The sequence below is a fragment of the Amblyomma americanum genome, chromosome 6 (genome assembly GCF_052857255.1).
Source record: "Amblyomma americanum isolate KBUSLIRL-KWMA chromosome 6, ASM5285725v1, whole genome shotgun sequence".
Taxonomy (NCBI): Eukaryota; Metazoa; Arthropoda; class Arachnida; order Ixodida; family Ixodidae; genus Amblyomma; species Amblyomma americanum.
The window spans coordinates 103,341,107-103,485,285 of NC_135502.1; the positions used below are offsets into that span (position 1 = coordinate 103,341,107).

At 46.7% G+C, this 144,179-nt stretch overlaps 1 protein-coding gene across 1 annotated transcript; it reads right to left on the minus strand.

The window, feature by feature from the left end:
• Nucleotides 1–54,193: 54,193 nt before the first annotated feature.
• LOC144095427 (uncharacterized) lies at nucleotides 54,194–97,647 on the minus strand. Its single transcript, XM_077629170.1, has 4 exons — nucleotides 97,634–97,647; nucleotides 92,318–92,468; nucleotides 54,900–55,565; nucleotides 54,194–54,571 (listed from the first exon to the last, which is right to left on the minus strand). The coding sequence occupies exons 1-4, from the start codon at nucleotides 97,645–97,647 to the stop codon at nucleotides 54,194–54,196; spliced, it is 1,209 nt and encodes a 402-aa protein (XP_077485296.1).
• Between the last annotated feature and the right edge of the window lie 46,532 nt (nucleotides 97,648–144,179).

Here is a 144,179-nt window from a genome sequence, read left to right on the forward strand (position 1 = left end):
CGGAATAATTTCTACCACCTGGGGATCTTTAACATGCACTGACATCGCACAGCACACGGGCGCCTTAGCGTTTTGCGTCCATAAAAGCGCAGTCGCCGCGGTCGGGTTCGAACCCGGGAACTCCGGATCTGTAGTCGAGCGCCCTAACCACTGAGCCACCGCGGCGGGGCTTGTGCGCATGCGCCGTTGCCATTTCAACCAGAGGAGCAGCAGGGGCGGCGTGCGCTTCGCCGGCGCCGCGGCCGCGCGCCCGCTCCACCGTTGGAAAGGAACGCGCCGCACGCCGCTCTATCACCCCTAGCATATTGAGTATAAAAGGCGGAGATGCAATGGTCGTCTGTATCACAACGTTTGACATGGATGCAGAGAAGGAGAGTCCAGCCGCTGCTAAACGGTGGTATAGACAAGAAAAGATTAGCTCTTCCGATCGTGAGGTTGTTGCGTCCCACTTGGCTACTCAACGAAGAGAGAATGAGCGTCAGAAGGCGAAGAGAGCAGCGGAGACGCCCGAACAGAAGGAGGAACGAATTGCCAAACGAAGATGCCAGACTGCTGAGCGTAATAGACGGCGCATAGCAGCCGGGATGGAACCGAATGTCTCTCATAGCGGAAACTTGCAGTGACCAAAACAAGCTCAGCCAGGGAAACATACCTCTCGCTTCGTATATCCTCGCTTAGCCGAGGTAAGCCACTGCCAATTATTACATTTTTGTTCCTATATTTAAAAATAATTTCTCACTTTTTCAATATGTCACTAATTTTAGATGAAGGTAACTACTACATTATGCAAGCATTATATTACATTCTGTGCGGAGGAAAATGTGTGTGCGTGTTCGCGCGCGTGCGTGCGTGCGTGTGCGCGTGTGCGCGTGTGCGCGTGTGCGCGTGTGCGCGCGTGTGCGTGTGCGCGCGTGTGCGCGCGTGTGCGTGTGCGTGCGTGTGCGTGCGTGTGCGCGTGCGTGTCCAACATTCACTGAAACCAAGAAGCATAGGAGAATGTTTTTGTTTTATTGTTTAAAATTTTTTTAGTACTCATAAATCGGAGAAAAATACTTCGATCAATCTGTCATTCAAAGAAAATTAATTATAAAGCAGCAGAAAAAGCAACCATGCGGCTAATAGGATCCGAACCCAAGACCTCCAAGTTTCCCTCACTGTGCTCGACGAACTTAGCTACGGTGACGGCGGTCCAATCTGCCACATTACGTGAGCCACGGCACAACGTCATGGTAAATGTTTTATTGCGAAGCAATACTACTTTAGGTCGCACTTCAGCCTGTTCCGTGGCGAGGCGGTGGTAGGCACCATTGACCGTTAGCGTGACCTCGCTGCGTGACGTCACACCACGTGACCTAGAGTGACGTCACACCAGCTGTGTAAAAACGGGGCCTCATTCACGCCGTCGCGAGGCGAGGCGGTAGCCACCAAAGGCGGCCTAAATCCCGCTCCTCTCACCAGGGGCGGTACGGTCGGTGTGACGTCACACCAGCTGTGTAAAAACGGGGCCCCAGCTCACGCCGTCGCGAGGCGAGGCGGTAGCCACCAACGGCGGCCTAACTCCCGCTCCTCTCACCAGGGGCGCTACGGTCAGAGTGACGTCACACCAGCTGTATAAAACAGCTCCGCTCCTCTCGCCAAGGCAGTCATACAGCCAGATGTTACGACGGTGCCTACGAACAAGGCAGCTCGGCAGAACGCAAAGAGGAAGCATCAGCGAGCTACGGGGACGGAAGAAGAACGACTTTCTAAGCGGCGTGCCCAGTATGCAGCTCGGCGACAACGTGCAACCTCCTCTGTGGAAACAGCAGAAGCAAAGGAAGAAATTATGAGTTTGCCCGACAGTGAGTCTCCTTCTACTAGTTCAGAACGCGACTAAACGGCAGAGGCGTGTCCAAGAAACCCCGGAACAGCGGCTCGAGAAGGAACGTGCGTTTCGAGAGGAGGAAAACGAAAAGCGAAGAAAACAGCGTGCAGAAGAAACACCCCAGCAGAGACAAGAGCGTTCGAAGAAAAGACAGGAGAAATCTCTCACCAAGGCTGGCCCTGCTTCGCAATCACCAGGCTTAACCAAGCTAAGCCACGGCCGTTTTTTTCAATCATTAACGTTTCAAACAGGCATGTAAGGGGCAATCTAAAGCGAAAACATCGTCTCCGAGCCTCTACGCTGATGGGAAACTTTATGTACATAGAACTCTAAGCCTCGTAGGCTTTCACTTTAACAAACTTACCCGATGTGTAGCCTGAATGGTCTTGGCTTAGAACTTAGACCTGAAGGTAATCCGCTCTGTCGGTTAAGAAGCCTGTTTCTGCTAAGAAAGACATAAATGTTTTACGCTCGCTCGTCGGCATGTAAGCCGAGAGTAATAGCGTGTCGACGCCGTTGGTTCTCGACGAGCATCGTTATGCGGCCATCTGCTGTACTGCATTGCAAACACAGTTGGATATTGCCGCGAATCATTGCAGTATTTGTTCATTCGTCAAATCTGCCGCGACGCCGCCTTATCGCATTGTTTTCGACGCAAGACGGGACTAGATTTATCTCGATTGATCGCAGCCATGTGGAGCTGATTCTACGTTGTTCCAGAATGTTCTAGTAACTTTGAACACTTTATCTAGACAGTTCGCTGTCAGCGTTAAATTCAGCACGACCGACAGCGGCGGACATTCTGTTGGACGACCGCCGGGCACGCTTGTCGCTTCGCTGCCGATTGATTCAGTCCATTCTGGGCGCAAGTCAGCCCAAATAAAGAGTTTTGTTTGGACACCATTTCGCAGCCTTTCTGCTCTCCGAACAGCACTTCGTGACAAAATGTAATTTCTCGACACCTTTTGGTAACAACGAGAGGAACGTAGGGACCTGATTTGGTGTTCAAAATGCGTATTTAGCACGAATAGCTGTTAACTTTTTTTAGCCAGCTAAACATTTCAAACAAAAATCTGTCAGGTAGCTTCCAATGCATCACATGTGGCCTCCAACACAATGGATCGAATTTAGGGGGCAAGGAACCTTTCGCTACTGCCGTTACTAAGACAATATTGCAACTGCGTTACAGTGCGCTATTTTCATTTGCACACCTTGCGAACTTTTATCCTAGGCGCAGTCCGAGGCTATACAAAACGTAAGGGTAACTTGAGTTTCCCTTGTTCAGTAGCGGTGCCGCGCAGTTTTTAAAGCAATTAAGAGTTTAAACTTGTTTTGCTCTTGCTATTTACAGACTCCAATGGTACTCGCCAATGAATAGTTTCTCGTACGAGTTTCTCGTACAATGAATAGTTTCGGCCGTGTAACGGCCTTCATCAGAATATTCTGATTATTCTGATGAATAATTCAGAATATTCTAAATTACTCTGATGAAGGCCATTCCATGGCCGAAACGTCAAATTACATTGTTTCAAACGTTGGTCTCTCTGTTTATTCACTACTACTGATCGATCCAAGAAGTCTTTTACCCTGAATATATATATATATATATATATATATATATATATATATATATATATATATATATATATATATGGTAGCGAGCCATCTATTTTCAAGGTGACAACGAATGAAGTAGATGTCATGTTTTCGGTTGTGTAATAACCAGACTGGCTCACCTGAGTCATGCTGGGAGAAGGGTAGGACAAATTCATGGTGGGAATGAATATAGCAACTTTTTTTTCGGCAATGAGTACGCCCTTCAATATTCTTTGTACATATTGGTACTTTGCTCATGCACGATCCCGAGAAGTCGCGATTCCTTAAGACCCTTGGATTCAAGCGTATTGGTCAGGCGTACGGGCAACCCATCATAAATAAGACACAAAGCTAGGTTTCATTGAGAACCCGGATTGCTGCCTTCAAGGAGCACCTCAAGTCAAACCTCGCCTGCACAGCCCGAGGTTTTATTTTCCTCTCTTTAATTCTGCATCGGCCGCTTTGCACGGTGTTTGGAATAATCACAATCTCGAAGGCGGAACGATAGCTTCTGCAGAACAGATTTATTGATTCCTAATATAGAATAAAGAAGCTGGAAAACGATGCGTTTTTCCCAGGACGATGGTTAGAGTTCAATTGCACTTATAATTTCATCCGCATGCGACTGCACGCCAATTTGCAAACGCGAAAACCTTAGCTTGCTCACGAGGACAAAATAGAGAGGCTAATTATATAGCGTAAAGACAGCTCCTCGGGACCCCTGGAAATATTTTTACAAAACTTGTCGTCCTACATGCAAGACAAGGCGTAGATATGTATCCTATACCTCGGCATGAATTTAAAAACTGCTGCTGGCTCCACCACAAGGAAAGTTGTGTGCGCGGCAGGAAATGCTCTCATTCCCGTACACTTGTCGCGCCAAGGAGAATCCCGTACACGCGTTGTAAGCATCCTTTCTAGGCTACTTTCGCATTGCTCCGCTGACACGCCACATGTCTTCGCAGAGTATACGCGCCACGTGTATACTCTTAGCCGACAAGGGAAATCCCACTGTGGTTTTAGATAAGAGAGATTATGAAAAGATGCTGGGCCTCTTGGAAGACAGTGGCATGTACACGCGACTCGTTAGAGATCCGACGGTAAAGGTCCAGAGAAAACTGCAAAAACTGCTGGTGATGTGTTTCGAATGGCTCCCCACAGCACAAGCCGTTGTTTTACTTCCTGCTATGCCACAAAGGTTCAGCCCCTGCAATCTACGAACTGCCAAATATTCATAAGCCTGATGTCCCATTGCGCCCTATTGTGGGATTCACGCGTTCGCCACTCCATTTGTACACTGAGTAATTTGTCCACTCATAGGCAGGAGCCCCTACACACAAACGAAACACCTACGACTTCACCGAAAAGGTTATGCACCTGCAAATCACCGCCGGCGAAGTTATGATTTCGTTCGACTTAAAATCCCTCTTCACAAGTACACCAATAGACCTTGCGATATGAATCTGCACCCCATCCCATGAGGTCAACCCGACGCTGCCAGAGAGAACTCTAGTCTATATCGACGACCTAGCCCGTCGTCTCCGCTTCTGTCTGTCGAACACGTATTTTACTTTCGAGGATGTCCCATACATGCAGATTCGCGGAGCAGCTATGAGTGCATTTATTTCCGCAACGGTCGCTTACTTACATGAAATAAATCGGAGGCCGAACACTTGTATCGTTCACGCCCGCCCCTAAAGTGTTTCTGAGATAGGTGGACGACTGCTTTTGTATCGTGAAAAGAAAAAAGCACTGCACGTTTTTACTGTTTACCGGAACAACCTGGAACCTGCCATAAAGTTCACTGGTGAAGAGGAACTCAATGGCCGTCTTGCTCTTTTTGATCTGCTCGTCTCCCGACAGTCCTCACGTCTAAAAGAAGCATTGCATGTTTTTACTGTTTACCGGAACAACCTGGAACCTGCCATACAGTTCACTGGTGAAGAGGAACTCAATGGCCGTCTTGCTATTTTTGATCTGCTCGTCTACCGACAGTCTTCACGTCTAAAAGAAGCATTGCACGTTTTTACTGTTTACCGGAACAACCTGGAACCTGCTATACAGTTCACTGGTGAAGAGGAACTGAATGGCCGTCTTGCTGTTTTTGATCTGCCCGTCTCCTGACAGTCCTCACGTCTAAAAGAAGCATTGCACGTTTTTACTGTCCACCTGAACTACTAGGAACCTGCCATACATTTCACTGCTGAAGACGAACTCAATGGCCGCCTTGCTATTTTTGATGTGCTCGTCTCCCGACAGTCCTCATGTCTAAATTTTGACGTTTAAAGAAAGCCCACGTACGCCGGCACTTGCCTTCATTTCAAGTCTATACACTCTGATTTCCAAACACGTTCTGCCGCTCCTCTGCCGCAAAAAGAAACGTCTGTTTGAGACTGGAGGACCTGGTCGCTGAAGCGGAGCACGTACGCCATGATTTCTCCCCTTGTCGCTATCCTGCACGTCAGTGACTCAGCACAACACGAATTTGAACGTCAGATGCTGCAACCAGCCCAAGTACTCACAGTCGAGCCGGAATTGCGTACGTTTCAGGAATCAATGAAACCCTGGCGCGTATCTTAAGTTTCTTATGACGTACAGACCGCACATGTGCCAGGATAAACTAAAGAAAGAAAAATCTTGGGATTGGTGAATGCAGTTCCATGTGCCGACTTTCCGTCTATCTATATCGAAGAGTCAAGTGACTACGAACAAGCAATGCGTGATAACCAGACTTACGCCATGAACTTGCGCACATGTCAAAATGCACTTTCCGAGCGCTCAATATATGCCACACACAACGTAAGCTGGGCAGAGCCTCCTATACCCGCAAAATAAAGGGAAAGCCAGTCGCGGCTCTATCCTGAATCATTGCTCATCCAGACGACAGCAAATACGCTTGATCGTAATGCCGGAAATTTGACCTGAATCTAAGCAAGACGTGTGGGTTCCCTCATGTGCCGTGTTTAAAAGCTACGCTACTAGGCTTTGCCTCGTTGTGAACAAGGCTCCCGTGCGAAAAAGTAGCGTCACTTTAGTCACGCTACTTTGATAGCAGTGCTTCAGGAGTTGGCCTTTTCTTTTCAGATGTGCAAATTAAAAATTGCTGCAGATAACACAAATGCGAACGCAACGTGATTCTCAATCGAAGCTGGTCCTCAGGTCTAGAAGCAGGAGCAAAAACAACGATATCCGAACACCATCGCAGGTTCTTCTCGAATGAGTTGCCACTGTCGACAGAATCGACAGCCAGAATTGCGCAGCAGGCAGAGCAGAATAGGCACTGCTTCCAGCGCTGCACTCCTGTGAAAAAAAACCCCCTCAGTTCCAAGCAAACGGTGCGGACGACAATTTGCTGCTGATCTCTCGTCGGCAAGCAGCACTGCAGGCTGTGAAAAGAGGAACACAATAGAATATCAAGAAACGGAAGACCTTCCAAGAAAGAGCAAGTGCAGCAGCGGCTGCGGCCCCCCTTTTTGTTTCCCAAACCCTGCTCTTCTTCACTGTCTGTGTTTCACGAGCGTTTCCATTTTACCACGTTCCCAGAAATCAATTGAGTGTGAAGTTATCTAATACTACCTGACTCGGAAAAATTAGAAAACGTAGGGTCGCAATGTCATCTGAGAACTGAAAACCTGAGCAAAAGTTAGTCCTTGCGGTGCTTTTTCTTTGGTTCGTAACATTGATTTTTTAAGGTAAAAGCGCCTAACGATGTTGGCCATTTCTGAGCTTTCTTGGAACGCGGGCTTTCGCCTCTCCCCGAGTTGTTCTCAAGAAGCCGATTTCGTGTGTCTTCGCGGTTTTGATGCAGTAAATTTTTGTTTATATATTTATATATTTATTCAAAACTGCAAGCCTTGTACTGGTTAAAGCAAGGGGGTTATTCAGCGGAGTTAATTATTTACGGCATATACGTGGGCGCCCTTCTTGTCAGCGCTATTAAATACAATCACCATCAGTGCTTGCTTAATGAAAAGAAAATTACTTCATCTCGCAGAAATATCAAAGTCAGGCAGTACAGAGGGTCTTTCTTTTTATTCCAAGAAATCCTACATCACCCACAACAGACTGGCTATCACACTCATACACTCCATAGGCAATAACATGCTGAGTGGTAGCGCATAATGTACCTCAAGAACGCCCATCACTTAGAGCTATGATGCCGTTTGTGGTGTGTAACAATGTGTTATATCTTTCAGTTAATTGTACTACGTACAATCTGCCGCATGGTTTCTGAGACAAGGGTGAATTCCGGAGTGAAATATTTAGCAGCGACCAATCGTAACCTACAATTCTGGTCCACCGCATTTTTGAGCGTTTTTAAACGCAATTTTTTCATTTAATGTAGGATTTCACACTTTTATTTAAAATATCCCCAGGTCACCCAACACAGGTTTTGAATATTTTTTTTTTTCGATTAGCGGTTTTGATAGTGCCAAACGCGCTCCCCCTTTGGTTTTTTTTTATGTCAGGGGTAACCGCTCGATGCGATCGATGAAATCAGTTTAAAAAAAGATTTTCTTTCATATCAGAAGAACAGACCATTACGCTGAGAATTTCTTGAAAGGTTGCTTACAAATTTTTGGGTTTCAATATTTTTGTCCCAGAAAGTTGGACATGTACAAACACATTGCCGATGCAGAAGAAAACGAGGTCGAATTAACTTTGAACAAATTAGATTAAACACTTATCCGACGTACTACGTTATGAAACCTGAACTGTACTGCTTTGCGAATTAAAACTAATTTTCCGCCTTTCCTTTCATTTATAGGTAACGGCACAGATGGCCTTTGTCACTGAAAACAAACTTAAACATTCCAATGGCATTATGCTTTAAGTAAAATATTGTTATCTAAATCTTGACCAGGTCACATTCATTCTGCTTCTCATGTTATTGTCAACACATCTGTGAAACGATAAAAATGAAAAAGATGTCATGTTTTGGGATCTCATACAATTGTTCAAATGCTGGTGTTCGATCATCGCGGAATGTCTGAAATGAAATTCGTCGGCAGAAAAAGAAACCAACTACTTTCGATAAAGCAGTCCTCCTTATTTAAATATTTGAAGATTATTGTACGAGCTTTATCGTGGAAGGTATTTGCGCCTAACAAGTTAGTCAGTTACAGCTGTTGCGCTACAAGGCGGTACTTTAGGCAATAAGCAAAGTATTTTGCTGTAGCTGAAAAGATAGAATCCGAATTTCGATGGAAGAGAAATTCTAGAGACCCGTGTAGAGTGCGATACCAGTGCACATTAAAGAACCCCAGGTGGTCGAAATCTCCGCAGCCCTTCACTACAGCGTCCCCTTTAACCCGAGTCGCTTTGGGACGTTACCCCCCCCCCCCCAAACCATAAACCACAAACCATCTTTGAAACAACTGTAACTAAAAATTAGAGGTGGCCACTTTTTTGGCTGCGCATGTTTTTTCTGTGAAAGAACTTTTCCGTAGACTCCCTTTGTGCACGCGAAGCACGTTTTAGATAGATTTCGAGGATTCACTGATGCTGCCGCCGGCTGAGGGCAGAAAAGCGAACAGACAGGATTCCACATGGTGTTATTAGTAATGTGAAATCCAACTTTTCGATATTTAGACTTGTGTGACCTAATATCTGAATGTTACCTTTTACCTCCTAAAATTCTGGTAGCATTTGGTAGTCGGTTCAATGAAGAGCTTAGAAGTTGCGTTCTGACCGCTTCAACCTCAAAACGAAGGTGGTGCTGTGCCCAGGCCGAGACCCAAGTTCTGATGAGAAGGCTCACTCGTGTAGTTAGGAAGGTATTATAGTAGCTGGTCATGCGAGACGCATTTAGTTTTGAAAGATTTTGTTTTGCTTTCTTTAAGCTACGCACGCTCTTTGAGTCAAGGTAGTTCTCTTTTCCTTTGTCCTGGAAAGCAGCGAACTATAAAAAGAAAAATACTTGGTGTAAGGTTAAGGGATCAGAAGCGGGCATAGTGGGTGAGGGAACAAACACGGGTTAACGACATCCTAGGCGAAACCATGAGGAAGAAATGGGCTTAGGCAGGGCATGTAATGCGAAGCCAAGATAGCCGCTGGTACTTACGGGTAACGGAGTAGATTTCATGAGAGGACAAGCGTAGCAGGGGGCGGCAGAAGGTTATGTGGGCGGATTAGTTTCAGAAGTTTGCAGCTCACAAAGAAAATGGTTAATTGTAGAGACATGGGAGAGGCATTTGCCCTCCAGTGGTCCTAGTCAGGCTGGTGATAATGTGGTGATGGTGAGTTCTCTTTAAAACCACATACAGGACGATCGCTAAGAGATCTGCAGATCCCGGGGCTTGTTTATTCGACCTTTCAGAGTTTAGGACTGTAAAGTTTGAGCATCTGTGGCACTACCGTTCCGACGATTAGCTGCTCTAGGTTAATGCTGTAAATTATACTTGAGAGTGTGGGTAGTAGCTGCTCGTCGAAAGACAAACGGGGAAACGCAGTCAAGATAAAACTAACGAAAATTGTCTTTCGTCACATATGCACTGCGGCTCATCCATCAAAGCCCATAAATACTTATCGAATCCTTAATTGGCTTCGCTTACGAAGTTTTCTGCGGTCTGCTTCGGTAGCCCTCAGGAAATGGAATGAAGGGAGGCAGCAGCACAGCACTCGCTGAAATCTGTCGCGCTTGACGAGAGAGTATGCGACGTTAAATGCTATTCACATTTAATGCGCAGCAAGCAGGAAAGAAACATCTAGTAAGCGTAAAAAAGAAATGACAATGAAGTGAACGCAAAAATACGCAGAGAGTATACGAGTAGGTAGCAAAATAGAGGGTCTATGTGATTTACCAGCTCAGGAAAGACAGTTTTTGCCATAAGGATTGGTTTAATACTTCGACATTTCTTCTGCGTGTCGCCACTATACATAATTGTCCCTTCGTTCCTGTCGCTTAAGTATCTGGTGGGAGCGGTATACGAATGGAAGACTGCAAACAGATTAGGCAATGGGGAACCTGCGCTGCCAAGGTGGCACTGCAATTGTTCCATTCGGTGACTCAAAAGTGCTTTTGTCAGCCGCTTAGGACGCTGCCATTGCGAGAACACATTTTGCGCGATAAGATACCCGCGTTTGGCTGACAGCATTCATTGCCTAACTTCTCTCGGCGTAGCCCAGATAGCTGACGCACGGCACGTGCGCCTTCGACAGAGCGCGGAGGCTCATGCCAATAAGCGCCTGAAGGTGGCGCGGAAAAGTACCAAGAGTACCAAGAGGTGCAGGAGTTTTAGCGGGCTCTTACGTTGACTAGTGCCGAAGGTTTCTTCTCTAGGAATTTTGGCGGGCTTTTACGTTGCGTAGTGCCGAAGTTTTGTGTAATATTCTTGGCGGGTTTTTACGCATAGGAATTTTGGCGGGCTTTCACAAGGCGTAGTCGGCCGGACGATGGGTCGGCAAGCTAGGAAAGTTAAGGAGGACAAGGACGGGGAGTTAGTACAGTGCCAGGAGTGCGACCGTTGGTGTTACTTAGATGAGACAGGGTTCGGGAGCTTAGCCGAGGCGGGTGAGGCTAGCTTCGTGTGTAAGATGTGCAAGCGGTTTGGGGACGCCGTTCATGCGTTAAAAGGGGAATGGGAAGCTGGGTTTAATGCACTTAATGCGGACCGGCAGGTTGAACGAGAGGATCGGATTAAGCTGGAAGCTCAGGTCGCCGATTTGATTAAAAAGGAGGAGAATAATGCCGCCCTGTTGAAGCGAATGGTGGGCGAGATTAAAGAAGAGCGGGAAAAGCGGACCCAGCTAGAAAAACAGGTTGAAGCGCTCAGGTCGCGGCCGGCTGGGCACCCCAGTTCGGAGAAGTGTCAGGTTGAGGACGAGGCTCGTCGATCGTACAGTGCTGTAGTGCAGCGAGCATTGAGTGAGAAAAATGCGAACGAAATGAAAAAGGTTAAAGCGGGCATGGAAACTCGCGACAATAGCGTACAGCGGCAGGAGAGTCAGCTAGAGCGATCCGGAGGCCAACAGATGGAATTAGGAAGCGAACGTTTGGGGCACAGGAGAGTTCTGGTGGTCGGGGACTCGAATGTAGCGAGGGTTGAGGGAGGCGTTCTGACGGCAGTGAAGGCAGACAGGCGGGTGCAGGTGGAGGCTCAGTCGGGAAAGTGCATGGTGGATGCAATGGCCAGAGCCCGGGAGGTGGTGGTGGGTAGCATGGATGGCGAACACCTTGTGGTCATCCATGCTGGTCTCAATGATGTACTGCAGGGGAGGAGCCAGAATCTTGAGACGCAGTTGGAGGTGGGGATGCGTAGGCTTAGAGAGGCCTCTGAGAGTGTGCATGTGACCATATGCACAATCCCAGAGGTCCAGAGGCAGGCTCGCGAAACGGAAAGGAGGGTCGTGGAGACTAATCGGGTAATTAGGCTATTGAGTCGACGGCTAAGATACGAGGTGATGGAGGTCAACAGGGAAGTGTACGAGGTTAGGCCCCACCCTTTTGCACAGGATGGCATCCACTACGGTGGTGCCACTGGCAAGAAGGTGGGTAGTAGGATAGGTCGCCAGGCAACAGCTTTTTTGGGGGGACCCAGAGCTCTGAAGGAACCAGTGTAGAGAAGGAAGAATTAAGATCAAACGGACAATGGAACCATAGGGGAAGAAAGAGACGCAAGCGCCAGGGCCAAGTTAATTCAGATATAGGTTTCATTAACATGCAAGGTGGCAGGAATAGACTGAAATGGGAGGAAATAGAAGAACAGTTAAGACAGGAGGAATTAATGGTATATGGTTTAGCGGAAACACATCTTAGAGACATGGAGCAGCCACCCTGTAACCCAGACTACGCATGGGAATATTGCAATAGAACAGAGGGCAGCAGAAAGGGAGGTGGAATTGGGGCATTCATTCATAAAAGTATGAATTTTCAAAGAGTTAGACTGGGATGCAGGGAACATTTATGGCTAAAAGGAACAGTGGCAGGCAAGCAAACACTCCTTGGCTTTGTATACCTGTGGACAGGGGTTAATGCCAAAGAGGAAAACAGGAAAATGTTAGAATGTATTGCAAGCGACATTGATGAGCTAGGAGGACAGGGCGAGATAATTATATTAGGCGACATGAATGCACACATAGAAGACCTGGATGGGTACACGGATTCGACAGGAAGCATGCTGCAGGACATGTGTGACAGGCATGATTTAGTTGTATGCAACAGCACCGAGAAGTGTGAAGGGCTCATAACATGGGAGGCGGGGAGTCTGCACTCGACGATAGATTATGCACTAATGTCACAGAGGATGTATAACAGATTAGGGGTAATGAGCATAGATGAAGATGGTTCCAGAAGTCTAGGTAGTGACCACAAGCGAATCAAGTTGAGCTTCAGAAGAAAAAGCAATGTAGGACTGAATCAAGATAAACAATCAGGGGGAAATTTTTACTCAGAAAAGCAATTGGAAGTAGCAGCCAAACAAATCGAGAAAGTAATTTTTGAGGATAGTGAAACAGAATGGACTTATACCAAATTAACTCGATTACTGGAGCTAGAGCTAGCTAAGGTGGGAGTAAAGCTAAAAGGGAAAAGATGCAAACCCAAGAGTTGGTGGGATGAGGAGGTCAAGAGGGCAAAATAAAAGCGCAAGGAAGCATCCAGGGAACACAGATATTCCAAGAAGAGGGGGGAACCAAAACCCGAAGTAGACAGAAAATGGGATACCTTCATAAAGTGTAGAAGGGACGCATCCTATTTGATTAATGAGAAAATTAGAAGAAAGGGTGCCCAATGGATGTCAAAAGTAAATAAAAAGGATAGAAAAGCAGCCCAAAAATTCTGGAAACATCTAAATGCAATGAGTAATAAAACTAGGCTAGAACAAAGGTTTATTGTTACAGATGAGGGTATTCGACTGGAAGGGGATGAAGCAATAAAACACATAGGAACAAGGATGACGGAAAAATTTTCAGCAAAGCACGTGGTACATAATTTATCGAAGGAGGATAGACCGGTTACAGCAATAGCTTCACTTGAGCAAGGAGAGTGGGAAAGGGCAGAGAAGAAGGTTCCTAGTGGCACATCAACAGGACCAGATGGTATCCCGATTATGTTGATAAAGAAGTTAGGACCAAAATCCAAGCAAACATTAATACAGGTAGTGAACAAAATGATAGTGGATGAGAAAGTCCCCGATGAATGGCGATTAAGTAGAATGAACATGATATATAAGGGAAAGGGGGACAAAGCAGACGTAAGTAACTATCGCCCCATAACAGTGACGTCTGTGGTTTACAGGGTGGTGATGCAAATTATAAAGGATAGACTGCAGGCTTGGGTGGAGAACGAGGGGGTGCTAGGGGAACTACAGAATGGGTTCCGGAAACAAAGGAGGTTGGAGGACAATCTATTTTCATTGACACAGTGTATAGAAATTGCGGAAAAGGAACATAGGCCCTTATTGCTAGCATTTCTGGATATTAGGGGAGCCTATGACAACGTTACTCAGGAGCATTTGTGGGACATATTGGGCACATTGGATGTGGAAAATGGAGTAATTAATCTTTTAAAAGATATATATAGAGGTAACAGAGTGCTCATAAAATGGGAAAAAAATGTATCAGGGCCTGTAGAGATACAGCGGGGGCTTAGACAAGGATGTCCTCTGTCCCCTTTGTTGTTCATGTTGTACCTGCAAGGTTTGGAGGCCAAGCTAGAGGGGAGCGGACTAGGTTTCAACCTATCTTTTTTCAAGCAAGGGGAATTGATTAAACAGACATTACCGGGACTAATATATGCGGACGATATAGTGATAATGGCTGACAACAAGGAAGACCTGCAGAAGTTGTTAGACATATGCAGTACAGAGGGAGATAGATTAGGCTTCAAGTATAGTAAGGAAAAATCTGCAGTCATGACATTTAATGAAGAGGGCGGCGAGCATAGAATACAGGAGTTCGTGCTAAAGGTAGTGAATGAGTACAAGTATCTTGGGGTGTGGATAAATAACAGTGTTGAGTATCTCACAGAGCATGAAAAATATGTAATGAATAAAGCTAGTAGGAATGCAGCTGTCATGAAAAATAGGGCACTGTGGAATTACAATAGGTATGAGGTGGTAAGAGGGATCTGGAAAGGGGTGATGGTCCCTAGCCTGACCTTCGGGAATGCGGTCCTGTGTATGAGGCCAGATGTTCAAGCAAGGCTGGAAATTAGGCAACGGGGAGTAGGGAGGTTAGCTTTGGGAGCACATGGCAATACACCAAATCAGGGGGTACAGGGTGATATTGGATGGGCGTCTTTCGAGAGCAGAGAGGCTAGCAGTAAGATAGCATTTGAGGAACGATTGAGAAGGATGGAGGAAAAGCGGTGGGCTAGGAAAGTTTTCAGATACCTGTATATAAAGAATGCTGACACGAAATGGAGAAAGCGAACTAGAAAATTGACAAGCAAATATCTGGACAGCAGTAAGGGGGCAAATCAGCAATTATCGGTTAAGAAAAAGGTTAAAGGAACAGAGAGAGCTTTGTGGAAAACAGGGATGCTGACGAAATCGGCACTAGAAACATACCGGACCTTTAAACAGGAAATTGTCAAAGAAAATATCTATGATAATTGTAGGGGAAGTTCTTTGTTGTTTGAGGCCAGGACTGGAGTTTTGCGGACTAAGAAGTATAGAGTCAGGTACCAGGAGATAGACACTTTGTGCATTGCGTGCGGAGAGGAGGAGGAAACGGCTGAACACTTGATACTTTTCTGTAAAGGGCTTCACCCTACAGTGGAAGGCAGCGGGGCTGACTTACCCAAGGCATTGGGGTTTAGGGATAGTGAAGGGAAAGTGGGTTTTAAGAGGTTAGAAGTAACCAAGCGAAGGTTATCTGATTGGTGGCTAAAAGCAAGACAGGAGTAAAATTTCACAAGACATGGCTAGGTGGCTTGAGCCACCGCCCGATGTAAAGGGTTCAGCCGTATCCATCCATCCATCCATCCATCCATCCATCCATCCATCCATCCATCCATCCATCCATCCATCCATCCAGTACTACCCAAAACTGCCTGCTCTTCTCGCCAGGCAGTGTGTTATGGCGCTGCAATCGGCACCGCAAACTTCATCGTAAGTTCCCCATAGGCGGACGCCATTGTCCTGTGCTTCCTTTGTTGAACGTGGCGCGCCACCTGCCCTCATGGCCACGAACTCGTCCCCAAGTGGCGACAAGGGTCGGGCCGCTCGTCGCGTGCGGAAATGAGGCGGCCGCCCAAATATATCGATCATTCGCTTCCCCCTCAGGGTTTTCCGCCTATTCGGAGGCGCCTCGTCCTTTTCAACTCGTAGTGCTGTGCCTTTCATGCTGTTATTGACATCATTCGCCTTTGTGTTTCTGAACTTTCCTGCTCCATTTTTTGGCTGTAAGCTTTCCGCCGCTTTCGACAACATTCCCTTCAGACTTAGTTTGAAACGAGCGCGAATGTACTTTTGTCATTCACTTTCGGCTGAAATAGTGTTTATCAGGCAGCAATTCTTGTCACGTATTTTCATGCTTATCAGAGTTAATAAATCGGTAAGGTGTGCTGCTTCCAACAACTACACAGCTTGCACATCGAGTGTCAGTCAAGGTCACTAGCCCAGTAGTGAACAAATTTCGTCAATACTGTGCATTTGAGTGGAATTAACATGCAGGTCGAGAATGTTATGGCACAAACTCTTTTTTTCCCGTCCGCATTTCACGTATTGTGTGCTTCAAATCACCCGGTTGTTTCTTCAAGGCAGTGTAACCAACATTTACATGCAGTCGTTGGCTGGAACTGTGCTAAGAATCTATATTACTAGAGGCCGAAATTATTTTCTTCATCAAAGCTGGGTCTCTGCAATTATTTGTTTATTTTTTGTAAGTGCTAGTAAAAGATGTTAGCGAATGGTAACGTCAGCGATAGCTAAAATAAGGACATCTGAGTTCCATCCTGCTGCCTACCTGTAAGTTTGTGTATGAACATTTCGCTTGCACTAATATTGGCTTGCTACCGCAAATGAGTGTGTTACTTGCAGGAAAGAAAATGAAAATCCGCAACAAAATATTGTCTATTATAACAACAAGTTCTACTGGTTGGCTTTCATTGCATAGCTAGGATATGGTATATAGTGCAAAAAACTGAAAAAACAAGGAAAAATAACTTTCTGCAGGACACAGCCTAAGGGGACAACTGAAGTTTGCCACACAGACTAAAGCGATACGTAACAATCACTACAGCTGCATATATTTGCGGCTAGCTGAGTATCTTCGTTGATATGATCATGACATACCTTGCTGTTAGTGTTGCGTCAGAGTTTGAACGTTTGCGAGGGTCCACGCGGAGTTAAGGGGAAATGCGAAGTAAGGCTCAGTAACAACGGAGACAGTATGAATTTTTCCTCAAACTGTTACCTGTGCGGTTGCAGCTAATCAAACGGGATGGGGTGCGGCGAATCAGCCGGCAAGACTTCTTCCCGCAGCTGTCACATATGCGCCACGTAATACTCTGCGCTGGTTTCAGAAGATGGTTGGCGCGGCGACGGCTGCCGGTGTAGCTTCGGGTGGAGGTAGCAGTTTCTCGCTGAGGAGACCGACAGGATGGCAGGAACTAGCCCGGTCTCGTCGGTGTTGCCTCTACCACAACAGAAGTGAAACCCGTATCAAGATCTCTCCTACAGTGTGTGATGCCTGGAATTGGAGCGGGCGGTGATATGTCAGGACAGGTGCTGGCGCTCTCTTTAAATCCTCTTGCAAGTTCGTCGCTTTTCTGTCTTCCCTCGTCGTGGTCTTGTGACGTGCAGCTCACCACGTTGCTTCCCGAGTTGTGGCAGTGGCGTCGATTGTTGAGGAGCGGTCAGTCGCGTCTTCAGGAACGGCGAATCCTGTTGCTGCATTTAAAACTTGTAGCTTAATGTCTCTCATTCAGCGGAAAAGGCGGTGTTGGCGTTCTGGCCAGAAACCCACGTCACGCTTGCTGAAGAAAACCCACGTGACCCGACTCAGAAAACCTACGTCATGCTTGGATGCCTTGAAAGATAATGTTTGAAAAAAGAACTTGTAATGTGAATTAAAGTTCGGCGCATGTCTGAAATCTTTGAACTTCGTAAAACAATGAAATCTATGCTAAAAATTTTTTTACCAAACTGAGTTGTGATCCGACCCTACAAATACTTGGGTCGCAATGAAAGCACGCTACGCACTAAGCCACGCGCGTACGCTTGTACGGAATAGGTACAAGCTCGGTGGTCAACGCCATTCGCCCTCTGCTACAAGCTCTGCAATCCCCAACAGCTCGAAGCGTTTTGTGGCGCTGGATTCCCTGGGTGCAGCGCTTCAACTTCTTTAAAACACAATAACTGGCCAGCTTCCCGCGTCTCGCGAGGAAAACAAAAGCACTGCGCTCTTACAGTGGAACGCAAGAAGCCGGTCACATATGTCAATTGTTTCGGCCAACACGTTTTTCAGAAAAAACAACCACTTCCGGATGTCAGCCATCTGGGAGCCTAACTTAATCCAAGCAATAAACCTTTCCGGATACGAGCCTTTTTTCACCCGAACAAGCGGGGAGCGTAGCAAAGTTTAGGTCTACAACCGCGCAGACATGACATTCATTTGCTACCCAGTTCAACACAACATTCAAAATCAGTACGCCGGTTCTATTATGAAAAAAAGGAACCATGGAGTTCGCACCGAATGCACCGTATGCCTCTCCTCCTCCCAAATGTACTGCGAAATGCTGATCGCCATCGCAGGGGCACCCCAGGCTCCTTCGAGTATTAGAGGAGATATCAGCGCCCACCACCTAATATGAGGACGACCTAGAATTAACGGCAGATGAAGGCAGCATTATTTGCTTCAGACAATGATCTTCACATAGCGAATGAAGGCAGCCCGATCTAGTTGCGAGACAGCTCCGCAACTTTGTTTAATTTCACACATAGCGCATTCTCAGAGAACACGCCTAAAACCGTCCACATCTTTATGTACGCCGACGATATCTGCACTTAGGCATTCTTTGTGACGCGCTCTATTTGCGAGCAGGACTTCAGAGGGAAGAAACCGTAAGGTTCTTTACTTTCTGAGAGGAAGGTTTAGAATTTCAGCCGAGAAGTGAGCGTTAGTGGCATTTACAAGCAAGATGTATGAATACATATCCGGTATATATCGACGGCCATACCATTTTCTATTGTGTCTTCTCATCGTTTTTCTTAGGAAATATGAAAGACTGAAATCCATTATGACGCCCGCATTGCACCTTTTTGAAGAAAAAACTAATCTCTGCTGTTCACCCCTTAATAACTTCATGCACAAAATCATGAGGCTCGTCGGTTCAGCCAATGCTGCGGCTATAGAGAGCACTCTTCTTAGAATATCTGCGGTAAAACACTCCCGTGCTTTGAAAGGCATGCCAGATGATTTTCCGTGCCCTGCATAATGTACAAGGTTAGGCTCTTCGCACATGGCTGGGTCTCCCTCGCGGCGCCTCAACACTTGCAGCCATTGCTGTCGCGAAGGGCTATCCATTTCAACATATATAGCCTTTAACACCCTGCAGATTCACGTACGTCATCTAAGAAGGATTTCCCAGCATAACGTTTTGTTATTTCCGGTGGAACGACAGCACGCTGCGTTTTAAAAAGTAATAGAAGCCTACCAGTCGTCCATGCCATCACAGTTCATCCTATCCACACGGCCTTCCACTGCTCTCTGGTGTCTGCGGGGGTCATGTGTGCGCATTACTATTGCGAAGATATAGAATAAACCGGACGTATCTGCGTCGGCCCTTACAGAGCTGTCACTCTCCCTACTCCACGCTGAGTATAGTGACCACTTTTATGCATATACAGATGGCTTGGTGTTAGTTCGGACAACCTCCACCGGGTCAGAATTCGTCGCTCTTTGAGCGGCTGTGCAGTACATTGGTGTACGAACACCTCTCCCCCCCTCCCCCCAATAGGTTGTGCTTTGCTATTCAAAAGCTGCCTTGCATTGTCACAATTATGCTTCACGCCATGGCGACCAGGAGCAAATCGCAGCGTTTATGAGATATCTGCAACGCGAGACACTCGAAGAGGGCCATGACATCATTTTCCAGCGGCTACAAACACACAGAGGCATTGTCGGAAGTGACACAGCTGACGCTGGAGCTCGATCCGCGACAGGAAGTGCGAACACTGTCCGGATGCCACTGAGAAGAACCGACGCAGCAAGCCATCTGCAAGTCCTTGGCTCAAGCCGCACTTAAGCGTCATGGTCCACCTCTGGAAAGTCGGCATGCCGTTTTCACTGCCTCGACCCTTTAATTCAACTCAGTCCACTGTTCAGAATCCCCCGCTGCAATGCTACGCTGTTGCGTCGCCTGTGGCTGGGAATGGCATTGAAAAATTCCTACTGCCACTTATTCGCAATGGCAGACTCTCCTGCGTGAAGGACTCTGGATTGAGATCAGGGTTGTAAACTTTCAGTATATGCTCTGTGTACACTGTTAGTAAACGAATGAGGACACGTGAGAAAGTTTTTTTTATTTTTCTCTGTCCCCTTTCTATCCCCCCCTCCATCCCGTTTCCAAGTGTTGGATAGCATACTTGGCGTCGCCTAGTTCACCTCCCTGCCTTTCCGCTCATTTTTCTCTCTCTCGAGAAGTTCTAATTGCAGAAATAGTCATTAACACGTTTACTGCAACAGCGATTTTCGGAGCCCTAGTCCCTATTTATGCAGCGTGTGCCACCGATAGACCACCTTCATTTTCTTGGGTACATCGTGACAGTGCACAGCTACAATCCACATGGAGCCACGGCGAAGCCAGCTTCTTGCAAGTGGCAATCAATGGCAACAACGGCGTGGAATGTGTGCTTTTCGCAGGCAGTGATAACTCAGAGCTGACCCACGGATTCAATGCGCCACTCAGTATCAGCTGCCGCCAAGCATGAATACACGATGTGACCCACCGGTGACCCACGGCGCGGTGAACTGTTAAAAGTGTTGCAAAGTGCATGCTGCCGTTTCATATCATCTTTGATTGAAGTGGCACAGTAGCGCCGGCATGCGCCGGCCAACGGAGAATCTCGGCTATCTGATGCACGGTGCTGCCTCAAGAGATGGCGTGAGCAGTGTAAAGTTTTCGCACTGCTGACCTTGCGTCTTGGTGGAACGTTTTTGTGGCCATGTGATTGTGTTTGGAGTGCAGTGAGTACTAATTAATGCGTGTACTTACATACGAGCAACATTACGCGCGTAATCTCGAGTTCAAAAACAAGAATGTCAGAACAGTGCTGTGATAATTGCGGTAATGTGAACAAAGAACAGTGGCCGTCTATGAAGAAGAACTACTAGAGGGAGCAATTAACGCTAGCGCTTCATATGCTTAAAGGCAGAGCTAAGCGGCGGCCAAATGTTTTTATGTTGCGCGTTCCCGATGCCTGTTCCGGCATGTTCCGTCCGACACGGCCGGCACTCCTTAGTGAAAACTTTTCTGCCTGCAGAAGTCTTTGGTACATGATAAAACACTCCGCTATTTACGCATTCGACATCCCAATCTTTTTCTGCCTTAGATTGAAGGCGGTTTCCGGCTAACACTCGCCAGATGGCGGGACGCAATGACACGAGTCAGTAAAAGCGCATTATTCGCTTTTAAGGTACGCAGAACCCAAGCGATCGTTCTTTAAACCACCCAAACCTGGAATTCTGTGGCCTTGATTCGGCGCTACCTCTCTTTCGGTTTTGCGATGGATGAATAATAATAATAATGATAATAATAATAATAATAATAATAATAATAATAATAATAATAATAATAATAATAATAATAATAATAATAATTTCTTTTTTTAGGGAAAGGAAATGGCGCAGTATCTGTCTCATATATCGTTGGACACCTGAACCGCGCCGTAAGGGAAGGGATAAAGGAGGGAGTAAAAGAAGAAAGGAAGAGTGAGGTGCCGTAGTGGAGGGCTCCGGAATAATTTCGACCTCCTGGGGATCTTTAACGTGCACTGACATCGCACAGCACACTGGCGCCTTAGCGTTTTTCCTCCATAGAAACGCAGTCGCCGCGGTTGGTTCGAACCCGGGAACTCCGGATCAGTAGCCGAGCGCCCTAACCACTGAGCCACCGCGGCCGGTCGACGGATGGACGCACAATCTGAATTGATGGGTCGCCGGGTTGCCTCTGCTTCTGAGGGCGCAGCCGTGCGTCGGCTGCTTGCTGCTGTTGGACATGGCTCAGATTGCGACGCAAGCTCCTCGTTTCTCTTATCCACAGAATGAGTCGAGTTTTGGTTTACCTTCTCAAGGATGGCACTGTGCAGTGCGTGGGCGAGAGGTCCTGTCACTGGACGAGATTTCTGTGGAGATGAAGGGTGATTCTTCGCGTCCGCTTGATGTTTGCCACGACCCTCGTAAATTCATGCTTTTGCCACACGTTTCCATTGCTCTCATTTTCTCAACTTTAGACTTCTTTCCCCTTAACCACCAAACTCCACTGCAGATTTCTTGAACTGAGAAAAACGCCTTTCCAATCAAAGCAGCCGCCGATACCAAAATGGTCTATAGACTGTCATAGACGTCTTGTAGAGTTTATTGCCTTTCTATAGACTGTTTCTTGCGTTAGGTCATATTCTATAGATAAGATATGATCAAGGTTTAAGGCCAAAAATCTATAGACTGTGTGCAGACTGTGTGCAGAACTTGTATTCCTAATAGACTTGTGCTTAGAATTGGAGTATAGAACGTCTATACGCTTTAAAAACAAATGTGAATGGACAAAAAGTATGGTGGGGCAGCCAGAAAAAGAATGTAAACCAATATGCCCCTGCCTGTGCCACTAAGTATAACAGGCTTAATGTGAATGGACAGTCTATACACTGATTAAAGTATTATAAGGGTGGTCTCCATGCCCAATCTGGCGTTTCGCATTCCACTTTATCCTACATCCTGTCCGCCAATTTGAAATGTAGCGTCAAAGATGTTTTAGTTGAAACGAATTTTTTTGCTTCACCGCGAGCCTGTTTATTTTCTTTGATATCATTTGATGGGAGAGTGGAATTGACTGCTCTAGCTCAACCCTCACTTGGGTACCGTACAAATCTTTGCACTATGCAAGTGCGACAGCCGAAGATGCTGCAGCGAGGTCACAGAAATGAGAATCAAGGACGGCGGCGCGCTCACAAGCAGCGAAAAGATGACTTGAAAAAGCGGATGTTGAACAGCGCCCGGGTTAGGAAGCACAAGTTTCATGTAACGCTCTTTGTCTTGCCCCCCATTGCCTTTGCTGTAGAAAACGCCAGTATGCTAGCAAATGAAAACATACATGAACCCTTTGATGCACGCACTAGGAATGAGCAAGTGCTTTTGAGATTACGAAATGTTAGCATTTCGATACCCCGGTGCTGCCTACATTCTGAAAACTATTTCTCAGCTGTAGACCACCGAACCTGGAGCTGCCGCCTATGCTCCTTACCGAAGGAAATGTAGAGGAAAGAAGGTTTAACCGGAAGGGAGAATGCGTGTAGAAACTCTAAAGCTGAAAAGTTGGCGGTTCCTTTGCTTCAGTAGTAGCTTTCTTGAGGATTGTTTTTACACCGCCGATAACAATCAGAAGTTTTTATTTGTTTTTTGCCTATTAAGGGTTGTTTAAATTATACTAAGCAAAAACTAACTGATACAAAGATTAGTTAGGGGTATCAAAGCTTGGTGGCTAATCACCGACGAAAATCTGCTGAATGGTTCGTGCAACCTCGTATCCCCATGGCAGCACTACGGTAGTGGCCGTGCGGCATTTGGGCAGTGTACAAAAATAGCATGGTGAGGAAATCCAACAAAATGAAATGTAAGATCGCGATGCTAGTGCTCTAAAGAAATAGCAGGCTATGCAAGAGTTGCGCAAGCAGTAAGGGTGCAAGGAACGGAGCTCGCAGGAGCATCTAGCATAGTCGGAAAGGCTGCGCCACACAGAACAAAAATTCCCATTCAGTTTCTATGCCGCATGCATGTTCGCATTGTATGACTCCTTCCCATTATAGTTTCGAGTTGTTCACTTTGGGTGTCAGACACGAAGGAAATCAATAAGGCTGGGTTTTTAATGAACAGTTTCATGGTTATCACCGCCCCACCCACATCCGCTGCTGGAGAAAGTCTTCTCGGACTCATCGCTAATTATATTGGTCCAGAGCAAGCTGCACCTGCCCTTTGGAAACCACATTATTAATCCAATCGGCTGTACGCTGCGCACGCATATGTTTACAACGCTGCATTCACCGCATATCTCTGGTATAACGAACCCGAACAAGCACCGTTTCCATACCCAGCAATTCTACACAAAAGTATTTTTGAACGGAAAGCCATTTATGAACGGAATTTTCTTATATAATATAGGATGGCACTATAACGACCAACATATCTGCAGAAAACCCGACGGTTTTTTTTATTAACGTTATTCCTATCGTCAAGAGCTTTCCAGATTGGTTTTCTATAGCAGTCTTAAATGTTGGATGCGACTGACGAAAACACACTGAAAGAAAGATTTTGATGCATATCAGAAGAATGATTCATGATTAAACTGCGCGAAAGAAACAGGGACAAAGGCAAGGAAACACGTACACACACAGCGCAGACTTCCAGCTTTTATTCGGAAAACGCTTTCGAGCATTCCTTTCAAATGTACCAACCCACCACGTGACACAGCCCGATCCAACACAGCAAATAAGTTTAACAGTTTAGTAGAGCCAATCTGGAGAACCAGTGTAAGTGAAATGAAACCTAGATGAAAGGAGAGCGGAAGACAAAAATATGACGGTGAAACAAAAACTTCAAAGAGAACGAAAACGAAGACGGCCTAACCATCTATTACCAGCGAAAAACTTACTAAGCAAAGGAATGAGACGTGAAACCAACAGTAACAACGGTAAAAGATGAAGGTACAAGCACTAAAAAGTAAGCAGAAAAGCATAAAAACGAAACCATATGAATGATACAAAAGATTGACAACCAGGCTAAAACCATGAAACCGAGGGTGAATATTGGTAACAACAATAAACAGAGGTAAAGGCAACGCGAAAATGACAAAGGCTAAAACCAGGCTAAAATCTATGAAGGATGGAAACAACAAGTAACAAAATTAAAGGTGCAGGGTATTTGCGAAAGCTTGCTACAGGGCATGAAGAATACAAACCGCCAAAAGAACAAAGAACGAAATCCTGTGTGTGTCATGATCTTGCGTGCACCTTGTGTCACACAATTTAAAGAAAGTTGCAGGAAGATACGGCGTCTTGTGTTTGCGGCGCCGTGTAAGCTTGCTAAAGTGTATGCTATCTTGAACTAAGAAGATAGAAAAGATGCACTTTAAATCACAGCCTTGAATACACAGAATGTACCAAGCAAGTTATCTATCAGGTTTCGTTGTCCTGTGGGAAGATTTACAACGGCCAAACTCGCCGATGCTTTAATGAGAGGGCAGCTGAACACGCTCGCAATCTGTCTACAAACTCAGGGAGCAATTTAGATGTACATTGTAAAAACAGCAAAAAAAGAAATTGACACCCGTTTCTCGAAACCACAAAGTTCCTCGCTGCGGCTAGAACAAAAACAGAAAGGGAAATAACTGAGGTCTTCATAATCGCAAAGAATGCGAACAATTGTGTGAGCACACCGTCCATTCTGCTTTCGAATTAAGATATGTCGTTTTTAGAAAGTAACACTTGCAACTGTCTTTTTTAACCCTGCACCTTTACTCTTGTTACTTGTTTCCATCCTTCATAGATTTTAGCCTGGTTTTAGCCTTTGTCATTTTCGCGTCGCCTTTACCTTTGTTTATTGTTGTTTCCAATATTCACCCTCGGTTTCATGGTTTTAGCCTCGTTGTTAATCTTTGTATCATTCATATGGTTTCGTTTTTATGTTTTTCTGTCTACTTTTCAGTGCTTGCACCTTCATCTTTTACCGTTGTTACTGTTGGTTTCACGTCTCATTCCTTTGCTTAGCAAGTTTTTCGCTCGTAATACATGGTTAGGCCGTCTTCGTTTTCGTTATCTTTGAAGTTTTGGTTTCACCGTCAGGTTTTTATCTTCCACTCTCCTTTCATCTAGGCATCAAGGGTCTTTAGGCACACATACATTTGGGGTTTTTTAGACTGGTTCTCCAGATTGGCTCTACTAGACTGTTAAACCTATCTGCTGTGTTGGATCGGGGCTGTGTCACGTGGTGGGTTGGTGCATTTAAAAGGAATGCTCGAAAGCGTTTTTCGAATAAAATTTGGAAGTCTGCGCTATGTGTGTGTGTACGTATTTTCTTGCCTTTGTCCCTGTTTCTTTCGCGCAGTTTAATCATGAACGAGAAGCACCAACTAGCCCGCCAGAAAACCCTTCTTCTGAAAATGGGCCATTCCATTCAATATAACCGTAAAGGTAACTTGCAATTTTTCAGTTTTCGAAATTTTTGTCTGAAATCGCTGGACATTATAGATTTCGGCAGTTATTTCGTTTTCTTCTAGTTTCTTGTATGCTTTAATTCGGCGCTATAATATAAGGTGCAACCAATTAAATAAAACTTCTCCTCCAGTCATGCGAAAAGATCCCGTGACATTCCGAAATTATGGAGGGCTCGCTAGGCAGTGAAATACCGGCTACACCAATCAACGGCTCACGTAGAAGGTAAGGCCTGTAGATCAAGAACAAAAGGGGGAATTCTGAGATAAATGCTTTCCTGTCTCATGTGCTAACAAGATGTATACTGCCGAAGACTGAAGCGTGCGCTGTCAATGACATAATGGTGGTAACTGTTCATTACGACCTAAGACGTTGTTTCACCCTCCTTCTGTGCTCCTTGCTCTCATCACAGATCATCCACCCTTCGTCACATCCGCCCTGACCCGCAACTGAACGTGTGAGGCCGAAATGGTGATTGGGGTGAGGACGCTGGCACGAAGCCTCGCTCTCAAGAGGGTGCTCATGTTTGTCTTTCAGTTGCCGACAAAGGCGCGCCTCCAAAATTTGAAGCAAGTATCGAAGCAACCTTATTAGCGCGCTGAGCCTCGAAAATTAACGAGGGACATCACCTAGGCGTCGAGAAGTTGGAAAATTTCTGCCGATGCTCCAAGTCTGAATCACACATCTTCTCGTTAATTAGGCTTTACAGATCAGCGCCTCGCCAATTAGGCCGCGTGTTGTTTTGGTTTCTTAAAACGAAAAAGCTGCCCCGTCGGGAGCAAACTATTTTGAATCGAAGTAAGCGCTGAGTACAAGGACACCGACACGTCCTATGCTGCTCGCAACAGAGGCAGTGCTGGAGCTGATGTTCAGCCCACTTACGTGGCTTCCCATTAGCCACGCTTGTTTAGGGCGTGATTAAAACATCGTCGGCGAAGGGCGAAAATACCCGTCTTAGAAATCGATAGCACACGCGTTTTTTCTTGCACATGTGCCGTTGCCTCGGTGATTTAAAGTCCCTTTCCCTACTGACGCAATTCATTGCTGCTTTCGTGTTCCCGGCTCGCACTTCAGGGGGGGAGTGTGGGTTGAAGTGAAGCGGGAAAGCTTTTCTGCTACTGCACGAGGAGGATCGACTCAACCGTAGAGCCCTTATTTTCCATCAAAAGAAATTAAACTCCCACATGTCATGGTGGTAATTTGCTCATAATCATGTCGGGAGGTTAGATGACTCCTCAAGATCACGTGACCCAGATGGCCGAATATGTTGCTTTTCCTAGTATCTTTCACTCAAAGCGCCGACGACGCCGGATTTTCTGCACAAGGGAAGTTTTGAAGCTATCGCGTTAAAACTAGTATATTTCCTGGACAGTAGTCTGTGGAATTATGAAAGGCATTGCAAAAAATCTCCAGCACATTCCAGTGCATCACATACATGGTAGCCGCAATCTGGTAGCGTCCAGGTCTTTTAGGTTAGGCGAAAAATCCAGTGAAAAAACCAGTGAAGAGGAGGAATTCACAACACAACGGCTGGACTACCAACTGTGATCTATTGGACGAGACACTTTCCAAGTACGGCTCACAGAACATGCGCATCAATATCAAAACGATCACTGGACAGTGAAATTAAATAGATAAGCAACATAACTATCGCCCGCGCGACAAAAAAAAAAACATGTCTTTTTCTAACAAGCATACCGAAGTTGTGCTAAAGCAATCTTCAACATGCGACCTGATACAGTAGGCTTCAAAAACTTCGCGTTCTCCTTTCCCCCTGCCTCTGCCAAGAATGCTTACATTGCCAAACAGCGGGTAGCAGCCATACTCGCGACAGTGGTGAGGCAGGTTTTGTCCATCAGTAGAACCCAATGAGTTGTAGTGTTCGCGCAGCCGTTCATTGATACACCGGCTTGTTTGGCCGATGTAAACCTTCTCGCTGGCGAGGGGAAACATATACAGTACACCTGCGCAACATTTAAGTGCTGGGTAGGCCACCACCTTGGTCCACTTCTATGCTTCTACTTGAGCAGCATGCATGGCCTCCCTGGTTTCTTTCGAAGTTCTAATATCTGACACTATCAGTGCTTCTCTTCCACCTGAACAGCCCGCCTTTAGCCCTGAAATTTAGAAGCGCAAGGCGAACGAATAGAAAGCGACGAGGACGAAGGAATGGTCAAATGTTTAGGGGAATCCCCCAAGGTAAAGTAGATGTGCAATAAGGGAGTAATTACTCATTAACATCCATCCAAGCGCAGCCATGCGGAAACAAAGGAAATGTACATAGCTTTCTCAGAAACTTCGTAGTTAAAGAAAAATTCGCCCTGGTCCGGGGATTGAACCCGGTACCAGAACGGTGGCCCCGGGTTCGAGCCCCGAACAAGGGTTTCCTTGTTTGTACCTGCACTTTGAAATAAAGCAGTGCAATTGCTCAGCAGAAAATAGCAAATTTTAAACTGCTTTCCTGCTGCACGTTCTAATATTTCACTACAAATGAAAAGTAGCATGGCATCAATGCTTGTTATCAGTGCAACAATAAAAACTTGGGCTTTTCTATCTGTTTGGAATGAACCATAAGTCACTAATACAAGCTCTAAATAAAAGTGGCACGCGAAATTTTTTCCCACCTTTGTAAATGTTCTCTTGTTCGAAGACGTTGTTGCAAGAAAGTGCACATACCTGCGCTCTGAACTTCTTGCAGGAAAGGGGACAATCGCACTCCGTGTTAACAAAATTTTTGAGGATGGCTATATTTTATGGCAAGGGGCCCCCTTTAGCGTTAATGGACCACATTTATAACTAGGCGTCGCGCTGGCACAGCGCTGAATAATTTATATATACTTTGTCGTTTGTACAGAGAAGAATCTTTACCGCCAATTCCGCGTGTTCAAGCGTAGAACGCTAACGCTGCTATGTACTCAGCGGCCCTTTGACGGAGGTAAAATTGCTAGCTCTACAGCCACGGTGGCCGAAACCTCTCACGGTTTGTCATCCACTCAGCGCTTACTGAGCTGTGTTTTGTGCGACAAATTGGAACCGGGCCGCATGTTTATTGCTATGCTAATTTCGCTGATAATCCTCTCCTGATTTTACTGTTTCCCACTTCTTTTCCTGCTTCCTCTTTCTTGGTGGCAACATGCTGTAGGTGCTTGGTGGCGACATGCTGCACCTACACTGACGGTGTTTACATCTGTGGACAGTTGATGGCGGCGATGAAGAGGACTCCAGGAACGCTCCCCTCCGCGTGCTTTAGTGGACTGTGCTAACAAAGGGAGAACGAAGGCAGCAACCCGCTGCTGCTGCTGGCGCATTTTAGTCACCCCTGAAGAAGGGACCGAGTTGGTCCCGAAAAGTTGGGCAAAGACAAAAGATTGGTTGACGTCACTTTTCTTTCAGCTATCTCAAGAAACCAAGCAGACAGACTTACGTCGAAGATGTTTTCGTTCAAACGTTTACATCTTTAGAACTCTCTGCTGCGGCTGCTTCCATAAAGTCCTAAGAGGAGGATATCTCTCCCGTACTCGCGCCGCTGTCTTCCAGTGTACATGCACTCCCATACTGACTGGGACATCGAAACCACATTCTCGACAGCATGCAAAATGAGTACCAGAAATGGTGCTCTCAAGCAAAATGGAACAAACATAGTGCAGTTAAAGTGGAGGGGCCGATAAATGCAGGTCACGTCGCCTTGTTCCCCAGAAATGGGGCCGCATTGATTAGCTGTCAGCGAGATCGATCGAATAAGGGACCCGTGGGCGTCACTCGACCGCAAACAGAGGGGCGTGCACAGCCGGCTTCGCAACGCCCCTTAGGTTCAGGGCTCCGACGCTGAAAAAAGATCAATGTTTGCAGAGAATGAGTTCGGAGGGAAAGGACACGGTTCATCAAGAACTCTGGCGCCTGACCAGCATGACTGCATTGTCGGAAGAAACTATGGAGACAGGTTCAGTGACACCAGCGACAACGTGAGTGGTTTAGAAAAAAATAGCAGTGGAGACAAAGCAAAGTCGAACGCAGGAACTGAGGCGCTCAGAGGCACTTTAGAGTGTCACATGACTGTTTTCGGAGAATGTAGAAAAAGGACTTGCCAAAACTTTGCCGAATCTTAGAAAATGATAACCCAAAAGCAAGGACAAGTGCAGAAAATTTATACTAAGAACTGAACTGCCTAAACACGAGCTAACGTGGCGCGAAATGCTTTTGTCATTCATGCGCTTCAAATATTTCACTATACTTCTGCCTATTTTAGTTAAGGTTAACATTTAGTATTTGAATGAAATATAATTTCGAAGTACGGTTCTTGTTTGACACATAAAAACAAGAATCACAAAACTCATCACGATTTTCAGAACGTTTCTGGAGATATCTGTGGGAAAACATTGTACATTTTTTCACATTTGGTGCTATTATTATTATTATTATTATCCATTACAAAAAACATTTGCTGAAGGTTGCTAAGTTTGCAAAAATATGAATATGCGTTTTAAAAGTAAGCATTCATTAGGCGTAACTTAATAATTTCCTCCTGGCATGTGAAGCCTTTACGTACCACAATTTCTTATACCCGTTGTAGAAGAAGGAGGCTACAAGGGAGACTAAATAACGTGTTATTCAGATGGGCCCGAAATAACATGAAAAGCAGGCGGGTAGCCCAAGTGTGTGAAACTGGCTTTAGTGAATAAACTGTTAGCGCCACGCTGCCACTATCTTTACCCTCCGGTGGTGATGGGATCGGGCCAGGCACCAGCCTCTGCAGTGGCCGAAATTAAGTCTTTTCACTGAACCTCATTACAAACCTTGGATTAAGATTCAGAAGCTTATAGAACGTTCTGCTATACGTAGACTTTATGCAATAATGAATTTTATGTCACTTACTGCACAGCCGGGATACCTTAAAACATGCTTAGTCGCGCAGAGTCAAAGGAGAGGTTACTCGACCCTGAGGTATTAGTTATGCGAGTGAATTTTGTCGCTTTCGGCTATGCGTCATGCTGTACTGCCATTAAGATATCCTCATCTCTGTTGTTCCGCCACTTGCCATTGGAAGACGTTCAGGAAGTGCAGAGACGTAGTGCGGAAGGAAAGAAATCCCGTGATAGTTGTTCTGATAACGTTACCGTGAGCCTGGATAGAATTCATTGAGTTTAGAGTAGCTGAAGATCTACAAATAAAAAACAGGTTCATATGCAGGCTCAGACCACTTCCATTTCGAGTAACACTCACACACTGCTTTTCTCAAGAACGTACATATCGGTATAAACAATAATTATGCAGAACACTTTTGGGACAATGAAGGCTCAGCCAGTTGTGTCCGAGATAAATTCCTACATAAAATACTGTAAAAAAGTTAAGCACCACTGGGGCTTTGATGCTTTTACAAGGTGAGGCCTTAGTAAAAGTGTTTAGTGACACAAAATGTTTCAAATTTTTTTTGGTTATTTCCAAACGTTTCCTACCAATATTTTCGGTGTTTACCGAGAGATTTCACTCTTTCAACTTTCTTCAGGCTAAAATCCCACTTATTTAGGTATATGGTGCAGCGTCTTTTTGAGAAGAAGCATCGTAAAATTTCGTTGTTCATATCGGCCATAAATTCTGTAAATGCTTGTTAAAAAGTTCCGAAGGATTGGTCCTCTATTCTCAGTAAGCTCGGTGTAGCTAAATGAAGTGAATATGCCTCTCATTGCATATCTACATTTTTTTCACCATAATTTAAAACTGCCTCTTATCAACGCTGTATTTCCTTACAACATGATCATGTTTAAGTTTTGAAGATTTTTGAAGCAATCAAGCGAGGAAGAGTACTTCAAGAAGATACTTGCTCCGGAGTTCTGCAGCCAGACAGGCTGAAATTCTAGACGAAAGTTCACTGCCCGTAATATCTTTTTCATGAATTTTGAGAGTATACTTTGGGACGGCCTCTATGTAGAGTGCTTAAGTGCTTTCCTTCTAGTTATGGGACTAATTAACATCCACAGATAATTTCTGTTTTGTTGGTGGCACTTTGGTTTGGTATTCGCTGGCCGTGTAGGGATCTGCTCAAGTTACTTCTGAGTGTGAAATACCAGCGCGCTCGCGCCGCCTGGCAGCGATAGTACTGCCAAATATATATATATATATATAGTCGACTCCCGTAAATACGAAGTTCGAGTGGACCGCAAAAAACTTCGAATTAAACGAACTTCCAATTAAGCAAAAAACACAAACACAGCACTTTATTAGCTGCGATATCGAGTATTTTCTGTAATAAAAATAGTCGGTCATCTTCTGCTTCTTCTTGCCGAATCGCGCTGCTGAAAGCAAGTTCTGCAGGCTGTAGATTTGGCGGAACGCTTCTTCCGCGTCGCCTTCAGCGGCAAAGAAACGCTCCACGAGAGCAAGGCCCGCAGCTGCATCGGCAGCCTTAGGTTGCGGTTCGTCTTCAACGTCATCGTCGCTTTCCTGGGTCGCTTCCTGGGGCCGAATTCTCTCCACAATCTCGTTATCTGTTAGTGCACCGCACGTTTCGACCGCCTTGTCTACGGCGACGTATTCTTCAAAACTGACGTCCCCGAGAGCATCACTAAAATCAGTGCTGTCAAGCTCGGTTGTTGACGCTTCCTCCGATGAAATTGCAGAGGCATCCTCCGCAAAAGCTGCCACAAAACCGCAAGCCCTGACGCAGTTTGCGATCGTTTCTTGCTTCACACAATCCCATGCTCGCGTTAACATGTGAATGGCACTGAGCAGGCTCACCTCGTATTTTGTGGAGTTGTCCATACAAAAAATTATGCGCTCGAGGAGATGCCGCCTGTACAGGACCTTAACATTTTTGATAATGCCTTGGTCCATTGGCTGCAAAACAGATGTGTTTGCAGGCAAAAATGCGAGGCGTATTGCACTCAAGGCTGACATATCCGCGTGAGCACTGCAGTGATCCACAAGGAACAACACCTTGCGGTTCGAGGAAGCAAACTTGCGGTCCAATTTGGTTATCCAGCTCTTGAAGATTTCGGTCGTCATCCACGCTTTCTAGTTCGACTCATAGTCCACAGGCAGCGTCTTTACACCTTTAAAGCCTCTCGGCTTGGCTGCTTTCCCGATGACAATTAAGCGACATCGTTCCGTGCCAGTCATGTTAGCCGCGATCAGCACCGACACCCTCTCCTTGCTGCGTTTGCCCCCAGCACAGTCGTCATCCTTGAATGTCAGGGTCTTCTCTGGTAGAAGCCGATAGAAGAGTGCTGTCTCATCTGCATTGAAGATGTCTTCTGGCTTGTTTTCACTGAGATATTCACGCAGCTTTTCGTTCTTCCACGTGGCGCATGTTTCTTGGTTAACGGACGCTTTTTCACCACACACGCTCTTAAAAACGAGGTCATGGCGATGTTTGAAGCGCGTCAGCCATCCATCTGACGAAACGAAGTCATCGATCCCCAATATTGCTGCAAGCGTTCGGGCTTTCATCGGAACGATGTCTCCGCTGAGAGGAAGTTTGTTGCTCCGGGCCCCCCTAATCCAAACCAGCAGAGCCTTCTCCAACTCTGGGTAAGTGCCGGTGCGCTTTCGCTTCCGCGACGTCTTGAACTTGTCGTTCTCAAATGCATCCATTATTGTGCGCTTGTTCTTGATGAAGTTTGAGAGAGTGTTTGGCTTGATTCCGTACTTCCGCGCAATGTCTTGTTTGGCGGCACCTCCCTTCTCAACTTCCTTCAAAACCACGACTTTTGTTGCCAGGTCGAGCGTGCGATAAGAGCCACGGTTTGCCATGGCTATCAACGGTGTGACTACGTACAATCAATTCGGAAGCGTAGGATCACCCGCGGAACAACCTAGCCAACAAGCTGCCCGCACAATGCAACAAAGGTGCTCGAACAACGCACGCCTAGACATACGCTGCGCACGCTGCAAGCCTAATTTCGCACAATCTCGCCACTGCCAGTATTCAGCGCTGCGTGCACCTATGACACCCGCGCGCCCTCCAAGATCAGCTCCGGCCACGCGCGGCAGCCGCTTCGCCTCCTGCCGGAGCTAATCACGGAGACCACGGCAGCCGTAGCATGAATTATTGCGCCGCTCCGAGAATGGCGGCGCTGCGGACGGCTGCGATGCCGATGACAGCAACGCGGAGCACGATGCTATTGTAGCACTTGAAGAGTTGCACATTCTACCAAAGAATGACGGTTATCTCGAGGATCCCGGCTGAAAATTAACTTCCAATTAAACAATATTACTGGATGAGGAATTCGAATTATCGAGCGATTTCTTCCATAGGATTACATGCAAAGATGATGGGACCAGCTATTCACTTCTAATTAACCGAAAATTCCAATTAAGCGGCTTCGAATTATCGGGAGGCGACTATATATACATATATATATATATATATATATATATATATATATATATATATATATATATATATATATATATATATATATATATATATATATATATATATATATATATATATATATATATATATATATATATATATATATATATATATATATATATGCTGCACACACTCCATGTGTGGATAGTTGCAGGTACTTTCTGAAAGAAAAAGGAGCATTCGGCCAAACACACCCCAAACTCTACAGCTAAAATAGCGTTGCATCGCTTATGTTTTCCAGCCAATTTATTCCATTGCCTGCTTTATCCTGCATTTGTAGTTCCTCGCAAGCCCTTCCCGTTTATCTACAGCGGCTAGACGGAGTCGTCAGAACAGAGGTCCCGAACTCACTCGGATCACATAATGATTTAATGGCTGAGGCACGGGGCGTTCACCCCGCTCCCGACGCGAAGGTCCTCCTGTTATTAAAGGCCGCAAAGAGGTGTTCTAACCTTCTCCAGAGCCACACCAGACGGAATATTACGTATTCTTCCGCACTGACATGGTTTACAGTCGACTGTTCACTCTTGCAGACCTCTTCGATGGCATGATGTTTATAAAATTAATATATTAAGTGATGCAACGAGGAAATGTACAGGATGTAGCGGAAGTGGCTGTTAATAGCAATAGTAGTGCTAAATCCATGAGGTAAATGGCGCTGCTTGTGTCTTAGAAGGGATATTTCCGGAAAGGTAATATCTGTGGAGGTTTGGATTTGATCTTCTCCACGTTTGCTGATATTCCACATAAGATCATTTTCACACTATCAATCAGCAGTTAGAGAAATGCGCAGAATATAACCAGCACCTATAATAGCCTTTATTGATTACGAGAAAGCATTTGACTTAATGGAAACCTCGGGACTCATGCAGGCATTGGGGAATCAGGGTGTAGAAGAGCCTTATGTGAAAATACAGGAAGATATATATAGCAACTGCACAGCTACCTCGGTCCTCCTTAATGTCAGCAATAAAATTCCAGCAAGGAAGGGTGTCAGGCAGGGAGACATGATCTCGTCAATGCTATTCCCCGCCTGTTTACAGGAGGTACTCCGAGGCCTGAACTGGGAATCATTATTGATAACAGTTTTAATAAGAGAGTAAATACTCATTGGCATCCACCAAGGCGCAGCTATACGGCAAAAATTGCCAATGCCCGTGAGCAATTACTCCCTCATTACAAATCTACTCCATTTTTGGGGATTTCTCTGAACATTTGACCGGGGTAAGAGCTAATGGAGAATGCCTGAATAATCTGCAATCTGCTGTTGACTTTGCCTTACATAGTCACCCAGGAGATGAATTGCAGAGCATGATCATTCAGTTAGACAGAGAGAGTAGAATGGCGGGCCTAAAATTAACATGCACAAAAACAAAGTAATTTTCAACCATCTAGCAACGACACAGCAGTTGACAACTAGTCGCTAGTTGCTAGAAGTGGTATAGAAATATGTCTACTTAGGGGAGGTAGTGATCGCTGATCCGGATCATGCGAGAGAAATAAATAGAAGAATAAGAATAGGGTGGAGCGCATATGGCAGGTTCTCTGAGATCATGAATGCCAATTTAGCAATATCCGTCAAGAGAAAAGTGTGCAACAGCTGCATCTTACAGGCCCTCACTTACGGGGCAGAAACTTGGAGGCTAACGAAAAGCTTTCAACTCAAGGGAACAAACACGAGTTTATGACATCATAGCCGAAATCAAGAGGAAGAAATCGGCTAGAGCAGAGCATGTATAGCGAAGGGTAGATAACCGCTGGTTTTAAAGGGTAACGGTGTGTATTTCAAGAAAAGGCAAGCGTAGCAGTGGGCGGCAGGAGGTTTGGTAGGCAGATGAGATAAAAAGTTTGCGGGAACAAGATGGGCGCAGCTGGCAAAGGACAGGGTTAATTAGAGAAATGGGTGAGGCCTCTGCCCTGCAGTGTGCGTAGTCAGGCTCTTGATCATGATGATTATGACGTTTGCTGAGCGCACCGATGTAAACACTTGAAGCTCCCGTAGCTAACTCCTTTAAGTCAAACACTGAAGCAGTGTTGGCAGACACTTTTTTCGTTCTTTTTAACAGTTTATCTTTTGTGTTTTCGAAAAAAATAAATTGCAATTGTGCTTCATCAACTCAATTGCCAACCTACAGTTATTTTTTTGTAATTTTAAGTAAGTGTTAATGTACAAAACAACTTTGTGACTGCGTACACTGTATGGCATATTTTCTGCAAAAAAACTGCCCGTAATTTACTTATATTAATGAATTGCTGACGCTATATAGCAATTAAGATTTACAACTGTCTTTCAGGTTTCGACTGCCACGTAGTGCCTGGTTTCTGCCGATATCCAATCTGAGTGTCTATTATTAATAGAGCAGAGCCAGTTTTTACATGAACGTGTTTCCATGTCGAAAAAATTGTTAGGCCTATTTCATCACGAAGTGCAAAATCTAGGTGAGCAAGATAGTGCCTCCTGATGGTCAGTGTGTTCTTTTGCGGAACGAGGGCGCTGTCACTGACATTGAAAGGAGTGTTCCGTATTTACGAGGCTTACTCAATTTAGTATTTACTGATGCATGTACGAAAAGTACCACTGGCCAGCTAACAGGTAAGGCTTTAAAATTTCATGACTACTTTGGTCTCGAATGCACGCCCACAACGGAGGTGGAGGACAGATTAAACTAGCTTTGCAGCGGTAGCTTGTGCTTTTTCTATGAAGCAGAGCTTCCTTTGAAACCATCTGCTGGTACATATCATATTTTTCCAGAAACAGTTCATGCGCTAGCCTCTGTTTGCACACCAACGACAACCTATGTCGTCATTTTGTAAGGTCATATATGTCACAGTCGAATAACCAAATTATGGACCAAGCCAAGCAGAAATTGTAACTCTCGCATACATCAAGCTAAAGTAACAATATTGCAAAACAACAGAGTTCAAAAATTTCTAAGCGCTGCTGAAATAATAATAATAATAATTGGTTTTTTGGGGAAAGGAAATGCCGCAGTATCTGTCTCATATATCTTTGGACACCTGAAATCAATATGTCGGGAGTTGACGCAAGTGGGTATTTCGTGCATTTCATGGAATAGTTCGAGTTTTTTGGCAGACCGTCCCGAAGACCTTTTATGCGAAGCATAATAGGGACACTACTTAGCTCAACCATAGCCCAGCCTGGCGCGGCCGCGACCACCAAGGCTAACTCCCGCTCCTCCCACTAGGGGGCGATTGTCGTCGCGTCATTGTATAAAAGAGCCCCGCTCCTCACGCCGAGGCAGTCATACAGCGAGATGCCGCCTACAGACAGGGAAGCTCGGCGGAATGAAAAGCGTGTTACCAAGTATATCCAAGCATTACCAAGCATAAACCAAGTGTATCCAAGCATTACCAAGTATAACCAAGTGTCACCAGGCTATACCCTTTCACAAATCTATTATGCTTCGCATCCAAGGCTTAACCTTAGCTAAGCCAGGCCATTTTTTATTCGTAATGAACACTGTAAAAATAGTTATTCTTCGTTAGAGGGAGGGCAGCTTACGTTGCTACTAACATAAATGCATCTGGCCGTTACAGTGGAAACGTTTCCTACTTGTCGCCTGTCAACGTCAAGGTTCTCGGGCACTATATTCTTGTCTCCTTTATCGTTTGCGTTTTGAGTATGAACGGAAAAGCCTCGGACTGAAACTGTAAAATTTTGTAGCGATAGCTACACTACGCCACCTCTTCGAGCCTTCTGCGTGGCCACCTCTGGTCACGTGGTTGCTCACGTGGTGCGGAGCAGCTGCTGCTGCCGGCGGCGCACATGCGCCGTGTCAAACGGGACGAAGATGAAAAAGGAACGCGCAGCGAAACAGAGCGGCGAAAAACTGACTTTGAAATTCGACTGAGCAAGTTCCACTCGGCCAGCTGTAGCTATCGCGTCACTCAGGTTCAACCAGTGCTAAATAATAATAAATAATAATAATAATTGGTTTTGGGGGAAAGGAAATGGCGCAGTATCTGTCTCATATATCGTTGGACACCTGAACAGCGCCGTAAGGGAAGGGATAAAGGAGGGAGTGAAAGAAGAACGGAAGAAGAGGTGCCGTAGTGGAGGGCTCCGGAATAATTTCGACCACCTGGGGATCTTTAACGTGCCCTGTCATCGCACAGCACACGGGCGCCTTAGCGTTTTTCCTCCATAAAAACGCAGCCGCCGCGGGCGGGTTCGAACCCGGGAACTGCTAAATCACAGCCATTTTCGGTTTAGCATCCCGAAGCGATGACACATGGCTAAATCACAGCCATTTTCGGTTTAGCATCCCGAAGCGACGACACATGGGCTATAGACGGAAGCCGTTTTGAAGGTCTCGGGAATAGTTTAGACCCTCGAGCCTTATTTAACGTGCTCCTAGAATACCCTCCACAGGCCTAAAAAAGTTTTAAAATATCGCCTTTATTGAAATGCAGCCTCAGCGGCCGGGATGGGACCCATTGTGTGACCGGCATGCGCTTTGCACCTCCATTATTTCGTTTACGCCAATTTATTCCGCATGACAACACTGTCTATAACTTATACAGTTTGTTTCTTCTTTTTCCTCCTTTCTGTTAACTGCAGTTTTTGTATGAGTGTTTGTGCGTATTTGAATTTTTTCCACCTCAGCAGTGTATTTTTCTTTGTTTTTCCCCTTTTTCACCTACGTGTAGTATCTCAATTCTGTTTCCAGTGGCGTCAACATGAGTCTTTTGTTTACGGTCTGACTCTTTTGCTCCTTTTTGTCGGTCCACTTTTCAGCTCTTTGTCTCAACCTCACTGCCATCTCAGATGTACAGCTGCACTCTATGTAGTTCCCTGTTTTTTCTGCAAAAACCTTGTTTTTTTACCGCGAGTTCTTTTCTCCTGCTTGTTCTGCTTGTGTTATACGACCGTCGTTTATTATTGCTCATGCCTCTGTTTTCTTTTCCTCTTTTTTTACTATCTAGCTGCTGTGTCCCGGCCGCTCTTAGATGACAAACCTTGGGTACTTCAACTGAGGTTCTCTGCATTTCCTCCCAGCTTCTTCTTCTTCTTCACCCTAGGTATATGGCACATACCCACGCGGAAGGATTGGGCAAGGTGTAGTTGAATAAACAAAGAAGTTTCCATGGAAGCTGACGACAAAATTGTAGCACCAATCGTGAATTTTGAAAAATCAATGAATAAAAACAACAGAACAATATTGACAGTTAAATAACAGACAGCATTTTGGTGAAAAAAGAAGAGCTCGTAGAACTTTAAAAGAACTAGCACATCAACCTACCAGTTGCAATTATGTAATCGCGGAGAAACCCACAAATAGAACCCAATGAAAATCCCTTGGCGTTCGCACCAAACGATAATAATACTGGCAAAAATAAAGGGAGCCCTAACCTGGAGAGAGGGACCTCCAGGTAAATCTTTCTCTGACGTGCGAACTTTGGGCAGTAGAGGAGAAAATGGTCTAAAGATTCAACTTTCCCACATGCGTCACGTAGGTTCGTCGGTGTCAACCCACACCTGCATAGATATAAATTCAAACTTGGAATCCTGAACCGCAACCACGTCATTGTTACCTGGCACAGCCTGTTTTCGCTTTCTTTTCTTTTTCTTTTCCAAAAGGAACATCTTCGGGACTTGGACTTCGGGCTCACCAGTTTTTCTTTTTATTTTTTTACAAAACTCAACCTTAATATGACTATTAGCGTAACAGCGCTTAGTGTCCCGTTCAGCGGCAAACCTGCCTTATGTAATCTATCGGCGCTGTGTTGGGAAAATTCAAATTGGTCCATACGGTGGCGTCGTCACATGTGGAGCGGAAGAATTGAAAAGTGAAAAAAATAGTGTGGATTAGCTCAGCTAACCTAAGATATACAAAGCGAAAGTTGGCGTAAAAATGTTCTAGACGGCGTTAGCTTTGAGCGAAGGAAGGACGCAAAACTGGCTCCCTGGATATGTGGACGGCTCATTCGTGCTTTGGTTCGTGGTGAGAGAGAGATGTGGAATGAATGAATTAGCACTGACAGCGTTGTGACTGACATGCGGCACTGCAGCAATACCTAGGCCGCAGCGTTTATTTGGTGATCAATCTCTCGCGATCAACCATTACCTGCATGCCACTTCCCAGTGTGGCAGGGAGGGCGCGCTGACTATCCAGTGTGTAGAACGCAATCAAAGCAGGCTTTTGCAGTTGGACACCAACGCCACGTACATGGAAGCGAGATTGAGGTCTCCACTGACCCACGGAGCTGGTTGCGCGCCTTTTCTTTCGGGAAAATGAACGGCCTTTGCCAAAATGTCAACGCCAATGAACTCTGTGAACGCCGGCGGCTCGTTTGTTTTGTTTGCTTTTTGAGGAAAGAAAATGGCGCAGTAACCGTCTCACATATCTCGGTGGACACCCGAACCGCGTCGCAAATGAAGGGATAAAGGAAGGAGGAAAATAAGAAAGAGAAAACTGCAAAATTGAAAGCTGCATTTTGAGGAAAGGCGCGGCTCTGCGCAGCGGCGGAACACCTGTAGCTCGGTGCTACTAGTGGCTCATGCACAGTAGTGACTAGGCAGCGAGAGAGAGAGAGAAATATCCGCGGTGAGGCGCGCGTTGTGACGTCATGTGCCTCCTCGAAGCACCGCCAAGGCGAAATCGCAACTTTGCGGCCTGTAAAGATTTGGCTTTAAAAAAACATCACATAGCTGGTGATTTCAGCGTCAGCATACGACTCTGACGTCATTAGGACATGTAAATGGATAAAGAAAATGCATCGCGACGAGAAGAAAATCAGGATTCTTAGTCGAGAATAGAACCCCCCCCCCCCCCTTGACACTCTACCCCCAAGCCACGCAGGCATGGTCGTACGCCTTGGCTGCAGCGGGCCTTTGTTGGGCATGTCTTGTGTTATTTCCACATAATGATTGTTATTGTGAAAGAGGAGACACAGTCCGTATCTGCGTGAGCAAGAGGAGCCGCGAGCAGGACGCACTAACGCTACGCGTCTTACCTATCATGGCGAAGCTTAAGTGCCTCATATTTTTTCTTTTTTCATTATACCACGTTGTTGGTTTTCGTTTAACTTGTATCCCCTTTAACCTCTTCAAATATATGTTGGACCGGGCTCCCTCACTCATTCATTTTTTTCTTTTTTTTTAATTTTGTCTTTCAGTTGACTAACAACAGCGAGTCAAAGTGTTGTATCCCTTTGCCTAAGGTTCAGCAGCCAAAAGAAAAAGCCACAGATCCACAACGGCGAGTGGATTGGCATTGAATTTTGCCGTTGTGCTGCCCGTCATCATTATTATACAAGTATTAAAAGGCTTCTACCTCTCAGAAAGGCACGGAGCGACCCAGTGTTGAACATGCAACTGTGTAGTTGCGCTTTTTCGGAGCGGCAATTCGTCCGTAGCAGACGATGGGAAATCCTATGTACAGATAGTTGGCCCCATTCCAAACCCCTCAGACGAGCAGTGCGAGGCTATTCTGCTCAGCGATGATAATGACTGTCAGCACAGCTAGTGGGGAGGGCCAGTGCAGCAGCAATAAGCAGTGGACTACCGGACTAGGTGGCCCACCCACATCTTCTACAATTATTCAGTAAATAAAGATGTTTTCAATCAATCAATCTTCTGCATCTGCGCCACATTGCGTCGATGCGCGGCAGAGTCGTAAGCGGAGGCGCTCCAAAGAGCGCTGTCTCGCAGTTCAAGCTTTCCTTTCGTTCAAAAGCTGTGACGATGTATTCTGAGAACCCAGGCGTACTTCACCTTATTAGATTTGTAACATTTATTGGGAAATTTATACCGGAATAAACGCGCCGGCAATCCGCTGAAGAGAATTTCAACACATTTTCTTGTGCACATCCTGAGAAATCCAATGCCCATGTTGCAAATTCGCTACAAAGTGTACTTCCCTAAATTATACCTTAAAAAGAAGTGGTTCAAGCACCTTGTTACGGCAGGGACACAAAGACGCTCTAGAAGACTAACAAATGTTTAGTCAAGCAATTTCTTTTTTCCAACATTAGTTCTCGCAGTATGAGCGAAAAGAAATCGCTAAGTGTTGCCTGGAAGTGGCAGATTCATGCCATATTTTCCATGACACTGTTGTTTCTCAGTGGTTCTTAAAATTTGGATCTTGAACCACTAATTACTCCAAATGTATTGACGAAAAAACTTGTTTCCAACCTTCATGTACGAATGAGTTTTTTTATTTGGATACACTTGATTTTAAAAGGTTAATTGGTTGCGGTAAGTACTCCGCGATTATCAGAGCCAATGTTTAATTGATAAAGGTGGCATATTACTGGAGTGAAATCTGCCAATGACTTCGTGGTTTTCGGTATTCTTTTTGCAGGGCTCACATGGGAAACAAACTGCCAATTATCTTTTGATTGCTTTCTACGTTCGCACTCTAAAGCAGCAAAGTTCACGCAGTATTACCTTTCCAGGCTCATGATCCAAGTGCTGTTGCCAAACCGTAAATTGGGTTCCAGCAGGGTTGTATATCTAAAGAGCTGGCGTCGTGGACATTTCTGTTTGTCAATTCTGTATAAGGTGATTGAAATATTCATCAACTATTCATTATGTGCTGCCTGCGGATTGCTCCTCAATTCTTTCGAAGTTTGAGTAGTTGTGCGTTCAAAATCTAAATACTCAGAGTGCTGAAGAGGTTCTAATCAAAGAAGTCCACCTTCATTAAAAACCGGATTCAGGTTCTGGCACCCTTTATGCTCAGCTGAAAGGACGCCAGATATCTAACTAGTTTCAATATCTAGGCGCATACACAATAAATGGTCACGTATTGTGGGTGAGATGTATTTGTTGGGCCTTTAATCTTCCTGTTACTCATTCTAGATTTCTCGCATAAGATTTGTGGCCTGTGAAACAAGAATGAGTCTTGCGCTCTGGCTGAAACAAAAGCGCAGATTTTCGTGCACTGATATACACCATATTATTTATATGCCGATGGTTTTGCCATTTATCCATTTTAGTTCACTCTAAGGAAAAGTATGCAAATGATTTCAAATCGTGGAGTTGAAGAGCAACGCAGAGCAATTAATAGCGTAACTCTATACTGCACGGTAGGGGAGAAAAATTTCTAGACCTCGTGTTCCCGAAACGAAGCCGATAGCTTTGCTGTTAGCCAGCGGATGCATGCCACACTTTTAGAGACGGGAGAAATTATTTTTTTTAATTTCACCGCCATATGTGTGGTCTCCAGCCACTGGCTAATAGCAGAGCTGCCGGCCTCGTTTCAAGAGCATGTTGCCCAGAGACTTTTGGCACCCACTGTAAGGCTCCCAGTTGACCACAAACGAAATCTGCTTGCTCTTAAACGTCGCCGAGGAAGAGGGATGGGGATATGCTGCCTCAAATGCAACTGTGTGGCGCGCGGCATCTGTAAAAAATATGTGCTCAAGTGGGTGCCGTACAGTGGAGGCCCAAGGTATCTGGACCACATGTTCGTGAAGCGACGCCGACAGCTTTGCTATTAGCCGGTGTTGTCAACCACACATGTGCAGGTTGAGTTTGCAAAAATGTCTACCGTCCCTAAAAGTGTTGAGCGCAAGCGAAATTTGCTTGCTGTTAAGCGTCGACGAGGAAGGGGGATGATGTTATGATGCCTCAACTGAAACTATGTGACGTGTTGTCTTGGTCAAAAGTAACCAGTCTGCATTGTTTGATGCTGGGTTCTATAGCGAAGTAGTTATGGCACCTCCAGATTATATATCTGCGTAAGGTAAGTAGAACCCCTTTCCTCATCTTTCCAGACCTTTGGTCTGAAGTAGTGAGAAGTTGGTCTAAAGGAGTGGGAAGAAAACCATGCAGTCCAGTTATTTTTGGCTAAGACGGTGCATTCTGAACTCAATGCGGGCCGCGTTAAAAAGCCAATCGAATATAGTGCTGGACCCAGGAATATTTAGGTATGGTTGCTTTTTATAATGCGGTGCTGGTGGATCCTGCTGGTGTTGTAGTGGTTGGCGTAGCAAAGGCGTGCCCGCAGCACGCGGCCCAATGACATTCCCTATCTGTCTACTGGTAAGCTGAAAGGGTAACCTGTGCGGGTACGTGAGTTCAACTCTCTGCATTTTAAGCTCCTTCTAAAGGAATCTTTGGGTACTTTCAAAAGTTACAGGCATCTTTGATCCTGAATGAGACCACTCAAGCAGAGGATACGCCCTGAAGCGCCGCCTGGGGAATTGTCGCAAACGACATCATCACTTATTCATTGTGGGTGCTAAATATAGCCCGAAAACAGTCGTTTGCAGTCGCTAAGGGACTGAACATCAGGCACGTGAGTCTAGATATGACACAGACGTGACGAAAAGACGCTATCGCTGGTCTAGTGCTAAGCATTCAAAAATGCGTACAGCTGAGCGCTAATCGTACGTGCCAGGGCCAGATCATTGTATCACGGTCGTTCCTTCAGCTAGCGAGAGTTTCGCTACGGAAAAATTGGCGGTGGCTTACCTCAGCTATGCAAGGTTATACGTAGCGAGAGGTACGGTATTTCCTGGTAACGTCTAGTTGTTTTCCTTGTAGTCATGGCTGCGTCAGACGTCCTCTTCTTCGGACGTCTCCATCGCTTCGCTCCGGTATTCCAGTAGGGCTAGGGCACGCCGCTGTTCCGCTCCGCGTCCTGGCGTCTGCGCTTGGCGATGAGCTCTTCTCTCTGCTACGGCGTCTCCGCATCTCTCTTTGCCTTGCGCCGCTCGCTCTTCCTTGCCTCGATGGCTAACTGCCAGGCCACAACCTCGGGGTCCGACGACTCGAGTTTCTCCCGTCCTTTACGCCGCGCAGCGTCGGCACCGCTCTCCTTGTGCTCCATGACAGTAGATATCAGATTACTTTTCACAAATATTCGAAGCCTCATGAATAAACGCGACTCACTGAAACGTGGTTGGTTATCACTGAAGCATGGTTGTCTGTCAAAGTTGATAATTCTGAAATTTTTTATTGTGAACGACATTACACTGTTTTTAGAGAAGATCGCTCTGGGCGTTCGGGTTGCGGGACATTGATCGCTGTTGCGGGTGACTTTTCTTATGACGTTTTTATACCCACGGAGCTCGAATTCCTTTGCACATGTATTAAGGTGAACGACAATGAAACCGTATTTTGCGCATGTTACCAACCCCCCTAATCAGCGAGCATTTTTTGTGATAACCTCCATGACTTTCTTAAGAAAATTGTATTCAGGTTTCCGAAAGCACCAATTTTTCTCTTATACGATTTTAATTTCCCTGCTTTATGACGCACGGAACACCACCCTGCTGTTCCTTCTTCTCAGAGTCGCTATCCTTCCTTGACTCATGTGCAACGTTTAATCTCTGACAACTTGTGAAAGAGACAACTCGCATTACACCATCTACTGCCAACATTCTGGACCCTGTTTTAACTACCTGCCCTGATTCCGTTTCATCACTTACACTTCTGCCTGGACTAAGCGACCATTCAATTATTTACTTGACTCTGCCTTCACGTGCACCCCGCCCAGTCAAACATTATAAGCTGATTCGGGATTACAAAAAAGAAAATTATTCTGCAATTAAGACCGAACTAGAAAAACTTGCTGACATTTTATTTCTCAGATTTTGGGAACGTTCACTGCGTAACAAGTGGTCTTTTTTCAAAGACAAACTGGAAGCCCTCACTGATAAGTACTGTACATCCCACTTCGTAGAATAACGTGCACTAAACGTTCACCATGGTTCAGTGTTTCTTTGAAGTGACTGCTAAAAAGCCGCCGTGGTGACTCTGTGGTTATTGCGCTCAGCTATAATATAATTGGTTTTTGGGGAAAGGAAATGACGCAGTATCTGTCTCTTATATCATTGGACACCTGAACCGCGCCGTAAGGGAAGAGATAAAGGAGGGAGTGAAAGAAGAAAGGAAGAAAGAGGTGGCGTAGTGGAGGGCTCTGGAATAATTTCGACCACCTGGGGATCTTTAACGTGCACTGACATCGCACAGCACATGGGCGCCTTAGCGGTTTTCCTCCATAAAAACGCAGCCGCCGCAGCGCTGTGCGAAAGATGCGGGTTCGATCCCAGACGCGGCGGTCGAATTTCGGTGAGGCGAAATTCTAGAGGCCCGTGTACTGTGCGTTGTCTGTGCACGTTAAAAACCAAAGGTGGTCGAAATTTCTGGAGCCCTCAATTACTGCATCCCTCATAGCCTCAGTCGCTTTGGGACGTTAAAACCTCACAAATCAAATTACATCAAATCGACTGCTAAAAAAAACGCATCTTTCGTCGCTGCACAGCATCTAACTCTTCTGTGAGATGTAATGCTTACCGTAATTTGGCATCGAATTACAAAAATGCCTTTTTCAGCACTTATTTCAAGATAACCTATTTCAAGATACCTTGCCTAAACTGCTGAATACTAAGCCAAGCAAGTTCTGGACTATCCTTTACGTGGAACCGAAAAAAATATATGATACTGAAAGATAACCACGGTGCCCTGGTTTCATTGAATGAATGTGGCACTTTATTAAATCGTACATTTTCTTTGTGTTTCGTAAAAACTACGCCCGTTACTCTTCCCGACATGCCTACCTTTGACTCCCAATTGATGCATGCCAGCACCATTGACTCGGAGAGAATATACAAAGTTGTTGGTGGGTTGATGGGGTTTAACGTCCCAAAGCGGCTCAGGCTATGAGAGGCGCCGTAGTGCAGGGCTCCGGAAATTTAGACCACCTGAGGTTCTTTTACGTGCACTGACATCGCACAGCACACAGGCCTCTAGAATTTAGCCTCCATCAAAATTCGACCGCCGCGGCCGGGATCAAACCCGCGTCTTTCGGGCCGGCAGCCGAGCGCCATAACCACTCAGCTACCGCGGCGGCAATTTACAAAGTGATTGATAATGTTAAACTCTCATCTTCTGCACGTGCTGATGGTATCAGCAACAAGATGTTGAGAAGCAGTATTACTTATCTATCACTTATGTTATCCGAAATTTTTACTCAGTCATAGCAGGCCGGCATGGTCCTTGACGACCGGAAGGTGGGCAAGGTGTTAAAGTACACAAGACTGGTGATTTTCAGACCCTATAAACTACAGACCAATATCATTAACTTCTATTCCATGCAAATGACTTGAACATGTAATCTGTTCTACCCTCATGATTCACCTTCTGTCCAATTCTTTTTTTACAGCCCCTCAACATGGTTTTCGAAGAATTCGTTCATGTGAAACACAGTTAATCGCATTTACTAAGGATATTTGCAGCTTTGGATCGTTCTTAGAATGTTGATTGTATATTCATTGACTTTGCTAAACCCTTCGATACCGTGACTCACCTCTTCTACTTCTCAAACTTAATAAACTATACATAGATAGTGGTGTATCAAAGTGGGTTGAGTTTTTGGCCGGTCGTACTCAGTATGCAACAGTTAATGATCATAATTGTGATATTTCTTCAGTAACAGCGGGCTTTCCTCACGGATCTGTTCTAGAACCTCTCGTTTTCCTAATCTATATTAATTATCCTTCCTGATCTCATAACATCATCTATCAGGCTGTTCACTCACGAAAGTAGCATATACAGAGAAATTTCCTACTGTTCTGATAGCTTAGTTCTTCAATCTGACATTAATAACATTTCTCCTTGGTGCGACAATGGCTAATGAAGCTTAATGTATCTAAATTTAAAGCACTTAAAGTACCACGAATACCTTACAAAGGTAAAGCGCATCCATATATTCTAAATGGCTCTTCCTTAGCTTTTGTTTCTGCGTATAAGTAACTTGGCGTATGCATCACCAATGACCTCTTATGGAAAACGCATATAGAACACATAACTGATAACGCTAATCGCATGCTTGGTTTCCTTCGCCGTAACTTTTCACTTTCTCCGGTTAGTTTAAAACTACTGCTGTACCGAACGGTCGTCCGATCTAAATTAGAATATGCGTCTTCTGTATAGGACCCTGACATGAAATCACTGATTAATACTTTAGAATCTGTTCAGAATCGTTCAGCCTGTTTTATCTAGCGTTACACTCATTAAACGAACTCAAGACCTTCCAGATCTTTCTGTGCGGCGTCAGCTTTCTAGACTTTCCCTTTCCACAAAATATACTGCAGAAATTAATCGCTAAAGCAAAGTATTTTCACTGCTCCAAGTTACGCATCATCTCGTATTGATCACCGATTGAAAGTGAATGTTCCCAGTTGCAAAACTAACCAGTAGTTTCCTTCTTTCCTGCCCAAGGCAAGCTCAGATTGAACCACCTGCCCGCCTGCATCTTCTCCATCCCAGTGCCAGAAGCATTAAAATCTGCGCTTCTTCATCATCTATGTTAATCATTCTTCTTTGTATTTGATTTTGCATAATTACCACTCTTACCTGTAACGCCTCAGTGGCCCTGATAGTAATGAAATAAACTTGCAAATAACAGCCTATTGCAACTGAAAGCCTAAACCAGTCGTCGGATGCGCGGCCTCTGCACTGCATGGTACTCCTTCTCCTTCCGGAGTAACTACACTCAGGGTGGTTCCCACGGTAACCACTCTCCGAGTGTGGCGCCCACGTCCGTCTAGACCTCGTCCTGTCACGGCAACCGTCTTCTTTTTGCAGATTCTCCAGCTCTGGGCGCATCCTCCTCTTTCCACGATAACTGCCAGAGGCTCTATTCACGCGCTAACCACATTCCGGTTATGCCTTCCTAAGCTGTACTCTCCTACTTCCGCGTTAAACATCCTTCTCCTTCCGAGCACCTACCCTCAGTGTAGTTTGCGTGGTAAACACCCAAAGGTATCACCTTATTACGCTTTAGCCATAGCCTATTCCTTGCACGGTAAGAACGTTCCGGTGGTTATTCCTCCCTTCTTGTCACTCTCTCCGCATTCCACGGTAGCCAACTTTCGTGCTGTTCTCGTGGTCACCACGTTCCAAATTCAACTACCTATAATTAAAAACTTTCGAATAATTACAAACCACAAGCTGTAGAACACGGATCGCCGTCTGCTATGAATAGATACCCATCTCTAGCTAATGTTCACCAAATGAGCTTAAAATATTCTTTGTCATTATACAGCTGGTTTTGTGTGCCGCTGCAAATCGCTGTTATCACACATGTGTACTGAGTTTTCATGTTTTTTCCCCTATTTTTCTTTCCACTGGCAACCTTGCAATACATTCTGTCCGTTTCCGCTGGCTTTGCACGTATACAAATCCCTTAAACTTGTTCATATGTGTTCACAATTTCACGTTGCTTTAAATATTGTTGTGAAAATGAGGTTGATCTAGCTATGTGCGTTTCATCCTGTACACTCATTTTTGAGGTTCTTGGACTCAGTCAGGCTGTTTCATGGCAGCTTTTAGCCTTAGAATCTCTCCGTCATGCGTCACATTTATTGGGAAAGTAAGGCGCAGTGAATTCAATTAAACTGCGAAACATGACATGACACTACATGTCAAATGCACAAAACACCATGATTACTCTAGCTATTTCACATTCGTGGTCCGGACCTGCAGTTATTGCCTCTACTTAATATAGATTGATTCCTTAAGCTATCTAGCGCCTCGCTAGCCATCGTATACTGCTGTTCTCTTCCGAGGCGGAACATTACATTAGTTTTTTGCATATTAACTTTGCACCCACTGTTTGGCACTGCCTCTCTAGGTCGTTGGTCCCGCTTTGCAAGTTCTCCTATGAGTTACTTATGAAGGCAATGCCATCACAGAATCGCAGGTTGCGTACATTATATGGTTTTCCTGCACCCTAGATTCACAGTGCACGCAGAACTCCTGAGCTTTTGAGGCAGTCAAATGCTTTATCATAATCTATGAAGGCTATATATAGGGGCTGGTTATATTTTGTGCATATCTCTACCACCTCATTAATAGTACCCGTTACGAAAGTAAGTCCGGTCCTCTGGTTTATTGAAGTCTAAGGTTGTCCTGATTATATGTGCGGCTACTTTTGTCACACGTTGTAGGAAATGGACAGCGAGATGATTCGTCTAGAATTTTTTTAGCACTTGGCGCCGCTTTCTCATGGATTAAGGTGATTTTAGCGTTCTTCCAAGATTCCGATAGGCTCGCGGTCTTCAGACATTGAATATACACCGTAAAAGATTTTTCTAGAATAATATCTCCTCCGTCCATCATTAGATCTGCTGTTACCGGATCCTCGCCAGCTGCTTCCCCCATTTTGCATTGACTCTAATGCTTTTTTTATTCTTCTTTTCTTTACCGGTGAAATTTCAAATTATTTTGCACTACCTTTTTTCTCATCACCATCCTTATTAAAATGACCAGTGGTTAGATTAATATAGAACTCTTCGGCTACTTTAGCTTCCTTACCCATATTTCTAATGACACTGACCTCTTTGTCTCTCAATGTATGCGCGTGATTTTTTCGCATGACTTTCTACCTCTTCATCGAATTTATGCTACCTCGGTTCTTGAAAGCATGCTATCTTCTCTTCATTTATCCCTCTTATGTCCGTTAACTTACGATTATTGATAAGCTTTGATAGCTTTACCATTTCCATTCTATTTGGCGCTTCCTAATCAGATATTTCGTCTCCTGACACAGCTGCCGATATCCTGTCTAACATTCTTATTTTATACCGGATTATGGATTATTGCTTCAATGTCAAGGTCTTTGTCCTAGGTTAAACGCGCCAATATACTTTTTCTCTGTATCTTTTATTTGTTTTACCGCCAGCAGTGTCTCGCCGTCAGTAGAGCAACTGTTGTCTGTTTTATTGTCAGCAGTGTTCTGTACTATCGCGCTGTAAACATATGCGTCGAAGCAACTGCCTCTTGTTAAGCTTAATTGTGACAGCTGCCACGCGGTTGCTGATGCTATATATATATATATATATATATATATATATATATATATATATATATATATATATATATATATATATATATATATATATATATATATATATATATATATATATATATATATATTGTTATTTAAATATACTGTCAATCCCCAGAGGGATTGTAACAGGGGTGGGTATAGAAAAACAATTTTACAGTATTATTAAAAAAGAATTATACCAGAGAGCGGCACAATCGACTGGTTACATTAATACAGGACGTGTCAAGGGATATGTACAAGGAAGTCAAGAGGCAACACAGAAAACTTACTGTGTTTCAAAATACATAAATAACAATGGTAAGTACACAATTTGTAAAATTAGGATCATAAAATACATGCAAGTAATGCAGCACAAAACAATGAAAGCAAAATGATCAATGTGATAATAACACAGACACCATACAATAGTTTTACTCTGCGTTTGGCCACAATAGTGCTTCTTCTACAAGCTGGGTAAAATTTTCAGGCGAGCTTTGTTGTGCAATTACTGGATCAAATTTGTTCCCACTCGCGCACTGCGAGAGGAAAAAAGGAGTAGAGAAAGGCGTTGTTTTTACATGACAATTCCTTAATTGTGAGAGCGTGTTTGTGGCGTGTGTTTCTAGAACGGTTGATACTAACAAAGGCTAAGGGATCAACCTTAAAGTAATTGTTAAACAGTTCAAATAGGAACTTCAAGCCGTGTACTTTGGCTCGGTTAGTGAGCGTCGGAAGGCCTGCGAGATGCAGTAGTTCAGTTGGGGAATCGGTGCGGCGGTATCTGTTGAATATGAAACGAACAGCCTTGCGCTGCACGCTTTCTAACATGGTCACATCGTTTTTCACGTACGGAAACCAAGCTATGTTGGCATATTCAAGAACTGGACGAATGAGGGGGACATATGCGAGTTGCTTAGTGCAAGGAGCAGAATGACGCAGCATACGTTTGAGAAAAAATAGTTTTTTCGTAGCTTTTCTTGTGACGTTTCGAACGTGCGTTGACCAGTTAAGATTTGATGTTATCGATACGCCCAAGTACCGATACTCCTGCACTTTACGTAGTGGGACGTTGTCTTTTTGGTGTCTTTTTCTTGCTAATTGTCATGGAAACTGTTTTGTCTGGATTCATAATCATCTGCCATTTATTGCACCATTGCGCGACACCATTCAGGGCGTTGTTAAGGTATACGTGGTCATTGGAATTTTTTATCTCTTGATAGATTACGCAATCATCTGCGAATAGGCGAACTTTGACATATATATCCCTGGTTACGTCGTTAATGTAGAGTAGGAACAAAAGCGGAGCAAGTACTGAGCCCTGTGGGACGCCGGATAGAACAGGAACCGTGTCTGAAACGCATTCACCAAGCTGCACAAACTGGTAGCGATCTGCAAGATAGTCACTAATCCAGGGAAGAACCGGGCCGTCTCCAAATAAGTTCTCTAGTTTAAATAACAATTTCATGTGGGACACCCGATCAAAGGCTTTTGATAAATCTAAAAAAGTGGCATCAATTTGTGACTGGTCGTTTATGCCTAATGCGAAGTCATGGAGGGTTTCAATTAGCTGGGTAACGGTAGATAGGCCGGATCTAAACCCATGTTGGTTTTAATTAAGTAGATTGTGTTCTTCTACAAACTGGGTCATGTATTTAAGTATTATATGCTCCAGTAATTTACAGCACGTGCAGGTCAGTGAAATGGGGCGATAATTAGTCGGTGAAAATGAGTTGCCTGACTTGTGCACGGGGACTGCTTTAGCTATTTTTCATTCTGATGGTAAACGGCCTTCCCGGAGTGATTTTTAGTAAACAAGAGAAAAACTTACTGACTGGTTCCGCATACCATCTTAGAAAAGCATTTGGGATTCGGTCCGGTCTGTTGCTTATCTTCTCGTCTAGACTCAGCAGAAGCGATAACAGTCCGCTCTCAGATATAATTGGAACGCCTGGCAGTTTGACGTGAGCGGTAGTGCTGGGCCTGCATTCAGGAAGCTGGTTGTTGTCTGGCGTAAAAATTGACTGAAAGTACCGGTTGAATGAATTTGCCTTTTCTCTGCCTTCCTGGGGGGATACCGGCGGATGAGGGTTTGGACGTTGATTTATATGCCAAAACTTATACGGGGCTGTTTTGATAAAATTGTTTAAAGTACTACTGCAGAAACGTTCTTTCGAGCATTTAATTTTACTCTTAAGTGACTTTGTTAATTCCTGGATCCGCAATTGGTAGGCTGAGACAGCTCGTAACTTGTTATATTTGCGTAGCCTTTTTATTTTGCGCTTCGTATGTATTATTTCACGCGTGATCCAAGGATTTTGCTTACGGATGACCTTTTTTGTTGAGGGTACAAAACGGTCAATGCAATGCCCAATATGAGCTTTGAATTGAAGCCAGGCCTCGTCTATGCTGGTTTGTTCGTTGGTGCAGAGATCATAGAAGTCTGGAAATTCGTGAGCAAGGTATGTAAGTATGGCTGCGCCATCAGCTCTATTAAATACGTGTACACTTTTAAATGGACGATGAGAGCGGATGACATTCGTTAAGGGCAAGGTGCACACCTCCAGTTCATGGTCAGAAAGGCCTTCATGTGTATGAATGTTAATTGTACCGCGGAGGAAGTGGTCTGTAACAAATATTAGGTCGAGAATTGTTCTGGACGCTCCCTGGATGCGAGTGGGCGTGGAAACAAGCTGGCTTAGATTAAATGTGAATAAAAAATCAAGCATTATGGAGCTTGCCACAGTTCCTGAACCCAGAGAACTCCAGTCAATTTCTGGAAAGTTAAAATCTCTTGCCATTAGTATCCTGCTGCCAGACATATGCTTTAACATGTAATCAAACAAGGAATCTAGGTACGAGTTTTCTGCGTTTGGTGGCCGATAAACAGCGCCAACGTGCGCGATACCATTTGTCAGATAAATCTTACACCAAACTGCTTCAACTGTTGGAACATCCGGCATGACTGAATATTTTATGTCACCTTTAATAAGCAGAGCGACGCCGCCTCCTTTTGATTCCCCGTCTTTTCTTACAATTGTGTAGCCCGGCGGCAGAGTTTCACGGTCTGAAATGTTTTTGTGTAACCATGTCTCTGTAACTGCGACAATATCGGGTTTAAAGGCCAGCACGATAGCTTCAAGTTCATGTGTTTTGTTTGTAATACTGCGTGCATTTAAGTTGAGTACAGTTATTGACGTTTGCTCCTGGTGATTCGCTTTCCAGTGTTGTTTTGATCTTTGTTTTTTGGCTTAACTGGAACAATGACACTACTCTCACTATCCCACGTGAAGAGCTGACCATTTATTTTCACTTTGTCATATACCAGAGATGCCTTTTCTTTTCTATCACAGTGTTCTTTAGTGCGGTCCCATAATTTTTTCCTAACATTCCTGACAGCAAGCGAAAAATCTTCTCCAATGAAGTAACCGGAATCTTTTAGTTTAGAACATTGTTTAAGAATGCTAAGTTTGTCTCGGTAGTCAAGAAACTTCAAGATTATAGGCCTAGGTCTAGTTTCGTTGTCTTTACTTGGTCTGCCCAGACGATGAATTCTTTCAATGTCTGTCTTTGTAATTCCAAGTATAATAATAATAATAATAATTGGTTTTTAGGGAAAGGAAATGGCGCAGTATCTGTCTCATATATCGTTGGACACCTGAACCGCGCCGTAAGGGAAGGGATAAGAGAGGGAGTGAAAGAAGAAAGGAAGAATTAGGTGCCGTAGTGGAGGGCTCCGGAATAATTTCGACCACCTGGGGATCTTTAACGTGCACTGACATCGCACAGCACACGGTCGCCTTAGCGTTTTTCCTCCATAAAAACGCAGCCGCCGCAGTCGGGTTCGAACCCGGGAACTCCGGATCAGTAGTCGAGCGCCCTAACCACTGAGCCACCGCGGGGGGTCCAAGTATATCCTCAAAAACCGTTTTCGTGACAGTTTCATGCAAAGTGTCTGTAGTTTCATCCCCCTGCTCCTTAACACCATAAATGATTAGATTAGACCGACGGCTTCTGTTCTCAAGCTCATCGATTTTGCTGGTCATGGTAGCAAGGTTACGTTCTAATTCCCTAACTTTCCTGGCGCACTCCGTGACTTGCGTTTCAAGCCCACTAATTTTTTCAAGCTTCATTTCTATTGCAATAAGCTTCTGGTTGGTTACAGCTTTACCTTTCTTAATTTCCTGAATGTCTTCAGCAATTATCTTCAGCTGTTCAGCAATCGTATGGTCAATAGGGCCGGGATTTTCTTCGATATCACCGCCAAGCAAAAGCTGATATCGGAGCGACACAATCACATTCAAGAGCAATTCACAAAGCGGCTGTGGGCACGGCAGCAACAGTAAGCAGACGTTACTTCTAAATGATTTCCCGTAACGTTTGCTCACCTGTGCGAAAAATACGAACGGGTTGGTGACGCTCATCTTGGCGTTGCCGCCGCGCCCACTGCCGAAGGATCCGGCGAAGCCGCATTTTATACTGGATGGTCCTGATGTCCGTGTCGATGCGTTTGTGGTTTCCGTTGATAGCCGCGTGGTGCCATACGAGATATGATAGTCGCGCTGGTGAAAAGTGGCGGGTCGAAACGCTGGGATAATTTCATCGCCTCCAGTAGTCCGAATTATGTTCACTGACGCTTGATATGCCGATGGCGGCGCCTCTGGTAGCAGCAGCAATCCGAGAAAAACCTGTGCGAAAAATGCGAACGGGTTGGTGACGCTCATCTTGGCGTTGCCGCCGCGCCCACTGCCGAAGGATCCGGCGAAGCCGCATTTTATACTGGATGGTCCTGATGTCCGTGTCGATGCGTTTGTGGTTTCCGTTGATAGCCGCGTGGTGCCATACGAGATATGATAGTCGCGCTGGTGAAAAGTGGCGGGTCGAAACGCTGGGATAATTTCATCGCCTCCAGTAGTCCGAAGAATGTTCACTGACGCTTGATATGCCGATGGCGGCGCCTCTGGTAGCAGCAGCAATCCGAGAAAAACCTGTGCGAAAAATGCGAACGGGTTGGTGACGCTCATCTTGGCGTTGCCGCCGCGCCCACTGCCGAAGGATCCGGCGAAGCCGCATTTTATACTGGATGGTCCTGATGTCCGTGTCGATGCATTTGTGGTTTCCGTTGAAAGCCGCGTGGTGCCATACGAGATATGATAGTCGCGCTGGTGAAAAGTGGCGGGTCGAAACGCTGGGATAATTTCATCGCCTCCAGTAGTCCGAAGAATGTTCACTGACGCTTGATATGCCGATGGCGGCGCCTCTGGTAGCAGCAGCAATCCGAGAAAAACCTGTGCGAAAAATACGAACGGGTTGGTGACGCTCATCTTGGCGTTGCCGCCGCGCCCACTGCCGAAGGATCCGGCGAAGCCGCATTTTATACTGGATGGTCCTGATGTCCGTGTCGATGCATTTGTGGTTTCCGTTGATAGCCGCGTGGTGCCATACGAGATATGATAGTCGCGCTGGTGAAAAGTGGCGGGTCGAAACGCTGGGATAATTTCATCGCCTCCAGTAGTCCGAAGAATGTTCACTGACGCTTGATATGCCGATGGCGGCGCCTCTGGTAGCAGCAGCAATCCGAGAAAAACCTGTGCGAAAAATGCGAACGGGTTGGTGACGCTCATCTTGGCGTTGCCGCCGCGCCCACTGCCGAAGGATCCGGCGAAGCCGCATTTTATACTGGATGGTCCTGATGTCCGTGTCGATGCGTTTGTGGTTTCCGTTGATAGCCGCGTGGTGCCATACGAGATATGATAGTCGCGCTGGTGAAAAGTGGCGGGTCGAAACGCTGGGATAATTTCATCGCCTCCAGTAGTCCGAAGAATGTTCACTGACGCTTGATATGCCGATGGCGGCGCCTCTGGTAGCAGCAGCAATCCGAGAAAAACCTGTGCGAAAAATGCGAACGGGTTGGTGACGCTCATCTTGGCGTTGCCGCCGCGCCCACTGCCGAAGGATCCGGCGAAGCCGCATTTTATACTGGATGGTCCTGATGTCCGTGTCGATGCGTTTGTGGTTTCCGTTGATAGCCGCGTGGTGCCATACGAGATATGATAGTCGCGCTGGTGAAAAGTGGCGGGTCGAAACGCTGGGATAATTTCATCGCCTCCAGTAGTCCGAAGAATGTTCACTGACGCTTGATATGCCGATGGCGGCGCCTCTGGTAGCAGCAGCAATCCGAGAAAAACCTGTGCGAAAAATGCGAACGGGTTGGTGACGCTCATCTTGGCGTTGCCGCCGCGCCCACTGCCGAAGGATCCGGCGAAGCCGCATTTTATACTGGATGGTCCTGATGTCCGTGTCGATGCGTTTGTGGTTTCCGTTGATAGCCGCGTGGTGCCATACGAGATATGATAGTCGCGCTGGTGAAAAGTGGCGGGTCGAAACGCTGGGATAATTTCATCGCCTCCAGTAGTCCGAAGAATGTTCACTGACGCTTGATATGCCGATGGCGGCGCCTCTGGTAGCAGCAGCAATCCGAGAAAAACCTGTGCGAAAAATACGAACGGGTTGGTGACGCTCATCTTGGCGTTGCCGCCGCGCCCACTGCCGAAGGATCCGGCGAAGCCGCATTTTATACTGGATGGTCCTGATGTCCGTGTCGATGCGTTTGTGGTTTCCGTTGATAGCCGCGTGGTGCCATACGAGATATGATAGTCGCGCTGGTGAAAAGTGGCGGGTCGAAACGCTGGGATAATTTCATCGCCTCCAGTAGTCCGAAGAATGTTCACTGACGCTTGATATGCCGATGGCGGCGCCTCTGGTAGCAGCAGCAATCCGAGAAAAACCTGTGCGAAAAATACGAACGGGTTGGTGACGCTCATCTTGGCGTTGCCGCCGCGCCCACTGCCGAAGGATCCGGCGAAGCCGCATTTTATACTGGATGGTCCTGATGTCCGTGTCGATGCGTTTGTGGTTTCCGTTGATAGCCGCGTGGTGCCATACGAGATATGATAGTCGCGCTGGTGAAAAGTGGCGGGTCGAAACGCTGGGATAATTTCATCGCCTCCAGTAGTCCGAAGAATGTTCACTGACGCTTGATATGCCGATGGCGGCGCCTCTGGTAGCAGCAGCAATCCGAGAAAAACCTGTGCGAAAAATGCGAACGGGTTGGTGACGCTCATCTTGGCGTTGCCGCCGCGCCCACTGCCGAAGGATCCGGCGAAGCCGCATTTTATACTGGATGGTCCTGATGTCCGTGTCGATGCGTTTGTGGTTTCCGTTGATAGCCGCGTGGTGCCATACGAGATATGATAGTCGCGCTGGTGAAAAGTGGCGGGTCGAAACGCTGGGATAATTTCATCGCCTCCAGTAGTCCGAAGAATGTTCACTGACGCTTGATATGCCGATGGCGGCGCCTCTGGTAGCAGCAGCAATCCGAGAAAAACCTGTGCGAAAAATACGAACGGGTTGGTGACGCTCATCTTGGCGCTGCCGCCGCGCCCACTGCCGAAGGATCCGGCGAAGCCGCATTTTATACTGGATGGTCCTGATGTCCGTGTCGATGCGTTTGTGGTTTCCGTTGATAGCCGCGTGGTGCCATACGAGATATGATAGTCGCGCTGGTGAAAAGTGGCGGGTCGAAACGCTGGGATAATTTCATCGCCTCCAGTAGTCCGAATTATGTTCACTGACGCTTGATATGCCGATGGCGGCGCCTCTGGTAGCAGCAGCAATCCGAGAAAAACCTGTGCGAAAAATACGAACGGGTTGGTGACGCTCATCTTGGCGTTGCCGCCGCGCCCACTGCCGAAGGATCCGGCGAAGCCGCATTTTATACTGGATGGTCCTGATGTCCGTGTCGATGCATTTGTGGTTTCCGTTGATAGCCGCGTGGTGCCATACGAGATATGATAGTCGCGCTGGTGAAAAGTGGCGGGTCGAAACGCTGGGATAATTTCATCGCCTCCAGTAGTCCGAAGAATGTTCACTGACGCTTGATATGCCGATGGCGGCGCCTCTGGTAGCAGCAGCAATCCGAGAAAAACCTGTGCGAAAAATACGAACGGGTTGGTGACGCTCATCTTGGCGCTGCCGCCGCGCCCACTGCCGAAGGATCCGGCGAAGCCGCATTTTATACTGGATGGTCCTGATGTCCGTGTCGATGCATTTGTTGTTTCCGTTGATAGCCGCGTGGTGCCATACGAGATATGATAGTCGCGCTGGTGAAAAGTGGCGGGTCGAAACGCTGGGATAATTTCATCGCCTCCAGTAGTCCGAAGAATGTTCACTGACGCTTGATATGCCGATGGCGGCGCCTCTGGTAGCAGCAGCAATCCGAGAAAAACCTGTGCGAAAAATACGAACGGGTTGGTGACGCTCATCTTGGCGCTGCCGCCGCGCCCACTGCCGAAGGATCCGGCGAAGCCGCATTTTATACTGGATGGTCCTGATGTCCGTGTCGATGCGTTTGTGGTTTCCGTTGATAGCCGCGTGGTGCCATACGAGATATGATAGTCGCGCTGGTGAAAAGTGGCGGGTCGAAACGCTGGGATAATTTCATCGCCTCCAGTAGTCCGAAGAATGTTCACTGACGCTTGATATGCCGATGGCGGCGCCTCTGGTAGCAGCAGCAATCCGAGAAAAACCTGTGCGAAAAATACGAACGGGTTGGTGACGCTCATCTTGGCGCTGCCGCCGCGCCCACTGCCGAAGGATCCGGCGAAGCCGCATTTTATACTGGATGGTCCTGATGTCCGTGTCGATGCGTTTGTGGTTTCCGTTGATAGCCGCGTGGTGCCATACGAGATATGATAGTCGCGCTGGTGAAAAGTGGCGGGTCGAAACGCTGGGATCCCTTCATCGCCTCCAGTAGTCCGAATTATGTTCACTGACGCTTGATATGCCGATGGCGGCGCCTCTGGTAGCAGCAGCAATCCGAGAAAAACCTGTGCGAAAAATACGAACGGGTTGGTGACGCTCATCTTGGCGCTGCCGCCGCGCCCACTGCCGAAGGATCCGGCGAAGCCGCATTTTATACTGGATGGTCCTGATGTCCGTGTCGATGCATTTGTGGTTTCCGTTGATAGCCGCGTGGTGCCATACGAGATATGATAGTCGCGCTGGTGAAAAGTGGCGGGTCGAAACGCTGGGATAATTTCATCGCCTCCAGTAGTCCGAATTATGTTCACTGACGCTTGATATGCCGATGGCGGCGCCTCTGGTAGCAGCAGCAATCCGAGAAAAACCTGTGCGAAAAATGCGAACGGGTTGGTGACGCTCATCTTGGCGTTGCCGCCGCGCCCACTGCCGAAGGATCCGGCGAAGCCGCATTTTATACTGGATGGTCCTGATGTCCGTGTCGATGCATTTGTGGTTTCCGTTGATAGCCGCGTGGTGCCATACGAGATATGATAGTCGCGCTGGTGAAAAGTGGCGGGTCGAAACGCTGGGATCCCTTCATCGCCTCCAGTAGTCCGAATTATGTTCACTGACGCTTGATATGCCGATGGCGGCGCCTCTGGTAGCAGCAGCAATCCGAGAAAAACCTGTGCGAAAAATACGAACGGGTTGGTGACGCTCATCTTGGCGCTGCCGCCGCGCCCACTGCCGAAGGATCCGGCGAAGCCGCATTTTATACTGGATGGTCCTGATGTCCGTGTCGATGCATTTGTGGTTTCCGTTGATAGCCGCGTGGTGCCATACGAGATATGATAGTCGCGCTGGTGAAAAGTGGCGGGTCGAAACGCTGGGATAATTTCATCGCCTCCAGTAGTCCGAATTATGTTCACTGACGCTTGATATGCCGATGGCGGCGCCTCTGGTAGCAGCAGCAATCCGAGAAAAACCTGTGCGAAAAATGCGAACGGGTTGGTGACGCTCATCTTGGCGTTGCCGCCGCGCCCACTGCCGAAGGATCCGGCGAAGCCGCATTTTATACTGGATGGTCCTGATGTCCGTGTCGATGCATTTGTGGTTTCCGTTGATAGCCGCGTGGTGCCATACGAGATATGATAGTCGCGCTGGTGAAAAGTGGCGGGTCGAAACGCTGGGATAATTTCATCGCCTCCAGTAGTCCGAATTATGTTCACTGACGCTTGATATGCCGATGGCGGCGCCTCTGGTAGCAGCAGCAATCCGAGAAAAACCTGTGCGAAAAATGCGAACGGGTTGGTGACGCTCATCTTGGCGTTGCCGCCGCCTCTCTCTCTCTCTCTCTCTCTCTCTATATATATATATATATATCTTGTGAGGCAGAAGAACGCACCAGCAAATTCACCTTTTTACTTCAGGTAGGCCGAAGCAGCAGCTACCGACTAGTCACAGCTTAGCAACACTTCGTCTTCTTCGCACGACCCGATGACCGATGATGATTACGCTGAGATGAAGATGAAGGTCACTCACAGTGCTTACAACATTCCCCCTCCCGAACGAAAGCGACCATCCTGGTCGCAAATTAAATCTTAAGGTCGGCGGTTAAAGGGTTTCAAGCGCGACACGTGCACAATCTCGGTGCCGCGACACCGACGATCGCGAACAGGCGATGCAGGTGTGATGAGATAGTTTACAGGGGAAGTTTGTTCCAGAACCGTGTACGGGCCAATAAAACGGCTCAGAAACTTTTCACACAGGCCGGGGATGCGAGTAGGTGTCCAGAGTAGCACTTCGTCTCCAGGGCGGAAAGACACTGAGCGATGAGTCGCATCATACGTGCTTTTCCTGGAAGCTTGAGTGGCTTCAGTTTGAAGGCGGGCACGATCACGGCAGTGGGCGATACGAGACACGAACTGTTCGTGGGAAGGCGCGGCAGACGGAGTAGAAGCTGTGAAGAAAGATGCTTCGAGGGAGAAGGTAGGATGGCGGGCATAAACAAGAAAAAACGGAGAGTAGGTGGTGGTTCGTTGAACGGCAGTGTTGTAGGCGAAGGTTACAAAGGGGAGTAAAGAGTCCCAGTTGTTGTGCTGAGGGTGAATGTAGGTGGATAGCATATCAGAAAGGGTGCGATGAAAGCGTTCTGTGAGGCCATTGGTCTGAGGGTGGTAAGGAGATGTAGTTTTATGCACCGTGCCTGAAGCATGAAGCACTGCGGCGAGGACGGTGGAGAGGAACGACTTGCCACGATCGCTAAGGAGGAGGCGAGGGGCGCCGTGGCGAAGAAGTATGGTGTGGAGGAAGAAGTTGGCGATTTCGGAAGCGGAGCCGGAAGGAAGTGCTGCGGTTTCAGCGTATCGGGTGAGGTGGTCAACGGCAGTAACGACCCAGCGGTTGCCAGCTGGAGTCAAGGGCAGGGGTCCATACAAGTCGATTCCGACGACTTCGAAAGGTGTGGAAGGACATGGGAGAGGTTGCAAGAGACCGGCAGGAGGCGACGTAGACCGCTTGCGTCGTTGACAAGGGATGCAAGACGCTACGTATTTTAATACTGAGGTTGAAAGGCCAGGCCAGAAGAAACGACGTTTGATGCGGTCATAGGTTTTGTGGTACCCAAGGTGACCTGCGGTGGGGTCGTCGTGGAAGGCTTGTAGAACTTGAGGACGCAGGGAAGAAGGAATTACGGGAACCCATGTGTGGCCCAGTGGGCTGTAGTTGTGCCAAAATAATGTGCCATCCTGTAACTTGAAATTTTTGAGCCGACGACGGAGACGGGCATTTGGAGGTCTAAGAACACCGCTGAGACTATCAATCAGCTTTTGACAGTAAGGGTCAGCACTCTGGTGGTGAGCAAGATTGCAGTGTATATCTGGCATGGGAGCAATATAGGCGGCGCTCAAAGACTGCATAACTGTAGGGTTTAAATGGCTTGACTCCGTTGGGACAGGAGAGGAATGCGAGGACATGGGTTGCGACGGCAAAGCAATAGGGCAACGAGAGAGAGCGTCGGCGTCCTTGTGCTTCTTGCCCGATTTGTAAGTGACAGTAAAGTCGTACTCTTGAAGGCGGAGGATCCACCGCCCGAGACGACCGGACAGATTTTTCAAAGTGGATAACCAGCATAGGGCGTGGTGGTCAGTGACGACTGTGAAGTGACGGCCGTACAGGTAAGGACGAAACTTCTGAACAGCCCAGACGACGGCGAGACATTCTTGTTCGGTAATAGTGTAGTTTTGTTCCGCAGAAGTCAGAGTTCGGCTCGCATAGGCAACAACATTTTCTGTAGAGGTGTTTTGGCGTTGCAGAAGGACAGCGCCAATGCCATGGCTACTGGCGTCGGTGTGCAAAATTGTCGGTGCTTTATCATCAAAATGGCAGAGGACGGGACCCGAAGTCAGAGCACGCTTCAGAGTTTCAAATGCTTCTTCGCAAGCAGGAGACCAGATGAAAGGCGTGTCGTTGTGAAGAAGCGCATGTAAAGGTGAGGCAATAGAGGCGAAATTGCGGATGAATCTGCGGAAGTATGATGCCAAGCCGAGGAAACTGCGGAGATCTTTGACCCGAGTTGGACGGGGAAAGTGCAGCGCAGCAGCGATTTTTTCAGGGTCAGGCTTAATTCCTTCGCTGCTTACGAGATGGCCAAGAACTTTAATGGATTTTGATGCAAAACGGCATTTCTTCGTGTTTAGCTGTAGGCCAGCGCTGGAAAGTGCTGTCAAAACTTCATCGAGACGAGTAAGGTGATCAGGAAATGACGAAGAAAAAATGACGATGTCATCTAAGTAACAGAGACATGTTTTCCATTTGAGGCCGCGGAGAACTGTGTCAATCATACGCTCGAATGTAGCAGGAGCGTTGCAGAGTCCAAAAGGCATTACATTGAATTCGTATAAACCGTCCGGTGTTGCAAAGGCGGTCTTCTCTTTATCATCTTCATTCATGGGGATCTGCCAGTAGCCTGATCTTAAGTCAAGGCTGGAGAAAAATTGGGCACCTTGTAAACAATCGAGGGCGTCGTCAATTCGAGGGAGGGGATACACATCCTTACGAGTTATTCTGTTTAGAGCACGGTAATCTACACAAAAACGAACCGAACCGTCTTTTTTTTGCACTAGCACAACAGGCGATGACCAGGAACTAGACGATGGGCGTATGATGTTGCGTGCAAGCATGTCAGCAACATTTTCCTGAATAACTTTGCGCTCGGTTGGAGAAACACGATAAGGCCGGCGTCTAACTATGCTTGATCCGTCGGTGAGTATGCGATGCGTTGCTGCAGCGGTTTGACCCAGTGTGCCGGAATTGACGTCGAACGAGTCTGCGTGCTTGTTCAATACAGCGAGCAATGCGTCTGTCTGGTCTGTTGTCAGGTCGGTGCTGATCGTGTGGCGAAGTGCTGCACTGAGCGAGGCAGGGGATGAATCAGAGCGATCGGAGGTGGAAATGGGAAGAAGTGTGACAGGCTGGGCGGAAGCAATTGATGCAACAGTAGAGTCGCGTCGCAGAAGAATGGGCTCTGATGTGGTGTTGAATGCGGCGAGAAGAGAAGAACCGCTGGAGAAGCGAAGAAGGGACACGATGATGATAATACCTCTTGACAGGAGACGTGGGCTGGGTGTAATCAGGACGTCGCCATCGGTGACGGCGTCAGAAGTCACAGATAGAATATCTTCGTTGCCCGGATAGAGGACGTGATCGGCAAGCATAACTACACGGGAAGAAAGTGGTTCTCTATCGGCAAGAATGTTGCATTCAGTGACTTCAATAGTGGGAGGGGAACACGTAATGACTGCTGAGGCGTTTTGGAGGAAATCCCAGCCGAAGATGAGTTGATGGACACAGGAGGATAGGACAGCAAACTCAATGAAGTGCAAGATGCCATCAATGGTGACTCGGGCTGTACACGCTCCACAAGGGTTAATATTCTGTCCATTTGCAGCACGTAAAGGAGGACCGGTATAAGGTGTGCGCACTTTTCGCAGTTTTAAACACAAGTCAAGTTTCATAATAGAAATAGCGGCGCCGGTATCAATTAAAGCTTCCAGTTCATGTCCCTCAAGGAATACAGTCAACATGTTTGATGGGAGCAGAGGAGGAATTGGAGCGACGACAGGCGGTGCAGAAGCTGAAGATGGAGGGCGAAGGGGCGACGAAGTCCGGCGAAAGGGTGACGGGGAGCGACGACGCGATGGCCGTGCTGTCCTAGACCGGTCAGGAGAAGTCGACGGGGAGGAAGAGGGACGGAGGTCATTATCGGTGTAGTACTGGCGAGGAGGAAGCTGGTAGGCGTCGTCACGTCGAACGTACCCATAGCTCGCACGCTCATCTCGCAGTCGTCGGCGACAAACGCGTGTTACATGGCCGCGGATTCCGCAGTAGAAACATACTGGACGAGGTGGGAGAGGCCGCCAATTACCATACACCGGTGGTCGCGGGGACAGGGCGGCGAGGCTGGGTGGGACGGGCGCGTGATGGACAGGAGGACAAGGAGGAGGAGCCGCAGTGACTTCAGCATACGTCGGAACGTAGGGAGGGGCTGGTGGTTCTGTAGCCATGGGACGATTGAGTGAAGTAAGCTCCTCCTTGATAATGCCACGCAACCCAGTAGATTGAGCAGGTGGGCGTGAGAAGGCAGGAACCGACGAAATATCATTGTGGAGCTCTTCCCGTATTATAGATCGTATGATGGTGCGCAGATCAGTTTCGGGAATTTGGCTCGGATCCCAGGTGTTGTTGAGGCGGCGCGACTGTAGATAGTCAAGTCGCTGGCAAGTGGCACGAATGTCTGCCACCGTGACGGGATTTTGGGCAGCTAGAGCTGCGTAGGCAAAAGAGCCAATTCCTTTTAAAATATGTCCGACACGTTCAGCCTCGACCATGCCATTGTTAACTCGCCGGCAAAGGGCGAGTACGTCCTCAATGTATGATGTGTATGTCTCTCCTGGAAGCTGCACACGGGTCTCTAGCTTCTTTTGAAAAGAGGTCGGACCAGCACCAACAGTTCCAAATATCTGGCGGATCTGTGTCGTGAATTGAGGCCAGTCAGGAATGGCGTCCTCATGGTTGAGGAACCACGTCTTAGCCACGTCACTCAGGTAGAATGAGACGTTGAGTAGCTTCATAGAAGCGTCCCAACCGTTAAAAGCGCTCACCCGATCGTACTGCTGTAGCCAGTCTTCGACGTCGTCACCGCGGAGACCGGCGAAAACCGGAGGGTCGCGCTGACGTGAGGTAACTGACCAAGTTGGGTGGGTCAAATGGTGCTGAGCAAGTGCACCTTGGGATGTCAGTGGTGCAGAGGTGGCATGGGCAGCCGTGGGATGCCCATCGGTAGCTACAGGCGCCGGAACGGTGAGAGCAGGGGGATGTGACTGCGCCATGGCGGTTGATGTGCCGCCAAGAACACGACCGGAACGGAGCTCCAGGGGGTGCCGCGTTGAGGACGCTGGGATCAGGAGTCACCTCCACCACTTGTGAGGCAGAAGAACGCACCAGCAAATTCACCTTTTTACTTCAGGTAGGCCGAAGCAGCAGCTACCGACTAGTCACAGCTTAGCAACACTTCGTCTTCTTCGCACGACCCGATGACCGATGATGATTACGCTGAGATGAAGATGAAGGTCACTCACAGTGCTTACAACATATATATATATATATATGTATGTGTATATATATATATATATATATATATATATATATATATATATATATATATATATATATATATATATATATATATATATATATATATATATATATATACTTATGAAGGGAGCCAACAGTCAACGAAACCAAGTTGCATAGGGGAACGTTATTATTATTATTTGTTAATGTGTTGTGCTTATCAGTGGGATAATATTACTCAGATTAATAAATCGCTTAAAGAAAATTACTTATAAAGCAGCAGAAAAAAATAACGTTCCCCTATGCAACTTGGTTTCGGTGACTGTTGGCTCCCTTCATAAGTTTGTCAAACGGGCCCCTCATTTACTTTACCTTGTCTGCTAATATATATATATATATATATATATATATATATATATATATATATATATATATATATATATATATATATATATATATATATATATATATATATATATATATATATATATATGAAGGGAGCCAACAGTCACCGAAACCAAGGTGCATAAGGGAATGTTTTACTTTTTTATGTGTCGTGCTTATCAGTGGGTTATTATAGTACTTAGATTAATCAATCGCTTAAAGAAAATTACTTATAAGGCAGCAGAAAAGACAACCATGCCGCCGGTGGGATCCGAACCCACGACCTCCGAATATCGCGTCCGGTATTTTATACCCCCTATTTTTTTAACACTTTCTTCGTGAGCAACTTAGTATGACAATATAATAGAATACTGAAGCTATGAACGTACAAACAAAGAAGTAAATTATCTTGCTGTACACAAAAAAAAGCAAAAAGGGATACCTAATTCGCGGCTGGTGCAGGACTGAACATTCAATGAAGCAAACATAAGTGAAGTTTACGTCGCTCACGATAAAGAAAGTAAGTTGGCACCTGATATCCCAGAACTGACACATTACGCAAAAGATTACATACAGCAGTGCAGATTCAAGTGTAATGCCAAGTAAACACTTCGGATGCAGCCTAAGCGAAAGAATGTCGGAGATTTTAAACTTGGCCTATGGCACTTCGGAGGCCATTCCATGTTACAAACACAATATTCTTGGTGTACGCAAACAGTAAATTGTAAAAAAAATTCACGTTTTGCCAAACGCAGCGTATGGTGAAAAAAAAATTGTATGATATCAAAATTCGTAGCATAGCAAACCACAGGAGAGAAAGCGTAGTTCACGATAAAGGGCAGCCATAACGCTCTTTGGATAAAAAGTAGGCATGCCTGCGCTGACAACACCTTTTCCTCTATTATTCAGTTCTAGACAACGCTCATATTTTATTCTCTTTAGAACAGCGCATTCTATTATCTCTCGGCACTGTGTCAGCTTTGAAACATCCTAGGTGTTCTTTTCCCGCCATTCTCGATGCAAAGTCGTATAGGCATCGAATTAATATCTGATATGCTATCTCCGATAAAAAAAAAAACAGGAAATGTAGTAATCGGGCAGGCGAACCGATTAAGAAAGGTCTGGCAGGGTAGCGGAATGGAGACAGTGATAAAACAAAATATGCATAGTGTTGCGCAAAGCTAGTTGAGGGTTTGAAATATGCTTGGAAGTAGTGGCGGCGACTAGCGAATAAATAAGTTTAATGCTAATGACTGGGAGAATTCTGTGGGATAATGACGTCAATCTACCTGATAAAGAATATAAATAGTGTTACCATGAGGAGCAACGTTCTTGGATTTTTTGAAAATTTTCAATGCAGCGCTTGCAGAGCGACCACAAACCCAAGAAATGCCATGCTTGCATTGTACTAAGAAATTGTGCAGGTTAACAGCTCATAGCAATGACTGAAATCTATACTTGTCTACTCTCTGTCTGCATAGTTCCTCTAAGGTATCCGGTAAACATTTCTTTATGTGTGTATTGTTTCCTCTGTCCGAATGCCCGTCCAGTCCAATGACCACTATCAGTGCCCTAAATTTTGTGCATAAAATTGAATATCTAATGAATAACGACCTTATAATTGTTTATAATTGTAGTTAACCATTTTCATGATGAAACGTTTCCAACACCATTGTCTGCTATGATTTTCAAAAGACAGGAACCTGACATGAAGAGCAACCTACACTTCAATGCTTTCCAAGACTTGAATGCACATCTTAAGTTGCAAGTGCCCAGTGTATAAAGTAGCAGAGATTCCGAGTAACCTCTCAATTTTACTGTCGGGTTTCCGATGTAAACGCACCACCTTCACTAGAATCCAGCGGAATATGTTCGTTGCTTACCATCCTGTACGGCGTCCAAATAAGCAGCACTTACGGGGCATAAATCAATGAAAACTCGCAATAATGTCTACGTGATCATAAGAAATAGAGGGCGAATCGTTGCGAAGAGCGAAAGGCTTGCAATCATCATTCGCCATTTCGCCCCGTATCGGTCATGAGCGTAGAGGCACGCATTTCCACAAATGACAAGCCTATCGAGAGAACCTGAAGACGCTGCTCAAGGCGCCTTGCTTTCTTTTATTTCGTTTCTTACCAGGATATTGCGATTCTCTCGGGAAGAAGTAGCGCGGCCGCGGGCTCTCGTTTAGAGCGAGCGCTCTAGCCTTATCTCATCGTTCCTTGCGTGCCTATAGGCAGGAGATTTCATGGTGGAGCCTACCCTCTCAGTTCAGTGTACGCCGCCCGAGTACCTATAAAAGGGCTACACATATATAGAGAGGAGGCAGCGCTTATCATCAGTCCTTATGACACGAGTGCCTGAAGGCTGCTCCACCTCCTACCATAATCAAAGCTTCTTCATCGACCTCCTTCTGAGGACATACGCAAAGCTGAAGGCGAAGGCAGTCAGGCGGTCCCCTTCTATCAACAGCAGCGTCCTTTCTTGTCTGAAAGACGGGATCTAGAGCACATCACGAAAAAAAAATAAACGAATCGTTCGCAAAAACCTAACGCGCCTTAAAATTTGGTCATTATAACACTCAGTTTCAATCTAATTAGGTTTGGGCACATCAACGAGGAAAGCAGGGCTTACGCAGCATCAAAACAGCGAAGCACCAAAGAGAAATTGAGCACTGCCAGTAATGTCATGATTTCCTGAGACGCATAGACAACTGAGTAATACAAAGCTGATGCACGGCTGCAAGTGGAAGTCACTATGTTCGTACGACATCCAAATCAGGGGCAAAAGAAAGAAGTACTATTTGTTTCTCTCGCAAAAGTCTGCATGCAACCTGACAGTAGCGAGGACTAACAGTGTGTATGTGGCTTCCTTGTTTATGCAAGAACATGAAGAAAAACAAAGTGACGTCTTCCTTGCGCATTTTTTGCGTTTTGCTTTTATCCGCAATTAATATAATCAGAAATTAGCCGTGCGAAACGATATACCTTAGTATTTTCGCCTTATTTCAATGTTATTATTAGTATTTTTTTACATATATTGCAGACGAATGGCAGATTCCGCAAGTTGGTAGTCCATTACGAGCTTTTTTCAACAGCGCTGGAGAGCAGGACAAAGAACAAGAAGAGACGAACACAACAGATGTTGCTGCGCTTACGAATATTTCCGGGAGCTTGATAAAATTTGTGTACTTAATATATGTAGTCGAGGATGATTGACGTGCTTTGACACATGTTTCAGGTATGCGTGTTCGCTTTAAAAATTATGAGTCTCCTTTGAAACAAGTCGAAATTGGTTTTTCAGCAAAGGAAATTGCCTTATCATTGCCTTAAATCTTGGTGGACACATTAACCGCGCCGTAAGGGCAGACAGGAAGCTGGGAGTGAGGAAGAAAAAGAGAAAGATGTGCGGAGTGGTGGGCTCCGGAACAATTTTCGACCACCTGGGGATCTTTAAAGTGCAGTCGCATCACACAGCACGCGGGCGCCTTTTGTGTTTCACCTCCATTGAAGTGCTGCCGACGCGGACGGGTTCCGGCCTGAGAACTCCGGCTTAGTAGCCGAGCGCCCTAATGACTGAGCCACCGCGGCGGGTACTCGCCGGGCGATTTAAGGAATTAAGGGCGCATGAGAAAAAGGCACTCTTTTTAAGAGCGGTAGCTATTACTAATTACGTTTCAAGATTTCGTGGGGAATTCTACACCCCTAATCACAGCGCTATCTATGGCAGCAAGTACTCATCACGATTCGAGATTTCGTGAGGTCTCCTACCACCCTGAGATCAAAGCGCCTGTGGCTGCAACTAGAAAACAGCGCATATCGCATTGAGACTTGTAGCGCCATCCACAATACCATTGTACAAACAAATTCCACGTGCCAATGATGACGTCATATTTTTATTTTTAGAGTAGTTTAATTTTATGGCGAATTTTCAAAAGTTAACCATTTAAATATTTTAGTTAAGTAAAAATGCACAGCAGTCAGTCGTGTCTGTTATGCGCAGGAGTTTAAATAGCTGAGATCAAAAGACGCCGGCTTGAAAGGGACTGACGCTGCTCTCGTGACTTTGATGAGCATTGAAACTTGTCATTTCAAAAGACAGCACGTTTGTGCGTACGATCTATATCCAGACATTAACGCCCCATTACTTTAAAAAATGCAGCAGGTCCTGAAGCTTGATTTGCGGTCGCATCACTGATGGTTTCAATGCTTACAAATGCCTTAAATGTACTCCCCTCAATGGAACTCTTTCCCGAACAGGAAGCTCCATCAAAGCTAATATTTTTTTCTTGTGCCCCACAGTATTATCTTATTTTACTTTTTTTTCGCTCACCGAGAAGGGCAATGACTGAGGCTAGTTGGTAGGTTATCTTTTACACGTCAGTGCTATCTGAAAAATCTGGGAAGGGCGAAGGAAAACACAACAAGCGCGCAAAGGGCGCAATGCAGCTAACTGCTGTTTAACATTGAAGCCGTTATATTTGTATACATGATGACTTCGCACATTGAATAAAACGGGCGCCGAAGAGAAGCTTACACTTTGCATCGATCAGGAAAAAATCTGAGGAGAGATAGAACTAAAGCCCGTGATCTGTTCTACTAATATATGCAGCACTCGCTAGTCAGCTTTCATAGAAGTCAAGTTCATTTTTCTTAAAGCTGCCAACGGCGTACTTATGCGCCTGCTCTCAAGGATTGGTACAACTGCATGACCTCGAAAATTACATTTAGAGCGAAATTTGTAGTAGCTTTGGTTTAGTCCTATATCTCTGCATTCTACAGTAGAATGTACACCAACAGACGTAACACCTTAATTGCTTTCACGAGTAATTTAATTGTCACCTAGCACGGTGGGCTATTTAAAAATGAATTCAACTGAAATAAATAATCATGATGGGCAGAAGCCAGAATGTGCAGAGGGAAATCTCTCCAATTTCATGGATGAATGCGGAGAGGTAAAGAGAGGCATGAGGCAAGAGGGGACTGACTGGCTTGGGAGGTCATGGCGATAGTGAAAAATGCCCAACATGGAGGTGGCTACACCGGGAAGAGCCCAGTTGTGGATATCGTGAAAGGAGGCGGTTTTGACATGGGCGGAGGAAGGAGGAACCTGAAGTTGGTTCCACGGCAGAATGCAGGACTCTACGGTTAAACCAAAGGTACAACAGCGTTCGCTGGTTCAGATGCTGATCCCATCGATGGATGGAAGCAACTTTAATAGAAGAAAAAAAATGAAATCTTCTAGGGTGGTCCCCTACTGGTCCCGGAGTCCACGGGCTCTAGCTTCACATAAACCCCGATCCACTAGCCATTTCTGGCCGGCGGGCTGAGCGGTCCGTAAAGCAACCTCCCAGGAAGAATGAGTGGGACTGGGCATGGGAGTATTCTCTGTAAGGGAAGATATTCCCACAGGTAGTGAAAATTGGGGATTTGTTTACGCCACAAGTCTTACAATGAGGCTGGAAGATGGGGTGAAAGCGTGAGAGATGGTAAGGTTAAATAAAGCAGCCCGTCTGTAATTGTCGCCATGTAGCGTTGGATAAGGGCGACAAGGTACTTTTGGGTGGTGGCAATGTCATGCGGCTGAGTTTGTAGAATGTGGGGATTTGGTGATATGTAGAAATGAGCGATGTGCCCTCTTGCGCGGGGTTGGGTGCCTGAGAGAGAGAGAGAGAGATAAAATATTTATTATTTCATTGTAGTGTTCTACGAGTCAGGTAGGCGGACTCCTCAGTTCAGGACTCCGGTGGCTTGGGCGGATGCCTGGACCAGTCTGATGATGCGAGACTGGTCCTCTGGACCATTGCAGGTCAGGGCTGCCTCCCACTGCTCGTATGATGTCTGTAATGTTTTTATATGAGGTGGTTTTTGGGGACAATTCCAGGAAATGTCAAACAGCGTAGGCTTATCGCCGCACCATGGACAGAAGGGGCGGTATTTGGAAGGGTGAATGAAGCTGTACAAGTACAGGTTAGGGAAGGTATTCGTTTGTATTCGCCTCCAAAATGTGGCTTCTGTGGTGAGTTTAATATGGGGAGGGGGATAGATTCTACGATCTAATCTAAGCATCTCCAGCCGTTCTCCATAGTTTGATGGTAGAGGGGTGACGTACGGGCAAGGATCCGCTCGGTTTGTTAGCTCACGAGCTAGATCGTTTGCCGCCTCGTTGCCTTCAAGTCCTGAATTGCCCGGGGTCCAAGTAATGTTATGGGGGCTTTGAAGCGTAGGTGAGAGGCCCGACGGTATGAGTAGAGCCGCTGTCATTTTTGGGACTCTCCCTGTAATGTAATATTGACAGGCTCGCTTCGAGTCAGTTATTATGTGAGCTGATTTGTCCGCAAGATCACAATGCGTTATGGCAAGGGCGATGGCGGAGGCTTCCGCCGCGGCAGGATCCTCAGCCCGCAGTGAAACACTCGTCAGTAGTTGAAAATTGTGGCCAAGGGCGACTGCAACAAAGATGCTCGGTTCAGTATACGCCGCCACGTCTACGTAGACTGCTTTGTGATCTGACTCTAGACGCCGGCGTAGATGAGTGACCCTAGCCTCCCGTCTGCCTTTGTGGATTTCTGGATGCATATGTTTTGGGAGCGGAGCCACCGAGATCTGTCTTCTTATGATTGCAGGTAGGGAAGTGTGTCGCCAGAGCTGTTGTAGATATCGTGGTGTACCAATGCGCTAAAAAATGGCTCTTCCGGTGGTGGCCTGTTGGAGTCGGGCTCTCTGCGATGCTAAGGCCACATCTCTGATCTTCTCAAAGGTGTTCTGGACTCCAAGCTTGATTAGACGTTCGGTCGAGGTGCTTGGAGGAAGGCCGAGAGCTGTTTTCTACGCGCCGCGAATGACAGTGTCGGCCTGCTTAAGTTCTCTCTTTGTGAGATGATGATACGGAAGGCCGTATGCTATTCTGCAGATAACCAAGGACTGTACAAGACAAAGAGTGTCTTCCTCGCGCATGTCTTTCTCCGGTGACTTCTCGGGTGCCTGATCATCCGGGGTCCGGGAGGATAATTCTTGGTCCAGCGAATGAGCGCGCTCATTACCGGGGATCGACGCATTCCCAGGGATCCACGCCAGAGTAACCGTTCGGTCGAGAGAGGTGGCTGTGGCAAGAATATGGTGTGTGGCCGGCTTCGCCACGCCCTTCAGGTAGTGGTGGTATGCGGCCTGGGAATCAGTGCAAATTCCGGCTATGTTTTTCTCAATCGTGGAGTGTGCCAGCGCAAGTGCGATGGCGGCTTCTTCCTCCTCGGCAAGCGAATTAGTCCTGCTCAATATTTTTAGGCCTAGCACTAGGAGGGCTATTAAAGCAAAAACTGTCCGGCGTCGGCGGTTACGATGGCCACTTGTGTGGAGCCTCCACTTGCCAACCATGGCGATGGCAGGTGGTGCTTACGGGGTATTGCCTCTTTCAACCTGCCGACGGTTCCGATATCCCCTTTCCACTTGTGAGGACAAAAGAGAGCGGAACTTGAATAAAAATGACTCAGCAAAGACGAGAATGGTTCAGAAGAAAATGACTCACAACAGCAGCCTATGTGTACAAAAGGCTCCCTGTGCCAAACTATACCTTGCGAGAGCTATTTGTTTTCCGCATTGCTGGGGACTAGAAACCTGTTTCTCACAAGGCCGACTGGTGGCGGCGTTTGAAAGACATGCCAGTCTGGTCTGTGACTCATTGCTTAACGGATGAACCATTGTATCGGTAGGATTATAAGCATCGCCGCGATCCACGGACATGACATGAGTGGCGTAGCTACAACAGCCGGAGTTGAGGGCAGTATGCGGTGTTGTGCCCGGACGACCAGCCCGGACTCCACATTTTCATGATGGACAATTTCTCCTGCGAACGCCCTTGGACAGGCCCCTTGGACAAGCCCGGTGCTGCGCCGCAAGGCGACTGCGCCCTAACGCTCCCTTGTCAAGCAAAGAAGCTGCGCCGCTAGACAGTGGCGACTTATGGAGAAGCATCGGCTAGCGACATGTCAAACGTGCATCGAATTGCCAGACAGCCAGGCGCCGGTTCCCCTTTCCCCCTGGGAGTCACCGCGCGCGGCAAACTTGAAGCGGGTAGCCAGCGCGGTCGCTGGTTGGACCTCTCGGACGGCTGTCAAGTGCTGGCTTTTTATTGGTTCGTTTGAGTGACGACCGTTTCTCGGGGCTATATAAGCGCCAACGCTGCCGCCTGTCGACACACCGGACTCCGTGCTTCCGAGGCCGTTCATAGTGTGCCGCTCCCGAGAGGAGTGTGATGTTTGACGCGTTGGAGCCTCGCCGGACGTCACCGTGCGAGAACAGTCGCGTTTGCTGCTAGCTCTCGGGCCCTGTGCCGATCTCGTTTTGTATAATGCTCTGTGCATAATGTATAAAATCCCTTTCATTGTTCTCACCGACGCCTGACTCGGAGTCTTCGCTACCGACTGAGAGCTGGCGACGCTCTGTCACTAAACGGGTGGCGAGCGTTACGGGACCACCTCAATTCACAACAGCGGAGAGTTCAAATAACCGCTTGAGCAAACGATGAATTTCTCAGGCTACAGCAGGCCTTCGAGCAATATAGACAGCCTCATCTCTACACAAATGAGGGTTAGGGGATCTAATGAGGAATCGGGACTTGAACAGAATTAAAATTTCAATCAATTGGTAAGTGAAAGACAGTTAGGTATTAGAATAGAATCAGAATTTCGCACTAGGCCCAATATTCAGTACTTTTCGTTCAGGTTAATATCGGAGGGAGAAATAAAGGTAATTAAACGTATAGTGGGCCATGCATACGATACGACGAGCGTTTAGTTATATAAACAGTCATGTAATTCCTCTTTCACCTGCAGCTTTCTTATTTCAGCATAGAGCCTTGTTTTCAGATTCATGGATAGACACTAAGATAACTGTTTAACTGCTACGAAAAAAGAAAATTGGTGGTGGTTTAGCTCTATTTAAACCTGGAGTAACGCGATAACTACAGCTGTCACAGGAGAACTTCGTCACGTGCCCAACTGCGTGACGACCTACATGATCAGCCACGGCTCCACGCCGCCGGCAGGTGCTCCGCACCACGTGACCAACCACGTGACAGCATGGCGGCGCAGCCACGGGGTGGCGCGCACCCAGAGGGTGGCGACGCCGCCACGCTGAAGGCTCGAAATGCTATCGTAAAGCAGCTATTGCTACAAAACCGGCTCATTTCAGATAAAGACAGACTTGACGCTGTTGACGGCGGCTTGTTACAAATGTCTGATGCTTATGCTTGAAGTGAAAAACTGTGGTTACTTTATTACCGGCCATTACCAGTGGCCGGCAGTGGTGGCAACTTGGCCACCACTGCCAAAGCCTTCTACGCCTACTGTGTCAGGGATGCTGGCGCACTAAGGGCAGTGTGCAGCGCTAACGACCGACCAAGCCAGCAGGCACGATCCAGGGTATGGCCCAGATATGCAAGTGATTGCAATGCTAATGTCACTAATGAATGCCTTGCGAGCTCTGCTTTCCAGCCTACGCACGCCAGCAGCAAATAGCGCGCTTCAATGGCTGGACGCGCTACATCTAGTTCTTGCGGCTCTACAGTAGAAGGCATCATGACTTCTTCGGACCTGTCTTTTCAAAACAAAGTCAAACAAGCTTTCATTTTCTAATGGAATGCTCATGGACTCCAGTCCCGGATTTCCGATTTACGGCACTACGTCTACGGTAATCACTTCCCCATTCTTGTGATTTCTGAACCGAAGATCCCGGCAATTTAGCGAATATCCGGTTACGAGGCATTTGCATCACCCACGCGCAACAGATCCAGCAAAGTCATCGTCTACATTCGACGTGAACTTCTATACGTGCAACCTTCAGTTCCTCCGAACGAAGCCAATCAGTACGTTTGCCTGAGAGAGAAGAGCCGAGACCTGATGTTTACGCTACTGGCGGTGTACTTGGCGCTATCAAGTCGTTTCGACACCAGAAGGTTGAGTGTTTTGATGGCAGCGACACCTGCTCCGTGGGTCATTATGGGAGACTTCAATGCTCATCACACCATGTGGGGAGGCGTTAGGATGGACGTTAGGGGAAGACAGCTTGTGTCCTTCGCCTCTGACCATGACCTCCAGTGCCTTAATGACGGATGCCCGACCTATATTCGAGGGGTGACTTATATAGAAGCTGCTTGGACTTGACTTTCGTTTCACGGTGCCTTACCAACAGCGTCCGGTGGTTTTCGGATGTAGAAACCCATGGCAGCGACCATATCCCAACCTATCTGATTATTACCGGTCGTTTCATATTCTCCACAGCCACGTGTAGGCAGCGCATTGACTGGACAGTTTTTAAATTACTTATGGAGGCTGCTTGCACAGAGGGCTTCTCCACCGGTTTTGAACAAAAAATTAAGGAGGTCACGGAACACGCCACCTGCCCCTTTCACCCTGCCGCTATAACTACACCGATTTTGACTTCGAACTGTAGTGACAGCGATCAGAACGGCGCAAGCAGAGCGCAGATAGCGACGCACAAAGTCGCGCCTAGACCTAAGAGATGCTAGGCGCATACAGAAGAAGATTCAGCGCAGAATGCAGGCACTGCAAACACAACGCTGGAGGACATTTTGCCAAACACTTGATCCACGGAAGCCTTTGTCACGCCTTTGGAGTGTAATTCGGGGTCTTCGCACGTCCACTCAACAGCGCTACCCGTTCAAATTCGTCGCGCTCCACCAAAGGCGCAGTGTGGTTGAGGTAGCCGAATATTTCTGCGCAAGAATAACAGGCCCTCCAAATCCAGGCGCAACGCTGCACTGCAACAATGTTCCACCCTCAAGGGATTCTCGGATGGATGTACTATTCTCCATGGAAAAACTTGATGCTGCGCTAGCTTGTTGTAGAAGGTCATCATCACCAGAGCTCGATGGTGTGACGTACTCCGCACTTGCCAACCTTGGCCATGAAGCTCGACGGGCTCTTTTGGACACTTATAACAAGTCCTGGACTGCTGGCATAGTTCCTCATGATTAGAAGACCAGTCGTCTGGTTCCACTTCTTAAACCGCGGAAATCACCGCTCGACCTTTCATCATACCGTCCAATTGCACTAGCCAGCTGCGTCGGCAAAGTCATGGAAAGAATGCTGCTCACACGCGTGGAATGGCACTTGGAGCGATATCAGATTTATCCAACCTTCATGTCTGGGCTCCGACGGGGCCGCTCTTCTAACGACAACGTGGTTGACCTTGAAACGTCGGTGCAGCAAAAGTTTCAAAAGATTGACCGTGGCATTGTTTTTGTATATCAAGGGCGCGTGCGATAACGTAACGCATCAGGCCGTTTTGGACGCAAAGGAAGCTACTAAGATCGGAGGCCACACGTTCAGCTGGATACGCAGCTATTTATCAGAGAAGTCGTTTTTTGTCCTGACTGCGGACGGACCAAAGCCCTTACACCGAAATTCGCGCGGTGTTCCTCAGGGTGGAGTGCTGAGCCCAGTTCTCTTCAACCTTGCTCTCATCGACCTGGTCGATGTATTGCCACAATCTGCTCAGATCTCTATATATGCCGGTGATATATGTATTTGGGCATCAGCGGTGACCCGTCCTCAAGTTCGTGCAAGACTTGAAAAGGCGACATCGATATTGACATCTCATCTTCGCTTGAAGGGTCTGAACATTTCAACCGAAAAGTGTTCACTTGTGGCGTTCACACGCCGAATAATGTCAAGTTACACCATTCGCATCAATGGTGCGGCCATTCCCTATGAGAGAAACCACAGCTTCCTTGGTGTTGTCATCAACAGGAACCTCTCGTGCAGTCCACATATCTACGACATGAGAAAGAGACTAATTGTGATTGTCCACGTCCTCTCCTTCCTCGGGGGAAAGTCATGGGGCGCAACAGTGCGCTCGATGCTTCAACTGTACCGTTCCCTATTTCTGGGCTACATGCGGTACAGTCTTCCGATATTCATTTTCATTAGAAAGACAAATAACAAGACTCTTCAAATTGTGCAAGCCCAAGCTCTCCGTATCTGCCTTGGACTGCCTAAATGTGCATCAACTGCAGCAACTGTTCTTGTTGCCCGGGAACATCCTGTTACTACATACATTGCTGTTGACACCATGAGAACACATATTCGGCACCTCACACGGGTTCCCTGGAATCACCTCGCAACACTCCCAATAATTATGCCGCGTACTGCATTCGCCAAAGTCATTGAAGCTCATCGCGCATACCTTCCATCGCAGTTCACTCCTGCGTCAAGACCATGCTCACCCTTATGGAGTCTTCATGAACCTCCGGTTCACCTCTATATTCCTGACATTACGAAGAAAGCTGGTGTATCACTGCCCGCTCTCAAACAACTGACATTGAATCACCTGCATTCTTACCACAGTCACCGCATGCATGTTTACACAGATGGATCAGTTCACTCTACCAGTTTTGCGGAGTCGGTGGTGATACCGCCCAGATCCATCTTCATGAAAGTGAAGACGATCTATCCAACATCTTCGACTGGTGCGGAACTCGCAGCCTTACGGGCTGCGGTTGAGTTCATCAGTCAAGAACCTCCACATGACTGGACTGTTTTCACCGGCACTAAAGCAGCCCTTCAAGCCCTGCAAGCTTCGCTACGCCACGAGTCGCAGGAACAACTTGTTGCTGACATCCGTCTACTGTACCACGGCACCGTATCCAAAGGTTATGACATCATTTTTCAATGACTGCCAGGACACTATGGTATTAACGGTAATCACCAGGCAGATGCGGCAGCGCGTTCTCCTCACAACGACGGGCTTCCAGTGAGGATCCCAATATCAACACCTGACGCTGTGTGTGGGCTTTGCCCTTTGGCGCTGGAGCTCACACTTTCAGCGAGGAACACGGGAGAGGTTTGCAACCTCCGCCTCAAGGCACTGGACCCTGGACTGCGCCTTCGCCTTTCAGGTAACTTAGCACGCCGCGAAGCAACATTGTTATTCCGTTTATGGATCGGTGTTGCTTTTACCAACCGCTATGCTTTCCGGATGGGATAGCCGACAGCCCTGCCTTTGAAAGCTGTGGTTGTGAGGAGACCATCGCTCATCTTCTCTGAGAGTGCCCTGCATTTGCGAGTGCAAGACATACACTGTGTGGGGCCCTGGACCGCCTCGATCCTCGCCCATTAACAAAGCAAAAGGTCCTCGGTCCGTGGCCACAGCAGTCGTCTGCCTTCAAGGCATACAAAGCACTCTTTGCCTACTCGAGAGCGACTGGATTGAGCGACAAATTGTGACAGCGTTGTGCGTGTGTGTGTGTTATGCCTTTTCCTTCTCTCTTCCTCCTTTTCGTCCCCTAATTCCTCTTCTCCAGTGCAGGGTAGTCAACCGGAACCCCTTTCTGGTTAACATCCCTGCCTTTCTCTCCTCCTATTTATCTATTCCACCCGAAAATGTACAGAACCAAAAAATCCTCCACCCAGCAAAGGGTACGACTTTTAGACTTGAATCTCTCGTAGAGTCAGATACGGTAGCTAAAGGTCTTCGGAATCTAAAGGTCCTCGGAATGCACTGTTTCGAAGCGGGAACGACGTCGTTCCAAATCCCCCAAATATTTTGGGCACCTAGGTATTATTAAATTTATGCTAAGGGGCCTGCGAAATCATTTGACACCACTTCGTCGTACGTCAAACGGGTGGCACTCAAATTTTATGCAAACAGTGGTCCTAGGAGAGTCCCATTTCGATGGACGCTTTGCTGGAGCATATATAACGGATCGAAAGTATAGATATCAAGTGAGGCGCTACGCACCCACTGTTGCTGTCGATACAGTGTGGCCATGTGGTAACTGTTTTGGTTAATTTTACCTTCACTGCAGACAGGCGCATGGTTGAGAAACGTTAGTAAGAGCTAGTGAAAAGTAGGAACAGCAGAGAGAGAGTGAGAAAGGCATTTTAATGAGATTAAAGGAGAAGATTCCCTTGTAATTCTCCTTTACACGACGACATCGTTAAATCAACTTTCCCTCAGCAGATGCTCACGCTACCATCCATGCATGGGTGCAGAGCCATTGCATGATTTCCTAGGGCGCAACCATCGGAAGACGTGAAAGGCAGCGAGCGAGAATTCTGCAAAGCTATTACTGTCAATCGAGAAAATAACAGACGACGTAGCCCGTCAGGATGCCCACGGCGTATCTCTACTGGGTTGCCCTGCCGCGTCTATAGTGCACAAAATTTTTCCGCACCGACGAAATCAGCAAGAGCACAAGCCCTCTGCAAATGCCACCACCCAGAAAGCGAGCTCGTTGTCAAAGTTCGTCACGTTAGAAGGCGTGATGATCTTTCTTCTAACCCTTTGTCTTCTCCTCGCTGTTCATGCCCTTTCTGTCTTGTTTTGCAATTCCTCCTCGTTTGCTACAGCAGACAACTCTCCGATAGAGCGCCTTTGCGTAGTCTGAGGCAGTCGTGTGAGAAGCTCCTTCGGCTGTCAGTGACAGATGCTAGTACGTACCTCACGAGAGACGTATTGTGGCATCCTGTTTCAAGCTTTCTGGCGCTACCACTCGTCCCCGCGGTTTCTAACAGCCCTGACGTGTTGTCGACACGCACTTTCACTCACATATTGAGCACAACGAAATGTCTGTAGTTTTGATCGCACATTTGTGGGGCAGCTAACATACGAAACAAGAAACTGCGACTCCTTCAGTGCATAGAGTCGCTATGTGCATGCGGGCCTGGCTTTACTTCTGTTAGCGTCTCTGCTAACAGAGGTTACTAGACTCATACGCAGCCTTAATTTTGGGACATTTCCCCAGAGAGAGATCATCCATTCTCACTAACTACGTACGCTACACATAACATTAAACCGATTTTGTCTTTTTCTTCCTATCAGTCTCAGAAACTGTCCTAAGTTATTAGTAGTGCAAGTTTCGTTCGGAAAGTATGCAGTCAGGTACAAAAATTCTAAGTGTTGCGCATTTTCTCGGATGTAAATCGCCATAAAAAAGATCCCTGTGGAAACATCTCGCAAAAATTTTAGTTCGATATGATTGTAGACGCAACGTGGCAGCGCAGAGGGACAAAGGAACCTGGACACACTGCGCTGACCCAAACTGTTGAGTTTGTTGTTAAGGTTCGAAAACTTATGCAAGACTCGATGCATGGAAAACAAATCATGCTTAGGAATACGCAAGCAGGCCAGAAAGTGACAGGAAAGGAAAATTCATAGCCTACTTGATAAGTACCCTTTTTTTTTTATAAGAAATTGAAGGGCCACTGACACATTGATCATAGTCTGCTCTTTGGTAGGCCGCTATCCGCTATCATCTCCCGCTTTAGCTCAGATTTGCCATCGGCCACAATATGACAGTCTCTATAAATTGGCTTCATACGCTGCACTGAGAAGCCAGGTACCACAGGTAAGGTTCTACTGTCTACTTTCTTTTTGTGCTCTTGTAGACGCATATCAACACATCTATCGGTCATCATGCACGAAAAAAAAACTCCGAACTTCTACCCTTGTAAACTTCAGTTGAGACCTCAAATTGGTATTGCGTATAGTAGTAATCACGCACCCCTTTCACTACAAGAGGCGCAATTGCGTTTAACCATGCTACAGCTGAGCAATGCAATCGGCAGACTTTATTTGACTCACCATCGCCGTTGCCTAGGAAAGTTCTAGACTACAACAGAGTACAATAGACTACTTCCGTACATAAATCCCATTTGCCCGTATTTTTAGGAGCGGTTCACACAAGTCACAGAAAGCCCTCTGCATACCTATACCGCCAATGAAAAGCCATCAGTCAGGGCCAACACATGGAACGTTTGCCATTTATAGCGACAGGAATAGTTTGTCTTAATCAAGCTTGTGAGGGCGCGCTTAACATTTTTTGGCGCAGCGCTTACAGAGTTATAGCTTTTGGGCGCACCTTGAAACTGTAGTATGGAGTCTTGTGAGGTCACGCTTAAGTTGAGGGTTTCAATCACTCAGGGGAAATGAGTGTCACCAGAAATTTGCGCACTTCGCTAAAACTTACTGTTAGCGTGAATTTCGCAGCTGGAAATTTGCGCATGCCAATTTTTGAGCATCTGCACTATTGGTAAGAGAATTTGAGCATATACTGAAAAGAAACATGAGGCTTGTTTCTGTCCTCATTGTTGCGCTGCCGGCGTGGAAGTGCTGACTAAAATTTCTCCTTTGGAAGAAATTCAGTCCGCTTACATGTTTCCGTGTGTGAGCAAAACTACATTATCCACCACTAAATCCCGTCTGAATTCACCAAGGCTACTGCTGTCTTGGGTAAAGCAATGCCGGGTGTTGTAATAACTTTCTCGCTTGAAATTCCTGCCGTTAGAAATAAATAGTGCCTGATGCTGCAGGAACCTAAAAAGATTCCGGCTCTTATACTTCTCCGTAAATAACAAGGAAAGGCTTTCCTCTCACGTGGCCATAAATGCAACTCCATGTAGTATGGTCGTCTATCAACCTTTTCTTCCAACACACGTAAACCAGCGGTTTGACCCAACATCAAAGAAAGGAATGCACCAGGCCGCGAGAAATATTAGGAGCCCTATCGGAACGTCACTGAATGGGTAATGGCTACCCCAGCCTTTTTTCTTTTAAGGTACCCCTACTTTAATTTTGTAAAGCTATGAACGAGTGGGTTAGTGCGTTAAAATTAACTACCACTCATATTGCAATCAAGATTTGAAATATTTGGTCTCCAAACTTCACTCCTGATTCCACTGCCTCTTTCTTAAATCTAATTAGTTGCTATATAGCAGCAATATAATGCGGTTAACAAATATATTTCTGGATCTAAATTCTGCGCAAATCACTAAACATCTCGGTTAAAGAGCCAAAAAAAGACTGAAAAAAATATAAAACTCTGCGGAAACACTTTGGGGCTAGTCTTGTGCTGGAATGCGACAGGATTGTTGTCCCTGAGTGCATTGACACCCACACACACACATATGCATACGCGTATAACGTCACCCGGAACACTGTAGGACGAATGGTTGCGTCACAATTTTGATGCGAAAGTCTAGGAAGGCATACAATTGAAGTTCAAATGCCATCGATTCGAATGCCTGTCGCAAGCTAACCTACAAGTCGACTGGTACATGTAAGCTATAAGTAAGAATAATTCGTGTAACCCCCCTCCCCCTCCGGGAACACTCTATGACAAACGATGGCGTCACAGGTTTCGTACGAATGTCGTGAAAACTGGCGCCCCATGAAGGCCAGCGTGGCGGGTGTATACAGGGCAACAACATGCATAGGAATGTCTCAAGTGGCGGTGCTCGGCATTGCGTGTACGTCACATAGCCACTTCATGACGTGGCCTTATTTTTCTTGCCATTGCGAATATTTTCTGTATCATCCCCGAATACAAACACGCACGCCGCCGTCTATGCTCTAAATGGTACTAGTAATGCTTTGGTATTAAAACAAGACGCCCTTTTCTAGGCGCAAGATTTTATTGAGGCATCGGGTCGTGGAACAGGTATTACGGTGTCGTAGGTACGTACAGTGCTTCTAGTCGTAGTGCTCAACACTACATTATGACTTAGACTTACCTAAGGTTCTTCAGCAATGGCTCGACAGAAATTATGAAAAATAGCGAAACCAAAGAGCACCCAAACTGTGACCCTTACTTGTGATTCGAACGAGGAGGTAAGTGGCGCTTACTTGTCCAACTTGCTGAACGTCTCCTTTTCTGTTCATCTGTGTTCGCCAGCGAAACTGGTAGAACTCTATTGCACTACTCATCTTTGTAGTTCCCCAATTAGTGTGTACAACGATCACTCGTGCTGCTGATCTCGTTTTAATTCAGAAAGTTTTTTACGGGGCGCAGCCGCAAAATGACGACGGCATTCTACTGTCAGGCGGCTGTCTACGAAGACAATGGTTTTGCAGCTTGTGCTTAGTGCTAGGGTGACTGGTGTTTGATACTTCTAGACTACGGAATCTCAACTTAGTTTCTCAGTTAACTCCCGTAATACCTGCATGAGGTGCTAGGCGGCAATCTCAGCAGCAGGCCTGACTGTCTGCTGTCGGGAGCAAACAGACCCTGGTTATTCCAGCACTAACTGCAACGTCGTTGACGTTGTTGACAGTCCAGGAACAGTACAATGCTTTTGCCATCTCGCGACTGCACATCGTAACGCTATGAAGCTCTCACTATAAAACGACATAACTGAAATAAAGTATAGGCTGTTAAAAAATGCTACACACAACAAGACTGAACACTGTTCACACTCAATACAGAAAGCCAACGAGATGATTGGAAAGCAAACAAGGTTATTTCATCCTGCAAAGCAGGTGACAAACTATTCCCCTTTTTTAACGCTGAATTTGTGCGATCACCATGTCATGTTGCAGTATGCAACGCGTCACTTACTCAAGGTCAAGAATGTTTAGGCTCCAACAATTTTTCTAACCTTCAAAACTTTTCTTGAACAAAAAAGTTTCGCATGAAACCCACCTCGCACTTTAAGCTAACGATAGGCTGCTAATCTTGATTATGGCATATATAGTGACGCTGTCGCATCATAATTTGGAGAAGCCTTCCAGTTTGAAGGAAATAGTGAAGGAAATCTCGATAGAAAAAGGGTGTACAATATTCTAAATCCGCAGAGCAGAAGAAAAGAAAAAGCAAGATTTGTGATTCGTGAATATTTTCTTCTTTCCGAGGTATAGATGTCAGCTGCACCTTGTTTCATATCGGATAAAGTAGGGAAGCGACATCTGCGTGCTTCAGAGATGTTATTCAAACCTTTGTTTTATCAATACATATAAGTGGTCCCAACCTTAACGTTTTGCAACCATTTCTGTCACCGCCTGTCATGCCTGTATCTTTCACTTGTTCTTTGCCTTCTCAAACTAAAAATTACGCGAAGAAAGTAGTAGATAATTCAACCGCAAGAGAAGTTACCTTGAATACAATGTACACTGCTCCATAATAGAGATTACGGCACTGATTTCAGAAACGTGGCACCGTGCCCTGAAAACACCTAGCATATTATACTCGACTCAGACCACTTGCTTGCTTCGATCCAGTCATGAGCGTTACGGCCGTTGACAAAGGTCCACCAGAGTAAAATACTGGTGCGTAAGCCCCCGTCGTAAAGAACGCCTTTAAAACCAGTTCAGAATACAGAATTTAGACTTAATGCGCTTCGCGTCTGTGATTCAGTATGTCAGAGACACTATTGAGTAGCTGGCTTTTGTTCATCCTAGCAAGCGATCGTGTCTGTGCATCGGGTATTGGACAATGAGCTTTTCTTATACCATCCCCTAATACTACACAACTTATCAGACGCAATACACGTGTACGGCGAGACTATTGTGCTATTCATGAAGTATACTGCTCCTACACATCCTAGCCACGGCAGCATGCTTGGGCGTGATAGGCCTTTGCAAAATAGTCAGGCGTCTGTGGCCACATCAGCTCGCAATGCGGCAACCCTACGGCACTATGGCGGGTACATATCCTTTTAACGCCAATGTGCATTTTGTCTGCCTTGCTTCCACGGAGCCAGAAATAGGCGGTCATTGTCGTCATTCAGCAGCCTCGTAGGGTTGTGGCGGGATGGGAGATTTTCCTCGTGAACACCAAGCACGCGTGGTCGTGAGTTGATTGGAAAACATTTAATTCGTCAGAAAAGGCAGAATGCAGACGTTCCGTGCTAGGTGGCTATCAGTCCACGGCTGACAGCGACCTGGGTAGCCCCTTCAATGACCCGGGTTTGAACTCCCAAGTCTGAGCTGACCAACACGGCCTCCCACTGCTCGAGAGTAGGAACTTGTATTAGAGATTTCGGGGGCGGCTCCTCTTTACAATTCCACAATAGGTGATCATAAGTGGCTAAATCACCACATAATGTACATGCAGGGTCGTATTCACCGGGGTAGAATTTTGACAACAGGTAAGGCGTCATGAAGGATCGCGTCTGGAGTCGCCTCCAAGTGGTCTCCTGCTCCTTATTAAAGGCTTTGTCTGGAGGAGGTAATATCCTCCTTTCAAGTTTAAAATTATTAGTAATATCGTGAAAAGATGATAGGCCGTCCTTCGAAAAACTCTCAGCAACGACAGCGTCCCCTGCTCGGCTGACGAATCCTCGAGCTGTTATGTGTGCCGCTTCGTTACCAGGGTTCCCCGAGTACGCCGGGACCAGTATCAATTCAATAATTTTGTCTAAGTCTTTGGTTTGACCCAATATGCTCATTGCTGCCTGAGAAATTCTGCGCCTCGCATAATTGCGTATGGCAAATTTAGAGTCGCTGAGTATGGTAGTAGCTTCTGTGTTAATGATAGCAAGGGCGATTGTCGCCTCTTCTGCCGTTTCCGAGGATTTCGTTATGGTAGTGCCGGAGACTATCAGTCTACCTTGCGTATCCACCGCCGTTAGCGCGAACGCTTGTTTCTGGGGATATTCTGCGGCATCTACATATACTGCATGTTCATCTTGGTTGTATATGTTGTGTAGAGCTTTTGCCCTAGCCTTTCTTCTCCCCTCGTGGTGAGCAGGATGCATATTCTTAGCTAGTGGCTTAACTCTTATTACCTTAGCGATGCGTTTAGGTATGTGTGTTTTGGTATCTTGTGGTGGCAACTGTATGTCTAGTCCTAAACGATCAAGTATGGTTCTTCCTGCTTTGGTGCGGAAAAGCCGGCCTCTCTGCATTGTTAAGTGTGCCTATGTAAGCTCGTCTAAGGTGTTGTGTACTCCCAAGCCCAGAAACCTTTCGGTGGAGGTACAGTTCGGTAGCCCTAATGCTACCTTGTATGCTGCTCTAATCATAGACTCTACTTTGGCTTTTTCACTACTGTCTAATTTTAAGTATGGGAGTGCGTAGACAATCCTGCTTATTACAAATGCTTGTACTATTTTGCAAAGTTCTGTCTCCTTCACTCCCTTCCTTTTGCTTGCAATTCGTCTAATTATTCTTGCCGTCATATTGACGGTGGTCTGGAGTTTTTCTAGTGTTTCCTTGTTCTTCCGGTTTGACTGAAGGAAGAGTCCTAGAATTCTTATAGTTTCAACTTCTTTTACAGGGAGCCCTTCCACCCATATTTTCAGTGGAGGCGAAGGTTTGTAATTTTTGCTCGAGGGCCCCTTGGTGTGTACCTGATTAGAAATAATTCGGCCACACTAACATTTACGTCAGATCGCTTTCTTTCATGCACTTTCGAACGAAATACTAACGCAGATTCCGCAGATTGTTTCTTTTCTTCCGAAAAAAATGCTACGAATATAATTCTCTAGGCTGCGTCTGGCACGCTTTATGCTGAGCTATACTTGTTTCTAGATACTACAAAAGCACCTTCAGTCATGTTTCCAGTAGTTTTCAATGACGGCAGCAATACTAACGACGGTGTGTTGACATTTTTCTCTAAAACCAATAAGAAGTGCTATAATGTTGTTGCTTGCTTACAAGCTGTAGACTAAGCTCGATTTTGCGGCGTTCGCATGACTGACGTCAGTGGCGGCTTGTTATTCGAACGTACGGAAACGGAAACAGTGAGACCGAGCACGAAGATGCCGACTAAGAGCGAACGGTACGCGAAAAATCCTGTGTATTCGCAGGCGTTTCCGCATTTCAGTCGTTAAGAAATGTACTGCTTACATTCTTTGAGCACGAGTGAACGCGCTTATCGTGTCTTGCGTCAGCGTCTTTTTTTCTAATACAGAAACAGAGCACAAAATGCCCCTCAATGCCCCTTTAAAAAAGACATGACCTTATTTCCTAAAGATTTTCGAATGTCAGAAGGAAAAAAGAAGTTAAAAAGTCGATACGCTGACAAAAGGAGGTACGAGCGGAAGACCGGAACAGAAAGCATCAGAAGAAAAAGAAGTCACTTAGAAATCCGCTCTGCTGTTCGACCCAAGTACAAAATGCGATCATATCCCCCCGGCTGAAATGTAAGGCTTTGCCAAGGCGATGGATCAAAAGGCTTCCTAATATATCCGCGCAGAGTGCATTTCACGGTGCACTGGAAAGTACCAGCACGAGTTACAATTCCTCGTGACCTCCATCAAGCTTATGGCTTAATGCAGCATGGAGGAAAAGGGTCGCTGGCAGTGCCACAGCGCGATACACGAATAGGTCGAACGGGACAAAAGCCCGTGTTCGGCGTCGCATTCTCCGCTCGAAGAAAGCCGTCCAAAGACGAGCGCCTTTGATTCAATTTTCCTTTCAAGCCATTCGCACTCATCCGCAATTTGTTTTCTGTACTTTCTGCGCTTTCGAACACCAAGCGGGAAGAAAAGGTCAGCTCTAGCATTATATATATAGCGGAACTAGAATGTACAAAACCTATTACACGAGAAGTCGGATAGAGAAGACGTTTGCCTGGTAACGAAAATAACCTATCTTTCAAAAGAAAAGAGATACCGGGTGGTCCTTGTATTACTCTTTGCCGCGATATTAAAAGAAGCAGGATAGAACCGAAATTTATTTGCTTCTCTTCACTTCTAGTAGCTTCCAGTAGTAGCAGAGAGCAGACTGCTGTGAGTTGCTCACACGGATGAATTTATAATAAAACATTGTGCCTTTGCGAAATGCCCACTTTTTTCAGTAAGCTAGGGTTTAAACAGCATTCACAGTAATGCAAGAACATTGCCGATGGGCCTTTTTTTCCTCAGGTGGATCGGTAGTTCTAGGGCCGATTACACTTTAAAAAAGGTCACTAAAGAAAGCGATAATAGAGAAGGGTGAAGTATACTTGATTTTGATGTCAAAATTTAACGCCAAGCGCTGACCTGTTTGGTTAAATGGAAACGCTGCTAATAGGCACCGAGCCTACAACATCTGCACGATCCGCGTGCACCCCTCGCGTTAAACAGCACACGGAAGGAATTCGAGAGAAGAAAACGTAAATTTTTGGTGTTCCTTGTTCGAAATGAAAATTTTTACGCAAGCAGCCAATGCACAGTGTTAGGACAACAACTGCGATGCGCGAGCTCAAACCTACGCGCAGATCCTACGCAGAACCGCTTTTAAGTTCCGTCTCACGTGCGCCGTTGACAACCCATCAGCATTGCAGACGAAAGCATCAGCAGTGCACTCAAAATGTATATTGATAGGCGAGACTATTTAATTATAACTCATGATCAGTAAAAAAGAAGCAGATAGAAACTTTGTAAGGAATAATATAACGCGAAAACACTCAAGGATTTTATTTCTCAATAATATTACCAACTGATGCCGCTGTACCTGCCATGTTGCACGCGTTATTGGAAGTACGTTTGGCTATCAGTTGCCCATGCAGGGTCTGGAAGCAAAGAAAACCCTACGAGCACGAAATCAGTGTTGTGCGACGAGAAAACTACCAGTCTGAAACAAGGAACTGCTTGCCGATCGAACAATATTCGAGTACATTCGGTGTTCGATGAGAAGAAGCTGAATATACACGAAAGAGTGAAGGAAGACTGATTAAAATTCTTCTGCAGCTGCAGCGCAATTACTAGCTTTTGAAAAGAGCCCGCTCCATCTTTTACTTGCACTCTCACTTGCAGAGCACAGCTTATGGAGCCTTGCCGTGTGGCAAAGAATCAGTGATGCTGGTCGCAAAATTTCCTTGGCACTACATTCGTGCTACAGTTCTATTGGTTTGTGCCCCTTTTCAATTTTAGTATGAAAACGAACGGCGATCATTGGACAACTCGGTTGCCTCACATCTACAGCATGCACCTGAAAATTCACTTGTGATGACAAATGAAAAGAAAAACAATTTAATTCGTTTCTTTCAGTTCGCGAATGAAAGCAGTAATGTACGCAAGTGGTACAATAAATTCTTCAAATCTTATGGTCTCAAGTGAAGCAGGAACACTGTAATACGGGAAAAAAACATTAGTACGCAAAGAGGGTGCTGCCGTTTGGAATATATTGGGGTAGTGTGCACGAGAAAAATCAAGCACAGCGTCTCTAACGTCACGGCTCACGCTCGCATGTGTTCAGACTAGCTTGCTGCCGCGGATAAAATTGGAGCAATAGGAAAAAACCGCATTTTATTATTATGCCGTTTTAGTTTCTAACGCCTTACGAGTAAATAACCGGTGGTTATATCGGGTCGTATTACATACCCATTTATACAGTGAGGGTCCAAAAATGTGCTGTCATCAGTGTTGTTATTCAGTCGCGTTTCTTGTTATGAGACCTAGATCAGAGATCTCAGAAGTGGTCCTTCGCTACAGCTCGTTCTAGCATGCAAGCACAGCTCTCACGATAGGCTGTTCCTGTTGCTGACAGGAAGAAAGAAAGGAAAGTGCTGGGGCCTGCTTACTGGCTCCATGTTCACTGCTTTGCGCATTTTACGCACAGTGATCAACTATCTAACTGCCGAAGAATTTTAGAGCTAAAATATTATCTCGGAATCTTCAGAACATTCATTCGCGGGTTGCCAAAACGATTTCCATAATAAAGAGGAAGTTTCATCTCCTGACCAAACTACGTATTTCAACGTTTTCAGGCGTATCCTCCGAGGTGCTGTCGATTTGTTTAAAGAAAACGTTAAATGATTGATCTCTATTTTTATTTATTGTTTGTTCCCTAAAGCATCATGATATTTAAAAGGATTGTGAAGAAAAAAAAGTTGTTGAAATGAAAAACGAATTGCACATTTGGCACCTTTGCTAATAGCATTGTTGGCAGGGCTATACACACATACTGAAGCTTTGAACACGGACTTCAGTGATTTCTAGCGGAGACAGCTCGCCCAAAAAGAGAGCATATGAAATCATTTCCAGAACTCAGCAGTACTGCAATGAAGAAGACGATAACGCGCCAACACCAAGGACGATGAAGAGGGCGCTTGAGGTGATGGTCACCAAAATGCTGTCTGTTGTTTAACTGTCAATATTGTTCTGTTGTTTTTATTCATTGATTTTTCAAAACTCACGATTGGTGCTACAATTTTGTCGTCATCTTCCATGGGAACTTCTTTGTTTATTCAACTATACCTTGGCCAATCCCCCCGCGTGGGTATGTGCCATATACCTTGGGTGAAGAAGAAGAAGGTGATGGTCCTAAAGGCGGACGAAATGTGCGGTACGACTAGTAGTAGTCCGGCAGAGGTGGCACAGGTGCAGGCAGAGTACGGCGACCAAGGCGCGCGACGTGGCGCGGCAGACCGCAAGCGTAGCAAATTGGCCGGTTATCAGCTGTGCGCCAAGTGTTGTGGGAAGACGGCGCTGGGCGGAATCGGGGATCAACTGGCGGAGTCACTGGTGCGGGAACGTATGCCAAGGCCTGCGGCCGCGATGGGCGTTCGACGATTTCGGCATATTTGAGAGGCCCAGCCATAAGGGCAGGTGGCATAGCGACGGTTGCACCGTATAGCCCAAAGGTGCAGCAACGGTAGCCTGCTGCATACCGAGAAGGTTGACTTGAGGAGCTACGGGAACCGGCTGCTGACGAGCTGGAAGTGCATCGGCTACCTCCTGGGCAATGGTGTGCCGTATCTCAAGAGTCAGGACCTAGGGCGAATAGTGTGTGCCCGAGAGGAGCGAAAGCTGCCGGGCCACCTCATCACGTACAAAGTCTTCAATGGGACCCAACAGGTCACTCTTGACGACCAGGCCGTAGCAGAACTCGCCAGGCGCGGCAGAGCGACGAGCCCGAAGGGGTTGCTTGCGCAACTGGTCATAGCCCTGGCAGAGGTCGTACACGGAGGCGACGGTTGTCGGACTTTTCGCCACCACATGTGGGAAGCGTCGTCATCAATTCCCTTCATAATATGCTTCAACTTGTATGCCTCAAGCATAGACGCGTCGACACGTTTGCAGAGATCGACCATATCTCCGATGTAGGCGATGAAACTTTAACCCGCATGCTGAGCCCTAACGCGGAAACATTGCTAAGCGCGAAGTTTCTGTACTGCGGGACGGCCAAAAACTTCTACAAACGTCTTGAAATTAGCCCAGGTTGCAATATCAGCCTCGCGGTTTTGGAACCAGAGGTTTGCGACGTCGCTCAGATGAAAGATGACGTTGTTGAACTTCATGCGGTCGTCCCAGTTGTTATGGGGGCTCACCCTCTCGTACGGGACTAGCCAGTCTTCAACATCCTAGTCGCAGTGCCCGTTGAAAACGACGGGGTCTCGCTGCTGGACGGCACCGGAGCAGGTGACTGGGGAGCCCACCTGCACGGCTTGGTGGTTGGCTTCGGACTGAGCAGGAATAGCGGGGGTCGGTAACGTGCGGTTGCGGAGGTCCAGGGCGGTACGGGGATGGGGAATCGAACTTCCACCAAGTGAAGAGCGGTTTACTGCAACGCTAAAAGGTCTGGCGGCGTAACCGTGGCACAAACTGATCCAGTAGCGGCGGCACCAGTCCGAACCTCAAGAGCAAGCTCGAGCTCCAAACGCGCGCGGCAGCCGGTCGCTGAGGCCGCCCAAACCTCTTCATCGTCTTTAGTCTTTAGTGTTGTCGCACTGTCGTCTTCTTCATTGCAGTACGTTTAGTTACGTCTTACGGATAAGACTCATCGCCATTTAAGCGATATAACATTCCTTTATTATGCTGCAGCATATAGTAGTGATTGTGTTGTACTTTTTAGAATCAATATTTGAAATCTTTATATTTTTTATTTGTGCAGAATGCCGATTTAAAGTTGGAAGGTACCACTGTTGTTAAGCGCCTCCAATCAAAACAGTTCGTAAGAAATGGTACGTTCGAATTTTTTCAACTCTATATATAGCTCTTACCCCCCCCCCCCATAACTCAATTTTTTACATTTTACCCATCTACGGGTGGTAAAATTACATTATTGCCTTGGGACCTTTTCATTTTTTTTTCAGATTGGATTAAGCCTTTATACGTCATTGTGCAGGGAGGCGCTTATTATTTTCCAATTTTTTTTTTAGGTTGCCCCAACATACCAATTGTATTCTTAGAGGCACGGGCAGGGACACTTTATTTTTCGTTCTTTTTATGGTCACACAGTAATTTTTGTAATTGTACCAGTAGCATTATTTGAATGCAGCTCATTATTTGTTATGTTGATAATAATTGTGAAATGCTGTCCTAGCTCTTCTTACCAAGTTCATTATTACAAGAAGGTGAAACGCCATTTTTGCTTTAAGTATTTCGTATCGCGTGTCCCATACAAAAAATTGAACGGGACCATATCTAAAAAAAAAACGAGAATTTAAATATTTTCGTCCTCCTACGTCGAAAGTGGCATTGCGTCCCGCCCTACATCATATTAAAGTCCGAAAACGAACTATTTCTGTTAGTGATTGGACGGCACCTTGCATATTATGCGTGCTAGTTTTCCACTTGTAATAGTACGTACTACTTCCATATGATATAGTTTATAGTTTATTTTGCACACCTCCATGTGTTTATTTTTTTTTCAATTAAAGCTAGTGTTCTGCTGTGAAGTTCGAGCTGATCGGAGACAGCTTCTTTTTCTCACGTATTCTGTTCAAATTGATTGGTTTTCTAATGTTCTTGCACAATTGTTTCCCTCTTCTATTGCCACTCTTATTTGCGTTTCATTTTCTCTTAAAGTTGCAATTCTCGTTTCTTTTTATACAATTTTTCGCAGAACACCCCGCTCTAACTCATTGTATCAAGAAACTTATAAAATCGCTAAAAAATAAAAATAAAATTTTCATAAAAAGTGGTGCATAATCCAAAAAAAGGAAGATACGCCCTGCATATTTGAGCTCCACCTCGCTGGAGCACCAGCAGGAAAAGACAGTCGTGGAAACGTATTATCCTATATAATGGCGCAGATAACGAACGCAGCAAATTCAGATGAAAGTAACCGCCGACCGATAATTCGGGCGAGATACCGAAGCCCACCTTTGGTGCATCCTGCGCGTCGTGATTCTAACACAATGAAACGCAGCGGCCATTTCGAGCCAGCTACGCTAATTCGATTACGGCAGCAGCTTCTCGAGATACGGTTCGCCGGCTCTTGCTCGCTGGTCAGTGCTTTTGCGCGCAACTGCCACGGCACATGCGCCAAAGTAACGGCTATCTACAGGTTTCATCTATTCCACTCTCCGAAAAGGTTCAGCTGTTTTAATGCAGCCATTACAGCGAAAGGAAGCGAGAGAAAGTGAGCCTCGCGGCGTCTTGTTCATCGCTTGGAAAAGCGCCTGCCCAGGGCGAACGCATCGGCAGGCAGCGCAAAACGAGAACACGGTACATTGAAAAGGTTTGCTGCATTGAGCACGTTCGCTTCTATAAATTTCACTTCCTCGGCCGTTACCTCGAAACTCCATCACTTTTTACTATTCAAGTCCAAAAATGAGTTAATAATGATCATGGATGGTTAATGATGTCTTTCCGGCGAAATATGGAAAGTTATGTTTTTATGCGAAACTCGCCCAAAGCACACAAAATATTACGAATGACACTGACAAATGAAATAGCACCTTATCTGCCCCTTTTTCTTGTTTACTTCCTTCGCATCGCACTGCACTCTGATACAAATCACGAACTTGCTCGCCTTCCTTTCTAATGCTTACCAAAAGCTGCTGCGACGTATGTACTTCGCATGCGTGGTTCGGCCGCTTTGGAGAACGCACGTGAAAAGAGGAGGTAAACTTCATTTAAAATGTTCCTTGGCACTCTCCTCCTTCAAGACTACGCTTGAGCTCCGACCAAACACCTTGCCCTCAATTTTGGAAAAGGTATGCCATTAATGAAGTCTCTCATACCCGCGTCTTCCTCAAGCTTTTTTGCATTAACTTACACCCTCGTGCATTCGAATTGCTCCATTCTTTTGCATCCTATCAACGACGGCTTCTTTCGAAAGATAAGTCGCAAGTTGAATCTGAGACACGAATAAAGTTGAATCGGAGCCATGATGAAAGTAACTTGAAGGACCAGGACAACAGTACTATGTACGGCAACAGACGAGTGCTATTTCTAAACATATATTCAGAGTATCACTGCGGTCATTGGCTATATTTCGACTTTTCGGTTGTCCAAGTTCGTTCACAGTTGCTCTGACGGATCAGCGATAAGTTCCGCTTCAACAACCTTCAATCTGCCTCCTTCGGTAGAAGCCCATTTGTGGCCATTTTTTTGTCGAGGTGGGGTCAAAGACCCATTTCTCAAGTGTTTCACCCTAAAGAAGCCGAGCACCAAGCCAGGGAAAAGCTTGTGCCCATTGTATCACCGGTGGGTACCCGGCGGCACTGGGGATCGAACCTATATATTTAGCGGCGAAATACCACGAATGACGTTCCATACTTCTTTATGTTCTTCTGGTCTTTGACGCTACTTTCCTCGTGGCTTATTAACACTCATTCATGGCCGCCTGACCACAGTCTTCTTTGGCGTTCCTCAGGGCACCGCACTCGTACCGCTTCTTTATCCGATAGGTGTACATAACATGCCAGTGAAAGCTACTTCGAATATTTGGCTCTTTACTGAAGGCTGCGATGTCTTCAGCCAAATAATCACCTCCTCTGTTCTACGAATCGACTGTACTGCCGCGCAAACTTGGTGCGGCGAATGGCTTATGTCTCAAGGCTAGCAAAACAACAAAAATGTCCTTCCAACGTAGCCGGAGCTGCTCACGGTGCTTTTAGCATAGAGAGGCTCCCGTATGCGGCTGCCATATTTAAGAAATTGCTCAGCGCGAACGGCTGGTCAATTCGAGGTTAAAGCTGATGCACAAAGTAGGCCGTCATGATCCATGTTTTTTGTGTGTACTATAACATCGACACTTGCCAGAAGTCTCTGGAAATCAATGAAAAACCTCAATGGGCTGTGAGTACAGTTTTCACAGCGGCAAGTTGAACCGCGGAACTGAGAGTCTGCGCCACCAGCGGGGCCATTAAGCAGCCAGCGTCCTGACTCGGTGGGTGGTCGAGAAGGCTCCGATGATGCCGTTATAGTTACTAGCTGAAATTAAATTTGCTGTAAGACAAAGTCATCGCTTCTCTAACTAAAAGCCGACTCGAAAATGCTGCAGCATTACCATTACGCAAACTATTAGGCTATGAGTATTCGCTGGTATTTTTATCTTATTTCCAGCGTCGTTTTCGGTTGTCCATGTGCTCGAAAGATGAAAGTTTTTTGCTTTCGGTCTGCTACGCATCGTGTATCTGGCAGCGTGGTGATATGCCGAGGAGTTCGACCACAAATTCGCATGTGTCTCACCTGATCACAAATTTTTCATACCTTCCTGTGAACCAGTACTTCATTAAGCCAGCCAGTCGCCTTTCCGAGCACAGCCCCTTCAAAGCCGCTTTTTTCGTACGCCGCACATACTCTGGAATTTTAGCCGCCTTCTTTCCCGTACAGCCTGACTGCCACGCCCTTCAATCCCAAGACTCTTTTTTAAATGTCCACTTTCGATTCTAGGTGGTATCGAATGTGACCATGACCATTTGCATCAATGTGTTTCGTTAGCCTCGGATATTCAAAACCCCACTTTCATTGATATCCCCATGAGTTATTTTACCTTCGAAGAAAAATTAATAAATAGGGCTTACAATCAGTGCCGGGCTTCTTCTTTGGTTTGGCGGGCTCTGCATTGCGTCGCGATGATTTTTTACGCCCGTGGATATGAGAATAGTATAAGCATTGCGCCTTTGCTTCTGGCTTTTGGTGAAATCACCATCACGTTTTTCCAGGACGATACCTTTTTTTGCAAGGCGTCTAATAAGCCTTTAGTTTGTGGCTCGTGTTGTATGTATAGGCCATATTTTTCAACAGATCCACTCAGAAGTCATTTGGAAGCAGGCAAAATATTGTCTGCAGTATGCAATGTTAAAGAGTTTCGTGTCCCGCTTTCGCTCTCATCATCCTGGGTGCAGATTTTCTCCAGCTAGGAGACATTTCCCCAGGTATGCTTTCTCTCGCCTGCCTTATTCTATTCCTTACCTCTCTGCCCCCATCCTGCCCCACTTTTACTATCCGGGATACGTGTAGAGTCGTCGTAAAGCGAATTATTGCGAATACCGCTACTAGGTGGCGCAAGTCCTAAAGCGCTCAGTGCGCCCAACCTAAGCTCACAGTCGCGACGTCCGAATCGCTAGAATGGTCAGAAGATACAAGGTGCTTGTCGGTGACAGCCAGGTAAAGGCTCCTTTCTTTGACTCGTGAATTCGCCCGCATGGCCCACCTTATTCTGGCAACAGAATAGGCCAATCAATCGCGCCCGCGGTCGTAATGCAAGCTTCATTCGGCAAGGGATCTGCGAAATCACCTGCGTTTTTAAATCGCTCGGACGTTTTGTGCTCCCAAACCGATAATAAAATAATAAGAGAATACTATACGTCCTAGTGAAGTGAGGGACCGACACGTAAGCAAGAGAAAACAATGGAGTCATTTTCTGGGATCCTAATTTGCCTCTATATAAAAAGACAACGAGGTAAGATCTCGCCGTGGACGCAAGCAGTATTTGCGCCACGAATTAAGCAGATAGAACGAATGAAGAGATGTTACGTAGACATGGCATGCGCGCAAGTGCGCCCTCGAAACTATTCTGTCTGTAACGTTTCTTTCGTCTCAACAAAGTTTTGAAATTCGACGAAGAATTAATAACTCAAACCATGTTTATTGGCCCAATCTGTTGTTGTGACAGCTGCCATTCAGAATGATTTGATTGAGGAGCAGGTAACACGTAGACGGAGGCATGTAGTGTCTGCTTTTTTTTAAGGCTTGGCTTCATTTGTGGCAACGGACTACACTGTTGACTCTACCGTACTCGTGCAGAGTAATTAGTAATTCTGGTATGGTTAATACTACCTGCATTTTTGGCATAAAAAGAAAATTTTGAGTGCCAAATCGCACAACTTTCTGCTGAAGTCATTTGACATTTCCGAACCTACACTACAACATTAGCAGATGTAAGTGCATTATCCACATGAACAGTCATGTCTAACATTTTTGGACAAAAATAATGAGTACTCAAAAATTCTACGATGTTATTACAGAAATATTGCAGCGGGTAGACGACGACGACGACATTGAGCGAGTGAACGAGTGGACGAGGAAGAAGACGAGAACTCATCTCTGACTGTTCTGAGTGCCGCCCGTAGCTGTTCGTTCGTTTTTGTAAATAACTCTAAATATATTCTTTCCCGCAACATATTTGGTGGAGGTGCGGCTTTCCTCTACACCTACCGAAGACGGAGCTCCGCAGCGGCCGCCAGCTGACTTCGCTCACCATGACCCAAGACGCCTCCCAGCAAACATCACAATCGGCAATGCCATCGCTCGTTCTTTCTTCCCCTCGTGACCCTGGGACATTTTCTGGCACCGACAACGTTGACGGGGACGACTGGATCAACATGTATGAACGCGTGAGTACGTACAACCGCTGGGATCCGACTCTTATGCTCGCGAATGTCATCTTCTATCTAAAAAACACCGCCCGCGTCTGGTACGAGACTCACGAAGATGATTTGACCAGCTGGGACGTCTGCAAGCAGAAACTGCGCGAGCTGTTTGGACGGCCGCTCTGCCGACCACTCGCCGCTACGAGGGAGCTTGCGTCCAGAGCTCAAACGTCTACGGAATCCTATGTTTCCTACATTCAGGACGTGTTGGCCCTCTGCCACAAAGTTTACAATAACATGCCCGAATCTGACAAAGTGGGTCACGTGCTGAAGGGGATCGCCGACGACGCCTTCAACCTGCTCATCTGCAAGAACTGCACTACAGTCGACGGCATTATTAAGGAATGTCGCCGCTTCGAGGAAGCTAAAAGCAGACGTATTAGTCAGCCGTACACATGCCTCCCCAACACGGCTGCGACTTCCTCATGTGAAGACCTGCTGCACCGGTAAACTCCTGCGCCTCCAGAAAAAGTGACCCGCATCATTCGACGCGAACTCGAAGCTATGTCCCCTGCCTCCCTGCTTCTACGTGATGGCGACAACCACTTGCGCACCATCTCGATGGTACAAGCCGTCGTCCGTCAAGAGCTTGCAAACCTTGGTCTCCAGCCCGTCAGCCCTGTGCGTCCTTCATCAGCACCCGACATCACTGCGATTGCTCCTGAACGACCTTCCTACTTCGCTCCACGTCGCCGTAACCCTAACGACTGGCGGACACCCGACGACACACCCATTTGTTTCATCTGCCACCGCAATGGCCACATCTCCCGTCACTGTCGCAATTATTGGTCTCGTCGTAGCACATACAGTCATTTAAGCTCTCACCGCAACGATGACCAGCCCCGCCACTTCACGCCCCCGCCAGCCCAGCAGAGTGCTACCGTTGACGGCCAGATTTCCCGCTCCAGCCGCTCCCCGTCCCCCTTGCGTCGGCAGTCTCGTTCGCCCCTACGCCGTCGCTCCTCTCCTGGCCCCTACGGACGCTCGCAAGCGGAAAACTAGACGCTGCAGTGTCTGGAGGTGATGCTGCAGTACAGCCCCAGTCCCAAAATCCTCGCTTAGCCCTTCGCGCACACCAAAATTTGCTCCCTATTCATGTCGATGGAGTCCCTGTTAGAGCCCTGATCGACACGGGCGCGCACGTGTCCGTCATGAGTTCCACCCTACGACGCCGCCTCAGAAAACTACTGACCCCTGCACCCACAGCCGTTCTCCATGTTGCCGACGGCGGAACGCCTCCTGTGGTTGGACTATGCACCGCCCGTGTGACCATATCCGGCCGCCATACATCCGTTCTATTCTCTGATCTGGACCAGTGCCCTCATGACGTCATTCTTGGCCTCTACTTCCTGTCTGAGCATTCAGACCTCATCAACTGCGCCACCAGTGTTGTCCAGCTTGACCTTCCTCTTTCTGCTGAGTCGCCGTCCCCAGTTGTACCTCGTCTTTGTGCTGTAGACTTTGTCCGTCTACCGCCTCAAGCCGCAACTTACATTTCTTTCTCATCTCTTCCCCCTGTCCCTGATGGCCCCTACGTAGTCACTCCGGACCTTGACGTTGCCCTCACGCGAAGTATTGTGCTTGCGCACACTGTCTTTACAATGTCGGCAAACCGTGCGTACCTTCCGGTCCTGAACTTTGGCTCGTCTATCCAACCGCTCCCGCAAGGCATCTCACTCGCCACGCTGTGCCCTGCTGCCGAATGTGTCATATCAGTTGTGGACAGCTGCTTACCTTCCACTCATCAATGCTTGTTGCCTGCGGCAACATCACCAGAGAAACCAACGGATGACTACGCCGACATGATCTGTTCTGACCTACCAGCGATGCAAGCTCATGATCTTAGGTGCCTCTTATCATCTTTTCGCGACATCTTCGACTTTGATGCCCGTGTTTTGACTCGTACCTCTGTGGTGACGCATCGGATAAACACCGGTGATGCCGCTCCTCTCCACAGACGTCCGTACCGCGTGTCTAGCGCTGAACGCACCGTCATCAATCAAGAGGTTGATAAGATGCTCGCAAAAGACATCATCGAGCCCTCGTCAAGCCCTTGGGCTTCTCCAGTTGTCCTGGTAAAAAAGAAGGACGGCAGCTGGCGCTTCTGCGTTGATTACCGGCATCTAAACAGCATCCCAAAAAAGGACGTATATTCTCTCCCGAGGATCGATGATGCATTAGATTGCCTCCACGGCGCCAAATATTTCTCTTCAATTGATCTTCGATCGGGGTACTGGAAAATTGCCGTAGATTAAAAGGACCGTGAAAAGACCGCCTTCGTGACGCCTGATGGCTTATACCAATTTAAAGTCATGCCATTCGGACACTGTAACGCGCTAGCTACCTTTGAACGAATGATGGACTCCCTTCTTCGCGGCTTTAAGTGGTCTACCTTCCTCTGCTACCTAGACGATTATGTGGTTTTCTCGCCTACTTTTGCCACGCACCTCGAACGCCTCTCCAGTATTTTGACAGTGTTTCGTAACGCCGGACTCCAGCTGAACTCATCGAAATGCAAATTCGGTCGCCGCCAACTCACTATTCTCGGACACCTGGTTGATGCTTCTGGTGTACGCCCAGATCAAGTCAAAATTCAAGCCGTGAAGGAGTTTCCTATTCCTAGGTCGTCGAAAGATGTGCGCAGCTTTGTCGGCTTGTGCTCATATTTTCGACGTTTTATCAGATTTCGCCGTCATCGCTCGCCCCCTCACCGACCTTCTTAAGAACGACACCCCCTTTATCTGGTGCCCTGCTCAAGAAAACTCATTTTCCTCCCTTGTTCATTTGCTAACCTCTCCGCCCATCTTAGCCCATTTTGACCCGTCTTCTCCCACAGAGATTCGCACCGACATCTCCGGATATGGGATCGGTGCCGTGCTAGCCCAACGTCAACAGGGCCAAGATCGCGTCATCGCTTATGCCAGCCGCCTACTTCCCGCCGCAGAGCAAAATTACTCGATTACTGAGCGCGAGTGTCTCGCCCTTGTCTGGGCTGTCGCTAAATTCCGCCCGTACCTGTTCGGCCGCTCATTCACTGTCGTCACTGATCACCACGCTCTCTGTTGGCGGTCATCACTAAAAGATCCCACCGGTCGCCTTGGTCGCTGGGCTTTGCGCCTTCAAGAATATTCATACTCTGTCGTGTACAAGTCCGGTCGTCACCACCAGGATGCTGACTGTTTATCCCGATACCCTGTGGAGCCACCTGACCTCGAAGAAGCTGAGACCCTACCCTGCCTCTTAGCTATCACTGCTCTCACCGATATCGCCAACGAACAGCGCAACGACTCATCTTTACAACCTATCTTTGATGGCCTCCGCTCTGCAAACCGATCTCCGTCTCTGCCCCTTTATGTGCTCCAGAATGGCATTTTGTATCGCCGCAACCTACGCTCCGACGGTCCTCCGCTGCTCCTCGTCATACCCCAACATCTACGTTCTTCTGTCCTTGAGGAATTGCACGATCTGCCGACAGCCGGCCACCTTGGCGTGTCCCGCACGTACGCTCGAGTGCGGCACCGCTTCTCTTGGCCTGGTCTGTGTCGTTCCGTCAAGCGTTACGTTGCCGCTTGCGACCTGTGTCAACGCCGGAAAAGGCCCTCCACTTTGCCTGCCGGTCTTCTACAACCCATCGACGTACCTCCGGAACCTTTTCACCGTGTTGGCCTCGACCTTCTTGGCCCTTTTCCCACGTCCCTCTCCGGTAACAAGTGGATCGCTGTCGCAACTGATTATACGACTCGGTACGCCATCACGCGTGCTTTGGCCACCAACTGCGCTACCGATGTTGCCGATTTCCTTCTCCAAGACGTCATTCGTCACCATGGCGCCCCTCGTCAACTGCTCACCTACCGCGGTCGTTATTTTTTGTCCAGAGTGATTGATGACATTCTTCGTTCGTGTGCCACGCAGCACCAGCTCGCGACAGCTTACCATCCACAAACCAACGGGCTTACAGAACGGTTCAACCGCACGCTCACCGATATGTTAGCAATGTACGTCTCACCGGACCACCGCGATTGGGACGCAGCCTTGCCTTATGTGACATTTGCACATAACTCTTCACGGCTTGACAAAACAGGCTATTCCCCTTTCTACCTTTTGTTTGGTAGGCTCCCCCTATTGCCTTTGGACACACTCATGCCGCCTTCTTCAGTCCCCACCACTGCTTACGCTCAGGACGCCATCGCCCAGGCCACGCTGGCTCGCCAAATAGCCCGTAGTCGGCTCCGTGCCTCTCAAACTTCCCAGAAGTCCGCCTACGACCGCCGGCACCGGGCCGTCGAATATCACCCCGGATCACTCGTCCTTCTCTGGACGCCGTCGCGCAGCGTCGGTCTCTCCGAGAAGCTCCTTTCTCACTACCGTGGCCCTTACCGTGCGGTGCGCCGAGTCACTGACGTGAACTATGAAATTGCTCCCCTTGCGTCCTCGCCATCGTCCTCTGGCCCCTCTACCGACGTCGTCCATGTATGCCGCCTCAAACCTTATCACGACGCTCCTACGCCACCACTCTAACGCCGAGACGGCGTTTCATCAGCCGGGGGTCCTGCAGCGGGTAGACGACGACATTGAGCGAGTGAACGAGTGGACGAGGAAGAAGACGAGAACTCATCTCTGGCTGTGTTCTGAGTGCCGCCCGTAGCTGTTCGTTCGTTTTTGCAAAGAACTGTAAATATATTCTTTCCCGCAACAATATTGAAGGTACTAGAACATTCTTCTCATGTGTAACAAAATTTTTGTTTTAACCTGTTTCCATCGATCGCATCAAGAAGTTAGGACTGAAATACAAAACCAATGAAGGACGCTTTCAGCGATAGCAAAAACTCTAATAGTGGAAGAAAATTGAAGAATACCGGCGGACGGTGGGCAGATATCTTGATTGTTATAGGGAAATCTTTTCCTTCATCATCATCCTCACCACTAGCCTCGCTACTTACACTGCTGCAAAAAGGCCTCTCCTATGTCTCTCCAATTAACCCTCTCCTTTGCCAGCTGCGGACACCGTGTCCCCGCAAGCATCTTAATCTCATCCGCCACCTAACTTCCTGCCGCCCCCTGCTACGCTTGCTGTCTCTCGGAGTCCACTCGGTTACCATTAAGTACTAGCGATTATCTGTGTTTCAAATTACATGCCCTGCCGAAGGCCATTTCTTCATCTTGATTTTGACTAGGATGTCGTTTACCCGCATTTGTTTCTTTGCCCACTGTGCCCGCTTCCGGTCTCTTAACGTTACACCTATCATTTTTCTTTCCATACCTCGCTGCGTTGTCTTGAACTTAAGCTGAATCCTTTTCGTTAGCCTCGTCGTTTCTGCTCCATAGGTGAGTACCGGTAAGATACAGCTGCTGTATACTTTTCTCTTGAGGTATATTCGTAAACTGACATTCATGATCTGAGAGAACCTGCCATATGCGCTCCATCCCATTCTTATTCTTTTCGTTATTTCCTCTCATGACCCGGATCAGCAGCCACTGACAGCAATAATTAGACGTATTCTCTTACTGCTTCCAGCATGTTGCCACGAATTCGGAACTGCTGTTCACTTGCGAGACTGTTGAGCTTTACATTGACCATGATGATTGATTTTTATGGCGCAAGGGCATCTGTGGCCAAAGAGCGCAATGGCACAAGGTACTTTCCTGATACTGAAGGTTGAAGGTGGGGCCAAAGACCCGTTATCCAAGCATTTCACCCTCCATAAGCCGAGCACCAGACCACAGGAACGCTTGTACCCATTGTATCACCGGTGGGTACTTGGCGGCGCTGGGGATCGAACTCCGCAGCTTCCGCATGCGAAGCGGATACTCAGACCACTAGGCCACCGTTGCGGTTGGTTTTCTGCATGTTAATTTTAAGACCTACCGTTCTGCTCTGCATGTCTAACTAATTGATCATGCATTGCTGCTCATCTCATGAGTGACGTAGCAAGGCAATCTCGTCGGCGAATCACAGATTACTTAGGTATTCTCCGTTAGCTCTTATCCCCAACTGTTCCCAATCCAGTCCTCGGAACACCTCCTGTAAACAGGCGGTGAATAGCATTGGCGATTTCGTGTCTGCCTGCCTGACGCCCTTCCTTGTGGGAATTTTATTGCTGGCTTTATTAAGGACTATGGAAGCTCTGCAGTACTTCTAGATATCTTTCACGATTTTCACATAATACTCGTCTACACCCTATCTCCTTAATGCCTTCATGACAGCTCAAGTTTCCACTGAGTGAAATGCTTTCTCGTAATCTATGAAAGCGATATATAGATTATAATCTGTGCATTTATCTATCACCGCATTAATAGTGTGAATATGGCCTATTGTCGAGTATCGTTAACGAAAGCCTGCCTTATCATTAGATTGATTGAAGTCTAAGGTTGTCCTAACTATTTTTGTGATTACCGTAACAAATAAATACCTTGTAGGCAATGGAGAGTAAGCTTATCGGGGTGCAATTTTTCATGTCCTTGGCGTCTCCTTTCTTAGGAATCAAGATAAGATTACCGGTGTTCTAAGGCTCTGGTACACTCGAGGTCATAAGGTATTGCGTATGCGGTTTAGCTAGCTTTTCTAGCACAATCTCCCCTCCGTTCTTAAAGTGATCTGCTGTTACCTGATTTTCACCAGCTGGTTTCCCCTTTGCATTACACCTAAGGCTTGTTTTACTTCTTGAACCACAAGATCTCAAGAGGAAGTAAAGAAAACCTGAAGAGGAAGGAGGGTATAGCGAGAGCTTAATAATGGGGAACCCGAGAGGTGGTTCCCACGGGAGGAGGAGGAGGAGATGCGTGTCTAATAATCGGATTCAGTAACTGCAGTCGGCATCGGTTCCTGATGCAATGACATCAATGAAAATACATGCCCTATCTTTTATTCAGAATGTCCTGAGCCACGCATGCTGCTAACATAGAAGGCCTTGATTATTTTAAAATGCGTCTATATCGGCTAAACCAAACTACAAACACATATCTGAGAATGGAAAACGTTTATTTTTATATAGCCGATGAGGCGAACCGGCTATGAGGCATGCTCTAGTTGAGGACTCCGTTTTCATTCGGACCACGTGGGGTTCATAATGGTACGCTGACGTCAGAGAGCAGACGGGCTTTTTTGTGTTTTGCCTCCACTGCAATACAGCCGCCGCGGCCACGATCTGCGCACCGATGCAAGTGCCACTGCTCCAACGGTTTCTTTGGTGCTTTGAATGGAGGTTTTTTGCGGTGGGAATATCTGTAAACGTTGCTATTTAGTATATGTGGCAGAGAGCAAAAAAAAAAATTCTACAATGGTCTATACCAGCCGAAGCGAGCACCACGTAAGGAAGCATGAAAGAAAAATCAGCAATTCATCTCTACCGGATCTCATGCGAAAATGAACACAGCTAGGGTTTCAGCTCGAGGGCTGATAGCAAAAAAAAAGGGGCAATGGTAGAGGCGGTTTAGTTGGGGCACTTTGGATAACATCATTGGCAGTGCGAGTTTTGTGCGAACGCACAGGTGGTCGTTATTTCTCATTAAGAAAGCATGAAGTGTAACGAGATCTCGAAGGCGTTGCATCCATCAGCAGTTATCTTGGTTCACTTTGGTTTGAAAGCAAAACGCACAAAAACCTTCCGAAATGAACCCTCTGCTCGGGCAGATAAGGAAGACATGTGTTTAAATCGTAAAATTAAGAAGTAGAGAGCACGTTAAAAAAGGTAAAACTCGGGAGGCCGGAGAGCAGCATGAAGCCTGTATAAAGTTCCTGCTTTCATTAAGCGAAAAGTGTGCTGCAAAAAGGATCTGCGAAGCGATGTCGATATTGTAGACGCTGTGACAGTCGTTTCCATGTGGCACAATGTGTAAGCAGTCATTTGAATGTGGAACACACGCACACAAAAAAAACGAGAAGCCTTTGGTCTCGGTACAGAGCCACCACTGCAACTTCCAGCGCAGCTTGTACATAGCTCCGCCGTTCAATTTTTAGGGCGCGAAGAAAGTACATTACACCAAAAATAGGGGTTAAAGGTGTAAGCGGCTCAGTGAGAAGAATATAGGATACCAGCTGCTTTTTGTCGCTGTGGTTTAGAACATGACAATTGATAGATATCTTTCGCATGGCAACGCGTGAAACAGTGGCGCCCCACGTGCTAGGGCTCCTGGACGTATTACAGCGTTTCTTCGCGTGCCTTCGGGGTTTTCCCGGCTGCTACGATCTATTCGCGCATCAACATCAGCGACCACCACATGTCAACCAACCCATGCCAGTTTTATTCGTACATTGAGGGGGCTGTATCAAATCTTTACTATCTCCATGCCTAAGCAGATTAACACATTTTGATGCAGTTGAGCTTTTGAGTGATGCAAAATGCCTCTTTTTTTTTTGTCGGAAGAGTCGAAGTTTCATTCGTATTGCCAACAACAGCTTCTCTTGCCATTGTGGCAGAGGAGGGGAAAGTTCTATTTTTTTGCCCCGTGTTCTCTCTTTGTATGCTTAGCAATCTTGTGTTGTAGAGGATAAGAAGAACCCTCTTCAGAGCAGAGTAATTTTTCTATTATTTCAGGTGTGAGTCACTAGGTGTACACGTAATAAGGGGGATAGCATGTAGGAGGAAACAAGGCATGGAATTGAGTTTTGCTTCGAGCGGCATAGTTTGTTCATTGTCTGCATCTCGTGGCCACTTTCACGGTTCCATCGCACTAGGAAGCTCCTATTTCCACTTCTCTTAAGCTGGAGCAACTGGACACGGCGGCCATGACTCCGCAGCTAAAGAACGCTATTCGGTTTGCGCGTCAATAGCTGCGCTAAATCTGCAGGCGTAAGTATAGCCAGCACTTGTGTTGGCGCTTCTGTGTGTTTGTGCTGTCCTGCTGTCCTGTCACTTGATCTACGCCATTATTCCGTTAAGCATATAGTCAGCAGTCTCTGTGCGGCTTAAGATGCCCGCATTTTGAACTGAAAGCACCTCTCTCATGACGCCCCTGCGTTACACGAATCGAAGAAAGCGTAAACATTTCCGCAACATGCATACTTATGAGTCGGCGCCGCCCGGTGAATCTCCCCCCCCCCCCCCCCCCAAAATACGATGCGCTTCGCGTGGCAGCTGTGGCGACAGGATAGGGGCGGCATATTCTGCTCAGGCGTGTATACACGCGAAAGGCGTATATGTGACGCGAAATCTGGTGTTGTGCTGCAGCTCTACGAGGGTGGCTAAATCCCAAAAATAAAATGTATATAAAATTGGCTGCTAATATATTCCTTTTTGACGATTATTTGCAACTGGACCTTCAACGGGCGCTTCCTGAATATGCCCGCCATTTCAGAGCCGTAACTTATCAGTAATTTATTGCTAATAATATTTTTGAGCATAAGTAGAGTTCGTGCCTACTTTCGCCCGGAATATCACATATTTGTTCAAGGGTATGCGCAGGAGTTGCGAAATTGAAGAGCGACTCATCAGGTTATCTCTGAGAATTATAAGTTCTTTTCGTGGATTAAAAACCAATTTTCGCCCAGCTCACTTCTTCCACGGCATGGGTAATTGCGTTTACCTGAAACTATAAGCATAGATTTCGCAACACAGGTGTCATAGCTGTAAGGTAAGAGAAGTTCGCTGTCCGAGATCTATGTTAAACAACAACTAGGCACGGCTTTAAGGCCTCTTTTATTCTTAATGTACATAAACGACCTACTCAGTAATGTATCTTCTACCGTTCTTTTGTTCGCCAACGACTGCGTTATTTGTCGGAGTATCACCAATAACCAAGGCACTTACCATTTGCAATGTGACATAAAACTTGCAGAATATAACTGCCTTATGTCTATAAACCTTAATAACACCACTCTAATATCATTTCATCGTCGTCAATCGCATCCTATTCCTAACTGCACTCTTTGCGATTCCATGATATCTCACGCAACTTCTTACAATTATATAGGAATTAGCCTAACAAAGGATTTCTCTTCGACCACCCACATAATGAATATAACCAATGAAATTAACCACGTTCCTGGTTATCTAAAACATAAGTTGCATTTGGCACCTGCTTCGGTAACATTTTCCGCCTCTTAACCCTTGTCCATCCTAAACTTGAATATTCATGCTCAGTCTGGGAACCCCAATAAATTAACCTTACCAAAATTCTTGAGGCCGTTCAATGCAGTGCAGTAGGATTCGTATATTCCGATTATTCGCATTATACGAGCGTAACAGCATACCTGCATGCTGCCTGTAGGCCCCCAGGGCCCAGCCAAGCTTTCTGTGACAGCTTTTTGCCCGGGGGACCCTCAACTTGTAGGTTAGAAATAAAGTGGATTTGGATTTGGAAAACAGAAGCTAGCCTCCCCAACCTCGAATTCCGTTGGAAAATAAGCAGACTCGGCCTTTTACACAAGTTCTATAATCCCCTTTGAGTCATTCGCACCAGCACACCGCCTTTCACTTCGCATCAGTAATTCGAAAGCTATTCATTCTTCAGCGCATCTGAAATCATTCTTCGCCCAGACCGCGAGAGACCGGAACAAGTTGGCCGCTGGAACTTTTATCTATCCTGGCCTGGAAACCTTCAAATGATTCACCACTGTTGTAATTAAATGATATGTTAGCTCAACCCTTGTGCAATGCCCAAATGTGGGCCTTTCAGGTGCGAATAAATAACTAAATATATAAATTATATGGAAGTGAAACTTCTTTCCGGGCAAGAAAGATGAACAGAATATCCATCGAAATTCAATAGTAACATTTAGCAACACCTTTCCGGCCACTCGCAAAGTAAATGTACTATACGAACAAATTTTACAGTTTATTTTATTTCCTCTATTTTTCGTTAATTCTTTACACAGTTGGTCACGCTTCATATGACAAAATTGCGATATATTTTTGTACACATACGATATGTACCTTGTTCAGAAGTTTCTGGGCTATGTGGTCTGTGTTTACATTTCAGACTTCTCACATCAAGTTTAATTTTTACACTTGTATTGAAATTGTGTGAGGCGTTCTTTGCGTATTTAAATCAAGAAGTAATGATAGTTTGTTTACCACCCGATGGACATCAATTCATTACAGGCGTTTAGAAACGCTGGCAAAGATTTTTCTATGGCTTTCAACAACATTGATCAGTTTTTTTTCTCCCCCAAGGCGGTACGCGGCATTTTATTGGGAGAGCTTATACCTAAAGGATGCTATTTTTGGGGCACTTTTAAACTTGCAGTTATTGCTCCACCAAATTGTTGCATAGGAACCACAATGGTTGTTCATTATTCTGCGGCCTACGTGCCATGTGTGCAGGGGAAAGCGACGGGGTCAGGTCATAAAGAAAGATAAGCAACCTTCCTTAAGTCAACCAAGGGCCAACATTTCTTGTATTCTCATTTTTTTTGTCCTCCATCGTCAAAAAATTCGTGGTGGAGTTCATGTGCGCGCGTCTGCAGTTTCCACCCTCCCCCTCCCCCTCTCAATGCCCCTAGGGAATCGGATCTGACCAGAGCACAGCACCTTCCAGGCATCCTCTGTTTCCAGAAGCCGCATCCTTGGCACCTGTGGCGGGTGCGCCTTCCAGCATCCACCGAAGTCCTCACCTACTCACTTCGCCCCCTCCCCCGCCACAGAAACTCTAGAAACCAGAATAAAGGAGAATCACAAGTAGCTCCTGAGCGAAAAAGCCAGCGTGAATCACATTCAAAGACGCGATGGCAAGGCAATAAAACTGCTGGCACATATTTGTCGCATCACATCGTAAGACCCTCTGTGTATTTTTTTGTGTATTTCTTCGCTGCACAGGCGTTAAAGACCCACTTGTAAAAGTTGAAAACGTGGTATCCGAGCACCTACTTTATGGTCAACCTTTGTAGTTCCTTGCACCACTGCTGAAGCTGCAACGAGTGCAGAAGCGAAGTCCTCGCGCTGCAGAATGTAGTGCAAGTATAAAATGGACGCATTGGATCGCGTACGATAAAATATAGCGCGCTTCTTAGTATAAAAGGGGGAACGTTATTTCAAATCGAGCCTTACCATATGTGCGCATTATGCGTTGTCTTTAACGATTTCCAATATCGTTTCCAAAATGGCCATGCCGTTCGAAGCAAGACCCCTCGCTTCGGACTAAATTCGTCGTTCTTACTGCTGTTTTCAGTACGTTCCCGTGCTATAAATGAAGCACCGGACTTTTGCTTCTTCTAATCGCACCTATAACAAAATGTATTAGCGACAAATTTGCTTTTCTTATTTAGAGTGATGTTACTGCCTCTTTTAAGCCTAAAGAAGAGCGTCGGGTTGTTGACAAAAACGTTTCACATATTAAAACCTAGATGGCACCACTAGCTTAGCTCATCAATCCATCTCCCTTTGCATGCAGTAAAATAAATGTGCGAATGTCACTTATGGCGCAATGTGCCGAAAAATACTTGCGCTTAAAATACGTAAGCGTGCATAGGCTTATGGTTCGTAGACAGCATTGATTCATGCTCTTTTCAAACCGCATCTGTGCGGCCGCGAGCAGACGGCAGGTAGACTTCGAGGCACAGAGGATCACGTTTAGCGCTTTCCTGATTGGCTGAAGACTTTTGTACCTTCGTAGTGCTGCAACAAACATATGAGATAGAGTATTGGCCCCTTAAGATCTGCGACGAAGGGGTTGGCATATTTTTCGTATTTGCCGTAACTGAGAGACTCTTAAAACGATTATGAACGTTCTTTCAACAACATGAGGTTGTACCAGTGAGAATATCGTTCTTAATAAAAAAAAACAACCGGGTTCACCTTGAAGCGTTAGTAGCACACATAGCTGAGTCTTCTAAACAATATGAAGCTCAGTAAGAAACGTTAAAAAACATGCAGGCATACAATCATGATAGCCGTCTTCATCACGCAAATACACATAGGGAAGAAAAAAAAAACCCTCAAAGGCAGGAGCTGCTTCCTGCCAATTTTAGGATAAGAATTTCGGGGCAGTTAACGCCTTTAAAGCAATGAATATGGTGCTGCTATGTGAATGCACTAGACAAAATTGGGGTTAGTTTCCCCTATCGGCCCGTAACGTATTTTACGAAAAATGTACATGCACATTCCAGAGATCTACCAATGTATTCGTTCATTTTCCTGCTATATTTGCCAATTGCGGTTTGTCTGCCACGTAAAAAAAAAATCTGCCATGCACTTAAGTCTGCTTACGGGCTATAGATGACAAGCAGTGATCTCGGCTCCTGAATTGCGGCGCTGCATTGTCGATAAAAACAAAGAACTGACAACGGAGTGCATCAGTTTACCTTAACTGCGAGGAGGCGCGAAGTAGCGGCGGACGCTCTAGCGTAGGTTAAACTGCGCTAAAAAGAGAAAAAAAAAGGTGTCGCATATGCGTGCTGAGACATGAATTTTGTACGAAGATCACTTAGAAGAGCACCTGGGCTTCCTCTCCTACGACTCAGTTGAAAATCGAGGCGCGTGAAAAGAAAAACACGTGATCACACATAACTGGCATAACCGCGATGCGCTTAAACATAGCGAAAATGAACTGGCCGATTCTGGCGCCGCCAAGTATACGTTTTCTTTGGCTTCCAACTGTTAGTTTTTCTCCTTTCTGTCATTCCTCTCTGACTGAAACGCACTTCCAGTTTCGGAAACATTCTGCGATATTCAGACGCGCAACGCTCATGCACATTTGTAACCTTCGGGGATCCGTAGTTTTTCGACGTTTTCCTCATCGCGCTTGCACTTGCGAGATTGGTCGGTGGCGGCGCTAGCTGTGTTTTAGATCTTGCTGTTTTGTACCGTTCAACAGATTTGTTCAGTAAGAGTGACCTTTTCGTGATTAGGAGCTGGCACTCTGTCGTTAAGAAGCCAGCTTCAATTTCTTAGTGTCCGTTGAAAAATCATTGCTTCCTATTTACATATGCACGAAAGCACAGGCTTGTCTCCAGTTTTTTTTTGTGCAGAAAGAAAAGAGATAGTAGAAATCTGCGAAAAAGACCAATGCGCAAAAGAAGAAAGCAAGGTCTTTGGTCAGTAAAGGACCCTATAAAATTTGAGAAAATTTTTATTTTCTTCTTTCTTCCTTGCTTCAACGAGAAAGTTTTCTTAAGACAAGTCATTATCTGAGTTTACAGGTTGACAGGAGTGCCCTGCAGTACTGCAAAAAAAATGGTGTCGCTTCAGCAATCATTTCTCAACTCAAGAGTATTGAGCAATCTTTCGTAAACTATAGCTATTGAATTTACACCACGGCCACTGTTTTAGTACAGTGTCGGAAGTATAACAGTCATAGCGAAATGTGCATGAACAATAATAAAGCCAGGCAGAAAATATGTGGAGGAAATATGGGCCTGTTGGTGCATGATGAAAAAGGAAACCACTCAAAAAGGACAAGAACGAGAAGACACATACACTACGACGACTGGCTGGCGATATACAGGGTGCTTATCCTCCCTGCGTTATTTCCGGAATGCGACGACGGTTGCGCCGCGCATGCCCATGTCAGCCTCGCTGGCAGGGTATTTTTCTCATTAAAGCAGAGTTGCCAATCAAGTCGTCGTAGTGTATGTGTCTCCTCGTCCTTGTTCTTTTTTTTACTGGTTGTCCTCTTCATAATGAAATGCCCGACGGTGAACTATTCGGAAACTTATACAGCATCTGAGCTCAATAAAATTCTTTAAACATATTTTCTCCGGAGCCAAAGGAATTCAGACGTCGTGTCCGTTTTAGCGGATCACGTGAACTCCAGCATGGCCTCAACAAAACCTGCTCATTCACTCACACGCTTCTCCTTCACGTTTCCCCGTTTTCTTTCCACCTCCGAACAAGCCCGCCGGCGACCGACACCAGGCTGCGACGCTGGCGAGCGCTTTTACCCCATCTCAGCGTTGTTTGCGCAGAAGCACTCTCCTGTTCTCGTGCCGCATCCAATTCGCCTTCCTTCTCTGCGAACGCGGGACCCTTCTCTTCCTTGCCCTCTCTTGGCGCTCCTGCTTAAACAGTTGAACACACAGGGATGCTCTACGGGGATGTTGCGCTGGATCTCCTGCCTACGCCGGCAGCCTTAACTCCATGGCTTGCACGCTCGGCCTTTCTGCAATTTAAGGAACAAACCAACTGCAAGAAGGACAGCAGCGCTACCGTGAAATCTTATTACTTTCGTGTTTTTCTCAGATATTGAATGTATGCTCCAGGTTCTATGCCGGTTGACAATGATCATCATTTCTTCTTGTTAGAGTGATAGCTGCTAAAGGCGAATCCCAAAAATTTAAGCGTGTCTTAGCAATAGTCGAGGACAGTGAGTAACCGTGGAACGAGGAGAGGATTGCGGCAGATGTGTACTGCCCAATCGTAATGTGGCTGCCATTGGAACAACGCTGAGAGTAGTTGCCATGGAATAAAAAGAGGACGTTTCCCCTACAATGAGAGTGTGCCAGCAAGGCATTGCTATTTTTATTTATTTTTCTCTTGCGAACTCTACTCAATGGAGATGCACGGTATGAGTAAAGCGGATGAATGGGTGTCTGGTAGGCGGCTACCACGACAACCACCCGGAGAGGAAGAGGGTGTGGCTAGAGCGGAGGTATGCGCAACAGAGGGATGAATGCCATGGGAAGAAGCTGCAAGGTGGTTACCGTAAAATGAGCAGGATGAAGGCTACCGTTGGAGGAAGAGTGTATGGCGGTAACGGAGGAATGCGTAAACTGGAGGATGTTACTGCGAGAGCCATCTGGAGGCTGTTTACCGGGGAAGGTGGGGAGGATGGCGATCGTGGAAGAATGCATAACCGGAGGTTGTTTGCTTCGGAAGAACCAAAAGGGTGGTTACCATTTAAAGATCGGAGAGAGAATGGTCACAGCGCAGGAATGTGGCGCGCTCCTTCAGCGGCGACAGCTGAGAAACGCCTTGTTCCCAGCGAGGCTTAGTGGCGGTGGCGACACGTGCCTACAGTGGTGGACGCGACAGTAGTGCTAGTCGAAGAACGGATATTTGTCATTGAGCCCGGATACATATTTGGCTTGCATTTTCCGGGAGAGATTGTGTGTTTTGTGAACACTGAGATATTTGTATGATGAAACAGGCAATAACGTAGTTTTATTAAGACGATACCAAGTGGAGTTATCGTTAGTTCGTCTCAAAATACGCATGTATTTGCACTTAGTAGTGTTAAGCTTCAAAAGCCAGTCACTCAACCATGAAGAAATTGTATATAGGTGCGTCTGCAAACAGCCTCATCACAGGGATTAGTAATTATACGATAGACCACACAATCATCTGCAAAATGTTTAATGTGGAAAGAAACATTTTTAAGGAGATCATTATATGAAATTAGAAACAAGAGTGGACCTAACACAGAGCTTTGAGGTACTCCGGAAGTTACGGAAATAAGAGGCGAGTCATAACCATTAAGTGAGACATATTGGCTTCGGTTTTGAAAGAAAACATTTATTCTAGAACTAACACCTGATCGTCAGTACTAAGACAATTAAGTTGAATTAGTCGCAAGTCATGAGAAACAGTGTCAAATGCATTGGCAAAATCTAAAAATATAAAGTTCACAACCACGTTAGCATCCAGAGCTCGAAATAAATCATTTGTGAAAGAGGTGTTCCGCACGAAAACAATCTTCGAAAACCATGTTGACAAGAACTGAAAAAGTTAGATTCGAGAAATGTGACAGCGTGAGAGTAAATAATGTGCTCAAGAAACTTGCTGGGTACACTGGTTGGAGAAATGGGCATATAGTTAAGTACTGAAGCACTGGTAGCTGATTCATTTAAAAGAGCCACCTTCCCCACCTTACAGTAAATTGGCATGGAGCAACTCTGCAATGACTGCGTAAAGGACTCCCTAAAAATCAAACCTGAACACGTTGTTGTGCTTTTCAGGAACTTTGTTGTTATGCCTTCGACACCTGACGAAGCTTAAGTTTTCTACTTTTCAGTTAAACATAATACACCAACGAAATCACGGGTTATCGGCCCTATGGGTAGATAGTGAGACGTTCTTATATAGGGGTAATGGGAAAAGTGCACGAGAAAAAGGAGACAGAATATTAATCGAACAATTTGCACCAGTCACTCTCAGGAATATGTCCGTTGCTAACGCCGGAAAGATCTAATGTATTCGACTTATTCCCGCTGACCACATCCCAAAATTTTAAAGATTGCTTTTCAAAATAGGCGAGAGGGTGTGCTGATAGGATTGTTTCTTTTTTGCTTCTCATGCAACTTTTTGTATTCAGCAGCAGCGGTAGCATAAGCGTGCCACCGTTCGGTCGTTCCTGCCGCCTTAGCCCCCCCAAAATAACCTTTTCTTTTTGTTGAGTAGGCGTCGGAAGCACGCGTTAAACCACGTATCGTGAGAGTTAGATGTAAAGCGTCTCCAATGGATGAATTTATCAGATAAAATTTTGAATTTTTTTGTACCAGGTCAGTTTTATTCAGCACAGTGAGTTCAAAAATTTGGATTAAAGTCAGCGAATAAATTCATTACTTCATGGTTTGTAGACTCAAAGTTGGCGTTTTTTTAGTCAAAACTAACTTTTGGCGTTTTGGTAGCGGGAACTGAAATTCGCCGTTAAAAATAAATGGCACAATAATCACTTAAACCAGGCATATATTTTAAATAGGAGACAAGCTGAGGTGTGGTAGTAAGGACGCGATGTCATGCATTACGTCCTACTTCCGTCGCCTTTACGTGTCCGAAGCTAGACAGAATAAGACCTTGCCTACATCGCCTGCGTTTAAGCAGGGTAGCAACACCGAAGCTTAAGCATATGGATTATTGAACACGATGGCCTTATTGATGTGTAAGCGTTACTTGTCTTATTCAGTGTCATCCAGTGTTAAAAGTATACTAGCAAACGCTGGTCAACCTTGTTCCATCTGCTAAAACGACATGGCAACGTTCAATATTGCCATAACAAAGAGAGTTTATAATTTTTCGAACTCGTAAAAACTGACTTCTGCTCTCTATAAGAGGTTCGCGACCAGTATAGGCCTGTCTCTTGTCAGTTTAACTATAATTGGCGTGTATACGTGGCCAAAGTAGATGTTTAACGGTGATCCTTGAGGTCAAAACGCATGTTCCTGGAGCACATTTGAGCATGTGAGCAGTATTAGAGTAGTAGCGCTGTGCTACACTCTACTACCGCTACTGCAATTTTATCATAATACCCATGTTTCGCGAAATTTTGAGTTGCATTTGAGTCAAATGCCAATCGACACTTTGAGTAGCATTCGGACCAGACGGGGTTCTAAGGTGCTTCACAACAATTTCCAAACGTATTCGGAAGCATTCTAAACGCTTTCGCCCGCTGTATGGCAATGGTGTGCTGCTGCCGTGGACTTTTGTTCTGTCCGTTAGCTTATTGCGAGTTGTGCAACGACGTGACGGCGACTTCGGTGTTCGTCAGTGGACTGTAGATATTCCGCCACAGTGGAATCGGTGTGTCGCATAAGGCTGACGACGACACCATCCAGGCCGACAACTGCAGATCTACAGAATTCTATCGTTAATACTGGGGCAACTAAAAGAGGTGGCAACTAACCACTAAAATTTGTTTTAAAACGTCTCGTATATTTAGTAATTCACGAATGCGCGCTGGCATGACCCAGTTGTAATGATTCGTGTAATTATATATGGCTTAGCCAAATCGCTAATAAAAAGTATATATTTTTTTAGAAGCGTACAGACAGAGCTAACGCCGTTGCCTTTGTCCAATTTCTGGGCATAATAACTCGCCTATGTTTATGAAATTGATGTATTTGAAATCGTTTTTACACGCTCTGCTTGCGCGAGTATCTGAAAACCAGCCCAAGGTGGCTTCTTTTTTTAAAATAAAATCAATTGACTTTCATTTCAGAAATTTTTTCGATTAAAAAAAATTCACTGCCACAGAGCGCAGTCGGTGTCTACCTAATGAAGATCCTAAATCAAAAGTAATAACTTAGTGCAAGTGCATTCCCTAAGCCGACTTTGTGCGCAATTATAGTAACGCCCAGAAACGAAGCAGTGGCCTCGTAATTTACAATTATAAGTTGCGAATGCGCGAAACATTAGGCCGCCGCTTCATAAACGCACGCGATCACGCAGTACGAGATTTTTACGCTTCCGGACGTCGTTCCCTGTGATCGCGCCTTCCCCTGTGTTTTCCGATTTGCTTGTTCATTCCTTTTCTGCAGATCGTAATGTTTAAAAAAGTTGTTCTTGGACATTTTATTGTTCTGTTGCGCAATTCGCATTGAGGTCTGTAGCTCTTGATGACGTCTTAAGTTATTTACTCGCAAATTATTTTTTTCGCTTCCGAACATTACCTTGATTAATGAAAAGCATCGGAAATAGTTGGGAGCCACAATCCAAAGCGGTTTCGTTCGTTGTTGCTTTTTTGCGTGAAATTTTCACACCAAGAAAAAGTTTGAGGATTTTTCGACAACCAGCGAACAAATATACTGAGAAATGACGTTAGACGCATGTTAACCTAGCTTGTTTGCCACATGTCCCGTATATAATACTATGAAAGACTGCGAATTCGCTTGCATAATATTTTATTTATTGATTTATGTTTTTTATTTCATGATATCATTTTAAGGCATCCCGAACTAACACACGGCCCCACATAATACGCGAGTGTCTAAACTTGTTTTGGCGAAATCTATCTCGAAGCTCCACGTTTCTCGCCTAAAAGTGTTCGGTCGCCTGACATGTGGCTTCTCCTTCGACTTAGCAACAATACTTTGACGCTTTCGCGTTTGCAACACCCTTGTTTTCTGAATTGCCTAGGACTCATTCTCCGAGAATTCCAAGCGTCTTTCGCATGTTTCGGCCCCCGTCTCCTCTCTCTTTTGAACTTTGGTACCTCCCCAACTCATCTCCCGGACACCCCCTACCCCGCGAAGCGCTTTTGAATTGTACTCACTTTCTCCGAGTTGCTTCTCCTGTGCGCAGCTCTGTGCTGCGCCGTTCGTGCAGCCCCCCCCCCCCCCCCCCCCCCCCCCACCTCCGCCCAAGATCTTTTTTTCTCTACCTCTCAGCTCGAAACGTTTTTTCGCGACCACAAAAGCTCCCCCCCCCCCCCCCCCCTGCAACCACCACCAATCCTTCCCCCGCCTCCCCCACCACCGCCACTGCCGTCTCCCCGTCTTCAATTCATCACAACACGATGTATACCCACGACACATTCTTGACTGCACGAGTCTTGCCTTGTCTGACACGGCGGCGCCCAAGCGCACAACTACGAAAAAGCATGCACACTCGATCTGGCTCCGATCGTAGTCTGCGCAAGAGAAAACCCACTTGTGATACTATATGAGAGCTCCGACGCGGCTCACTACGCTCGCCTGCAATATCGCTTTGTAAGTACTACAAATGTTTTATCTTTAGATATTTTCGGAAATGAATGTGAATTTGGGAGTAAGTGTTCCTTTCACTACATGCGGTTTTATTTTTTCCTGCAGGAAAAGAGAACGAGACAAAGCACGCAGATGACTTCTATGTACCTACTCTCATTGCGAAAATTCTGGCTTGACGTCGTGCGCAGTGCAGATCTGCCCGAAAGGTAAGCACTTTATTTTTTGCCTTCGGTGCAATGAATTCACCAAGCATGTACTACTTTGTCGAACAGCGGGTTTGAATTAATTGGACCTGACATCCGATGCATTCAGGAATACGTTTGTCGTGTACGGCTTATGCAGGATAGGAATTGGAGCTGCTTTGTGTTCAACTACAGACCAGTCGGTAAGTATATGTGTACTACTTCCGCACTGTTTCTCTTTGGATAACACACTTGCTGGTGCAATAGAAAATCCGCAATTTATGGTTAAAACTTTTGCCAAGTTACCTCTCAATGTAAAAAAGGCATTACTCTCGACTGTCAGACTGTGTTTTTTTGTGGTTTTCAAGTCAGTTTCGAATCTATATTACATGCATTGGAAGCGACTAAGATAAAGTGTTGGTTTAAAAAACACAAAATTGTTCTGAGTTTCTTCCGTTCAGCGTATTTATTTTTAACCCTATCCAAAAACACGTGCTTCGTTCAAAACTGTTGTTTAGACTTACAAATAGAGGAGATGGTACAACCTCTGCATCTTTACCTGAATTAAAAATGCGCTCTCAATTTAGAGATACGTAGTTATATGTACAAACGTTAGCTCAAAATAAGACACATTCACAAGAGAGGTGGAAAGGTGTCTTGTGTCAAGAAAGGTGTCTTGTCCACGTTTCTTGTGAATGTGTCTTATTTTGCGCTTACGTTTGTACACAGAACTATGCACCAACTAGGCCAGCAAAAATTGTTACTTGAATACGTAGTTATGATATTAAAACAAAATAATACATTAATTTCCTTTCAATATCACATTACTTTGTTTTTTTCACAATGATTATCTTTACTGGAGGTGCCAGATAGCGCATTAAACTAAAAATCACAAATATGGTACAAGGCAAAATAAATTTCACTCTGTGTAAAAAATGCGGTGTTAGTTGTCACAAATTATCTTGTAAAATGTGGGTCGAGTGTCTTCACACCGACTGTGCCTCATAGTATTCAGTGTTATTTAATCATTTTTGTTTTTGTCCTGTGACGCCCATATTCAGGCTCATCATGACATCTTGCCTCTCTTTGCAGGCCCGAGGCATAGTGAGGCATCCTTACAAGAGCTGGACGAGGAATTTGAGTGCAGTAGAAGAGTCCTCTTGGAAGAGGAGTGCAATGATTAATTCAGATATGACTGATCAGTTCACTGGACGACAGCTCCGTTAAGCACTTTATGGATGTCTTAGCCATGCTACAGCAGCTTGCCGAGCTGCGTTGTCCAACCTGAATCACCGGCACGCAGCAAACTTGAAAATAAATGATTTTCGAAGAGCCTCTGCCACCATGCTGTTCGGTCCTCCTTTCCTTTAATTTCCAGGATGACTGTTAGCAGCTCAAGCCACTCCGAGTGCGCTATAAGCGTGATCCTTTTAACTTGATGCAATAAACCGGTCTTTTTTACTGAAATCTTTGGCACCCTCATTTATGCATATTTACTAGGTTGAATGGTACATCCACAGTTCCAGTCATTGCCCAGTGGGTTGTTATGCTGCATGTGCCAATTTTCGAAAGCAGAGTACTAGTGTTTGAAAGCTGGATATCGATGTTTGAAAGCTGGATACCAATGTTAGAAAGCTGAAAATCCAATATGAGGCCTTTACTAGCCCATGCCCCGAAACGAACACCAGACCTGCGTTGGCCGCTGGCCCAAAACTGGCCTGAAAGTGCGGCCAATTTTTCAAGTCGTAGCGCTTTGCCTAAATGCCAATGTAGGACCACTGTTCAAGCCACTTTTTCCAATGATCGCCCAGTGCTCGCACATCGCGGTTGTGCTGACTGAGAAGTTGCTCTGGGGAGTGACATGGATTGCACAATCCCTTCGCGTTGCTGTGGCAGGAACAGACACCTGCCAGTGCAGTGGTGCAAAGCTTAAACGCTGCACTACTGCGCTGATGAGGCATCAGGTTTCGCCACGATCTATAAATGTTAGGTAGAGAATTGCCAATTCTACTTGGCCATTAACCCATGGAGCTATAAATAGTGCGGGGTTTCTTTGGCCAATGCGAACTAAGTTACACAAAGGCACAACCCACAAAAGCACCACCCGAAACAGCAACATTGCACAATCCTTTCGGGTTCATACACTGTAAACTTGAATTAGCTCGAATAGGAGTGTAAATGGCTACCATTCCCTTTTAAACTCTTTGTCATAAACTAACACGACTGGCAGGGAATGGTAAAAATGAGAAAATCCCCCGTTTTTACTGCCGCCACGAAATCAAAAAGCAAAAAAGAAACACTCACATGATTTCACTACTTTTCCATGCAGGAGTGCGCCAGTTTGGATAATCGCTTAGACCCGCTAAAAACCCCTTAGCGTCTGCCCGCCGCCTGGCGGCAGGTGCCCGTTCGTCGCGCTTGAAGGGCACGACGCCTTCTTCCTCATCTGTGCTTGCACGCTTCTCGCCTCGGCTCTTGCTGCTTCACGCACGTTTGTCGTTATACAAGACACCGGATCACTACCGCCTTGCGCAGCCGCTGAAGCTGCCAGCTTGTTGGCTAAACACTTGGTGCCCCTTCACCAGCGCCACCTCTCCGCGAGAGGTCCAGCCAGCCTAGCTCTGCTCGGCTTCACCGGAACCGCAAACTTACCTCCATTTCCTTTACGCCCTCTTGTCCCGAGATTAGACATCGTCTAGCTGGGCAACAACCTGCTGCACTGAACGTTTTACTCAAGCCAGCAATACGTGCGGAGGTAACTACTGGCCATTCATTGTTTGCTTAGCATGCAGATGTTGGCAGATGTGGTTTCGCTGCGCCGACAAGGCGGTGTGTGTGTGCCGCATCATCGGTTTTCCCTACGCCGACGGCACCTCGATCGTCCGTTCGCTGTATCTTCACGTCAACCTGACGGAACACAAAAGACCGGATTATCGTATATAGGGGTAGGAAGTATTGATCTCTCCTTTGATGCCACTGATGCGCATGCACTTAAGGCCTCTCCTTGTTCAGTATGGAGCGACTTGCATTGAACCCTCGCTACGCCAAGACGAAAGACTTCATCGTCTCCCCATGAAGCCAATTCACACAGCGGTCACTAAGTAAGGAAGAAATTTATTAATAAGGCGGATCTGCTCTACGTTGTGGGATACCCCTAAAGATTTGACCGAGAAATTTATCGTTGCATGTGGATAAAGAAACTGTGTGGCTGTGTAGTCGTGGCTCTTTAGGTTAATATGTGGAACTGGAAGTATGGTCAGTTTTCCTAGGGAACAAGTTTTCTCCATGTATCTAAGTCACATGAATATGGAAAAGCTGTGCAAGCAGTGAGGAGGATGGAAGTGGCGGTAGTTAGGGTCTGTAAACTTTAATCACGTTATTGCGAAAAACGATGAGAGCAAAACCTCGCCTGCTCTATTCGGTTGCTCCCTTTCCTGTGTTTTAAGGAGGCCTTGTGATGTAAACAAAGCAAGTTAATTTATTCTTTTTAGTCATAGCATTGGACATGGCGATGCCTTAGCGCTCGACAAAATTGCCTAAAATTGTTACATTTTCCGGGTTCGTTGCGTCGAAACATAGCAGCGATTTTCGGCAGCGGACATGAGGTGGCAATCACACTGAGCGCTGCCTTTCTGCATCATTAGGCGTCTAGTCCAAGAATGTGGTAAATTACAGGCTCTTCCAGTTTGAAGAATGTTAAAAGAAGGAATTGCCCTATCCCGAGAAGGCAGCGAAAGAAAAAAAGGTTAAAGCCTACAAAAGTATACTAGATCCCTTTCTCGAAATACTCGGCGCCTTACATTTCTGAAACCAAGAACTTCACTAAAAGAATTAACACAAAATGCCATCAAATGAACAGGAAACAGTGCGTGGTGGCGGAACATTGCGAGGCATATACGACATCAAAATTGACTTCGAGAGCACTATTGTGCTCGACACTGAACCGCTCCCGCGCACCAGACTTACTTGAGCCATGGTATATTCAGCAGACGCGGGGCAATGTTATTCGCCCCCCTCTCACATCCGTGATCTAAGTCCGGTGACCCGGTTGATGACAAACCGAAGGCTTAAAAACGACAAGATGCAACTCGCCCGCAGTCACACCTGATGAAGGAACCGAGTAGGTTCCTTAACGACGTGTTTTACGTTTCTTCATTGTTTGGTTAGTGTTCTTTGTAACTTAAATTCCTTTCCAAACCACAAAGACCTGTTAGGAACGTTTTTTTTAACCCTGGCTAAGAAAGTGACGCCACAAAACAGAACGGAAGACACGTTGGGGGCTTGAGAGGCGAGCTGATGAGGTCCGGTTTGGCTTTTTATTACTCACAGTGCCAAAGAATTACAATAAATATTCGCTCCCACTGCTACGTTAATAGCCTTTGCCCTGCATTTGACCTGTGAGCATATTGGCGACGCCGTGAAAGTGCGGGGCTGCAGGTTGTCCAAATAAGAAAATTGCAAGCAAGTTTCAACTGCATTTGTGTAAGCGCTGACTTCAATCTGCATGCTCCGATTTCAACAATTTTTCTTGATCTGGTGTCTGCGACGCGTGAGGAATCTTCTGGCCAGTGAAAAAATGATGTATATTGTAGCGGATGAAATGGATTTAATACAGGTGAAAGCTCGGTGGATGAAAGCTGGTCGCCGACGGCCCAGAGCCCAGATCAGACTGCGCGCGCCTCTCTACTCTTCTTCCTCGAACTCCGCGGCGTAACAATTTCCCCGGGTGCAGATGATTCTCGTCACCGAGAAAGTTAGGTAGATTGGCGATGGCAGCGTTTCAAGCGAGCCACATGAACAACTTGTGTCTTGCGGGAACGGCGTTTATCCGTCGTCACTTTGGCGACGACGTAATTCACGTCAGTCAGTTGGTCCAACACGACGAACGGGCCATCGTACTTGTACAGGAACTTCTCACACAACCCTCTTTTGTGGATTGGCGTCCACAGCCAGACAAAGTCTCCTGGAGAGTAAGTCACGGCACGATGACGCAGGTCGTAATGTTCTTTCGAACGGCGTTGCGAGGCCAGGGTACGTAAACATGCTATACGAAGGGGTTCTTCGGCACGGCATAGTATCTGGCCAACCGACTCGTTTTCGTTGAGAGAAAACGGGAACATCGTGTCGAGAAAAACGCGGGGAGTTCTGGCATAAAGCAAATAGAAGGGAGAATATCTGGTGACCTCATGATTGGCAGTGTTGTCGATAAAGGGCTGCAGTGAGTGGTTGCGACGTTGCTCGCGCCGAAAGGTCGCCTCACTGGGGAAGGTCGGCGCGAGCGAGGCTAAACACCCGTCGAAACAGTCTTCATCGGCGGATGAAGTTGGCAATGGGTGGCGGGACAAGCAGTCTGCATCAGCGTGACAGCGTCCACTTTTGTACAAGACAGTAAAGTTATATTCTTGCAAGTGCAGTGCCCAGCGCGCCAGACGACCAGATGGATCGCGAAGTCCGATGAGCCAGCATAGAGAATGATGATCTGTGACAATAGTGAAGTGGCGTCCATATAAGTAGGGTCGGAACTTGTGCACAGCGAACACAACTGCGAGACACTCCAATTCGGTGACAGTGTAGTTACGCTCACATTTTGTTAACGTGCGGCTGGCGTAGGCAACAACGTTCTCAGCCCCACTATGTAGCTGGACAAGTACTGCCCCAAGACCGACGCCGCTGGCGTCAGTGTGGACCTCCGTCTCAGCAGAAGGGTCGAAGTGCCGCAGGAGGGGTGCTGAAGTGAGAGAAGATTTGAGGAGGTGGAACGAGGACTCGTACTCAGGGGTCCACACAAACTGCGAATCCTTATGTAGAAGAGATGTGAGGGGGTGGGCAATTTGCGCAAAGCCAGCAATGAAACGACGAAAATAAGAAGAGAGTCCCAGGAAGCTCCGAAGGCTTTTCAGGGTGCGTGGAGTTTCGAAATCGCGGACTGCAGCGATCCTCTGCGGATCAGGCCTGATGCCATCCTTGTCGATGAGGAAGCCAAGAACTAGAGCTTGCCGGCCCCCAAAATGGCACTTCTTAGAGTTCAAAATGAGTTCCGCTTTGCCGATGCATTCGAGAACAACACGCAGTCTGGCATTGTGCTCCTGGCATTTTTCCGAAAATGATGACATCATCCAGATAACACATGCATATTTCCCATTTTAACCCGCGAAGGATAGAGTCCATAAAGCGCTCGAATGTCGCGGGGGCGTTGCACAAACCAAACGGCATCACATTAAATTAATACAAGCCATCTGGGGTTACGAAAGCTGTCTTCTCACGGTCTGATGGATGCAGGGGAATTTGCCAATAGCCAGATCGCAAATCAACGGAAGAGAAATATGACGCGGAATGCAGACAATCGACGGCGTCGTCAATGCGAGGTAGCGGGTACACGTCTTTCTTGGTCAACGCATTTAAAGACGGTAGTCAACGCAAAATCGCCAAGAATTGTCTTTTTTCCTGACTAGGATCACAGGTGCGGCCCACGGACTAGAAGACTTGCGGATAACTCCTTTCTGCGGCATGTCGTCCACCTGTTCTTGTATTAACTTGCGCTCATCCGGAGATACTCTATAAGGTTTCTGGCGAATAGGGGGTGCGCTTCCAGCGTCAATTTTATGCTGCAGTCGAGAGGCAGGGAAATGGCTACCAGATCCGTTGGAGGCAAAGTCGAATACTTGGATATGAGCCATCAAAATGCCTTTAAGGGTATGGCGTTCACTAGACGGGAGCGATTTGTTGACCATGCGCTCAAGCGCAGCACCATGTTCAGACTTTGCTTGCGCGGCGCCGCTGCAATGAGAAATAGCTTCAATGGTAGGGGTCACATGGTTCTCAAATCTCGCGAGTACTAGACCAGAAGGGAGACGAGCAGGCTTTTCTGACACATTCACAGTCCAGAGGTATGCATGACCACCCACTGCCTCCAGGATGGCACGTGGCACCAACACATTTTTCTTTGCCCCGTTCTGAACATCTGGCTCGACGACTATTGAGTGTCTTCCCAAGAAATGGTACGATGATTTCACGGGCACAAATGTTGCCGTCATCGGAGGCAGCAGCACATTTTCTGTCAGGGCGAGAACTCCTTCATGATAACGGGACAGGTTATCCACTAATGCCGGAATAGTGTTCGACTTCAAAGAAATCTCACCGCTACCAAAGTCAAGCGTTGCACCACACTCGCGCAAAATGTCAACACCCAAAATAACGTCATGTGTGGTACGTCTCAGCACAACGAATTCTTTTCTGTAGCACTTGTCACCTAGTACAACTGAAGCCGAGCACAGGCCAACAGGAACTAGAGTTTCACCCCAAACTCCACAAAACGTACCAGTTCTGTCCCACACAAACATAACTTTGTGTCCAAGACGGTTCTTAAATGAAAGACTCATAACTGACACAGCGGCACCAGTATCAACCAAAGCATCCGTCTCAACATTGTCGACACACACTGACACTTTGTTCTTTAACATGATAAGAGGCAGAGGTATTCTCTAAATTGACCGTCCGGCGACCTTACCTCCATCGGTCGCACCACCTAGTTTCCCAGCGGTGGAGAAACGCAGCGGCGACGTGGGGATGGTGAACGCCCTTGCCGCTGTGGCGGCGGAGTGATACTGCGATCGGAGACAGGGGAGTCATTGCGTGCACCTCGGGGGGGAGAAGGAGGCTGATAGAAGCTAGCGGGTGGCCGCTCCCACTGGGCGTCATTCCTGAAGGGTGGTGCGCGTTGTGCAGGGGGTCGAGAAAGTTGTCGACGCGGGCAAAAGCGGGAGATGTGTCCGCTGCATCCACAGCCGCAACGTATAGGCGGCTGGCGGCTCTGGTAGCTCATATCAGGATCCGTTGGAGGTTGAGGAGAGGCGACAGACACGCGACGGGGCGCACCACGAGGCACTTCACCAGGATGGGACGGACGCTGCTGGAAATAAGGGTGCGACGTCGATTGCCGGGTCCGCTCGGAGCCGGTGGTGTAACATGGTCCGTTGCCATTTGGGGCAGCAGTCCATGGCGTAGGCTGTTCCCATGATGGCACGGACCTCGATGGCTCTTGGTAATGTACATCAAAATTTGTGCGTGGCCGCTGAGCAGCCAACTCCTCGCGTACGATCCTCCTGACTATAGAAGCGATGTCTTCGGAGTCGGGGATGTCGATGCTGGCGACGGTTGTGACATTCGAGAGGCGGCCGAATTTGGGCGCTATCCGGCGTGCTTTAAGTGCCTCAAATGCACGACACTGCTTTGTGACATCTGGAACCGTATGAAGGGTGTCTCTTGAAATAAGGAAATGATACACGTCCTCAGCAATCCCCTTGAGAAGGTGTCCGACCTTATCATCTTCTAGCATTTGCCGGTTGACAGTGCGGCAAAGTTTCAAGACTTCTTCGATGTACCGCGTGCATGTTTCGCCGGGCAGCTGCGCTCTCTGAGAAAGTTGCTGCTCAGCGCGTTCCTTCTTCGCAAGAGTGTCTCCGAAGGACTTACTGATTTCTTCGACAAATCGGCTCCAGGTAGTGAGAATTTTCTCGTGGTTGTCAAACCAAGTAAGAGCCGTGCCAGCAAGGAAGAAAACGACATTGTACAGGAGGCCGTTGAGTCCCAACGGTTGTACTTGCTGCACCTTTCATAATGCCGAAGCCATTGTCCTCTTCGGTCTCGCCGTGGAACGTACGCGGCTCTCGCTGATGGAGCAAGGCCGTCTCTTGGTCAGGTCGCTGTACCCGAGTCTGCGTCGTGTGCGTGGTAGGCATTGGGAGGAACAGTTGAGGCGAAAAAGGTGGAAAACCTGCTACACGGCGGCTGCGACGAGGTACTGGCAAATCCAGGACGTATTTACCCAGCACCTCTACCAAATGTAGCGGATGAAATGGCTTTAATACAGGTGAAAGCTCGGTGGATGAAAGCTGGTCGCCGACGGCCCAGAGCCCAGATCAGACTGCGCGCGCCTCTCTCCTCTTCTTCCTCGAACTCCGCGGCGTAACATTATATTGGAATGCCCATTTCAATGCAGAACAGCAGCCAACGGCAGTGCGAATGCGCAACTGCGTCAGTAAGGCCAATTTATTTTTGCAGTTTTATGTTTTATGGGTAAAGGGCTCCCGATCGACGGTGCTTTCCAGTCGCCGTGTCGCAGTAACAGCTGCGAAAACGGATCAATCTACGAGTTCTGATACCATGAAAACCGAGTGAAGCAGCTGTCATGCGGCAAACTACAGCTAGTAGATTAGCTGTAGTATTTACTACTAGCTAATATTTTGCCATAAAAAGCTTTTAAACTCTAACAATACTGTCATGAACTAGAAGACGACATAGTGGGTAGTGGCGCGGCACGGAGCGCTCGCGCTAGGCCCACCGCTATTAAATCATTCCATCCTTTTCTCATGTAGTCCTCTTCTCATCGCCTTGCCGTCACGTAACAACATTTGGTACAGGTGCTGGCTACCTTCATAACCCCGGTCCCGGAGCCTGCTGTCCACCGAGGTCTTCGGTGGAGTGTTGGTGGCTTCGCACCTGCCGGCGCTTCCCTCAAGGTATGCCCCGATGCCGCCGCTCTACTCCGCCCCGCCCCAAACCCCGATCAGAAGACACCACTACCGCCGCCACTGACCGCCCCCACATGAGAACCTAGAAGACCCGAGGAGCTGCGACCGCACTGAACCGAGACCGCCGCTACACGCCAGAGACCCCACTGACCACCCACCCACATATGAGAACACAGTCCCCCGCCCCTGCCGTTGGGTGCGTTCATGGGCTTCGGCGTTGACTTCCGCCGACCGGTGGCTTATCAGTTTTCGTGAACCTGGCCTGACCCGCTCATTATCTGCTCATCTCTTTCATCGTGAAGGCAAGCTCTTCATCTTACCTTCTCTGGTGATCCCTTCGGACACGCCTATCGCCACGTTTTACGTTTCCCCGTCACTGCATTCTCCTCGTTCCCACGATCGGGACGATCGCTCGGCAAACCCGGGTAGTGTCGCAGACTAGAAGACGACAAAGTGGGCAGTGGCACGGCACGGAGTGTTCGCGCTAGGCTCACCGCCATTAAATCATTCCATTAAGAGATTGAGGACGACGCATTTCAGATGTCAGTGTCCAAAAATTCTCAAACTATCTCCGACGTCGTTTCTTTGTGTCAGAGCTATGATGAGCTCCGGAAACGGCGTCTTGTCACCCGCCGTACCACTTGCACGCGTACTACACCCTTTCGAGCTTGGCTGTCGGCGGTCCTGCTCACAATCAGTTGACCCTTCTTCAGCAGATACAGCAGTTTGTGCGGGAGGAGGTCGCCCGCCAGCTATCGCTGGTTTCCTGCCCTTCGGTCACGATGCCCTTCGGTCTCTGCAACGCGTCTGCAACTTTTGAGCGCATGATGGACACCATCCTACGCGGGCTGAAATGGCAAACATGCCTCTGCTACTTGGACGATATTGTCGTATTCTCCCCGGATTTTCCGTCTCATCTTCTTCGTCTTGAGAGTGTCCTTCAGTGTCTCAGTGACGCTGCCCTGCAGCTTAATTTGAAGAAGTGTCACTTTGGCGCCCGACAGCTGACTATCTTAGGCCACGTCGTGTCTAAGGGTGGTGTCCTCCCGGACCCTGCCAAGCTACGAGCAGTTGCTGATTTCCCGAAGCCCACCTCTCTGAAAGAACTTGGAAGCTTTATTGGACTTTGCTCGTACTTTCGTCGGTTCGTCAAGAATTTTGCTGCAATTATCGCCCCACTGACACAACTTCTCGCCGGCGGCCACGACTTACCGGCCTGGTCCACTGCATGCGAGGAATCTTTTGCCGTGCTGCGCCATCTTCTCACTTCTCCTCCGATCTTGCGCCATTTCGACCGTTCCGCCCCTACAGAACTCCACACGGACGCCAGCGGCATCGGTTTGGGTGCCGTTCTTGCTCAGCGGAAACCTGGCTTCAATGAGTACGTCGTTTCTTATGCAAGCCGTGCACTCACGAAAGCGGAGACTAATTTTTCCGTCACGGAAAAAAGAATGTTTGGCAATTATTTGGGCGATCACAAAATTTCGCCCTTACTTATATGGGCACCCGTTCGCTGTCATAACAGATCACCATGCCCTTTGCTGGCTGTCGTCACTGAAGGACCCTTCCGGCCGCCTCGCTCGTTGGGCTCTCCGATTACAAGACTACGACATTCAGGTCATTTACCGCTCCGGACGCAAACAATCCGATGCTGACGCCCTCTCAGGCTCCCCTGTGTCCTCTGAACTCGACCAATCCTCTATTTCCAGCCTCACGCCTTCTTTCAATACCATTTAGATGGCTTCTGAGCACCGCAAGGAGCCTTGGATAGCTTCTATTCTCGATATCTTAGCCAACCGCTCTGCCAGCCCCCCTTCTAGAGCACTCCGTCGTCAAGCCCGTCGCTTTGTCGTGCGTGACCAGCTGCTGTACCGTCGCAACTACCTACCAGATGGTCCCAAATGGCTGCTCGTGATTCCTCGGCATCTCCGCTCGGCTATTTGTGCCAGTTATCATGACGACCCGCAATGAGCTCATGCCGGTCTGCTGAAAACTTTTACCCGCCTACGTTTTCGGTATTATTGGCGAGGCATGTACTGTTCTGTCTGTCAGCACGTCCGCTCTTGCTTCGAATGTCAGCGGCGCAAGGACCCACCACAGCACTCACCGGCTCCTCTGCAACCTTTACCTTGTCCGGCCCGCCCTTTCTACCGTGTTGGAATTGACCTTTATGGCCCTCTTCCTAGCACTTCTGCTGGGCACCGTTGGATCGTTGTCGCCATAGATCATCTCACGCGCTATGCGGAAACTTCCCCGTTACCAGCTGCAATTGCCTCCGACGTCGCCGGTTTCATACTTCAAAACATCATTCTTCGCCACGGTGCGCCTCAGGAATTGCCCAGCGACCAAGGTCGCGTCTTCTTGTCCGGCGTCCTGGAGACCCTTCTTCGGGAGTGTCACATCGTCCAACCTACAACTTCATCTTACCATTCCCAGAAGAACTGCATGACCGAGCGCTTTAACCGGACCCTCGGCGACATGATGGCCAAGTACATTTCATCCGATCACTCCAACTGGGACCGCATTCTACCATTCGTTACCTATGCTTACAATTCTGCAATGCAATCAACTACTGGTTTTTCCCCGTATTTTATTCTCTACGGCCGGGAGCCATCTTCAATTATGGACACCATACTCCCTTGCCGCCCAGATTCTTCCGAATTTACAACCGTCTCTCAAGCCGCTGCGCATGCCGAAGAATGCTGTCAACTCGCCCGTTCCTTTACTGCCCACGATCAGTACCGTCAGAAAAGTGCCCGCGCCACTTCTACCTGTCTGCCGCCGGCTTACCTTCCTGACTCCTTAGTTTGGCTTTTGGTGTCCTCCTCCAGCCCGGGCCTGTCGACAAAACTGCTAAGCAAATACCATGGCCCCTATCGCGTAGTTCAGCAGACATCTTCAGTTAACTACCTCATCGAGCCCCTCACGCCTTCACCTGATCATCGACGCCGCGGCCGCGAAATCGTCCACTTCGACCGCCTGAAACCGTACTACGACCCCGCTATCATCTCGTGCCCTTAGGCCACCAGGATGGCGCCTTTTCACACCGGAAGTATTGTAAGACATACAGTAGGGGTTGGCTGCCCCAGCGGCCAGTGCTGCCGAAGGAGAGAAAGCTGAAGAAGACGAAGCTGGCGCAGTTCAGTTTGCGAAGAAGACGAAGCTGACGCTCTCGAACTCTTGGCTTGGAGCTACGCTGTGTCAACAAAGATTTTGCCTCTACTTTCCTTGTGCGTCTGATTAGCGTCTTTACACAAGAAATGTCTAAAGAACTGTAGAAGTCATTGCAGAGAAGCAGCTTTCGCTCTCCATTATGGTTCGGCAGATTTGCCAAGAAGCTGTGTAAATTTTTTTCAGAAGGAGCCTCCTTTGACTTCGTGCCTTGTAACCGGCGATAGCATGAAATACATGCATATTGACAGAAAAGCTTTTCGTGGTGCTTCCCTTGCTGTAATTCCTTTGGATTTTTCAAACTGAATGCCCTAATACAGCGTTGGTTAATGCACTCCTCAAATTTTCTACAGGGGCCATGGCATTGGTTCTCTGTAAACATCGAAAGGAAGCTGCCCGGCACTTGGCTGGAATGTACCCAATAATATTACTCTTTGAAACCAGTCACTGTACTTTCATATACGCACTTACTGTGGACCACATAGCTCTGAAATGAGGCTTCCATAGGAGCACTGCATTTCAAATGGGCTTCGTCGCCAAGTAAAATTTAGTCGCCAGGGTGCTATAAATTCCACGTTGTGCTAAAACATATTGCTCAAAACATTTCCTGTCAGAAATACTTAAAAAGAACAAGCACATACTCCTGAAATGCACTGTCAAGTCAGCTGCAAAGAAGTATGTAATACCTATATTAATTACGATGATAACTCATTTGTGAACGCATCATTTACTCCAAAATAAAGTCTTGTATAGAAAGCGCTAACACTTTACTCCGTCTAGCAGACCAGGAACACTTGTTCGAACAGACGTGTAGACCAGATACTGCTGTTCTGAGGAGTATTTACCCACCCTTTTGGCAGTGCGCTACGTGATGAGCCATTTACTGCTATCCGGATGTTTTCTGTTTACAGTGTAGGCTGTTAAAGGGCATCTGTGTCCTCTACTCACCGTGATGAGTTTGCCCCAAAGGAAAAAAATAAAAAGCGAATATCGGCAAAGTTTTTCCCTGTTGTATTTTGTGTGCCTTCTCGCTAGAGAGTCTACAGTTTTTCCAGAGAACCAGCCGACGCGCTCCTGAGAGGGGTATTGACTGAAATACTGCTCAGTGAAAAAAAAAATTTAATCATGAGCATGGTAGGTTATTCCAAATATTTCATTCTATAAAACTTCTTTCCCAGTAATCATCAGCTTAACTCTAATTTAAATCGACATTGTCGTGTAGTGAACGTGGTTTCGTTTTTTAGGAGCACTGTCGTTGAAAACGGAGCTTGCCTTGGAGTTTCAGTAACATGCCCACCGGTTTTTAGGTTGTTATGGGTGCTTGCCCTAAACGGATACTCCACAGGTCTGACAGCCTCTCTCAGCATGGCTGCATGCCGAAGCGACGGTGCATGCAGGACGGTGCCGACATAATGGAGGGCATATAGGCGATGAGATGCTTACAGGGGAAAACGTAGATAGTGCGTCACTAAGTAAAATTTCGAAGCTTTATCTTTCTCTTGCTTCCTGAATCTCAACCATCGAACCCCGCCCGCTCCTTTTTTCTCTTACTTCCCTTCATATATACTCGTTTGGGGGCCTTCAAGGCGAAGTTGTAAACCACCTACTCATGCTGTTCTGATCATGCCAGCCTTTCTCCACCTCACGCAAGAAATAACTCAGTCATTGGACAGAGACGGTGATTCGATCTTCGGAGGGAGTATGGTCTATATAAATCAGTACGAGCACGATACGAATTCTGCATACGCTTCTTCCGATAAATAGTTGCTTACCTAAATTTTCTTTATCACACATAGCATTATATATTAAAAATAAGAACCTTTGCGGGATCCGCATGTTCAACGGGATACCGCGCAGCTTAACGCCACGCTGCTCGACCACCATTGAACAGAGCAAAACGTTCCGGAATTTTCGGTCTCAGCGCATGTTTTACGGATCTGCAGATTTACAGCAAACGCAGTAAGCTCACCGTTTCTAATTCCGTCATTGCACAGTGCTCTAATGAGGCAATCCTAGCTGGCTGCAGAGGAATAAAGCGTCTCACAAGCCAACCGGTTGAGAAAAGTTGAAAGTCAAAGTTTATTTATACGTTGTTCGGTGAAAAACGCAAAGCGATTTAATTATAGTGGGGCATACCAGCAAGACGGAGGAATTTATACCTTTCAGCGCAGGAACAGGGACAAAAAGAAGAAGACGGGACATGCTTCCTTTCTTGGCCATGTTACTGCGCTGTTTTTGTTCAAGTATATGTACCAACTCGCTCAACTCGGCGTGCTATCTTTAAGAAGAGCTGGCAGTGTATATGCACTGCCCCAGGAACACGTAGGGCTCTCTGAAAGAGGCTGTTTATCTAGAGGGTAATCTGCTGTGTCCAACGTTGCTATCCTGTCGTCCCTGCGCACACACCTGCTCAGGACGAGAATTTTGCCGTGCTTATCAGGGCGGTTCTCCAGTCCGGTTAGACAGAAAAGGTTCATCGCTGTAATTTGCTAGCCTCCCTCCAATCACGTGGATTGCACATTGAAACCGAAACACGATACCAAGAGAAAGTTCCGCCACATACCCGACCAAGCCGGTCATTTTTGTTTTTCTTGTGGCAGTGTTGCCAGATATGTAACGTTTTCCAGAGTTGTGAATAGCAGCCAAAATTGAGGCTACTGAAAAGATGACGGTCGAACAATCGTACTGCGCAGGTCGTCCTAAAATCCTGGCTGAGTCAAAGCGGGGCAGTAGCAATGTCGGTGGGGTGGCGTATCAACAGGTGCCGTCAGATAAGTCTTGGCGGAACACTTGTTTTAATGCCATGCCACTACGAAAAACGAAAAGCAGGGTTCCATTGTATTCTCGTTCTGAAAACTAAATGCTCAATACATCATCATCATAATCAGCAGCAGCAGCCTGACTACACCAAATACAGGGCAAAGGCCTCTCCCATGCCTCTCCAATTAACCCTATTCTTTGCCAGCTGCGCCCGCAATACACCTGCAGACTTCTTAGTCTCATCCGCCCACCTAACATTCTGCCGCCGTCTGATACGCTTGCCTTCTCTTCGAACCCACTCCGTTGCCTTTGAGGACAAGCGGTTATCATGACTTCGAATTACATGCCCTGCCCAAGCCGATTTGAATACATCCTTCAGTTATCTTTTCGATTGCCCTGGAAGTTCCTCAAATTATCCCGATACGCATTTCATTCAATGCTACCGGCAACAAGTGCACAGCAGCCTTCACTGGTGCGCAACAACATTAGTTCCATGAGTATTCTGCCCTTTCCGGGAATACAAGAATACCTAAAATAAAATAACGGACGTCTGAATGTCAAGACTTCGATGACGCGACTTATTTGTTAATTTTCCTCTGCTCGGTATTCGTCTTAACCATAGCACTTTTTTAAAAAATGCGCTGTAATCAGCAGTACCTGAAATATGACTATTCCCTGTGTCTATAAGATCCACAGTGAGGTGTGCCGGTAAAAAGTTCAATAGGTTTTAGGGAAAATTGCTGAACCGATTGCGTTTTATTCGAAATTAAGTGGTGTTAGCCACCTTTGTTCGTATCCAGCTGGACAATGCGCACAATGATTCATTATATTGTAGCGGCAGCTACACTGGCCGAGGTTGAGCTGTTTCGCGTGGCTCCTGGAGAGTCATGCTGCTTATGCGCGAGGAGCAGCGAAGTCACACTGCGCACAGCTGGCGCGCCGGAGCCGCCGCCGCCGCGCGCCTCGCTGGTCTGCGCATTCTCTGGAAACCGCCCCACGTGACCAAACACGTTACTGGTCACGTGAAGAACCGCGTGACCAGCCGCCATCAGCTGCTCCTCAACACGTGACCGACCACGTGGCCAAACACGTGGTGAACCCCCCGCACAGTCACTGAATAAAATAAAAACCCTGTGTCGAGGCTGGGAATCGAACCAGGGCCTTTGGCGCTTGAGGCGAAGATGCTACCACTCCGCCACGACGGCTCTTTTCTTTTCTTCATTGCATGAAAATTGTGCCGAAAAGAAAAGTAAGCACGCTTAGCCCACAAAACACCAGGCCACCTTACCCCTGCATGAACCCTCCTTCCAAAACATCAAATGTCAAAAACATTCAAACACTCATGCATCCAAGTAGGGGAGCCAGCTAAGCGGCTCGTGCAGGGCAACATATATTCCCCGCACAAAAGCGCATTGTTCACGAAACAAAATTTCGACGACCGTGGTGATTCCGCGTGGCGGTCCATCATTCGGCTCTTCCACATACTAAATAGTCCCACAACATAAATAGATCCTGTTGCGCAGCACTGTTTTTCTCCGCGGGCAAAGAAAGAATACTGTAGGTTGTGATGTCAGTGTCCTTCTTAATTGTTCGTTGTAAAATGTCCCAGAAGCAGATAGCATCGATGCACGGAACAAAACAATGGTCAATTGTCGCTGGTGTATTGCACAGGCGACAATTCACCGTCCATAGCACAAGCATCTCCTTCGCATGAAGCCATGCCTTCATAGGCAGCATTGACGTGTGCAGCTTAAAAAAGAATGTTATCGTGGCAGAAGAAATGTACATTCGCCTAACACGTTTTAAAACATAGGTGTCAAGGCAGCCCATAAAAGGCTGCCAATGCAACGGTACAGGGAACAAATACTCTCTAAGTGTCTGAGTCATCTGCCTTCTGGAGAGGAAATTGAAGGCGTCAGCAACTTCCATATAGAATCCCCATAATAGGCCACTCACGATTGTGTCCCGTCGTTGCGAATAGGAAAGGAAAATGAGCACAGAGACGCCTAATAAGCACGGCTACTAAAGAAGGGTACTTTGAAGAATTGAAAAAAAAAAAACGCGAGACAAGCTGATGCATGAATAAGTGAACAATGCCGATTCCACAAGACTCTAGAGAAAGAAATAGGTTATCGCAGCGCATTGGTTCCCATTGGGAACGCCATACGAATGTAGCAAATGTTCTGTGCATCACCTGCACTTTCTTCCTCGCACAATGAAGAACCTGCAGCACATAGGCAAGTTTTGCAAATAAAAAAATGTTGTAGACTTGAGCACGAGCAAACACTGATAGTTCCCTACCCATCCAAGCCTGTGTTTGTCGTCTCATGGAGACTATCTGAAATCCCAGTAGGCGCCACTGTGGCGAATTTGGTGAAGAGGTACCCCTAGGTAGTGAAGGGGCCCGCAGTCCCACTTAATGCCACCGTAATGACTTGACGTTGTACCCCAATGACCCAACCAAAACCCCTTGTATTTATATGGATTAAGAGCCACAAATAATACCACGCAAAACAGCTCAGTCAAATGCAATGCCTCAAGCACACTCTTTCTGTCAGAACAAAAGAGGGCGACATCATCTGCATAGGCTAAAATCTTAATTTCGCACTGCGCGAAGGAGAAACCACGGATAGATGTGCAGTTAATAATACTGAGGCGAAAGGGGTTCAAGATATAGGGCAAACAACAAAGGCGATAAGAGACAGCCTTGGTGAACAGATAATTTCAATGGAATAGGTTTGGTTAGCTCTTGGTTAACAATTAGCCTTGTATAGGACTCCTTATAGCACGGTCGTATGCCCCTAAGCAAAACATCTCCAATATTTGCATGCTCTAAGGCCGCAAACAAGAAATCGTGACGAACTTTATCAAAAGCCTTGGCAAGGTCAATCTGGATTAGAGCTACTTGTCCGATCTCAGCTGATACTGTCTCCACTGCTGAACGTGCAATATGAATATGGGTTTGGATGCTGCGGCCTCTGATACCGCAGATCTGATGCGTGCCTATTAAGTGAGTGACAACTAGCTGCAGACGATTGCAAAGAACCTTTGCAAAAAGTTTGTAATCTACATTACACAGGGAAATTGGACGATATCCCTCAACTGTTTTCAGCCGATTTTAACCTGTACTTTTTTCAATTAATATAGTGTGCCCACAATAGAAAGTGGCGGGCAAAAAACCAACATAGTAAGAAGCCTGGAAAACCTCCATCAAGACAGGCACTAGGCAAGTAGAAAATGTTTTATAGAACTCGTAATAATGCCATTTGGCCAAAGAGACTCCTGAGCCGTCAGGTCAGAAATGGCAGATTTAATTTCGTCCGAAGTGATAGGCCCCTCCACTACAGAACGCTGCTCATCGTCAAGTCGGGGCAAGCCTTCGAATAAGTGACTGTAATCTGATGTCACGTTTGAGCCCGCACAACCAAGAAACAGCTTCCTATAATAGTAAATAAAAGCCTCAATAATACCAGGACCATCGCTGTATGTGCCACCACCATACTGAATTTCCAATTTTTCTTTAGCTAGAGAAGTCTGCCTTTCATCACTCAGGGCCCGACGAGATGGTTGCTCATCCAGAAATATACGGGTCCTAGATCTTATCAAGGCCCCTTTTTCTCTTTCGGTGTGAAACTGCTAAAGCTCTGCTTTTACGGCAGTGATATCTTTTACATAGGCACCTGGAATCATCCTCTCTAACTCATGGAGCTCAACTAAAATACGGCCGAGCTCTCGAAGGTGATGTCTCTTCAAAAACGCGATTCTTGCTGAGGCTTCAAAGCAATGTTTTTTCTTTCTTGTTTAAATAATTCCTAATTTTGCAAGCCTGAGAGAAACGCGATTATTGCTGAGGTTTCAATAGCAATGTTTTTCTTTCTTGTTTAAATAATTCCTAATTTTGCAAACCTGAGAGGTTACCGCGTGACCGCGTGTCCTTCAAACATTTAGATACAGCACGTTTGAAGATTTCATCTGAGAGCAGGCCGCCATTCAGCTTCCACAGCTCCCATCGAGGATGGAGTATGCGCCGACTGTACCTCCCTATCTGAAGCGACACCATGCAGTGATCACGGAAGAATATGGGCCGCACCCAATAACCAAAAACGCTGGATAACGTGTCTGCTAAAACGTAAATCCTGTCAAGCCGAGCCCTAGAGGAGCACTGAAAATGAGTGAAATGGATGTCATGTCTCTTATCTTGACCAACATCCACCAGATTCTATTCGCATGCCAAAACAGTGAGTAAAGCAGCATTAGGGCCATATTGCTTACTTAAGACTGCTCCGTCTTCACAGCTACAAACACAATTGAAATCATCCAACAGCATGATTTTACGATCCGTGGACAAATGGTCTACTAATTACAGGGGAAATTGCCTTCTATCACTCTGCTTTACAGGGACATAAACACAAACAATTCGTCACTGTACACCCGAAATTGCAAAGTCACAGCAGACAAGTCGCCCATCATTATCTGTGCTATGCGACACGGCAGTAATCCCCAGAGTGTTGGCCACGACTAGCATGCACCCACCTGATAAGCCTCTCGAGTGACTAACGATAACATTGAATTCTGACAAAAAGGCTCCACAGCAGCTTCAGTCTCCTCATCAGAGGAAAGCTTGGTTTCCTGGATGGCTACCACACTCACACGCCATTTGTTTAAAAGATGCCGTAACTTATGTTGCCTTCGACGATTACGCAAACCGCTAATGTTATGGGTAGCGACCTGAAATGCTGTGACGCCCGCCATTTTTGGTGCTTGTCTTATTGAAGGCCATCCCCTGTACTGGGGTGGCCGGCCTGCAAATCGGCGGCCTGTAGGCCAGACATCGCCCTGCGTTTTGACATGACCCTTCTCAATGCCACCACACCAGGTGCCTTCTGCACATCGCCATCGACAAACACCTCATCATCTGCAGGACGCTTCATAGGTGCGCTGTTTGTCCATCGCCTCTTCTGAGACAGCCCATGCTTCGGCTCATGAAGCCGAGTGGGCCACGTCATTCGCAACCACGCTGAGAGCTGACGGGGCACCGAAGACAATAGAAACTGGCACTTCAGGCGACACATGCTGCACTCCGGCGACGAAGGGGCGTCGTAGGCACAAAAGGCATGTGGCACATTCACTGGCTGAAGCGCCTCCACTGACTCTACAGCAGGGGCGTTCTGCTCTCGCGATCGTTGGGTGACAGGTGGCTCCTGAGCAGCAAGCACAGGACTCGCAAAGTAGCAGACCTGGGCAGACCCGGGTCCGGTGACTTTGGGCCTGGAGACGGGGATTCCTGTTTGTCCGTACTTGCAGGCGGACCCTTGCCGTTATTCGGTGCAGAAGACTTTGGTCCATCTTCTGTTTGGATCTCATGACTCAGTTCACCCGACGCTTCCACAACATCCGACACATCCATAATGTGCTCTGACGCTAGTCATCTTCATGTGCCAGTTGCCTTGGCGTAACTGTCAGCATAACCCATAACACAATTGTCTACTGTGTGCCCAAAGCGTTGGCACTGGGTGCATCGAGGCGTACGACACTGACGCCGTACATGGCTCACACGGTTACAACGAAGACACAGCAGAGGTCTGTGTGGGATCACAACTAAAGCTCGCACCCCGAAAACGTTGAGCGTGTGAGGTATTTTACTTGCTGAGACTCCGTCCTCGAGCGTGAATAAGATTTCACGGTTCGCTGTTTCCACGTGCTCCATTCCGGGGCACTGCCACTTCTCACGGAAGATAGTTTGTACAGTTCCAAAAGGCTCCAAATCTTCCACAATCATCCGGTGCTCCATATAGTGCGGGAGCCGAAGAAGCCTAAGCTTCACGCTTTTGGTTTCCGGGTCAAACACGATAAATTTTAGACCTTTGACGTGGATCTCTGCTTTGTCAATGAGATGGTTTTGAGGAACTGCTCTCGCAGGTAACGATCCTAACGTGGCTCATTTGGTACTGGACAATAAACCCAATCTCACGGAGGTCCAAAATCTGCGCAAGCGCGTCTCGGAAGTCGGGAGCACGGTATGAGCGACCCTTGAGGTCAGCATGCAGAAAGGCGGTGTTGAGAATAACATTGCCGGTAGGTAGTCGAGGGAGGACAACTTCGTACGAGTCCATGGCAAATTCAGATGTCGGGAGACCTCGGCCAACGGCCGATGCGCTGTTTCCAGCTAGAACGTAGGTAGGTAGGCCTCAGACAATGCTGGCACATACCCACAGCTAGAAGCATTCCAACACACAGCCGTTCACAACGGCTTCCTCTTCCTCACGACGGCTCAAGGTTCAACCGTGAATAAAGGCGCATGTAGTGAATGCGCGCCTTTCATATATAAACACTTCGAACCTGATGTTGCCGCGGTTTCGCTACGTATATCCTGGCCTAACAGAGCTATGCCATCAACAATTTTTTGTACTGCGACTAATTCAGAGAGCATCTTCTACCAGTAACTCTTAGTTTCTACATAGATTTAAACGTTGTTTTCTCGCAGTTTTCGGTAACGCTTCGGGATATACAGTGGAAAACCTTTGTGGCTAGCTAATGTTGCACGGGCCTGCCCGCAAGCAAACACACCACTCGGCGTGTACGAAGGTCATCATCAAATGCTTTTAAAACGCCTCTACGTAGCTGTCTCCACTCACCAGTCGCATTCTTTCTGCCAAGTGTTTTAACTAACTACGCTAAAGAGAATGGCACCCAATAAGTCATCTCAAAGCGGAAAACTTTTTATTCCTTTGGAATAACACTCTTCCCTCTTTTAAGCTATTCATCAACTTAGGCTTATCGGTGAAGGGTTATTTTAGTGACAAAGTTTCTGACAAAGCTGGATGGTTTTCTTTTGTAACTGTATCTCTGCCCTAGGCTAGACGCTGATGACTAATTACTATCTGATCTAACCTTCAAAATTGGGGTTTCTCCTAACTGTAAGAGACTTACGTGGACACATTCATTGGCTGAAATATGGTAGAGAGGTTGTTCATATTAAAAGTCACTAAAACTCGCTCTATCTACAACGTGCCTGTTTCGCCTGTGGACTACGCAACTCGCCCACTCCCCGAATATACTTTATTGTGGTGCACACGGCGAAAAAAATTACGAGGGAACCATTCTCGGTGTAGTTGTTCGTCTTTAGTTATTCAACTTCGATTATGGTCCGGTACAAATAAATAGCCGCGGGCATTCAAAGAGTTTGGCGGCGATTTATGTTCTTTGGACGTCGCCAGGCGGCGCGTATAAAATTCGAAAATATTTTGACAAAGAAGAGATAAGCGAATATCTTTGAGGTCATATGTTGCCCAAGGATTAATTTGCAGAGCGCTTGCTACGGCGCATTCCTGCACTGTATCCCCGAAATTCATTCAATTCTCTATGCTCTATTCATTTGAAGCTATCGATCTCGGCGAATTCGTTAACATTTGTAAAATTTTTCAAGAGCAGGAGATGCCAAGAGAAGTGAGCCTTATTTATGCATCTGAGGCATCTCATTACCTGGAGCAGTAAAGGCCACTAGTGATACAGTTTTTAGCAGATTCTCTATGTGCTTTTATCATCATCATCGTCAGCCTGACTGCGCCCTCTGCAGGGCTAAAGCCTCTCTCATATGTCTCCAATTAACCCTGTCCTGTGCCAGCTACGGCCACCCTATCCCCACAAACTTATTAATCTCATCCGCCCACCTAACTTTCTGCCGCCTCCTGCTACGCTTGCCTTCTCTTGGAATCCACTGTAACTCTTTCGTTACTCTCACCCTGTTCAGGGTAGTTAGCAAATCACTTGGTAGAGAGAGTACAACTGATCCTTTGTAAATTGTGGAGCCTAGCAAGTTGAGAATATTTTTTTTCTTTTCTTCCCAGCAGTCCAATAGAAGTTGTACAAAAAAATGTTCGGTTCGGTTCGAGCTCGGTTTGAAATTGATGGTGTTATATTCTTCATAATCTGTTCGAAAAAATATACTAACTGCAAGGGACGTTGCAATAACCTTTAAAAGGGGCTCTTGGGTGCCCCTTTTAGTGGAGCTCGCGTTCGATGGCGTGCCGAGAACTGCCTGCTCATCCCTTCCGGCTGAGACGCCGGAGCCGGGCTCCATTTCGGGGCGCATTAAGCTTTATAGGCGAACCTGCTCCGCGCAGTGCTCTTCACGCCGAGTACGGCACGTGATGGAGTGGATGCCCCGTCCGCCACAGCTGCGGTAAAAGCCTCCGAAGCTTCTCCCCCGACAGCGCAAACACGCAATTTCCGCAAGACCACCACACTACTGGCGGCGTTGCGTCCTGGCGCAAGTTGTAATACCACCATCAGTCCAATGCTCTAGAAAAACTTAGAAGCAGGGGAAGAACAATGCCAGATAGATCAATATTGTCTGATATATGGGTATTTACGTGCCAAAGCAAACTTCTGAGAGACAATGAACCTCTTAAGGGAGGGCGACGGATTCATTTCAGACGCCTCTGGTCTTCCAACACGCGCCAACATCTTAGTGCACGGCAATTTCAAACATCGCGTTCGTTGAAGTTCATCCGCCATGAACCGGATAAAACATCATATATAGAACTATACCTATCTGTTACCGTGTAAGCGGAGATTGCACACCAGAAAAGCGCCGCATAATTCGGTCTATACGTATACCATATATCTAAAACGATGCTGTCTCCAGCCTCGAGGATGGAATTAGGCGTGCGATTGCGTGCCCACCTGATTTGGCTATTTGGGTGGCAACTCGTATATTAGTGCGAAGCCTTGGAGCTTCTTGCCTGAAGTTAGCTTCGTTTGCACCTTCTGTAATATTAATGTAGAAACAGCATTTTTTTTATTTTCTCTACGAGGGACATTTGCTTGCAATCAGTTGTCGAGCGTATTGCATGTCTGGGATTTCGCAGATCTCTTCAGTATACTTCTTCGTATGAATTCAGAATTAGATTACTATATTTTGTAGAACTTAATGATGTCATTCTAATGAAACAGAGTATGAGCCCCTTTTATTGCTTTATTCATATTATGAAAGGGAGCAGTGAAATTTTTATTAATTTATTCCTTCGTTTTCGCAACTTAGCATGACATAGAGTTGGGCTAGTTTGCATATTGGTTGCGTTGCTCGTTATACGAGGAAGAAAATCTAGACCAAGCGGACGAACAAAAATACAATGATCCAAATTTAAA

What these genes read in the sequence shown, in the direction of transcription:
- LOC144095427 (XM_077629170.1), bottom strand. An exon ending in TGGGTCCCATTGAAGACTTT is followed by an intron (nt 55,566 to 92,317) that starts GTACGTGATGAG and finishes ACTTTTCACCAG; the next exon opens with CGCGACTATCATATCTCGTA. An exon ending in ATATACTTGGACCCCCCGCG is followed by an intron (nt 54,572 to 54,899) that starts GTGGCTCAGTGG and finishes GGAATTACAAAG; the next exon opens with ACAGACATTGAAAGAATTCA.